The 103270-nt window shown below is 47.2% G+C and overlaps 1 protein-coding gene across 4 annotated transcripts; it reads left to right on the top strand.

The window, feature by feature from the left end:
* The first annotated feature begins 15611 nt into the window (after positions 1 to 15611).
* On the top strand, positions 15612 to 81314 carry ZBTB40 (zinc finger and BTB domain containing 40). 4 transcript variants are annotated; one of them, XM_066375374.1, is made up of 20 exons: positions 15612 to 15779; positions 28873 to 28969; positions 33919 to 34004; positions 42493 to 43244; positions 44106 to 44239; positions 52742 to 52934; positions 53549 to 53691; positions 57798 to 57990; positions 59726 to 59862; positions 60245 to 60446; positions 60805 to 60938; positions 62762 to 62930; positions 63241 to 63708; positions 64963 to 65169; positions 69066 to 69230; positions 71763 to 71977; positions 73111 to 73273; positions 73984 to 74070; positions 75895 to 76121; positions 77852 to 81314. In XM_066375374.1, the coding sequence occupies exons 4-20, from the start codon at positions 42557 to 42559 to the stop codon at positions 78044 to 78046; spliced, it is 3720 nt and encodes a 1239-aa protein (XP_066231471.1). In that variant the 5' UTR covers positions 15612 to 15779; positions 28873 to 28969; positions 33919 to 34004; positions 42493 to 42556; the 3' UTR covers positions 78047 to 81314. The 4 variants fall into 4 exon arrangements, with proteins under 4 accessions (XP_066231471.1, XP_066231470.1, XP_066231469.1 ...); XM_066375373.1 differs by lacking the exon at positions 28873 to 28969 and adding an exon at positions 38166 to 38294; XM_066375372.1 differs by lacking the exon at positions 28873 to 28969.
* The last annotated feature ends 21956 nt before the right edge of the window (positions 81315 to 103270 follow it).

The raw sequence follows: 103270 nt of genomic DNA on the forward strand, positions 1-103270 counted from the left end.
CTGGTTTGGTGGTAACAAACTCCCTTAGCTTTTTCTTGTCTGGGGAGCTCTTTATTTCTCCTTCAATTTTAAAGGATAACCTTGCTGGGTAAAGTAGTCTTGGTTGTAGGTCCTTGCTTCTCATCACTTTGAATATTTCATGACAGTCCCTCTGGCCTGAAATGTTTCTGGTGAGAAATCAGCTGACAGCCTATGGGAGTTCCTTTACAAGTAACTGCTTTTCTCTTGCTGCTTTTAATTTTTTTTTCTCTTTGTCTTTAACCTTTGCCATTTTAATTATGATGTGTCTTGGTGTGGCCTCTTTGAATCCATCTGGTTTGACTTTCTGCACTTCCTGGACTTGTCTTTTTTCTTCACCAGGTTAGGAAAATTTTTGGTCATTATGTCTTCAAATAGGCTCTCAATCCCTTGCTCTCCCCTCCTTCTGGGACTTCTATAATATGGATGTTCTTATGTTTCATTTTGTCCCAAAGTTCCATTAAACTACCCTCATTCTTTTAAATTTTTTTTTCTTTTTACTGCTCTGACTGACTGGTTTTATCTACCTCGTCTTCCAAATCACTGATTCAGTCCTCTGCTTCATCCAGCCTACTGTTTATTCCTTCCAGTGCATTCTTTTTTTTTTTTTTTTTTGTATTTTTTCGAAGCTGGAAATGGGGAGGCAGTCAGACAGACTCCCGCATGCGCCCGACCGGGATCCACCCGGCAGGCCCACCAGGGGGCGATGCTCTGCCCATCTGGGGCATCGCTCTGTAGCAACCAGAGCCACTCTAGCGCCTGGGGCAGAGGCCGAGGAGCCATCCCTAGCACCCGGGCCATCTTTTGCTCCAATGGAGCCTTGGCTGCGGGAGGGGAAGAGAGAGACAGAGAGGAAGGAGAGGGGGAGGGGTGGAGAAGCAGATGGGCGCTTCTCCTGTGTGCCCTGGCCAGGAATCAAACCCGGGACTTCCGCACGCCAGGCTGATGCTCTACCACTGAGCCAACCGGCCAGGGCCTCCAGTGCATTCTTGATGTTGGATATTACTTCATTTCTGACTGGTTTCCTTTTAGGGCCTCTATGTCTTTTTTTTATGCTTACTCTCTCTTTGTTGAAGTTCCCACTTTGTTTCTTGAGCATCTGTATAACCATTACTTTGAACTCTGTATCCAATAAATTGCTTTTCTCCATTTCAGTTAGCTCTTTTTCCTGAAGATTTCTCTTCTTCTGTCATTTGGAGCCTGGTTGTTGTTTTTTCTCCCTCATTTTTGACTGCCTCTTGGTTTGTTGTTATGTATTAGATAGATTTAGTATGATTCCCAGTCTTCATGGGCTGGCCTTATGTAGTAGGGGTTCTGTTTGTTCCAGTGATGCAGACTCCTTGGTCACCTGAGCTGGGTACTCTAGGAATGTCGTCTGTGTGGGTTGTATGGGCCCTCCTGTTGTAATTGAATCTTGATTACTATTGTCCCGTTGTGGCTGGGATTGATCCTCAGGCTGGCTGACTGTGAGGCTCTACCTTGAACAACATGTGCAGGTGCTAAACACACACAAAAAAAAACCCCAGAATTTGCCTCACCTGGGTTTGGTGCCTGATAAGCTCTCTCTTTGGATATGCTGCTTGTAAAGCTAACTGGATCCTACTCTGATGTTATCTAAAGCTGGCCACTGAGTGTGTTGGTTCTGGGCCTCTTGGGAGGGAACCTGGTACAGTCCAATATAAGATGTTGCCTTTGACTGGCCCTCAGCCACCTGTTTGGAGCTACAAGTGACCCACAGTTTGTGGCTGCCCTGTTGGGCTTAGGTGCACACAGAAGAATCAAATGGAACACCAAGGCTGGCTTTTACCAGCACCGAACCTGGGAGCAGTCCAGCAAAAGACCCAAGGCACCTTGAGATCCACCTCGGCTGCCTCTGTCTGCTGGCTGCCTGTTCAGCTCAGCCACTGGAACAGCCCCTGGTAAAGACGGGGGCTAGTGGGTCTCCCCTGTGGGGGAGGTGTCCGTCAGGCTTCAGCAAAGGTGGTGGGTGTGGCCCCTACCCTAGAGCCCCGGGTCTGGGTCTGTCACAGATTTTCCCTCCAACCTCAGAGCCACCAGGAACTGGGTGGGTGGGGCCTCTGGAGCCTGGTGATCTGGCCTGCCAACAGCCAGGATGGTGGTTCTACTAAATCTCCCAGGAAGGAGAAGCACCAGCCAGATTCTGGGGAATGTGGGGGCACAGCTCCCATCTCAAAGCCAGACCATCAAGTCACTGTCACCCCCTGAGTCTGTCCAGACCTCCACTCCCAGGCCAAGGCCACTGACTTTTCAGTAGGGTTTAATCTCCAAAGGGTGGGGTTTTCTTTGCCCCAGGCTGATGCTGCACGGAGGGGAGTGCTCCACCCAAGAGAAATGGTGCCCGGGGTACTGGAGGATGACTCAGCATGGGGTCCTGGCGGCCGCCCCCCACTGTGTCTCTCCCCAGAGCTAACAACTGCAGACTCTCCGTACACGTCTCTAGTCCGCTCAGCCCTCCCTCTGCCGGAGCTCTGGGTAAGTGGCTGCGGACGAGATTTTGTGCCTGAGTCCCTCTGGACTCCCGTCCTTTTCTGGCAGACAGAAATCTCACCAATTTTCACAGCCAGATGCTATTTAGGCACCTCTTCTCAGCTCTGGTGCTCTAGGCTGGGGAGCTGAGCTTGGGGTTTAAGTCCGACACCTCTCAGGGTTAACACCCTGCCCCCCTCCTGCAGCTGAGAGGTCCCTCTGGGACCTCGGTCACCACCAGGAAGAGCAGAGCCAGCCTTTTTCATGTCTTGGCCCTTCCTGCCAGTCTCCACATGGTTTTTTTTCCCATGAATCCTTGTTTATAAAACTCCTCTTCATTTAATCTTCAGTTGGTTTTGCAGGATGATTGTTCTTAAATTCAGTAATAACTCCAGTTTGGTCCTGGGAGGAAGTATGTGTAGCAGTCACCTACTCTGCTGCCATATTAGATACCCTGAGAAGTCATCATCATCATTTTTTAATGGGGGATCACGGACCTCTTTGAAGCTGATGAAAAACTTGCACATGCGCACACACAATGCAGCACACAATTTTGGAAATTCACAGATTCCCCAAAGCTTGTCTAGGAGGGTCACGTGGGCAGAGCTCGGAATCCCCAACTCCACATTCAGCTAGAGAAGCTCCATGTTCACCTGTTTTGCCTCTTTGCAACCTGTATGTCTAATTTGATGTCCTTTTGAAGAAGGGGGCTATAGTTTAACATATAAAAAAAATGCTCATCTTTCCTCTCCCATTTTGCAGGTGAGAACACTGAAGGTCAGAGAGAAGACACACATCCTAAGGCTGCACAGTAACTTCTGGGCAGAATCAGGACTAGACCCCAGATCTCCTGTCTCCCAGGTTAGTGACCCTGCCCTTGGAAAGAAATATGAAAAGCTAATTGGCAGAGAGCTCAGTGGGTAAAAATGGTCCCACTAGAGTGGGCACAGCTCAGTGGATGAGAACATGGGTTTGGGCGACAGACCTAGGTATGAATCTTGAATCGGCCAGTTAGTCACCTTGAGTAAGTTTCTAAGCTTCTCTGACAATTTCCTTGTCTCTATAATTAATGTTAAAATACTAAGATGTCTCAGAAAAGTCCTTCTTCATGAAGATGCAGTGCTGGGTGTGGAAGGGAAAAGGTGATTATATATAAACATGTTTGGCATCATGTTCAAATATGTCTTAAATCCCTGTGACTGTGTAAGTGGGCATTTCTTCTGGATAAAAGCCTTGAGGGATAAAATAGTCACTAAATAACTTTGTGAAATTGAGGCAGAGCTGTGCTTAATGGAAAAAAGGCATCAAGAGCCTCTGGAAGGGGGGGTAGGTGGGGATAAGGGTATGTTTGCCGGGGCTCTGCCCCCATTCAGTGGACCTGTGTCCTGTGTATCGCTCTCTGGAAGCCTCTGTGAGGCTTTGTTGAGTTAATTCTGTTGTTTTATTTATTACTCATAAACTGAGTGCTTCTGGGAAAGAAATTTTGAGACACTCTAATAATATCAGCTTCATAGAATTATTGTGAGGTTTGAAAAAAGATAATGGATGTAACAAGATTCATTCTGTATTTGGCCAACTTCTAATAAGTGTGTGTTGATTTTAGAAATATGTGATCATTGTCGTTGTTGAAAGCAAAAACAAAAATTATGAGACATGGCCACAGAATCTCCCAGCACCTAGCACAGTGCCTGGCACAGGGTAGGAGCTTAATAAATACTGGGTGCACAACATGTAGGCAGGGTGGAAAGATCAATAGCAAAAGGGTTAAATGCTTATTGGGCTCACTATTAGAAATGTACTGAACTGAATAGGAATATAATAGGGAGACTTTTACAAAGTTCATCAGAAAATTCCTCATTCACGCAGTCAGTGCATATTTGGTGAGCACCTATTTCGGGCATTTCTCCCAATGTGGGGATGGGGTCATGAACACAGGAGACCAGGTCTCTGTTCTCATGGAGCTCACATTCTAGTATGGGGAGAGGAGTAAAGAAATAAACATAGCTTGACTGATGGTGGTGCAGTGGATAGAGCATTGACCTGAATGCTGAGGTCCCCTGTTTGAAACCCCAAGGTCACCAGCTTGAGTGTGCACTTGCTGGCTTGAGCACAGGATCACTGACATGATCCCAAGGTAGCTGGCTTAATAAGCCCAAGGTTACTGCCTTGAGCAAGGGGTCACTGGCTCACTTTGAGCCCCCACCTCAGAGTACATAAGAGAAGCAATCAATTAACTACTAAAGTGAGGCAGCTATGAGTTGATGCTTCTCTCTCTCTCCTCTCTCTCTCTCTCTCTCTCTCTCACTCTCACTCTCTCAAAGCAATAAAAAAATAATTTTTTAAAAAGAAATAAACATTGAACATCACATAATAATCAGCGCCGTGAAGAAAAATCAAGCAGAATAGAGGAAGGGAGTGATGGAAATGCTGGTATAAATAGTGAAAACCTCTCCAAAAAATGCCAGTTGAACAGACACACGAGTGAAACCATGTGGCTATCTGAGAGAAGAGAGCTCCACACTTGGAAACAGCTGAAAGGAGAAGAAACACATTTCGTCCAGTACGTCGGGCCTCATTTTCAATCCACTGAAACAAAATAAAGACTCTTTGTAGTGCAGCGCCTGAAAGTTGAACAGAAGCATACTCAACTTGAAAGGCAAACCTTTAGTTAATCTGTTTTTGTTGTTATTGAAATCTTAAGTACCTCCTTTATCGCAGATGGCTCAAAACCTGCAGGGAAAGCGATGCTTTAGAAACCCAACGCCCAATGAGAAACAAAACAAAACAAAAAGAACAACAATGATAATGGCCTCACAAGAAATAACTGGAAATTGTGAGAGCACTGCTTGATGAGATTAAACAGTTGGAGGCAAATGGTGCTCAGGAGCTCCAAAGAGGAAAATGTTCATATGAATCATTGCACAAAGCCCATATCTCATCACATCAGACTCAGTGATTTTCTGTTTGGGGAATCATCCGCCACTCAATCAAGTAACAGTCTGGGGCACCCAATTATATGTGAAATTGAGTGTTTTGTGGCTTGAAAGATGAATTGAGCCCAGATCTGCACTTAAGAAACTTTAATCTTGCCCCTGGTTTGGCACATATTAATTTTTTTAGTTTTATCTTTACTATTATTTTATTTTTTAAATGAATTTTTTCTGTTTATCTTTACTTCAAGTCTCATTATCCTTTCCCATAGGTACTGCTCTCAGGTTCTCTCTCCATTTTATTTATAACTTATAAATACATTTACATTTAAAATACATATACATGCATTTATAAGAACAACAGATGATGCTGTGTGTATTTCATGTACGTAAGTTGATACACTGCTGAATGTCTCATTCTACTTCTTGGAGATCTATTCATATTCATTAATGGAGGTCCAGTGCCTTCCTTTTACTGTTGCATTCTATTCCATTGTTTATTTACACATTTGCATTTAGCAATTCCTTATTGAAGGAACATTTATTTGCAGCTCTGTTATCATAAACAAGGTTGTAATAAATATCCTTGAACCTCTCTATTTGTGTACTTAAGGAAGAATTTCTCTGGGGTTTATACACAAAGATTTGCAGTATAAAGTGATATGCCCTTTGTTCATATTGCTAAATACCTCTAAATTGCTCAACAAAATGCGCCAGTTTTCACGTCCCTGCCAGTGCAGAAGGGTTGCATTTCCACCACATCTTGGACAGTTTGATATTATCCCATATTTATCTTTGGATGTAAAGTAATATCCATTTCTCACTTTTTTTTTTTTTTTTTTTTTTTTGCATTTCTTTGCTTATGAATAAGGTTAAACATCTCTTTACCTGTTTATTTAGTCACTCTGGTTTCTGGCTTCCTGTTCTGTGAATTGCTTGCTCGTATCCTTTCCTTTCTACATTTTTAGATAGAATTCTCACCCTCCTTCCCCTCCCCCCCTTATTTGCTGTACATTTCAGATATTAGTGTCAGTCACTTATATTGGAAATATATTCTCCCAGTCCGTTAATTACCAGTTAACTCTGCCTATGGTGTTATTTTGTTGTTGTATAGCTACTAGCTATCCCCAGCAACTTCTCTCCTTTTCTTTCTTAGTTAAGACAAACTCTGATCTGTAAGCAGATACAAGGCTTCCTGGCAAAAAGACTACATTTCTCAGCATACCTTGTAGGTGTGGTCATATGACTAAGTTCTGGCCAATAGGTTATAAGAGACAGTGTTATGGGAAATCTGTAGAAAATATTCTCAAAGAGAAAATGCTACCTTCTTCCCTCTGTCTCCCTCTCACTGGGTGGAGTGTTAGATCACGAGGTGGGAGCCATGTGCTAAGGATGGAGAACTGGGTTTCTGACGCCAGCCCTGGACTGCTTGCTTCTCTCAGAGCTAAACCTAAATGTAACTGATATAAACAGCAGTCTTTCCTTCTGAAGTAATCAAATCTATCGGTTTTAAAAAATTCTTACTGCCTGACCTGTGGTGGCGTAGTGGATAAAGCATTGACCTGGAACACTGAGGTCGCCGGTTCAAAACCCTGGGCTTGCCTGGTCAAGGCACATATGGGAGTTGATGCTTCCTGCTCCTCCCCTCCTTCTCTCTCTCTCTCCTCTTTCTAAAACAAATAAACTAAAATAAATAAGTAAATCAGTGGAACAACAACAATAAAAATAAATAATTCTTACTAATACCAAAGTCACAACATTTAGCTACATTTTTCTTCTAATAGTTTCATAGCTGTGTTCTTTCACATTAGATCTTTAATCCATCTGGAGGTATTTTGACATTTTTTAAAAAAATAGTGTATGATAGGAAGCTACTTTCACTTTCTCTATACTGTGAACCAATTCACCCACCACCACTTAAAGCATTCATTCTTTCCTCACTGAGGTGTGACATCATCTCTATGGCATAATAGGCTCCCAGTACTACATTGAACAGTAGTGGTGTTGGGACGTGTACTTGTCTGGTTTCCATATTAGTGGGAAATTTACATTTAAAAAAATTAAATATGGCAGCTGTAGGGTTTTAATAGAAAATTTTATCAGGTTAAGAAAATTACTTTAATCACAAGTAGCTCTCTTTCCCATATCTATTGAAATAGTGTAGTTTTTAAAATTTAATCTGAAACAGGCCCTGGCCTATTGGCTCAGTGGTAGAGCGTCAGCCTGGCGTGCAGAAGTCCCGGGTTCGATTCCCGGCCAGGGCACACAGAAGAAGCGCCCATCTGCTTCTCCACCCCCTCTCCTTCCTCTCTGTCTCTCTCTTCCCCTCCCTCAGCAAGGCTCCATTGGAGCAAGGATGGCCCGGGCGCTGAGGATGGCTCCTTGGCCTTTGCCCCAGGCGCTAGAGTGGCTCTGGTCGCAGCAGAGCATCGCCCCCTGGTGGGCAGAGCGTTGCCCCCTGGTGGGCGTGCCGGGTGGATCCCGGTCGGGCGCATGCGGGAGTCTGTCTGACTGTCTCTCCCCGTTTCCAGCTTCAGAAGAATGCAGAAAAAAAAAAATTTAATCTGAAACACTTTGATAGATTAATTTAGTGCTAAGTCATCTGTACCTTCCTAAACTAAAGCCTACTTGACATTTTTTGAGTTAGGAATAATTATAAGTAAAGCTGGACTATAATTATCTTTTATCATACTGTTCATATCTGATTATAATATCAAGGTTTAACTAGATTTATAAATTGGTTAGGCAACTTTCCCTCCCCTCTTCTCTGAGAAAATTTGAATAATATAGGAACTGGCTATTCTCTAAAATTTTGGTGGAATTTACTTGCTAGACCATCCTGGCCTAGAGATATTTTTATTTGGAAGGAGGGGATGGGAGGGGATCATGTTTTTTCAACAGCGCCTTGCATTTAATAAGCACTCAATAATTATTAACTAAATAAATGGATGAGTGAATATTTTAAATATTTTTGTTCCTGTGCCAATTTGGGCATTTCAGATTTTCCTAAGAACTTAGACATTTTTCTTAGGTTTTTGAATTTTTTTCCCCATCAAGTTGTTTATAACAATAGCAGACACTCTGACTACCTCCTACCAATCATTTCCCTAGTTCTCCATTTTTTTCCCCACTTGGTCATAGAGTATAGTTTATCCCAGACTTAGTGAATTGGAGAGCGACCTCAATGTGCCCTATGACAAACATAGTGGTCTCCTTTTCCTTGTTGGTGACTGGCTTAGATGGGACTATATGATGCAATGAGGCAGATGAGTATGTAGCACAGAATGAGGGACTTCGGGGAAAGTTGTGTGTTTTTTTTTCCTGACAAAATGGGGAACACAGAATGCAGTTGTGATGCTGTGAGCCTGGGGCTGTGACAGCTATCTTGTGTCCAGGAGGGCAGACAGTCTGTGGATAAGATTGATTCACTCCGAATGGAAAAGCAGAAAAATGTAATGATTCAATGGGGGTGCAGTGAGCCACTTCCTGAATTATCCTTGTTGGGCAGATAAAAAATATTATGCTCACTTTGTTAAAGATGGCGCTGCCCACATGGAAGCCCATCACCCAGGTGATGATATTGGTTACCCTTCTTGCTTGGGATGGCCATGATTATATTAATGTGTGTTGGGGGTGGGCTGTGGGCAGGTAGGATCCTTGTAGTCTGGGGCTTGGTTTTAGGACTAAGCCTTTCCCACCCTTTTTGATGTGGGGTGGTACAATCTCATCATGCCTCAGATAAGTGACTTTGTATTAGAGACTTCCCTATTTTGTATATTGGATTAAAGGTTTTGATTTCTGCACTATAAAGTGGGGCAAACTAGGAGCTTGCTCTCTCTTGGTTCCTGAGATTAGCATTAGAGAAAAGAGCAGAAAAAGGAGAGCAGAGAAAGGCCACGTGGAGGAGGCCAGGAGAAGCAGCCAAGATGGCGGAGTGCTGAAGGAAAAGCCAGTTTGTGCAGAGTTTGTGCAGAGAGAAGGAAGGAGATGGGGAACAGAGGTGAATAAGTCTGGTAACTAGAAACCTTTGATTCTAGGAAAACTCAGATAAGTCAGTGGCTTTGTGAGCACTGAATGAGTGGGTTTTGGAGCCCAGTGTGTGCTTTTACTTGCCCACTGGGTGCGAGCTAGGATTAAAGATGATGGCCCACCAGTTCGTGGCTCCGTTGTTTCATTACCGACTGTCTGAATCCAATGCGAACCTGCATGGGCCAGGCGGCTGTGATGGTGGCCCTGGCTACTGGCTTTACGATCCTACTTTGGGGCTCCTTTGGTATATAAGATAATAAATTTTGTATTCTTAAAATTGGTTTAGATGTATTTCTTTCTTATTTTCAGCCCAAAGTAAAACTATTTTATAGGATTGTTTTTCTTTTCTTATTTTCATTTTAATAGCTTGAAAATTAAAATTAAATTTCTATTCCTCTGTAGCTACAAAATACAATATATGATATAATTTTAATTTGTGAAGTTCTAAAAGAGACAAAATCATCTCTGCCAACACAAAATATTACACTGGTGGTTGATGGGGAACTGGGTGTGGAGGGAGCTGAACAGGGAAGGAGTTTGAGGAAACCTTTTCAGGTCATGAAAATGTTCTAGGATAGGACTTTTGGTTTCTGGTTCAACATGTAAGAAGATTGGAAGTCACCACTCCATCCTGACAACAAGTGGAAAGCTAAACAGACTGAAAAATGAACTCTTCTTCTTAGATCAATCAGAGAAATGAGTTCATAACACAAACTGCTACCCCCACCCCCCAAATTGAAAAGACAGGCAGATACGGAGATACCTGGGCGGAAACCCAGAAGTCAAACTTCAGCAAGAAGAGGGCAGGAACAGGGAAACCTGAGTTCTGACTGACAAATTACTGGAGGCTCAGTGTGGACAAGTCTGAGTGTGAAGAACTCCAGAGGGACCCAGTCATTGGTGGTGTTGGGGACACACTTTTGTGAGTTTTACCTCTTGGAGTTCTACCAGGTTCTCACAGTGAGTATCCCATCAGAGTGCTTCTGGCAGAGGGAGAGGAAGAGGAGCCATTTTTGAAATGTACTAAAACATTCTGTTCTTCTTAAGAATCTGGTCTGCCCTCATGAGAAACAATCAAACCACAGTCTAACCGGCTAGACTTGATTTTTATCAGAGCCTAACTGACCTGGGGGGAGAAAAATACCCAACCCCAGCCCCCTCTAGCCATCCTGTTTCACCTAAGGGGGTTGAGGGGATGAGAAGCGCTTGTGAAGGTCACAGTCCAGAGGCACAGCTCACTAAATAACTGAACCCTTGTCCTAGGACTATAAATACTTCCCTCCCCTCTGTACCTTACTGCCTATCCCCAAAGGCATAATTTACAGCAGTTACCTTTATCCAGGACATCATGTCTACCTTTCAACAAAAAAAATCACAAGGCATAGGCCCTGGCCGGTTGGCTCAGCGGTAGAGCGTCGGCCTGGCGTGCGGGGGACCCAGGTTCGATTCCCGGCCAGGGCACATAGGAGAAGCGCCCATTTGCTTCTCTGTCCCCCCCCCCCCTTCCTCTCTGTCTCTCTCTTCCCCTCCCGCAGCCAAGGCTCCATTGGAGCAAAGATGGCCTGGGCGCTGGGGATGGCTCCTTGGCCTCTGCCCCAGGCGCTAGAGTGGCTCTGGTCGCAGCAGAGCGACACCCCAGAGGGGCAGAGCATCGCCCCCTGGTGGGCAGAGCATCACCCCTGGTGGGCGTGCCGGGTGGATCCCGGTTGGGCGCATGCGGGAGTCTGTCTGACTGTCTCTCCCCGTTTCCAGCTTCAGAAAAATACAAAAAAAAAAAAAAAATCACAAGGCATACTAAAAGGCAAAAAGCACAGTTTGAAGAGACAAGCAAGCATCAGAACCAGACTCAGATATGGCAGGGATATTGGCAACGTCAGAGTGGGAATCTAAAAACCAAGACTAATATGCCAAGGTATGCAGCAGGCAGCAGGCAACGACAGGTGGGTGATGTGAACAGAGGTAGAAATGATCAGAAAGAGCCAGAAGAAAATGCCGGAGTGTTGGACTGGGAATGGCTTGAGGATATTGCAATAGAAACCTCTGAAACTGAAAAGCAAAGAGAAAAAAAGACAATAACAAAACCCCCAGAAATATACCTAGACATACCATATTTAGGATAAAGTCCTAGGCATACCACATTTAAAATACTAAAAAAAAAAAGAAAAGAAAAGAAAAGTAAAAGAACTGTTCTAGGTCTCAATATGCTATTTGTTACATAGATATATGTATTGGCCAAAACTCCACTTTAAATGAGTCCATTGTCTTGTATGCAACTTTATTATACCTTTATAAAGTTGATTCTAATAGAAATGAAAGACTATCCTGGTGTACTGTCTGCAGAACAACGTCAAGGATAGCGAAAGGGCTGCGCAACAAGGATATTACAGTAAGTGACAGGTAAAGGTCATTTGGACTTTGCCTGTGGAAATAGAAAGAGTATATTTAGAGGTAAAATCCACAAGACTTGGTGACTGGCTGAGCGACAGAAATGTCAAGGACAACAGCCAGGTGTCTGACCTGACCAATCAGGCAAAGAATGGTGGGTGGGCTACACTCTGAGCTGGAGAGCAAGAGAGGAGAGGCAGACTTGGTAGATTCTCCAGCCCTGTCTAGGTGTTAATTGCATCATTCAAAATGCAAGAGTGCCTTTGGTCTTGGGGAAAATGGAAGCAAGAGATTCATTCACAATATATGCTATGGATAGAGCTAAACCCACAGGGGCCTCCAGACTTCCGTTGGCCTGCAGCCCCATTGGAATGAGGCGATCTGCCTCCTTCACTGTCTTTTGTCATCCAGATGGATGAGCAAGCTGCTAACTTTTCTGAGTTGTTCAGTAAATTCCAACAGCATCCTTATCTGAGACCCTCTGGTCTCCACTGGGTAAGATCTGAAGACCAACTTCAATTGGATTGGAGAGAAGGGTAGTGAAATTCTAACATTTAGGGCCAGGAAAAAGAATGCCAAGGCCCCAATACCTACTCTGAGAAATAAAAAGCTTATGTTAAGCCTCTAGCAAAATTCACTTCTACAAATAACACCACCGCCTTGGGGAACAGCAGAGACATTTGACCAGGCAGCAGCTGCGCAGTGGATGCTATTTAAAGACTCAGCTTTTGCAGCCCAAGGACCCTGGGCTTAAGATTTGATTGGAAAAAAAAAAAAAAATTTGATTGGAAGGCAGAGAGAAGGCAGCAAAGACTGGGAAAAAGAACCAGATTTGGGGAAAAAACATCACCAGGTGGTTGGTTGCTGATGTGAACCCTGAATATGTTAAGTGAGCTAATTTTAATAAAATTATGTCTACTCATCTCTCTGAGTAAATTAAATGTGTTAATTCATGGAAAGCGCTCAGAACAGTGTTCAGCGCACAGTGCTTACTAGAGGGAAACTGTTCTCATTATCGTTATTATCTGTCCATCCGCTAGAGGGAAACTGTCATTGTTATCATTATTATCTGTCCATCTACCTACCTACGTATATCTGCCTGGAGACAGAGCAATGCTCATCTATAATGATATGTTACTGCTAAGTGGAAGGATTTATAGTGATTCTGTTTTTAATTCTCTTATTTGTGTTTTTATTTTATGTTTTATGTTATAACATATGTGTTATATATATGTTTATATATATATTTTGTGAAAACTGCAAGTCATTATTCTGGGGGGGAAATTAAGGCTCTGGAGTCAGACTTCCTAGGTTTAAACCCCAACTCCACTGCTTAGTAGCTGTGTTACCTAGAGCAAGTTATTTACTTTCTCAGAGTTGGTTTTTTCCTGCATAAAAGGGGGTAATAATGTTACCTGTCTCATTGGGTGATTATGAGAATTAGATGAGATGATCTAGGTAAAGAGCTTGGCATGGTACCTGGCAGAGAGGAAAAGCAAGATCAATGATGACCGCTATTATTAGCTGTAGACGTGGTAGTGGCTGTGTTATTTCCCACTAGGGCAGGGACTAGGTTCTATTCATCAGTGTTCTTGGCAGTTGACAGTCACTCAAGAAGTGGTAGTTTAGCTGGAGCCACCTCAGCCATTGTTTTGGGAACATTTTCTGTCAAGGTAGAGAAAAGGGTGAAAAACCCACAAGTACCTTCCCGGTCAAGGTCAAGGATTGGGCCCTTCTGGAGATTGTGAAGCAATAGTTATTTCTTTAAAAAACTAGAAGCTCTTCTAAGAGATAAAGTTCTTAAAGGGTCCAGCCACTGTTGTCTTATTCTCCCGTATGATGGCCAGCTAGAAGCCGGGGCCATTGCTCTCCATGACCCTTTGTTGTTGTTCTTCATGAACTGTAGTCAAGGCATTCCCATGGGAATTTCTAATAACACAAAATGTCAAGTAAACAATTACGGAGAAACTGCAGCCATTTGACCCATTGACTCTGTGTGTGTGGGAGTGTATGAGGGTGAGGATGGTGGTGGTGGAATTCTTTGCTATGTCTAAAACAATCCTTCAGAGGAAGGGAGTCCTGCCTATGTTTTCTAAATGATATACAACACATATATTTTTGTTTTAAAACATGAAGTAAAATAAGAAATAAAAACTTAAAAAGAAAAACAATTTAAAAAACCCTATTCTTTATAAACATGGTCCCAGGAATTCAGTGTAGGCACAGTGGCCACATTTCTCCTGCTTTCTCTTTCTAGTCCCAATAGAAGGCAGAGTTTTGTCAAGTGGAAAAGGGAGGACAGATTGTGTCTGCAGAGTTCTTCCTGCTGTTTGAGGCTGATAAGCCTCAAGTCATCCATATTCATTTACAGTGCATTGGAATAATACTGTTTTCTTAATCCAGTAATTTGACAAATATTTCTTGAGCACTTACTACATGTGCCAAGCAACACTGTAGGTGTTTGATTGTTTGTTTGCTAAATCTGGCAACCCCATGGTGAGGGCGCTCTCTAAAGGAGAATGCAGGGATAGTGGAAATAAATGATGAGACACAACACCGCGTGGTGGCTCTAGTGACTACAAAAGCGACTGAATGTTGGCTACAGTACATATGACCCCAAATGTGGCAGCGATGTGTGAGTGTGATACTGAGAGTGACTGGTTGGGCAGGGACAAGAACAGCTGTGTACCTGGTAGGGGCCTGCTAAATACTGGCGCGGTGGATGTAATAATGAAAGTAGGAGAGCAACAGTGACAGTGAAGACAACTGAAAGGGTGACCGCCGGGCTCACAGTCCAAGTGCTATATTGTCCAGAACTGTTTGAAGTTTGTGGTCCTTGACAGTGTTAGCACATTAGAAATGATGGACCACTGGCAGCAACAATGTGAGTGACAGTCCTGCCCAGAAGATTGAATGTGTGATTAAAAACGGTGACTGAGTCGGTCTGACTCTCAGGATGACTGAATAGTGACACTGCGGTGGTAACAGCTGTAACCACGAAGGGAGCCTGGCATTTAACTGAGACAACTGGAATCAGGCGGCATGACTGGCAGGGACAGAAAAATAGGCTGTGTGTCAGTGACAGAGTGACAGTGTGAAGTTCAGCAGGCCAGCGTGATGTGACTTAATGAGCCTGCCACTGTCTGGGTCTGACTGCATCTGTTTGACTGTGTGAGGGCGGCAAGAGGAGCTCCAACGTGGAAGGCATAGTTGTGTGACAAAGTGCCCAAGAGGGAAACTGAGTAAACGAACGGCTGTGAACACTTCCTCCGAAACCCTCAATACTAGAATTGGGAGGGGGGAGAGGCGGGATTAAATGCCTTCAAGATACCACGATTGGTTGATACAGGCCGGTTAGCCTATCATGTCTGAGCGGTGTCAAGCCTCTCCATCAATGAGAATACATCTGGGGACGAGCCTCTGGTCAAGTCTCTGCCTTGCACATGAACTTGATGTTTTGGGAAAATGGAGAGAAATCTTTTGTGTCTCCTTTACTGCCATTCTTTGAAATAAGATCCGAACCCGCGTGCTGCCTCAGCTAGGGGCCGTGCAACGGGATTAGAATTTTCAGAAAGGAGTGTGGGGAGAGGCGGGGAAGGTGAGGAGGGGGCTAGGCGGTCAAGGGTCAGACGTCTGTGGCGAGAACAGCTGCCTGCTGGCCCCAGCGCCCTAGCATTGGTGGAGAGCGTGCACGTGGTGCAGGCCCCGCCCCTAGAGACCCGTCCTCACCACGTGACTGTGGCGAGTGCGGAGCAGGCCTGGCCTCTCCCTCACCACTCTATCCCTTCCGCGCCGGTCTAAGATGGCCGATTTGTGGCGTCTCCAGCGCTGTTGAATGGAGAAATCTTTATTGTTCCCTTCGGGCAGGAGTGTTCGTGTCCTCTATGGCGCTGTCAATAAAGAACGGCAGTTTGAATCGGTGCTGAACAGGTAACCATAGAAACGGGGCTGGGACTCAGCGTGGAGACCCCTTTTGCAGCCGAGGCCGCAGAGGTGCCCTAAATGAGGGATCACAGAGACCCTTCCGCGTGGCGACCTGCCCCAGCTCTGCCTTGTCCTCGCTGCCCTCGCCCCGGGACGCGGGACCCCGGGGGCGGCTCACATCCTGAGCACAGCTTGGCTCCGGTCTCTGGCGGAGAAAGGCTGCGGGTCCCACCCAGGCGCCCGCCCCTCGTGGGGCCTCCTCTCCACCCGGGGCCTGTCCCAGCCCCGCGCCGTCTGCTGCTCCGCGCCACCGGCTGCGCGTCCCCTCGGCCCCATCCCCCTCTCCCACCGAGTCCCTACACCCGCCAAGGGCAATCTGGCTTGGGGCCAGATCCGTGTGCACACTACCCCCCCCCGCCCCCCCCCCCCCCGATTTTGTCTGCCAGAAACTAAGGATGGTTTTTACATTTTTAAGTGGTTTGGGGGGAAGAGAATTTTCCATACGAATTGTGACAGTTATATGAAATCAAATTTCGGAGCCCATAAGTGGAGTTTTATTGGAACACGGCCACGTTTATTGTGTATGTATTGTCTATGGCTGCTTTCGTGCTACAAGAGCGGAGTTGGGTAGTTGAGTCCGATGGTGCACGGCATTGATCACTTGGCCCACAAAGCCGAAAATATCTGTCTGGCCCTTCACAGAGAGAGTGCCGAACCCTACCCTAGACGCAAGTAGACAGGGTACGTATTGTCCAGCGATTCCTTTGGTCACTGCTCACGTAAGACTTACAGCTGTCCTAGGCACCTAGAGCTCTTTGACAGAACACTTTGACTTCCATTACCTCTTCTGGTCTTAGTGATTTATCATTCAGAGTGGGAATTGTTTCCCCTACCTTAAATGACAATAATACCATCCACCCAGCTCCTACAAAAGTCAAGTGGTTTGTTTATATCCATACCCAGCATCTTTTGTGCGAACAATACTTAATGAACAAGTAAGTGTCCATGTTTCTGTTTAGGAGTAGGAATCTTAGGTTCTGAGTGTTTAAGCTGTTTAAGGGTGTCCTAGATTGTAGGTCTGGCAAATTAGATCATCCCCGGAAGCCCCCTGCCTGGTGACCCGTGCCTTCTTGCTCTGAGTTTCTTCTTTCAAGTCTCTCAATCTTCTTGGAATTATATCCGAATCTTTATGTGGTTTATGGAGATTTAATTACAACACCAAAGCGAAATATTTCTATTTGTCTAAACTTCCGCCACACTCCTCTTTCTAATTTAGATCTCTTTCTTCTATGGCAGTAGTTCCCAAACCTAGAAACTTGTCACTAGTTGAACAAATGGTTTCAGAACACTCTATGCTTGCATGCATGCATGCATTCATGAATCATTCAGTATTTGTTGAGCACCTACTATGTACTAGGAATGATTCAAGTCCCTGGAAATACAGTGGTAAAAAAAAAATCAATATGATATTTGTCTTTCTACAGAATTTAAATCCTATAGGCTCTTGGACAGATGGTACACAGTAAATAAAAATAATTTCAAATATAGCTGTCATAGCATCATAATAATACAATTAGTAGTTAATATTTATAGAGTGATTCCTGTGAGCCAAGAGCTCTTTGAGCTTGATTTACACTACATGCTTGATTTACATGGATTAGCATTTAACCTTCACACCAACACTGTAACATGGATAGTATTAATACTCCCATTTAAAAGATGAAGCCAGTGAGTCTCAGAGAAGAGAGATGTCCAAGGTTACACAGCTAACGCATTAGGGAACTAGGATCTGTACCTAAGCTGATCATACTCCACCACCCTTTATTATTCCACCTGTTTATCTTTTCTACCAACCTGGGAAGTCCTCAAGGGCAGGGACCACACCTTACCTGTTTTTGTATCAGCTGCTAGCCATTGCTCACAACCGGTCATCTGGTAAATATTAAACAAATCCAGGCTGTTTGTTGACCAAATATTTGAGTGCTTGCTATGTGTGTACCAAGCACCATTTTGCTAGATCAGGAGTCAGGAACCTATGGCTCACGAGCCAGATGTGGCTCTTTTGATGGCTGCATCTGGCTCAAAGACAAATCTTTAATAAAAAAAATAATGTTAAAAATATAAAACATTCTCATGTATTACAATCCATTCATTTCCTACCGCTCCTGTTCATGGTTGCGGGTAGCTGGAGCCAATTACAGCTGTCCTCCGGGACAACACCAAATTTTTATTGGATAATGCATAACGTACACGGGTCATTGTACGGCTCTCACGAAATTACATTTTAAAATATGTGGCGTTCATGGCTCTCTCAGCCAAAAAGGTTCCTGACCCTGTGCTAGATGCTGTGGTTACCAGAGTGAGGAAGATGGACCTAAAACATAGTGTCTGATTCAGTAAAGAAATAACAAAGTTATTTCAAGTTGTGGTAACTGCTATAAAGGAAAAAAAAATTGTGCTAACCTGATACTCTTTTTTACCAAAATGGCCTTGGAAGGCCTCTCTTGAGAGAGGTGGTTTGAGCTGAAATTTGTTGAATGTTGTGGATCCAGTCCAGCAAGAAGGGAAAAAGGAGAGAAGTGGGAGGCAGAACTTTTCAGCAGGTTCGGAGGCTGAGAGCTGAAGGACTGAGAGAAACGGGTGCTGGTGCAGTGGTTCACAGTCCTGTGCTCTGAGTCCCTGGCCGGGAACCCAGCTTTGCTGCTGATAGCGCCTCATGCTCTCGGGGGGCCAGTTACATAATTAGTTGTCTAATCTGTCAAATGTGGATAATGGTATCTCTTTAAAGAGTTACTGTGTGGATTAAGTTAGAGAAAATGTAGTTAATAGGTTCTGAGTTCTCTTGTTACATATGTTGCCCAACTCCATGCAGAGGAAGCTAACCAAATGTGGCCCCAAATGGAAACATTTAAAATGCTAGATAATAACAAAAATCCAGGAGTGTGTTACAGACAAAATTGAATGTGTGTGTGTGTGTGTGTGTGTGTGTGTGTGTGTGTGTTTCTATTGGGGTAAGGGGGACAGATCTTTTTTTTCTTAATGTTTCTGTTAAGAGTTGAACTTTTTAAACTGGGGTGAAATTTTTTTTTTCAACCAAATTATACAACTCTCTTTTCAGAGCATTTTTCATCATTTTAGTGTTTTAAGCTCGAAACTATTTGTGTTCCTCCTTTGCATGCATGTGCATTTCCTTAAGGCAGTCTAAGAAAATAATAGACTTCAGATTCTAGTTGGTGGTCATCTCAAAATTTGTTTGCATATGATTTGAGGTTTTCTCTGAAAGTTTCAAAAACAATGTTGCATTACTTTCAGTGCCTGCCTATTCAAAGCAGAACACTGAATACTTCAAAGCAAGTAGCAGACTTTGTGTGTGTGTGTGAGAGTGACAGAGTGGGACAGATAGAGACAGAAAGGGAAAGAGATGAGAAGCATCACTTCTTCATTGTGGCACCTTAGTTGTTCATTGACTGCTTTCTCATATGTGCCTTGACCCGGGGTGGGGAGTGTTACAGCAGAGCGAGTGACCCCTTGCTCAAGTCAGCGACCTTGGGTTCAAGCCAGAGACCTAGGGCTTCAAGCCAGTGACCTTGGGTTTCAAGCCAGCGACCATGGGGTTATGTCTGTGATCCCATGCTCAAGCCTGCGACCTCGGGGTTTCAAACTTGGGTCCTCCACATCTCGGTCCGATGCTCTATCCACTGTGCCACTGCCTGGTCAGGCAGCAGACTTTTAATGGGTATGAATAATACGAAGTTTGGGCTCATGAACATGAAAAATTACAGAGGCAGTAATACATCAAACTATATAAGATCAGCAATGTTAAGTTTTGCTTTAAACTGTATCCAGTAACCAGATGGCACATGCCATCAGAAAGTATAATCTAGCCCAGCAAATGGAGCACGGAACTGGACAGAGAGTGGCATTTTAATGCAATGTTAAACAACAAGCCCCGAATTAAATTGCTATTTTAGGTTTGGGTGGGACCTTCACATTAAAAGTATTGCAGTTTTACTCTGTGATTTGGGTCTATTGGGTTCCAGGAAAGAGTAAGTGGTAACAGTAGCTTTGAAAGATAATATAAAACTGCAGGCAGAGCCAGGGAATACCGATTTGTTTTTCACTCTCTTTTCAGTTCAAAGCCTCATTACAGACAGGCAGCGCGGGAAAAAGAGCCACACTTTGGCAATATTCAGCTGCTTTTGGAGACTGAGGAAGACAGTATAAGCAAAGTGTGGCTTGTTTTCTTGGACTATCTATCTGCAAAGATGCTTTGAACTAAAATAAAATAGATTGAAAAACAAATTGGTATGCCCTGTTGCCTCATACTGAGTATTTACAGTACCCTTCTGCAGTTCTGCGTGTTCCTGCACCCTGGGCGCAGGCAGTGACCCCTGAGCCTCTCTCAGCTCTTCAAGAGACTGAGTTCTTTGATTTTTACAAGGACGTTGAGTTGGGATATATGGTTTTCTGTATCTCCCATAGCCTGCCTTCTAAAGTTGTCATCTTGATAATGTGGAAAAAGCAAGCTATAACCACCCAGAGGAAAAATTAAATATTAAGGGCATTTAAATTCAGAGATGAGATTGTCCCTTTTTTAAAGGCATGCAGAGGGTGCAGTATTTCATGGCAGAGAGCATGCATATCTGAGATTCCTGCAGGCCCCGAAGGAGAGAAGGGGAAGGGAAAAAAAGCCAGCTTACCCAACCTTTCCCTAATGTTGTTATCCCCTTGATCATGTTGTCAGATCCTCAAAACCATGACACCAAGTATTTTATTTCCTTAGATGAAGTAAGTATGTTATAGCTAATGCACATGAGGCAGGGATTGTTCATCTAGGGTGGACAGTTCCGTCTCAAGGGATCCATGAACCCTTTTCATTTGCCTGCACATTTGTGTGAATGTCATTTTTCTGGGGAGAGAGCCCATTACATTAATCAAATCTCAGTCCTTGAACCTCAAAGGGTGCAGAGCCAACTGTGAAACATCACATCACCAGATCTAAGTAGTGATGAGACTTCCCTGAAAATTACTTTCTAGTTTTTCCCAATGTCCCAACACTATTTAAAGTTCTTAGCTTTTCTCCACTGATTTTAGGTGCAGTCTTTTTCTTGGATATAAGCTCTTGTATGCATTTAGATTACTGGATTTTCTGTTGTGTTCCATTGGTTTATCAGTTCATATGCCATTACAAAAGCATCATAATTGTAGAGCCTTTTGATTTGTTTTACCATCTGGAAGGGCTCTTTTTTTTCATATTTCACTTTTTCAAGGTTTTCTTGGCAGTTTTTGCTTATTTATTCTGCCATGCGAAGTTTATAATCAATTTGTCCAGTTTCAGGAGGAAAGAACTTGATGGCATTTTTATTGAGACCTTGTTAGCTTAGGGAGAACAGACATCTTTATGATATTGAGTCTTCCTAGTCAAGATCATGGTTTGTCCTTCCATTTGCTCAAGGATGCTTTGATGATTTTTCAGGAGTGCTTTATTGTACCGCAGGAGGTCCAGACCCAGAATATTGATCTGGAGTTGTTGCAAGTTCCCAAAGAAACCCCAAGGAAGGCTGGATGGAGCAGACATAACCTTTATTACTTACATACAGGGGCAACACCAATATTGACGTCGCTGAAAGTGCTGCCCTCGCTGGGTGTGGGTGGGGTTGTGGTGTAAATACCTAAGCCCTGGGCAGTTACTCAAGCGAAACTCTTTGTCTACGTGCAAGCAAGCAGATGAGCAGATGGGGAGGGGGGGAGGCTACCTGCCATTCTGTGCTGTCCCTTCTTGATGCATATCTGGTGACTCATTTCCAGTTCTCTTACCCTCTATCCCATGGCCCCGGGTCAGTATCCGTGACCAGGGCGCCATGCGGCTGAGGAGGGGGAAGGGCCATGCCCAGCATCGACCCTACCTTTATGTTTTTGCTTATATAAAATTTGTATGCTTCTTGTTCAGCTTATTAGGCTTTCATTCTTAATTTAAAATAATTATTTTCTTGAGAATCCCGCCAGAACTTCTCAGTGAAATCACATACACCCGTATGCTCCAAACTTAAAGAGTATCTATCGTTCTGTTTCGTTCTGTGGTATCTAAAGCCCATCTTGTTATCTTGTCTCCCTCAAAACACCTTCTGTTGTCTGCCTGCCTCTCTCTCCCGTTCTCACTTGGACTCTGTGTCAGCTCAGAGTTGTGGAATGGGCGAGTGAAGCAGGAAGGGGAAAAGGAGAGCGGGGAGTGGGAAGCCTGCCCTCTGCCGCCAGCAGCCCTCGGCTCATAGTATTTTGTTCTCTTTAGCCACATCCCAGAACTTTAACAGATAACTTATCGGTAAGAACAGTACCGTTGATTAAACATCTACAATGCCAGGCATTGCACTGTGTGTTTTCACATACTTATTTCTTATAATCCATACAGCAGATAAGCAAGAGGTACTATTATTCCCATTTTAAAAATTATGGAAATTTCGAATATACAAAAGTAAGAATAGCATTGTGCGCTCTTCCCCTATATGTGTCAGTTCCATTTTATACACGAGAAAACAGGTTCGAAAAGGTTAAGTAACTCAAAGTTACAAAGCTAAAGTCAGCTTTAGAACCTAACTCTTTTTTAGTTCCTTATTAAGATTGTTTTTCAAATTTTAAATTCCAGCTGGGTAGGTCAGTGGTTGGCAGACTCATTAGTCAACAGCCAAATATCAACAGTACAACGGTCGAAATTTCTTTTCTTTTTTTTTTTTTACAGAGGCAGAGATAGACAGGGACAGACAGACAGGAACAGAGAGATGAGAAGCATCAATCATCAGTTTCTCGTTGTGAGTTGCGACTTCTTAGTTGTTCATTGATCGCTTTCTCACATGTGCCTTGACCGTGGGCCTTCAGTAGACGGAGTAACCCCCTGCTGGAGCCAGCGACCTTGGGTCCAAGCTGGTGAGCTCTTTGCTCAAGCCAGATGAGCCCGCACTCAAGCTGGCGAACTCGGGGGTCTCGAACCTGGGTCCTTCTGCATCCCAGTCCAACGCTTTATCCACTGTGCCACCACCTGGTCAGGTGAAATTTCTTTTGAGAGCCAAATTTGTTAAGCTTAAACTATATAAGTAGGTACGTTCCTTATCGAGGTAGCGCCCACACGTAGTATTCTGTGAAAGAGCCACACTCAAGGGGCCAAAGAGCCGCATGTGGCTCGCGAGCCGGTTTGCTGACCAGGGGCATAGGGAAAAGTGGAAGGAAGATAGTCAAGAGCCACTCCTCTGAACTCAAACTGGTTGTACATAGTTTATTAGTCATCCCCTCTCGCCCTTCTAACGCATGTCGCAGATACTGCCCTCACTTGTACCATTTGCTAACAGTAAGCCCTCCTGTCATTACTCCCGTTTTGTGCTCTGCTCACCCTTTGCCTTCTCTTTGTCTGCTTTTATTCTTGTGGTTTGATTAGTTGGTTTTTAAAGGCCTGCTACTGTTTGGAGTGCCCAGCATGATGTCAGGAACATAGTAGGAAATTACAAATTTAAATAACAGTGAAACTTACTGCTCTTATACAGTTAGCCTATAGCTTGCTGTGGTACTATAACTTCTGCATGTTGCTCTGTAGTCCTGGCAGTCATTAAATTTGACCACCCAGACACCAGCTGCTTACATAGATGACACTGCTGTCCGCCACCCTCCGTTCCAGTCAGACTCAGACCAGAGGGAGCCTCTCTGGGGTCAGAGTCCAAGACAGCAGACTGATTGGCCCCTAGAGTTCGGGATTGTTTTTCTGGGCAGCAATGGTTAGGGTGACGTTTTTCATGTTTCCCTTTGAACATTTTTGAGCAACTACTATAGAATCCCATAGGCTCTTTTCTAAAGTTAAAGACAATTTTTTTTTTTAGCTCCTTAACCCTCCCTGGTGGTGGATGAGAGAAAGATAGAGATGAAAATAATCTCCATTTCTTCAAAGACAAAAGAAGCTTGCAGCACTAGGAGGAGAATGGAGCTCATTGTGAAGTGTACATAGTGCTGAAGGTTGGCTGACCCGAGTAGTATAATAGGATGGAATGCGGGGAGCTGGGGTTCATGATCTCTTCAGTGCTCCTGTTACTTAACTAAGGAGGCGGAAGGATAGAGGGATTTTAAGCTGCACGTGGCCTCTTCCCAGCTGTGCTGTAAGCTCCTCGCAAGCAGGGACTGTGCTGAGGTTCTTGTCTGTGCAGTGTCAAACCTCAGTTCAGGACACTTGGCTGACCTCGGTCAGTAAAGCTCTGCTGGACACACTGTCCACTGAGGAGCCTGGGAAATAGGGTCTTGGAGTCATGCTGTGAGTGAATGGGCTTCACATCCCCCCACGGCACTGTGCCCAGCTGCGTGGCCTTGGACAAGCGGGGGCTGGAGAAATGTGTGTGTAGTGCCTCACACAGCACAGTATAAATACATGCTAAGAAATGTCATCTGCCGTTACTTAAAAATTACCTCATTAACTGTGTGTCATTGCAGTGCCTCTGAACAAAGAAGTTACCACAGAAGTGGAGGAAGACTCTAGGATCTTTTTAAATCCCTGAGCTTGGGCATTGTACAGTGCTAAAGGTTCCAACTTCAGATTCAGACAGCGTGGGTTCATTGACTGACTGCCACTCACTGGCTTTGTGATTTGGGCCAAGCCATTTAATCTCTCTAGGCCGCCACCTTCTCAGGTGAAAGTGGAGTTAATAATAGTGACCACCTCACAGGTTTTGCAAAAAATTATATAAGACCACTCATGCAAAGTTCTTGGCACGGTGCCTGGGATATAAAAATCTTGGTAAATGTTAGCTACATATTGTTAGGTCACTACCTTAACCCTTCTGAACTGTGTCTGTGTCTTTGTCCTTTCCAAAATGTCTTCCACGTTGCTTTCCACTTCGAATATATAGCTCAGCCATGGGTAACAGGAAGCGTCTCAGTTCTGGCATTCGTTTACTAGATAGAAGGCCTTAAAAACACTTTACTTCTCAAGACTTCAGTTTCTCATCTACAAAATGTGGGAATTGGACCAGGTGCTTTAGGAATTTCTTTGTATCTTCTCTTAATTTTTAGTGAGTTTAGGCTTTGAATGAAATCTCTGATGATAGCTCAGAGATATATGTGTTGAGAGGCCTAGCCCTCTTCACTCTTTCTCCCTTTCCTAGCTGACTCCAGGTAACTACTTCCATCAGTACTGCCTAGGAACCTGTCTCATTTCTCCCTTCCCTGTGTTATTAATGCAAGTCATATTTTTATAATAATAGCAGCCAACACTTAGGAGTGTTTACTGTTGATAGGTACTTTGCTAAAACAATTCAGATGCATTCCTTCCTCTTCACACCAAAGCTGTGAAGGCATTAAGGCTCACAGTAATTGAAGTGACTTGCCCAAGGTCACTAAGCCTTCAGAATCTGCCAAAGCAGAGTTCATGCTCTAAAATTACTGCTTTCCAATAAAATGTTCTCATTGCAAAACTTTTCCGATTTGATTGCCCCAAAATACTGTTAATGGTTTAATTTGCAGTTTTAATTATTCATAAAGGTGAACATTTTTATTTTTTTTTAACTTTTTATTTCTTTTGTGAACTATCTGTCCATTTAAGAAATTACACTGTTAGCCTGGCCGAAGAGCTTGGTTGATTAGAACATTTTTCCAAAGCACAGAGGTTGCTGGTTCGATCCCCGGTCAAGGACACATACAGGAGCAGCTGGATGTTCCTGTCCCTCTCTGTCTCTCTTTCATTCTCTTTCTCTGTCTCTCCCTCCCTTTCTCTCTCACTAAAATGAATAAGTAAAAAAGTTTAAATAAAAAAAGAAATTATAATATTAATGTTTTCCTTATTGATTTGTTCTTTCTCTTTTAATATTAACTACTTATTTTTCACTTCATATGATGGTTTTTTGGAGAAAGTTTACATTGTATATAGTCAAACCAGTTGATCATTTGTGAATTCCTTTTGTCTCCTGTAGACATAGAAAGGCCTCCTTCATACTGATCTGGTGAAATAGTCACTGATATATTATCTTTTATTAAATTATCACTTAAAATATTTTTTGTTTTGTTTTTAAGTCATAAACCTTACAGATCTACTAATGACAGTAGATTGGGAAATTTGCAATGATATATTCCCTGAGATACTTTTGGGCAGTTTTATGGCCCAAGGATAATGATTTTCTCATTCTCATTGAAAGAGCTATCAGTTGTGATATTTAATCAGTGTTCAAAGAAAAAACTGTAAGTGTGCTGTGTACATACTGAGTGTCGTGGCCACGAGTCTGAGAGACACATCGGAAGCCCTCCTCCTAGAGAGCGTTTTTGTATATTGTATACTCAGGAGCTTGGGAGTTTGGTTCAAGTACTGGCCCGAAAACCTGGGTCCTGAGTCTGGCTCTGCCATTATTGAATTCTATCAATTTCTTTTTTTTTTTTTTTGTATTTTTCTGAAGTTGGAAACGGGGAGGCAGTCAGACAGACTCCCGCATGCACGGGACCGGGATCCACCCGGCACGCCCACCAGGGGGCGATGCTCTGCCCATCTGGGGCGTTGCTCTGCCTTAATCAGAGCCATTCTAGCGCCTGAGGCAGAGGCCACAGAGCCATCCCCAGCGCCCGGGCAAACTTTGCTCCAATGGAGCCTTGGCTGCGGGAAGGGAAGAGAGAGACAGAGAGGAAGGAGAGGGGGAGGGGTGGAGAAGCAGATGGGCGCTTCCCCTGTGTGCCCTGGCCGGGAATCGAACCCGGGACTCCTGCATGCCAGGCTGACGCTCTACCAATGAGCTAACCGGCCAGGGCCAATTTCTTCATCTGTAAAATGATAGGGCTGAATTAATAGTCTCTAAAGCTAATTCTAATCGCAGACTTCTCTGATTTCTATTACCTTTCTGATTAGGAATCATTTCATGTATGTTTGATCTTGATAAACAGTTATTTAAGTTTAAATGGGTGATGTGTGGCAAAGTGACAAGGGACAGAGGACGTGGGGAGGAGGAGCAGGTTCAGGGACAGAGGGAAGGTGTGGAGGACTGAGGCTGGGAGAGCCAGTGACAGGTCAATGGCCCAGATGGAAGTGAGCTGGCGGGAGAGTCTGAAGTGAGTTGAGAGCTTCGTTGGGCTTGAACTCCTGGAAGGAGTGGCTCTGAGCTGCTGTAGGCGGGTGTCTGGGGCACCAACAGAGAAGCCTGCGGGCTGCAGCAGCCCGCTCCTTACATCCTCAGGGAGACTGGGAAATGAGCACGTGGCCACTGCTGTTAAGTACCTGCACGAGGTTACCTCAAGGACAAGGCTGAGTCCAGCTGTATCAAAAGAGACTGGAGCCACAAAAGAGTCCATGGTCTTGGTGATGGAGGTGTACATTGATCCCAGACTATCTGCCCAGTGTGGAGGCCAGGCATTTACTTCCATGGCAAAGGCAGGTGCACCAGGCTTCCAGTGAACGTAGCATACAGTCTCTTCTGTGGTTCTTAAAAGGCCTTCTGATGATGCTTGACCCCACTGCTTTTTTTTTTTTTAACAGATAACTGCAAAGAGTAGTCATATTCCAATAGTAAATGAACTAATAAATTGACTTTCTGATTTATGGTTCTTATGAGGTTAGACAGTGCTATCTAACCTTCCCACGTCCAATTAACTGAGACTTTTACAGGATAGGGTTTTTGTACCTACAAGGTTGACAGCCAGACCAGACCTTAAGTTCAAGCCATTGAGGGAAGTCTCCCGGCAACCAGCCAGTCGGCCGGCTAGTTCCAGCTGCTCTCTTTCCCAGATGCACATCTCTATCCCTCTCAGCAGAGACCAGCGGAAGGAACAGGGCGACTCAGAGGCAGGTGCTCCTGCCAGGTCCTCCAGGGTACCTCTCTGCCTGTGACAGGCCTCGAGGAGTGGCAGCCATGAGTCTGGAAATCCTGTCAAGACTACGGTAGTAATTAAGAACCAGGCAGACCTGCATTTGAGCTCTGCTCAAGATTCTTTGGCTGTGAGACTTGGGCAAGTTGCATTACTTATTGGTCATTAGTTTCCTCACCTGGAAATTAGGGGTAGTAATGGTATCTACCTCATAGGTGTGCTAGGGGGGTTAAGTGGGAGAGTGTTGGGACACAGTGCTGCACACCATGACCATCACAGGGCAGCTGATGACCTGACCAAAGGCGTCCAAGAGACTCAAAGATATGAAAATAGCAGAGACCAGTGGGTTGGACAGTTTAATGACCTCCACTTCACCCTGTTGATAAGGAAGGGATTCTTATTCCAGGGATATGGCCGAACACACAACAGAGGACACTGGGCAGATGAGACTGACAGCAGTTTATCAGTCAGATAGACCCCAGCCCCGGAGGAAGACACAGCCTGCCGTGCCAGCTCACACGGGACTGCACTCGGGAGCGGCAGAGCTGGGGCTGTGGACGGCAGGCTGTGTGAGAGTAAGAGGATTGAGTGCCTTCTGGTTCCTGGCAGGGGATGTGATTGGTTTATTTGAAAAATTGGGGGGCTGCCAGGGAACTAAATTACTGCGCTCAGGGGTAAGCTGGAACTGTGTACCCTGTCCCTCTGATAAGAAGGATTGTTTGTCTATGGGACCTTGTCCACGGGAGCAGAGCAGGTAGTTTTGTGATTTGGTCCTTTGAGGCTCCCCGGATTTTACCAGATGTCAAGGCAGCACATACTATTGATCCTTAATTTTAGACTTTGTACTAGGAAAGAGAATACAGACCTTGAGATGCTATTTAATACCATTTTCAGGGGATCTGAGTAGGAGGCTATGGAATATGGAAGGTAAGTAGAGTTGTCTGATTCCAGACGGAAGACTGACAGCCCAGAGGCTGGAAAGGATATGTCACAAGTGGGTCATATGTAATGTCATGAACCAAGAGCTCTTCCCTGTATTCATTTCAGCACACATTTATCGATAGGCTGTACCATCCTAGGCCCTTCCAAGGCTTACGTAGGCTCAGCGGACCACTTGACTTTAGATCAGGAGCAGTGTGATCTCTGGTTACTTTGACAGTAGTCAGGGGACCTGGGCTAGTCCTGGAAGCCCAGGTTGCGGAAATGCATTTTAAAGGAGTCTGGGTTGGTGCCAGTCACAGAGCTGTTCACCTAAGGCCTGGTTAATGAAATCCTCATTGTTTTGTAGGTTTATTCCCAGAGCTATTCTGAAGTTTGTTTCTCTGGCTGGAGTCAAGAGCAGGTGCAGAAGGAAGGATTTGAGGATGACTTGTTACTTTTTAGAGGTAAAGGGTTGCTTAAAACATTATCTAATAATTATATGTAAAAAACTGAGATTTGAGAACAGATAATGCCATATAGTCCTTTGTGACTCAGAGAGGGTCCTTGGACCCAACAGTATTTGCACATAAAAGTTTGAGAAACCGTTCTAGTGGATTGAGGGCGTGGGCTTTAGGATCAGGCCAGCTGGAGTGAAATCTCAGTTCCTCCACTGATTAGCTATGTGATCTTGGGCCTGTTTCTTAACTTCGTCACTATCAGGACTTATTTTAAATTGGGTGTGACTATCTTGCCAGGCTGTTAGTACTAAAGGAGGTAATGTGTAAAGAGTACTTAGAAACATAAGGTACTTAATTACTAATAGGTCTTATTAGTGGTTATTTGATGACTAATATCCTAGTATAATTTGGTAGACTGTGAAAAGAAAGAGCAGAATATTAGGACTAACTCTGTTGTGAGACATGAATTGGTAACTGAGAAAAGTGTGGGCTCCTGAGCTAATGGGGCAGTGAATGTGGTTGGCTCACCTACCAGTTCCCTCAGGGTGAGACTGTAAGTATACTTATTAAGTGACCAAGAGTTGACAGCTATAGTTTTTAATGGCTGCTGAGCTCTTAGAGGGAGATAATCTGGGCAGTGATAGCTAAGCCTTGGGTTCCAGTGAGGCCTTTGCATTATAAAGGAAAGAACCCGTGGCTTGGGAATTAGGACCTGGGCTCTTTTCTGCCCTTTATGAGCTCTGTGGTTTATAATAAGGCGTTTGGCATCCCTGTGCTGGAGCCTTCTGTAAAGTGAGGATAAAGGGGATGATGAGACTCAAGCCCTAGTATATAAATAAGGTATTATTACCTTAGCATCATCCCAGCTTGGTTTCTGCCATAGAGCTCAGCAGACAGCCTCCCAAACCCCCCAAGGTGAATTTTATGCCTGCTTCATTCGCTTTAGAATCTTCAGTACTGGAGTTCTTCAGAGCTGTTCTGGCTACCTGGATTTCCCAGTGAGCAGGATGTACCTGAGGAAAGTACACAGGTCATTCAGGTGTGTTGCTGCAAACCTCGGGAACTAGGACAGTAGTAGACTAGCATTTGGGATGGAATGATAATGGTAGCGATAACATTAGAAATAACAATGACAATACATATAAGAAGGTAACTACCATAAACCCGGAAGTGTCAAATACAAAAATCTTCATCCTTTAAACTATAAATCGCTACCTTTTAGACCCTTGGTGTAAGAGAAAAGACCAAATGACAGCTGCTTTTGAAGTTGAGAAATCTGGGCCTGCTAAAAGCTACAGTCACCCTTTTCTAACCTCACCGTCCTCCTTGCGTTCTCAGAAATAATTGCGAGTGGTTCTCTTTTAACTTAGCGGATTCCTTAGATACCGTACATTTTAAATCATCTTTTTGTGTGTGGCAAATGCCCCATTCCTCATCTCTAAACGTGTGATCTTTGCTCTCATTATGTTGAGAGTGCCTGTTATTTCACCTGATTCTGGTTGTTTGTGAGATACTAAATAGCCATGGGGTTAAAGCTGATTCAGATCAAAGAACAACTCTGCCTCTCAGGACCTCAGTTTCCTCCCTTAAAAAGGGAAGAGATTGCACTAAGGTCATTTGGTCATACGACAAGAGTACGTGATGGGTAAAGTAATGAACTTCTGTCTGCTGAAAGCTGTGAACAGGGCTCAGCAAGACCCCTTCCAGCTTTCTGGTTCCAGCAGAGCCTAGGCATCAAGACAGAAGTAAAAACTGTGTACAGGAGATAAGGATTATCAATAGCAACAGTGAAAAAATACTTTAAGGTAGCATCGAGCGAGATCATAGGAGAGACCTTGAGATAGATGTTCCCCAGGCAGAGTACAGAATTGTTAGGGGAACCTGAATAGAGGACCCTTGATCAAGTATTAGAGTGGCTTTTATCTCTTGAATGTTGGAATACAGAAATCAGGCAGAGGAGGGCCCGGCTTCTGCTCCATGGACCTCCAGTTGTTTAGTGGTAGACAATATATATAGGATGCCTGTTCTTCCCACTGCTAGTCACTTTTCCTTATTAGCCCATCCTGCCTGTCACTGGGAAAGCTCTGCTTTCACTGTGCTGTTTCTATTTCAGAAGCTCCTCCCTCAGAGTAGATACAAGTCCCTCTGCTCATTTTCTGGCTCCCTTAACCTAGGCAGCTTGTGCTCCACATTTTCCTCTTACCATGGATTTTTTGGAGACCCACCCCAGCCAGCGCAGTGTCCATAGTAATAATGGCAACTAGAGTACTTGTTGGATACCTTTCCACTGCCAGATGCAGTATCCATTATTTTCAGCACACATGCCAAGTTCCCTCTTCTGGGACTGGGTCCACGGTTCTCCCCGTCTGTAGTTCTTTACCTTTTCACCCTTGCCTGTTGAAATTGTACCTAACTGGCATATACCTGCTCCAGCCCTTCCGCCTTCCTTGCTGCTCACTGTGATTGATTTTTTTTTTCCCTTCTCTTTCTCCTTTCCCTCTTCTTGTCTCTTGTGGATTGAGTCTTTAAAGAGTTCTGTTTAGGCCCTGGCCGGTTGGCTCAGTGGTAGAGCGTCGGCCTGGCGTGCAGAAGTCCCGGGTTCGATTCCGGCCAGGGCACACAGGAGAAGCGCCCATCTGCTTCTCCACCCCTCCCCCTCTCCTTCCTCTCTGTCTCTCTCTTCCCCTCCCGCAGCGAGGCTCCATTGGAGCAAAGATGGCCCAGGCGCTGGGGATGGCTCCTTGGCCTCTGCCCCAGGCGCTAGAGTGGCTCTGGTCGCAGCAGAGCGATGCCCCAGAGGGGTAGAGCATCCCCCGCTGGTGGGCAGAGCATCGCCCCCTGGTGGGCGTGCCAGGTGGATCCCGGTCGGGCGCATGCGGGAGTCTGCCTATCCCCGTTTCCAGCTTCAGGGAGAAAAAAAAAAAAAAAAGAGTTCTGTTTATTGGGGTGGGGGGAGGGGGGATGGGGCGAGGAAGGAGAGAGGGGGTGGGGGAGGGGAGGGGCACAAAGAAAACCAGATAGAAGGTGACAGAAGACAGTTTGACTTTGGGGGAGGGGTTTACAGCACAATCAAATGTCAAAATAATCTGGAGATGTTTTCTCTCAACATATGTACCCTGATTTATCAGTGTCACTGCATTAAATTTAATAAAAAAAAAAAAAGGAAAAAAAAAAGAGTTCTGTTTATTGATCATTCCAGTGTTGGGTCAATTTTATTACAAACTTCCTGTGGACAAGGATCTTGTTTTATATTTCTCTTGGTTCCCACACAGCACCTAGCAATGTGCTGAGTAAATAGTAGGCAATTGACCCATAAATAATTATTGGTTGACATGTGTATTGCTGGCTGAAGACTTATGGGAAAATAAGTACAGTGAATTGGAGAAGAGTGGGTCCTGAGGCCCAGTAAAGAGTCTGTTAATCTCCAGGAGTGGCAGCAGAGGCCTTTGTTTGAGTGCTTTGCTAAGGACGTTGCCAGCAATTGTGGATTTCAGAATGTTTATCTTTTTAAATTAAGCAATACATATCGAAACTATAAATTTTTATATTCCTCTTTGTTGGTGAAAGGGATTCTACATTTTCTACCAACTATGACTTAGTTCTTACTTTTGTGTTCTGGGTTTTCTCCTATATGTAACTGTTGTTTCTTTGTAACTTAAAGAATCTTCAAACTTCCAGTTCATTTTTGGGAGTAGAATAAAATTATAAATAAATAGATAGATAGACAGGTAGATAGATAAAATATGTATTCTTTGTGCTTCCTTTAGAAAGCTGGCCTACTTTTCATTTTCAGTTGAATTCCCATTTGTGTTCTGGGTCATTATGCAGCTCTTGGTTCAACCAATTAAGTTTTTCTTCCTATGTATCTTTATTCTATATCAGTATAGTCTTTTCTTGAAGCTTTAATATTGTTCCTTTGAGGAACATTCATCATTCTGGTACTCTTTTGTTACTTAAATGTTCTTCCCCTGGGACCTTTGACAATTTTCCCAAGCCTAGCAATTTCAGTAAGTGCTTAATAACATGATTTAGGTTGCCTCTATAGGAGAATCTACAGGATTCCCTTAGAGATTTCCAACATGCAGTGTTTACACTATAGTTTCTTAACTCTGAAAAGCACACTTTTGTGACATTCTATATAGTGCCATATTCTCTCTTCTCCTTTTCACTTCCTTGCAAAGGGAGTTATGGGTAACTTCAGTAAAGTGTGTTAGAGGCTTTCACATTTTAGTTGTGTGATTAGCAAAGTATAGTTTAGCCTTTATAGTATATTTTAGCATCCCCAAATCACTATTGTATTCCTCATGATTATATATTAGATTTATTTAATAACAGTAGTCTGCACCCGAAAGTGATCTACAAAGATTATATAATTTAATTGTTTATTTACAGATAGATGTTTTAGCTGTCGTGTCAAATCACTAGTTTCAAAACTTTAACGAGAATGATTCACAGCTTCTCTTAGTAGTAATAATAACAGCTAACACATGTAGTATTTATCATGTGCTAAGCACTGTTTTAAGTATAAATATGCCCACACATTAATTCTCCTATAAACAATATTTAGCTGGGTTTTTTCTTCTTTTTTTTTTAATCTAATGAGAGAATCTCTCTTCCTTTTAACAAGAAAGTTTAATCTGCTTCTTTATTATAATTACTAATACATTTAGACTTATTTCTGCCACCTTAAGTTGTTTTTTGTTTACTGCACTCTCTTTGCCTTCCTTTTCCCTTCATCCACTTGCTGTTGGATCAGTGACATTTTCTCGTTCCCTTTTGTACCTCTTGTTTGCAAATACTTATTTACCTTTTTGTCCCCTTTTATCCTTACCTGTTAACATACATCACTTAACAAAGGTTAAAGTTAATCATTATTTTGTCATCTCCTTGACCTTGGAACACCTAACTCTAGTCTGCCTTCTTTCATCTTCCATGTTGTTGATTTTTAATTTCAGGGAGTAAGTGGAGTTTTAAGCACCTCTGAGCCAGACTGCCTGAGCTTGGACCCTAACTCTGCCACACACCAGTTGTGTAACACTCGGTAAGTGTAACCTCTGTGCCACAATTTTCTTATCTATAAAATGGGGATAATAAGAGTACCTACTTCATAGAGTTGTTGAAAGGATTAAATGAGTTAATATAAGTAAAACATTTAGAATAGTGCCTGGCACATAGTAAGTATTTAATAAGTGTGGTAGGTACTATGGTTTTCATTATTCTACATTGTATTTAACTTCCTCTTCCCATACTCATTTTTAAATAGCCAGTGCATTTTAGGTATACTAACACATTTCTTAATTTCGGGTTTATTGAGCTATAATTGACATGCAGTACAGTGGGCTTAAGTTTTATATTTTAAGAGTTTTGACAAATCATCTACTCTTTAGTGACCACCCAAAATAAGATGTAGAACATTTCCATTTCCCTGAAAGTTCCTTTGTGTCTCTTTCTGTTCGGGTCCCTTCCCCACATTACCCAATCTCTGCAACCACTATATGATTTTTATCACCATAGATTAATTTTGCCTGTACATATATTACCTATAAGTTAAGTCATGTAAGTATGTGCCTGATTTTGACTAAACATAATATTTTGAAGACTTATCCATGTTGTTGCTGGAATCAGTAGTTCATTCTTTACTATAAGAAATCTCTAGCCTGACCTGTGGTGGCGCAGTGGATAAAGCGTCGACCTGGAAATGCTGAGGTCACCGGTTCGAAACCCTGGGCGTGCCTGGTCAAGGCACATATGGGAGTTGATGCTTCCAGCTCCTTCCCCCCCTTCTCTCTCTCTGTGTCTCTCCTCTCTCTCTCTCAGTCTCCTCTCTCTCTCTCAGTCTCCTCTCCTCAGGAGACTCTCCTCTCCTCTCCTCTAAAAAAAATGAATAAATTTAAAAAAATAAATTAAAGAAACCTCTACTCTACACAGTTCTCCCAAATAGTTACACCATTTACACTCCCACCAGTGATATATGAGAGTTTTAGTCATGCCACATCCTCACCAATATTTAGTGTTATCAGTCTTTCTGATTTTAACTTTTCTAGTGGATATTTTTAGCAATCTCTTTGCTTGCTACTTGCTTTTTTTCTTTTACATTGTATCCCTTCTTTCTGATTCTTTTTCCTGCTTATAGTAATTCTTTTAATGATAGTCTATGAGTCCCTTATCCTTGTCTAAAGATGATTTTATTTTTATTTTTTTAATTTTTTAATTTATTGCTTGATTTTAGTGAGAGAGGAAGGGGGAGAGAGGGAGGGAGAAAGAGAGAAAGGAAGGAAAATTGATCTATTTCTGTATGTGCCCTGACGGGATTAAACCAACAACCTCTGTGCTTTGGGACAATGCTCTAACCAACCAAGCTATCCAGCCAGGGCTAAAGATGATTTTATTTCAAACTGGATATAGATACTTGGTTGATTGTTATTTTCCTTAACATTTGAAAACTTGTTTCATTTTCTTCTGACATCTGATTTTATTAATAAGTCTGTATCAGTTCAATTGTCATTCTCTTATAAGTGATATCTTTTCTCTTGGGGTTTTAATAATTTTTTCTGTGTTGATATTTTGAAGTTTTCATTCTAAAGACATGTCTTTTTTTAATTCTAGAATATTCTCAGAAATAATATGTTCAAATTGCTTTTCTCACACCTTCTCCATTGTTTCCCTTTGGAACCACCTATTAGATGCATGTGCTACCTTCTTATTCTATCTTCCATGTTCTTTAACCGCTCTTTCATATTTCCTTTTTCAACTTTGCTACCTTCTGAGCAATTTCCTAAGATTTCTCTTCCTAATCACTAATTTTCTTGTTAGCTATATCTAATCTGTTTAATTCATCAATGGATGAATTTTGGTGACTTAATTTTTTTATTCCTAAAAGTTCTTTTTCATGTCTGACTATTCTTTTTGTGTATTATCTTGTCCTCTCATATGGCCTTCTTTTATTGTCTGTTTATTAAAATGAAACAATTTTAGCATTTTTCATAGTACTCTGGAATTTTTATGATTTTCAGTTCTTAGAAATGCTACTTGTGCTATTTCCTACACTTAATGACTTTTCTTCTTGGTGATTCATTTCCTTATTTGACTTTATTTTTGTTTTTTGATATTTGGGGGTGGAACAGGGAGCCTCCTATAATCATATCTGGCCAAGGCCCCTCTTGTTTGCCTTATTTTTCTCTCTCACTTCCAATCCCTACTCCATTTTCATCCCCCCTATAAGCACCCACTTTTATGTATTTGATAAAATGTCTTTAGCTACATATGTCAATTTATGTACTATATAGTATTATTTTGATTGTGCATTTTTTACTTATGTAAGTGGTGTTATGCTCTAGATCTCATTCTGGTTCTCATATTTTTACTCAGCACTGGGTATTTAAGATCTAGCCATGATTTGGTCTGAATAGCTGCTTGCTGCTTCCTTGTAATGCACTATATTCCATAGTATACATCCTGTATGCTTACCTAGTGATGGATATCTAAATTGCCTTTCGTCTCCCTGCTACGACAAACAATGTCCCAGTGGTCTTTCTGGCCGTGTTTCCTAGGTGAGAATTTTTCTAGGATATAGACCTAGGAGTATGATTCCTGGGTCATAAGGCATATATATATACAGAAAATTGAAATATTACCAGAATATTTTTTCAGAATAGCTATATCAATTAGTATATCCACCAGTGGTGCCCTAGATGCAAATCCATGTTCCATCACATGTTACTGTGAGAGCTTGGAGAAATGACTCAACCTCTCTGAGCCTTAGTCTCCCCATCAGTAAAAGGGGATAATAACAGCATTTACCTCATCAGGTTGTTAAGAGGATAAAATGAGTTAAAAATACGTATATAAAGAGTATATAGAGCACTTCCTGAATATAATAAACATCAAAATAAATGTTAGATGCTGTTATAACAATTACTGTCACTCTAGTTATTATCAGTTAAGCTTCTCCTTCTCTGAATTGTTATATCATTTGCCCATTTCTTCTTCCCCCTTAGATTTCAGTTTTTTTCCTAAGATGTGCAGGGACTTCTTAAATATTCTAGATATTAATTCCTTGTTGCCTTTATTTTTTTATTATTATTTTTATTTTTTTGTATTTTTCTGAAGTGAGAAGTGGGGAGACAAAGAGACAGACTCCCGCATGCACCCGACCGGGATCCACCCGGCTTGCCACTAGGGGGTGATGCTTTGCCCATCTGGGGAGTTGCTGCCGGAGCCATTCTAGCGCCTGAGGCAGAGGCCATGGAGCCATCCTAAGCGCCCAGGGACCAACTTTGCTCCAATGGAGCCTTGGCTATGGGAGGAGAAGAAAAAGATAGAGAGAAAGGAGAGGGAGAAGAGTGGAGAAGCAGATGGACACTTCTCCTTGTGCCCTAACCGGGAATCGAACCTGGGATATCCACATGCCAGGCCAACGCTCTACTGCTAAGCCAACCAGCCAGGGCCTCCTTGTTGCCTTTAAACTTTGCAGACATGATCTCCTTTTTCTACAATTTGTCCATTTGCCTGTTAATTGTGTCTACAGAGTTCTTTGACAGAAACCATTAATATTAATATGGTCAAATTCATCCTTTTCTCTCTCTCTCTTTTTTTTGGCTTTTGGTTTAAGAAGTTTCCCACCCCTGCTTCAAAGATACCCTCTGACATTTTCTACTGTTAGCTTTTATAGATTTACTTTTCACGTTCCTGTTTCCTCATATGGTTTGTAATAGTGAGCTCTTTTCTATATTTTTCTTTTCCCTTTGTGAGTCTGTGCCTAGGGTCATGAATGTCTTCTGGGTTTTTCCTGCTGCATGTCAAAGACCAGTTTTATGTTAATTTCTCAGCTCAGGACTCCTGTGTGATGCGGGGGTAAATCTGGATTTCACACCTCTATGGCAAGGCCTGCGTTTCAGATCTCTTGCGGGTACCCTTTCCCCTTCTAGATAATTAGCAACCTTTATTGCTGTTCGCTGAGCCAGTGAGCAGAGATTTTTCAGACTGCATTTGAAGGAGGGATAATAGGTGTTTCAGGCTCATTGTGCAAAGGTCTCAGTCCTAAATCCCCCACCTTCTACCTGCCTACAGCGTATTTCCAGTCTCCGAGTGAGCATTAGTGCTTGCTCCTCCGAGCCCTGGAGCTGGAAACCCCGGTGGGCTGCCGTGGTCTCCGCTCCCACTTACTGCTCTAGCTTTGATTTTGATGTCTCTTTCATTTCAGGTGCCTGAGGGTTTCCTTTTTTTTCTAAAGCTCGACTATATATTTTGAAAGCATCTTTATTTTATTTTACCCAGCATCTCTGTGGGAGAAAAGGTCCATTTACATCTGCTCGGTGTGCTGTTTTGACAGGTCTGTTCTTAATTAATATTCCTGTTAATCTCAGTACAATTTCAACTTTCAATATTGCCAACTTGCATTTATTAAGTAGCCCTTGATCACCCTTGAATAGTTTTCTGCCTTAACTTTTCCCTTGCTCCTTTTTTTTTTTTTGGTCAAATTTATAATCATGTTTTTAGTAGCTATGTATTGGTGAGCCACGTAATTCTGTTTGACTTTTTTTTTTTTTAAATCTTGCTTGGTTGCTTATTCTGCTAAAATTATTTTCTCAAAAAATTGAATCTACATAAAGAAATGAAGAGTACCAAAGAATGAATAGGTAAAAGTAAAAAAAAATTATTCTTAATTGACATAACAGTTTGTTCAAATTAATAGTAGCAACAATGTATTCAGTTATGTGTGCTCTGTGTACCCGTGATTATATGTAAGTGAAATGAGGACAGCAATGATACAGGGGTGGGGGGAGAATTGGGATTATTTATCAATATAAGGTGCTTGCATACCGTGAAGCAGTACAGTGGAAAGTGGACTTGGGGTAGTTGTAAATGTATATTGTGAACTATGGGGCAAACACTAAAAAAGTTTAAAAAGAAGTAGCGTCTTTCCCCATGTATAAGACGATCCCATGAATAAGACACACCTTAATTTTAGGGCCAGAAATTTTGGGGAAAAAAATGTATTGCATGAAGTTATTGAACTCAAGTTTTATTCATCATAAAGTTCATACAACTCCTCATCACTATCAAAACTCCCATCCATTAGCTTGTCCTCATCTGTGTCTGATGACAAATCACTGTCTTCAGTAGTGAGCGCAAAAACACGTGCGGAAAAGTAGGAAATGGAAGTAAAAAATATCTATAACCACTGTATAAGATGCACCCAGTTTTTAGATCCCAGGTTATTCGGAAAAAGGTACATCGAATACATGGGGAAATTCATATAACTGATATGTTTAAGAAAGGAGAGAAGCCTAACCAGGCGGTGGCGCAGTGGATAGAGCATCAGACTGGGATGTGGAGGACCCAGGTTCGAGACCCCAAGGTCGCCAGCTTGAGTGCGGGCTCATCTGGCTTGAGCAAAAAACTCACCAGCTTGACCCAAGGTCACTGGCTGGAGCAAGGGGTTACTTGGTCTGCTGAAGGCCCGCGGTCAAGGCACATATGAGAAAGCAATCAATGAACAACTAAGGTGTTGCAATGAAAAACTGATGATTGATGCTTCTCATCTCTCTCCATTCCTGTCTGTCTGTCCCTATCTATCACTCTCTCTGTCTCTGTTAAAAAAAAAAAAGAGAGAGAGAAAATGGAATCATGTAACATGATCAGTTAAAACCAGAAAAGAGTGGAGGAGTGTGGAAGACATCTAAACTCCTTATATGCCAGACTAGAAACTGGAACTTGGAATTATTTTATTTCTATTTTGAGCTGTCAGCTCCAAATGTAGAAAATAAAGAAATAATGGTGGAGTAGAAAGAACATTACCATAATCCTGCTAACAAAGGCAGCCAGTGTTATTTTAATATATATCTTTCTAACTTTTTTACTGTATTTTTTGCTTTATACAAATGAGATTATACAGTTTTGCTGTCATCATAAACAACTCAAACCCAAACTTAACTAGATATTAGCTTCCCTAAACTATTTTTCTCTTGTGTTGTCTGGATCATCTCACCATCTACCCCCACTCACCAAACCAGGAGCCTGGGAAGCACCTCCATTCAGTCCCAAATCATGACAGTTACACTTTCTAAATATTTTTAGCTGTCTCTTCCTCTTTTTTCTATTACTTTCTTCTATTACTTTTTCTGGTCAAAATCCTCATTGATTTTTCCCTCAACTCCTGCAATAATTATAGAGCCTATCTCTAGCGTATCCTCCTCAAACTCTGTGCAAATCTTACTTAGACGATATTTAAAATGCATATTTGACCATGTGACTTTCCTGCTTAAAGCCCCTCAAACCCTTCAGTACTTCTCACTGCCTTTAGGATAAATCCAAGCCCCTACGCGTGGCTTATATATCTCGCTGTGGCCAGAACCGCTGCCTGCATCTCCAGAGTCCTCTCTGACACTCCCTATCCCTGCTTCTCCACCATTCCTGAATTCCTTATCATTCCCACCTCCTAGTCCCCCCTCCACTCTCTCACCTAATCGGCACCTATCCGTTTATTGACAGGTCAGCTGTTAGCCCCTACTCAGAACCTGCTCTGACTCCTGAGCCTCTATTCCCCACACCGGGTTTCTAGGTGTAAGTCTGTGTCATTACATTTTCTTCCATTCATCTGTTCATTCCACCAGCTAACCAACAGTATCTGTGTTAGGCAGAATTTTAAGTACCTGGGATATAACAAATGATAAAAACAAAACAAGAAGAAACTTCTTCCATATTGGAGCTTACATTCTAGGGAAGGGTGATATACAATAATAAAAATATAATATGTCAGTAGGTGATAAATACTATGGCAAAATAGAGGAGAGGAGATTGCTATTGAAAGAACACAGTCAGTGAAGGCCTCACTAGTGATGTGGCCTTCGAGCAGAGACCTGGAGGAAGTGAGAGAGGGAGCCATGCGCACGCGTGAAGAAACCCTGTGGACGAGCATGCCCAGTGTGTTCCAGGATCTGTAAGGAAGGCGGAGTGCTTAGAGCAGAATTGACAAGGGGGGCGGGAGATGACATTAGAGAGCTAATGACGGCCAGATCGAGAATGGATTGTCGGCTATATAAGAACATTGGCTTTTTTGACTTTTACTGTGAGACCTGAAACGAAGGAGGCTTTTTGCAAAGAAATGACAAGATGTGGCTATGTGCTAAAAAGATCACTCTGACTACTGGAAGATAGGGTTGGGTAGGAGTAATGCCAGGAAGGGCGGAGGCTAGAGGGAGCCCATTAGGACATTGTTGCAATAATCAGTTGCAACAAATGGGGGTGGCTTGGACTGACCAGAGTAGAGCCAGTGGAAATGGTGATGAGTGATTGGATTTTGGCTACATTTTGAAGATGAGCCAACAGGATTTATAAAGGTTTGGGTACAAGGGGTATGAGAAGAAAATAGGCAATGACTTCTAGGTTTTTAGCCTGAACAACTAGAAGGATAAAATTGCTGTGAAGTGGGGGTAGATGGCAGGAGGGTTTTAGATCTGAGTTTAAGAAAGCTGTCAGGCCTCCGGTCGGGGCGGTCCAGTGTGTAGTTGGAGGTGTGCGTCTGGGGCTCAGAGGAGAGGTCTCAGGTGGAGATGCAAATCTGAAAGCTGTCAGCATTTAGACATTTCAAGGAGGAGAGAGAAGATTTGAGGTGAGAAAACTAAGTCCTGGAGCACTCCAGACTTTACAAAGTGATGCAAAGGGTGTCTCACCAAAAGACACTGAGAAGGCTTGGAGGCAGGAGAACCAAAGAGAGCAGGAGCCAGTAGAAATGCATTCTGAGAGGGAGGGAATGATGACTCGTGCACAGTGTTGCGGATAGGAGTCTATTTATATATTTATCTCCTGGTTTACAGCAGTAGTTACAGCCTTGAGAGCAGTGAGATGTGGGCATACCGTTTAATGGCTGTTTTCCCTTAGGCTGGTTCTCGCGGCCCCTTCACATTTCAGTCTCATCTGTAAAATGGGGAGGATGTAGTATCTTTTCAATAGAGTGATCGTGAGGATCAAATAAGATCCAGATAAAGCACTAAGCATAGTCCTGTTCATATAATTAAACACATGACAGTTATTATCAGCATTATTAATGTATACCTGGCACTATGCCCCTCCATACAAGCAACATTTGTTGAATGGATGAATGGAATGAATTGCCTTCTTTTTTTTTTACAGGGACAGAGAGAGAGTCAGAGAGAGGGATAGATAGGGACAGACAGACAGGAACAGAGAGAGATGAGAAGCATCAATCATCAGTTTTTCATTGCAACACTTTAGTTGTTCATTGATTGCTTTCTCATATGTGCCTTGACCGTGGGGCTACAGCAGACGAGTAACCCCTTGCTTGAGCCAGTGACCTTGGGTCCAAGCTGGTGAGCTTTGCTCAAACCAGATGAGCCTACGCTCAAGCTGGCGACCTTGGGGTCTCGAACCTGGGTCCTCCATATCCCAGTCCGACGCTCTATCCACTCCATCGCCTGGTCAGGCTGAATTGCCTTTTTGTTGGTTTGAGTTAATATTTCATTCAAGTCATTTCCCCATGTGTTGAAGTATTGACATGGTCTTTCCAGGTATCTGTAAGCTCTAGTGCTGATCCCCACGAGCAAGTTCCGGAAGAAGCGAGGGAGAGCTGATATGATGGAGCTCCCCAACTACAGTCGGCAGCTGTTGCAGCAGCTCTACACTCTGTGCAAGGAGCAGCAGTTCTGTGACTGCACCATCTCCATCGGTACCATCTACTTCAGGGCCCACAAACTTGTCCTGGCTGCGGCCAGCCTCCTATTCAAAACCCTGCTGGACAACACAGACACCATCTCCATCGATGCCTCTGTGGTGAGCCCCGAGGAGTTTGCCCTCTTGTTAGAAATGATGTACACGGGCAAACTGCCTGTGGGCAAGCACAACTTCTCCAAAATCATCTCTTTGGCCGACAGCCTCCAGATGTTTGACGTGGCTGTTAGCTGTAAAAATCTTCTCACTAGTCTTGTAAACTGCTCTGTTCAGGGTCAGGTGGTGAGGGATGTCTCTGTGCCCTCCTCGGAGTCGCTCAAGATGGACTCGGAGAAGCCAGAGGTGGAAATCCTTTCCTCTGAGGGTGCAGGGGAGCTTCACTGCCTCCCGGAGGGCTCTGCCCCTGCGAGGGCCGAAACCCAGGAAGCCATCCAGGTGGTCGCACAGGAGATAAGTGTGGACCCTGCCTCGAGCCAGGAGGTTCAGGGGGTTGCGGAGGCCCCGGTGGAGACCCCTCCTGCAGCTGGAGTTGCTTTTCCCTCTGCTGTTGTACAAGCCTTCCATGAGGCAAGGGAGGCAAGCACAGAACCAGGTAATGTACATGTGATACTTGTTTTGTAATCTGTCCTCCTGTCATTAATTACTGGAGCCAGTGATCTTTATGAATTATTTTGTTTCATTGATAAATTTGCAGAAGGCCGTTGGCAAGGATCTAAAAATCCAAAGCGTTGCTCCTACTACGGAAGTCTACTTGTGTGTGTGTGTGTGTGTGTGTGTGTGTGTGTGTGTGTGTGTGTATTTGTCCAAAGTTAGAAGCAGGAAGGCAGTCAGACAGACTCCCGCATGTGCCCGACTGGGATCCATCTACCTGACATGCCCACCAGGGGGCGATGCTCTGCCCATCTGGGGCGTTACTCTGCTGCAATCAGAGCCATTCTAGCGCCTGAGGCGGAGGCCATGGAACCATCCTCAGCGCCCAGGCCAACTCTGCTCCAGTGGAGCCTTGGCTGCAGGAGGGGAAGAGAGACAGAGAGGAAGGAGAGAGGGAAGGATGGAGAAGTAGATGGGCACTTCTCCTGTGTGCCCTGACCGGGAATCAAACTCAGGACTTCCACACACCAGGCTGTTGCTTTACCGCTGAGCCAACCAGCCAGGGCCTGGGGAAGTCTACTTTTAAAAATGTCTGTTTTTGAGTGTTGGAAGTCTGAAGCTGAACTGCAGAAAAGAAAAGCAATGTTAAAATAACAATCCCATTGTTGATACCATAACTTTTACCAGGATGATAGCACAAAGGAGGCAGATGTTAGAGACACCGTTTGTATTACTCATAACTGATGTGCTAGATAGCAATTATAAATGCCATCTGTGGCCTGAAGGTTCTCAGCTTAAACTTGTAAAAATTATTTCAAGTAATGACTCACTGATTGTTTATTTTGTTTTGTTTTATATTCAGCATATGAGAAGAAACACTACCAGCTGAATTTTCTTCTAGAAAATGAAAATATCTTCTCAGATGCACTTTTGGTAACCCAGGATGTTTTTAAAAAATTAGAGGACTGTTCAGAAATTAAAGGTGTACAAAAGGAGGTAGGTACTACAGTTTTACTTGCTAGTTTAGTGTCTCAGGTTACCAGATCTACTTCCCAAATGGGGCAGAATATGGAAATGCAAAATCTTCCGGAGTCTCAAGTTTTTCAAACTATTTTATTTTTGACATTTATTCCCTAAAGGGCAGTCTTGTAAAAGTACTAGGCAAGATATTTTCAAAACAAAATTGTATTTTGATTCCCTGGTGAAATCCCAGCTTGCAGCCAGTTTTGATCCTTAAATGATTATACCATTCCCTGTGATTAATCAAGGATTAAACAAAACAACAACAAATACTTAACATATGGCACAAAAAGGATGTAATATAAACCTACATAGTAAATTGCATCCAGTGTTTAAGAATACAATGGTCATTTGCAGACATCAAAACAATAATGGTAGACATTTATTGAACACTTACTGTGCTGAGTTTGGAACATATGTTATCTCATTTAATCCTCCCAGAAATCATCCAGGTGAATACTATGTTTTACTTTTTTTTTTAGCTCTGTTTAATGATGAGAGAACTCTCAAAGAGATGGTATAACTTGGCCAAGGTCACAGAGCTTATAAGGCTCTGAGTAAGAATTCAAATCTAAGCATTCTGATTTCGAGCTGTTCTCTTGCACATTGAGCCAATACTGCCTCCCGACAGGGTAAAAATGATGTGTGTACATCATGTATGTATAAATGTTTAGGACTTAACTGACAGAGAAGGGCCAAATGATTACCATGCTCTATTTCTTAGCTGACCTTTTTTTTGCTTCAGTATCTCTGTGATACTCATTTCACCTGTAGGCTCCCTCACTATCTAATTCCTCATGACCTTGCAGGAGTGACTCCGTGGACACTTTGGAGCTCCGCTCAGTCCCCCTTGCTCCCAGCCCTCCGCTCTGCTCCGAGAGGTGCTGGCAGAGAGGGTGGAGCCCCGCCTGCGTCCTCATCTGATCCGGGCAGTGTTGGGAGGTTCCTATGTTGCTGTAGACATTTAGTTTTGTTAGTTACTGTTAATCCAATAAATAAATAAATGCCTTCTAATATTTAAACATATCCCTGATACATAGCAGATTACTTTTTTAAAAAACAAAGTCAAGGTCAGATAATTATTTTAACCACGGTTAATGGACAGTTGGCTATAAATTGTTTTCTTAAGAGATAAGCTATTTACAAGACTGGGCTAACCCTGACGACTCTCTTAGGAAGGTTTAAGTTGTAAATCCTTGGTATTCTTTGTGTCAATTATGCTGAAAGACATACGGTTTTATATTTTTGCACTTGGATGTTCTCTTAACTGTTCAATACATCATTTTTGTCTCTAGTTTGTTAAAATAAAGAGGCACACCTCTTTATTTTTTCTCTTAAGGCTTTCTCTCCACTTAAATTTGGATACAGAGAGCAACATCATTCCTTAGATCAGGAATACTGAAATTATTAGTGACACCTCTATACGGACCTTAACTGTGTCTTATGTATTTTTTTCTAACATTGGTATCTAATGGCATCTGGCACATAACAGGTGCTCAGAAATATTTACAGGCATGGATTCATTTAACATTTTTTTCCTCCAGTTCTTGTCCTAATCTTTTGATGGCAGTAACATTAATAGTACTTTGAAAGAACACTGCATCACTGTTGGTGATCATTATAGGCTTAGGTTATTCTTCCTCAGTCTTAGAGGTCACAGTAAGAGCTCTGCAAACCATTTGGTAGCTGTATTTAAAACGATTCTGTTATATTTCATAATAAATCTTTCCACTACAGAAAGAAAAAAGAAAAAGACACTCAAGAACACAAGATTAAGTTATATAAAATATAGCATTAGGGTGGTACTGCTTTGTGCTTAGGACCTGCACTTCTCTCTCTCGTCATGCTTTTAGGCAGCGCTCTTGAAGTGTGATTGACATACAGTAAACTGTACGTTCTATTTAAAGTGAACAGCTGGATAAGTTTTGAAACCTGAAACCATCAGTACAAGCAAGACCATGAACAACTGCTGAAAGGTTCATTTCCCTTTGTAATCCCTCCTCCTGCTCCCTCCGCTCACCCATGTCCGGGCAATTCTGGTCTGCTTTCTGTCTCTAGAGATTAATTTGCATTTTCTAGACTATTATATAGATGAAGTCATACAGTCTGTATTCTTTTTGGTCTGGTTTCTTTCGTTCAGCATAATTATTTTGAGGTTGCATGTTCATTCCTCTCTTTGCCAGGCAGTGCTCCATCGTGGGGCGTACAGTTTATCTCGCTCTGCCAGCCTAGAGACCTTGAGCGACTCCAGCTCTGTAAGCCTTACCTTCCTAATTTGTAAAATGGGGCTGTTATCACCCATATTGTAGAATCATTGTGAAATTGAAATTATTCATATAAAACTTGTATGGCAAATGCCAGGCTCATAAAAGGTGCTCGGTAGGTGGTGACTGCTGTTGTTTATTTTACATTAACATGGCACTTTCAGACTTAGCTGATCTTGATGCCTAATGCCTTTTACTGTCCTGGTGCCATGGTCATTTACTCTGACACACAAGATGCTTCGCCGTGACTTTAGGCATAATTTGCAAGTCGTGTTTTCCATGACCCTCTTGGACGTAGCTTCCTGAACGGTAGGTGTGTGTCTTGTACAAAGCCATCAGTCTCGGGAACAGTTGTTCAGTGTATGTAAAAGTTATCTGGTGTGCTAGTTAAAATGATGCCGCCAGACTACATTTCCAGAGAGCCTGATTCTTAGGTTGTGGTAGAACTTGGAAATCTCCATCTTTAGCAAGTTCCCGTGGGCTGCTGTTTTGGTGTCTCTAAATCATATTTTGAGAAGCACTGCTGGAAAATCAATGGCTTACAAAATTTTTAGTGTATGATGGCCGATGTCACAGTGTCATTGCTGACATCTATCCAAATTTTGAGGGAGTCACTGAATATCCATTTCTCCCAAGTGTTACTCTTTGCTTGCCCTTTGATTCAACAGATATTTACTGAGCAACTGGTATGTGCCAGGCATTAAGCTGGTTGCTAGGAAAATAAACATAAGGCTGAATCCTTATACTTATAGAATGCTCTACCAGCAAAGAAATACTGCCATGTGTAAAATGTACACAGAAATCACCAAATTATAGGAATTGCCAAAAGACTTCAGTGTTCAGGCCTGACCAGGTGGTGGCACAGTGGATAGAGTGTTGGCCTGGGACACTGAGGACCCAGGTTCAAAACCCCGAGGTCTCTGGCTTGAGTGCAGGCTCTTCCAGCTTGAGCGCAGGGTTGCCAGCTTGAGCGTGGGATCACCGGCTCAGCTAGAGCCCCCCTCCCCATCAAGGCACATATGACAAAATAATCAATGAACTAAAGTGCCACAACTACGAATTGATGTTTCTCATCTCCCTTCCTTTCTATCTGTCTCTCTGTCTCTATCTCAAAAAAAAAAAAAAAAGACTTCAGTGTTCAGTATATTTAAGAACTGTTCTGCTTCATTTTACATTCAGCTACAATTATAAAGTTGCTTGAAGGGTTTTGTTTGTTGGTTGTTTTTCTGCTTACATATTTTTAGTCCCCAAAGAACTCTGAGTATTTTTTTTGTTGTTGGCGGTGGTTGCTGTTTGGTTAATCATCATAGCATACCTTGAGATAGCTTAACATTTACAATAATCTTTCTTTAGATGTGTAATTTTGAGACTTGATTTGAGGTTTGTGAGTGATGTTCTGGTTGAGATGGACCAGCCTGTTCCTTTTCTGAAAAATGGACAGAGGGCATGCAGCTGGCCTGGCTCGAGTGTGGGAGGACACCGTGAACCAGTGTCCTGATTATTTTATTTCCTGAGATAAATGATGAAAGGTGGCAAAGCCATTCCCTGAGCAATGATTGCGGCAACATGAAAAGCGGCCGGCCGCTTGAATTGTGTGAAGCCACAGCCAGAACTGATTACGGAGAAGTCTCTCGGGTGCCGGGAAGGGGACGTGTCTTCTGCTTGTCCGTATCTCAGTGTAACATCCCCTACCCATTAGAAGAAGCGGGCATTGACCTAAGAGGCGTTCTGGCTGAGCTTAGTAAAATCTTTATTTAAAGGCAAACGCAGACTTTTATTCAGCTTTTACACTAGAACTTATAATGATCTTCTTTATTCCTAGCCATGCCTCTGCTTTTAATTAATTGTGTATATAGCAAAGTGAGTCTTTCACTAGAATAAGGAGATAGCTTTTTCTACTATTGATTTCCGTGCTTTTTGATCCACTCTTCACCTAAAGTTCTAGAAAGACTCACAAAGCTGAAGATGTAGTAGCATTTTTTCTCCCTCAGCTTTGTTTCAAAGGCAAACAAGTCTCATCCCCTGTGTGAATCTAACATTTTCAACCATGTCACTGCTTTGGAGGTTTGTCAAGAAGTGTAGCTCTGTGTTTGTGGACTGTGTTCACTGACAGGGTCGGCTGACCCTCCTGAGAAGTGAGTTAATAGGATTCATTCTGCAGGTCTGTGAGAGATGAAAATAACTTGTTTTCCAGATCTTGTATGTGCTCATTATCAAGTCTAAGGGATGCTGCCATAGACAGAAGAGAAGGGCTAGTGGTTTTATGGTAAGAGAATTTCATTCGGTCAAAGATTAATTAAGCACCTACTATGTAGCAGTCTCTACTACTCATTGAGACCAAGAGGAGCGCTACAGATTGTCTAGGTACTACTATGTAGTGTCCAAATGGATGTTGATTCGAGTAAGTCCAGTAGAATACAGTGTAAATGGGTTTGGTTATACTCAAAATCTGGGAGATGAAACTGGGTAGAAGGGGTGTCAGGTCAATGGAATGAGCTCAGTGTTTCTGCCAGGCTACTCTGTTTGCTTGCCATGTGACCTCAGGCAGGCTGCTTCACCTCTCTGACTCCGTTAACTAGTCCCCCTGGGACTGATGAGTGGGGAGACCGGATGACACCTATGCACAGTTTCTATGTTGTTATTGCTATTAGCATTTAGGAAAGGCAGGAGTAAACAAGACTAGAGTGTAACCCAAACAAATCTGAAGGCAGTAGGCAAACAGTTGGGAAAAAAAGCAAATTCAATTAAAACACCTGAGTATAGGGAGAGATTAAATGTAATAGAGGGGCCCTGGCTGGTTGGCTCAGTGGTAGAGCGTCAGCCTGGCATGCAGGAGTCCCGGGTTCGATTCCCGGCCAGGGCACACAGGAGAAGCGCCCATCTGCTTCTCCACCCCTCCCCCTCTCCTTCCTCTCTGTCTCTCTCTTCCCCTCCCACAGCCAAGGCTCTATTGGAGCAAAGTTGGCCCGGGCGCTGAGGATGGCTCCATGGCCTCTGCCTCAGGCGCTAGAATGGCCCTGGTTGCAACAGAGCAATGCCCCAGATGGGCAGAGCATCGCCCCCTGGTGGGCGTGCCGGGTGGATCCCGGTGGGGCGCATGCGGGAGTCTGTCTGACTGCCTCCCCGTTTCCAACTTCAGAAAAAAAAAAAGTAATAGAGGGAAAGGAAATTGTTGCACCTTAAAATATTTTACTCAGCTAAAAATGCTTTGATTACACATGTGACTATGTATTGATAAAGACTATTGAAGTACCTTTAAGAATCATAGGAGTTCCAAATATATGGTTAAAGAACAAACCCTGTTTAGGTTCATGTCTTAGAGTTCTGTTACATGGTAGCAATCAGTTAACTCCAGCCTGTAGCAATATGTGACACCCTTCTGTTTAGGCAGATACATTTATTTCAGAAAAGAGCTTGCTTCACTGCGGAGCCCCAGGCAGCATAAGGGGCCGGTAGAGTAACAGTTATGAATGCTGGCTCTAGTACAGGTCTCCAGTAGGTTCTGGAAGAAAGAACAGAGAGCAGGACCATGCAGGCAACTGACTGCTCCCTCCTGGCCCTTTCATCAGCCCACCCTACTTCTCTTCCCAGATGGTCACCCTAGCATCACTGCTGAGCAGTGAAGTTAACAAATGTTTTAATTTCACTGCTGAATAGTTCTGCAGAGGAGGAGACAGCAGAGAGGATAATGAGCAGCATGGCAGACGCCACCATTGATGAAAACTTCTCTTCCCTAGTGGCTCAAATGATAATGCCAGACAAATTAGATGCTGAGAAAGGTGGATTTGGGATACTTGGAGAGCTTCGGGTGAACAAAGCCATCCAAGTATTGAATGAGATAGCTAAGTGCTATATCAATTATGATGTGCTAAAGAAAGAAAGGAAAGAAAGGGAAAATAAAGAGAAAGAAACATGTTTACTAAGAGCATTAGCAATGAGTGAGTCTCTGTTATCTATTGACATGTAACAAATTACTCTAAAGTTTAACGGCTTAGCAGAGCAAACATTTATTACCTGGCGGTTTCTGTGGGTCAGGAATCCAGGCCTGCTTAGCTGAGCCTCTGGCTCTGGGGCTCTCACAGGGCCGCCCTCTGGCTTCAGCCAGGGCTGCTGACTTCTCAATGCTCAGCTGAGGAGAGTTTGTTTCTAAGCTCACGCACGTGACTAATGGCAGGCTTCAGGAGATCCACTTCCAAGTTCACTCATTCGCTGTTGGCCAGAGACGTTAGTTTCTTGCCACTCTGTAGGGTAGCTCGCAACAGGGCAGCTGGCATCCAGAGCAGAGACAGTCTCAGTGCACATATAGGCGAGGTGGCAGCCATCATGACCCAGCCTTGAGTGGCATCCCATTACTTTTGCCATACCATGTTCCGTAGGTGTTAGGGTCAGCCCAAGGGCGTGGATGCAGGGATGCAGCAAGCCGTTTTAGAGGCTGCCTACCTCAGGTCCCTGCTGCTGTCAGGGAAAGGCATTCTGAAGAGTTGTAGGCCCACTAACAAAAGCAGAAAGGATTGACTAAATGTGATTTAAGGGCATTAAGCATTCAATTGTCTTTATCTCATTTATTGTTTTTAATATGAGACAAGATAAGTTTACAGTACTTCAGTAAAATCTTAATGTGGATTACTAAACTGTGTTTTATCAACATTTTCTTTGGAGATGATCAAAACACATAGGGGCCTACCTGACCAGGCGGTGGCGCAGTGGATAGAGCATCAGACTGGGACGCAGAGGACCCAGGTTTGAAACCTTGAGGTCACCAGCTTGAGTGTGGGCCCATCTGGTTTGAGCAAGGCTCACCAGCTTGAGCCCAAGGTCGCTGGCTCGAGCAAGGGATCACTTGGTCTGCTGTAGCCCCCCGGTCAAGGCACATATGAGAAAGCAATCAATGAACAACTAAGGTAACTCAGTGAAAAATTGATGCTTCTCATCTCCCTTCCTGTATGTCTGTCCCTATCTGTCCCTCTCTCTGACTCTCTCTGTCTCTGTCACAAAAAAAGAAAACAACATAGGGGCCTTTTTACAAAAAAAGTTTAATGGAGGTTTGCACAGTCATTCTATGATCAGAAAACAAGCTAAAGCAAAACCAAGACATACAAAGTCTAACTCATTATTTCTATTTATTTGGGGGGAGGGGAGAAAGACAAAATCTCTCTAAACAAATTTTTTTTATTATTAATTTTAATGGGGTGACATTGATAAATCAGGGTACATATGTTCAGAGAAAACATCTCTAGGTTATTTTGACATTTGATTATGCTGCATTCCCTTCACCCAAAGTCCAATTGTCTTCTGTCACCTTCTAACTGGTTTTCTTTGTAAACAAAAATTTAAAACATGTAATTACTACCAGAATTTATAACTGTCTAGATGAACTTTGTAAATATATGTATCGATGAGATCCTATCATATTGTGTGTGTGTATGAAGAAAACCTTAACTTTGTTCTTTAAAGATTCTCATGAGAAAACTGGTTTTTTTTCCCTACTATTGACAGTAAAAACATCAAAGGTAGGCTGTGGTTTTGCCAAGTAGAAATGTAAAGACTTTACATAAGACCGCACACATGAAATTAAGTTTTGATGACCATATTTTTTCAAATAAATTTATTACTGCTGAAATAGAAGTGTTAATCCCACCTTCCACTTGGCCTTCTTCCTATTTGTCTGAGAGATGCTCTATCAGACCAGAGAGAGGAAAGGTAATTTTGTTTCTTTTATCACTGGAGTTGTTGATGTAGTTTGTGCTATAGGTTTAGAAGGGTCAGGGGGTGAATTTGGTTTCAGATGCATGGTACTGAGACCTCTGGAGGATAAGGCATATCTAGCAGAAACTGTATGGCTCTTGATTTTAAACACAGAGCTCAGAATTAGAGGGTTCTTTTCAGGGTTATCTGCATAAAAATGACAGTTAAGAGCTTTTCAAAAGGGAGAGAATAAAATAAAGAGTTGAGACCAATCTTAAGCACTGCTTATGTTATGGGTTTGGAGGAAGAGTTACTGAAGGAGGCTGAAAAGGCGTGGTCCAAGAGTGCTTCTCCGCAGTGCTCCAGTAGGTGAAGTCAGAAGTGTTGTACAGAGGCATAGCCGTGCCAAGTGTCACGGAAAGTCAAGTAGGTGGGGATCCAACTGTTGAGGACCTTACTTGCCAAACTCAGAGAGCGTGGGGTTCTTGTGTCAGGCTGATCTCCCTTTCTGGGTTCTTGTGTTGCACAGACCATAATGGGGTGTCTTGCGGGTGAAGAAGGACATTCGGCATTCCAGAGAATCCTGGATAAAGTAAGAGATGAGAGCCTGGATGTTCAGACTGTTGTGTCCCTGTTGAAGCTGTACCAAGATTCTAATCCCGCAGTAAAGACGGCATTGCTGGGCAGGAAGCCTGAAGACGCGGAAGCCGTGCAGCCAAAAGGTAGGAGAAAACCCACCCACCTGACTCTCTGGGTCTTATTCTGGGCAGAGGCGATCAAGTTCTCTCCAATGTTTCCTCAGTGGCTTAGTTGTTGTTAGGTGATTTTCACATAAATTGTACATCAAATTTCAGAAGCTGCATGTTAAATACATACAAGCTAAATAAGGATCTCCATTTCTATCCCCTTGTTAAACTAGTCTGGCACCTTGAAGTTGGAGAATACCATCAGTGTTCTTCTGCCCTTCAAAAAGCCACACGTCCAAATCAATGTTTTGAGCCCAGGGTGAACTGGTTCGCTGAGAGCACTTTTAAAGGCTGAAGTTTCTCTCATCTGGGTTCAGTACAAAGCGGTGGCCTTGCCAACCAGAAGTTAACCTCTGGCTGGCGCTGCAGCTTTGTGTTTCGACAGATAAATGAAACATTTTTCCTTTTATACAATTTAAACAGAATAATAAAGTATTTTCCTCTTTAAAAAGAGAGATTCTGCATTTGGGTCCTCAGAATAGGCTGAGAATCACTTTACTATTCTGTTAGATCTCTCTTGACAAACCGTGCTGTCATTTTCTTCAAATCGACTAGCTTCCCTCGTGCGCCTCTACCTCTTTCTCCCCCAGGGAGCACAGAGGAGGGAAGGACTTTGTCTGGTCTGCTGCTAGAACACAAAGAGGACCTCATCCGGTGTGTAACACAGCTGAGACCTGTTGTGGAGGTCCTGGCCACAGCCAGCGAGGAATTCCTGACTGGCACCGAGAAAAGGGTAACTGTCAAGTCTCTTCCGCCCTCTGAATTCACGAAGCACTCTTTTTTTAACCTCTTTTGTGGCATAGAGCACTTTTTACCTTGCAGTATTTTTGTGCACGCTACATAGCAAGCACCTTGAGGTTCATGTCTCTGTATCCTGCGACAGCTTGCTGAGGACCCTCCACGTTGTAGTTATTCATAAATGGTTAGGCGTATGGATGCTTGGATATTCCTGCTCTGATGCCATGAGCTTTTATTATAAAATAGTTATTCCAAGAATTGAAGTGTCTTGGGTATATTTTTAGTGATTATGACACTTTTTGCCTACAAAAATGATACACTGTTCATCTGTAGAAAATTGGGGAAACAAACAGAAAGAAAAAATCCAAGTATCCCACCATCTCATCACTCAGAGATGACCACTGCTAGCATTTTTTTTTTCTTTTTTTTTTCTGAAGCTGGAAACAGGGAGAGACAGTCAGACAGACTCCCGCATGCGCCCGACCGGGATCCACCCGGCACGCCCACCAGGGGTGATGCTCTGCCCACCAGGGGGCGATGCTCTGCCCATCCTGGGCATCGCCATGTTACGACCAGAGCCACTCTAGCGCCTGAGGCAGAGGCCACAGAGCCATCCCCAGCGCCCGGGCCATCTTTGCTCCAATGGAGCCTTGGCTGCGGGAGGGGAAGAGAGAGACAGGGAGGAAAGCGCGGCGGAGGGGTGGAGAAGCAAATGGGCGCTTCTCCTGTGTGCCCTGGCCGGGAATCGAACCCGGGTCCTCCGCACGCTAGGCCGATGCTCTACCGCTGAGCCAACCGGCCAGGGCCCACTGCTAGCATTTTTGAGCATGTGCTACCCTATCTGAATCATCCTGGGTGGGCTTATCCTATAGTTTTCTAACTTTTTAAATTTCAGATATTGTGAGTACATTCCCATACTTAAATCTGGACTTTGGTAGCTGTGTTCTAGTCTGTCCAGTGGACATGCCATAGTGCATTAATTCTTTACCGTTCGGCGTGTGTTCCCAGTATACTGCTGTGTACAGGGTGTCGCAGAGAACACCCTGGCACACAATCTGTGCATACTTCTGAAATCATTTCCTTAGAATAATTTATCAGAAGTGGGATTTTGAAATAGAGAGTATAAAATTTTTTCAAGTGCTTGGTATATATATTGCCAAATTGCCCTTCAGGAAGGTTATACCAATTTTCTCTCCTACCAGCTAGCTACTAAAATCCTTATAAAACTGCTGGCATGACTTCTCAAGTCAACTAGATAACTGTATTTGTTGGTGTTATTGATTTCAACTTTGTGCTAAAAATATTTTTATATCTGGGAGGAAGAAATAGGGACAGAACTTTTGTGGCACCAGTTCTTAAAACTGGAAAGTGGCTTACATGTTCAGGGGACAAAATGCTTAGAAACCACTGGATTTACAGTGAGACTGGATTCTAGATATTCTTTTTGTCAGTAATTGTATATTAACTATTTTTTCATATAAAATGGGAATAATATTTAATCTTCAAAACCGTATTTTGAAAATTAAATATATTTTTAAAAGTTTTAACTCCTTTGAACTTCTTGGAGAAAGATAATACAAAGTAAGATGAACTCCCTGTTTTATCCTTAGACTTTCGATTAAGTGTGATTTCAGGAATCAGTTGAAGTAAGTTGCTTATAGCTCTATCGGTACCTGATTCCTCAGTGATTTCATTCCATTGCTCATTCACACCCTTTCCTTATTAGCTGGATTGAATGTGTCCTTCGAACTGTTTCATTATCTTGTATAACAGCATTTAGAGGCAGAGCCCAAACTCAGCCGCATTCTCGGCAGCAAGACAGACCACACTGTCATTTTTTCCTGTCACTTTCAGTTAACTTGACAGAAAAGGCTGAAGCAAAAGAACTTAAATTAGTTATAAATCACAGAAAAACAATTCTTGGATTGGGGTCCCACCAGAGCCTCATTAAGCTGCTCCTCCACATGAGAACTGAAGCAAAATAAAGTGGGAGTGTAGAGGTGAATGTTGATCTAATAGCCACAGTGTTTTGACATCACATGGACCCTGGGCTCAGGCCCTTACATAGCTGCCATTTACTTATTGCTTCCTGTGCGCCAAGAAGTGTGCCGAACTGTTAAGTGTATACATTCCAGCCTCATGGCAACTTGATGAAGTCAAGGATATCACCCTAATCTTAAAGATGAAGAAACAGATGCTTAGGAAGGTTAAGGAGCTCACCCAAAGACACAGCTGCCAGTGGCCAGTGCTGGAACCCAGACTTTGAAACAAAGCACATTAACCACTGTGCATGCTGCTTCCCAGTAATACCAGTAACCACTATCATTTATGCAGTCACATGTGTCCTAGGGGTTATGCTAGGCTCTACAAATAGCAACTTCATTTCATAGGATCCTCACAAGAACTGTGCAAGGGGTGGTATAGTTATCTTCTTTTGCAGATGAGGAAATTAAGGTTCTAAGAATTAAATATCTTGCCCAACCTCATACTGCAATAAATTTTAGAACTGGAGGTTAAACTAGGCCTGTCTTTAAAACCCATTCCTACTTGTAACAATAACTGGCTGCTTCATTATGTATCAAGTTATCGCTCAGGAACGAAGATATGGCCCTGAACTCAGTATGGTTTTTAGATGCAAGTTCTTAAATTTTAAATTATGATTCATTTAGTAGAAATCTAATATATATTAGACCTTTAAGAGAGTGACTGTGTTCTATACTGACAAGGAATATGACAACTTGATTTATACTATATATATATATATATATATATATATATATTCCTTTCATGTATGTAATATAGATATTCCTTTCACATATATATAAAACCAATTTGGGGTTTTTTTGTGTGTTTTTTTTTTTTTGTATTTTTATATTTTTCTGAAGCTGGAAACGGGAGAGACAGTCAGACAGACTCCCGCATGCGCCTGACCGGGATCCACCCGGCACGCCCACCAGGGGCCACGCTCTGCCCACCAGGGGGCGATGCTCTGCCCCTCCGGGGCGTCGCTCTGTCGCGACCAGAGCCACTCTAGCGCCTGGGGCAGAGGCCAAGGAGCCATCCCCAGCACCCAAGCCATCTTTGCTCCAATGGAGCCTTGGCTGCGGGAGGGGAAGAGAGAGACAGAGAAGAAGGAGCGGGGGCGGGGGTGGAGAAGCAAATGGGTGCTTCTCCTATGTGCCCTGGCCAAGAATCGAACTCGGGTCCCCCGCACGCCAGGCCGATGCTCTACCACTGAGCCAACCGGCCAGGGCCAAAACCAATTTGGTTTTATAACAAAATTCATTATTTTAAAATGGGGGTTAACTTGATAATGGCATCCTCTGGCTTGCTGTGGGACTGGTCTGCTTGCATGTTTCTCCTGAGGGCTGGTACTTTCCCAAAGAAAAGCTTAAAGTTCAGTCACTCCGAATCTGTCGATTCCGTGTATTGAAATAACCTCCCTGCGTTATCAGTTCCATAAGGGCCAAGTTCTGCGTATTGAGTTATAAGCCATTAAGAAGTAGTTCTGCTATAACAGGACAGTGTCTGTGAAATAGCTGTCATGTGTTTGATTTTTCAAACTTTTGCTTGTAGAAATTATCTGGGCATTCAAATTTACATAAGAATAAAGTAAAAGGATGTAAAATAATAGAGTTGCTTTAAAATTGGCAACCTGTATACCATGTCATATATTTGACCGAACAGAACTCCAACCAATAATTGTTAATAATGAATTAATAATTGTTCATCTGTTTCTTTGTCTTAGTGTCTGAACAAACTACATGTAAAGAATCAGGTTAGATGTAAGCTACTTGCTCTGCCATGTAGGCCCAGGATAAGAATATTTTCACAAAGTTCAAACTGTTGGAGGCAAAGAATACACACCCTGCAATTGAGGAAGATTGATGTTCATAGAGCTGTTTGTTTGCAGAATGTTTTGTATTTTTATTGAAACAGAGTTAAGGAAGAGACTATGAACAAAGTAACACTAGAGGCCAGCAGAGGGAGGACCTGGAGACAGGGCATCTTGTAATACCATCTTGCTGGGGTTTCCAGTGGTGTGTCAGATACATTTAGAATTGCCCGTAACTGTATCTCGTTGATTGCTTGCCACTGCAGGTGATTCTAAATTGCTGCGAGGGCGGAACACCCAAGGAGGCAATAGAAAATTTGTTGCACAGAATGTCTGAAGAAAGGACCCTGACTGCTGAGAGTTTGGTAAAACTCCTCCAGGCTGTGAAGATGACATTCCCGAACTTGGGCCTTCTGCTAGAGAATTTGCAGAAACTGGCCACTTTGCCGTGCTCCGCAGGTATTAGTTAATTGTTGGCTCTCTGGACTGGAACCACTCCTATGGAAAATTACAGCTTAAACCACCCTGTTAGTTCCATGCTGGGGAGCAATGTAATGTTAAGAAATGCCATTGCAAAACAGAAACTAGCTGTCACAAATCAGTGATTCTAATATTTCTGCAGTTAAGATCTGAAGTCTGAGAATTACTCTTTTCTCTATATTAAGCTCTCTCATGATGTACCAGTGGTGCATGGTTCGTTAACACATGGCTTTCCTGGGACTGCCACGTGTCATCAAATGGGCTCATAAGGCTCATGATTTTGACACGCTATGTTGACAAATACGAGCAGCAAAATCTCACATCTTGATTTCCCCATTCCCATCTGAGTGCTCTTTGGTGCCAGCAGTCCCCTCGTGTCCATTCAGTTTGCGGCAATGAGTCCTACTCCATCCCTTAGAAAGACACCAGCTCTAGCCAGTTCTCCCCTGTCCTAGAGCGTCTGAAACTAATGGTTTTCAGAGAAAGCATATTTGGAAAATGAGAGAACTTTCCTTGTTCTAGCTTATAAAAGTAATACATATTTATATAAACCCAAACAGTTTTAAAAATAAGAAAACCTAAAACCCTAACATTTGATTATATCAGTATTCACACATAGACATTTGATCTGGCACATTATTTGTACAATGTTGAGATACTCCATTATAGTTTATAATTTAATAATTTTCCCATTTAACAGTATAACATTCTCCCCATTATAGAAACCTCCCTGTAATCCTGTTTTTTGAAGGCTGTGTAGTTTTCCTTCGTAAGGATATATATGATGTAGTGTTCATGCCTTTGTTTGGGTACAGTGTAGCATAATGAGCATAATGGTTAAGACTGTCAGGACAACCTGGGTTTTCATCCTGACTTATTATGTAGCTGTGTGGCCGTGAGCCAGGGATTAAGCTTTCTGAATCTTATTCTCTCCTCTGTGAAATAAAAATAAGTAAGGTCCCTGTCACGTTTGTTTTTGTGGCTATTATGAGATTATATATGCAAAACAATTAGCACAGTGCCTAGCACATATTAGGCACTCAGTAAATTAGTTATTATTATCTTCATTACCACCATCATCACCACAAGTTATACAGTGACAAATACCTAACGTGAGATTCCCAGAAGTGAAGTTATTGGGACAAAAAGGAGAATAAAATTTTAAATATCTGCAAAGCTAAGGGAAATACTTGATGGTGTTGATTTTTCTTTACTTTCAAATAAATATGACTTCTTAAAAGAGAGTATCTAACAGGCTGGCTCAGAGGGCATAAACACAGAAGGCAGTGGGTAAGCCGTACTCCTTCCTGCTGGACTCACACCCGCCTGTGTTTTGGACCACCACGTGGATCCTTGACCACAGCCTTGATGGATAACACCTTTTGAATCTGTACATCTGAATCTCTTACAAGTGCAGCCTTCTAATTACCCCCAACCCCTCTGGAGCAGTCCCTAGCTTCTGCCACCAGGTGCTGACTTTCAAAGGCTTAGTGGTCTTGTGACCCTGAAGCACCAAATGATTGAGTGTAGACCGAAGGAGGTCTGAACACATATATGTGGCCCAGGCCAGGAGCTGGACTTGCTCTCCAGAGGAGATGGCTCCGGCCTGGTATCTTTTCCTCTCTCGTTTGTAACTCCCCTGGTCTTCCATAGGAGAAACCCTTAAGGAAGTTGTGTTCTGTTGAACATCATTGTTTTGCTAATGTCCTTACAGTCCAAGCAAGCCCTGATGATTATGGGACTGAGCTATTGAGACGGTATCACGAAAACCTCTCTGAGATTTTCACAGACAACCAGATGTTACTGAAAGTGATCCCACATGTGAAGAGTTTAGCCCCTGGAGAAAGAGAGGTAAGGGAGTTGGGGGGAGTGGAAAAATGAGAAAGTAGGAAAAAAGATCAATATATATATATTTAAAACATATTTTATAAAAATATACACATGCAGCCATGTTGAGAAATGCTAAGGAGCCAGTAGAGGAGAAATCAGAGGTGACTGAGTTTCTGAGGCAGCGTGACAAGTGGGATAGTTGTAATTTCTGCAGTAATAAGGCAAGGCATTCAGCAGGAGAATGAAGAGCTTTGTTATCTATGAAAACTCCTCAGGTTGAGAGAGGTGGAGGATACTTGAAGCCCCGCCCCAGAGTGAGCGCCCTGTGGCCCAGTGCTCAGTCCTGCAGCTGGGCCAGTGGCCAGAAAGCCCCTTACGTGTGTGTTTGTGCTGCATCTTGAAGGTCATGGAGACGCTTGTGAAACGTGACTCTGGTTCGGGTGGTTTCAGTTCTTTGATGTCAGCAGTTCTAGAAAAGCAGACTCTCTCTGCAACAGCCATTTGGCAGCTGCTGCTGGTGGTTCAGGACACGAAGACCTGCCCGCTGAACCTGCTCATGGAGGAAATACGAAGGGAGCCTGGTGCCGACGCTTTCTTCCGGGCAGGTGGGTTACCTGACCTCGGTCCTGACTGCGTCCCTACCAGAAATTGTTGTTAGTCTTGTCAGAAAATAGGAAGAGCTCTGTTATGTAGTCTTCTGCATCCCTACCATTAGAAGTAAGAACCAGTAATTTGTTCCAGGATGTAAACCTTTTTAAATAAAATAGGCAGTAAGTATTCTAAGCATATATTAGTAATTATACTCTGAGTGCAGGGCTAATACCACTTTCCTCGCTCGCAGCTAGGAGATAGGTGAAGTGTATTCTCATTATGAAGAATTCAGCTGAGAAAAGGTGAAGAGACTTCCTGGAGCAAAAATGATGCTCATAGTTTACTAATGAGTTTCAACCCCCTTTCTTTCAGTGACCACCCCGGAAAATGCTGCCTTAGAAACCATCCTGAGGCATCACAGATTGATCGTCGAGGCCATCCAACACAGAGTTGAACTGAAGGGCTTTACCGCAGAGGAAGAGCACCTGGCAGAGACTGTGAAGGAGGTGTGTGGGAATTAAACACATTGTTGCAGGGAGTTTGACAGTGCAGGCCTGGGACTGCCTCCTTCCTCAGGGAGGAGCCACCTTCTATAGAGGCCTGCTGGGCGCCGAGCCCTCTACTATCCAGAGCACTGTGCCCTTTTAGTCCTCCCAACAATAAGTGGGGGGTAATGCCACCCACATTTTACAGATAAGGAAGCTGAGGCTGCAAGGGGTTTAGTAACTTCTCTAGGATGCTCCAGGTGGTCAGAGAGGAAGCCAGAATGTAAACCCAGGTCCATGTGACTCAAACCTAGATTTATTCTATTTGCCTTAACATTGGTAAACTCAAAAGGAACCATGATACTGTTCTCTAACACGTTTTAAGAAGCAATTTTTTGCCTGACCAGTTAGTGACACAGTGGATAGAGTGTCGACTTGGGATGGTGAGGACCCAGGTTTGAAATCCAAGGTCTCTGGCTTGAGCCCAAAGTCTCTGACTTGAGCAAGGGGTTACTGGCTCGGCCAGAGCCCCCTGGTCAAGGCACATATGAGAAAGCAATCAATGAACAACTAAGGTGTCACAACTATGAGTTGATGTTTCTCATCTCTCTCCCTTCCTGTCTATCTCTCTCTCTCACTGAAAAAAAGGCAACTTCTTTTTAGAAGAAGGAAAGTAAAATGGTCTTATTACATGCTCCATTCTGGCTTCTAGAAAGAGCCAAGATAAACATAGCTAGAACAAAGCTTTTGCCCATATTGGGTAGCAAATAGCGCCAACTCGTTTTCTGTAAGGCTTTTCACAGTGTGGCCGGCATCCCAGAAAAACCAGGTGGGGATTGGGGGAGAATTCGTGAACATCCAGTCCAGGATCATGTGTGTCTCGAGTAGGGAAGAATTATAAAGGAACATACAATTAAATACAAATTCACCTATAGCGCCTTTTGATCCAAGTAGGCATAGGAGGTATACAGAGGGACCGTTTTCTAACTGTCCACACAGCCCACCTTAGTCTGACTCAGATGGGAAGACGATGCCACATGTTTCCGTGGGCTTCGGAGGAGAGAGTCGTCTATTAGACTCCCTGCCAGCACTCCACGTACTTCAGGGATGGGGCTTCTGCAGTCGATCAGTGTTAGCCTCGCTAATTAGTCTCATGCCTGCCTCCAGGGACATCAGGTTTATTTAGATAGACTTGAAAAGAGCAAAAATAAAATATCTTCCAAAATGAAAATTCCATTTGGCCATCTGTGGATGATTTTGCTTTATTTTCCAGTGTCCCAACTCTTTCTGCTGATAGCGCTAACATTCTGCAAGAGGACGGCTTTGAAAAAATATGCTTGGCCTCTTTAAAGCCCCTTTCTTTAAAAAGCTGAGTTTCTTTATGAAAGAAAATGATGTTTAAAAGGGAACATCTAAGTATCTAAAAATGTGAAGCCACTGATCATGCAGAATTACTTCCATACATTGAGACAATTATATATTATGAAAAATTATTTTTATCTTCCAAGGCAGAAACAACCACCAAATCCTACAGTTTTCCAAGTTCTTAGTATTAAGACCTAGAAAAGTCCTTCAGGAGACTCCTGGTTGCTGAGAGGGTATTTCTCATAGAAGACGCTTTGTATTTGCATACTTGTCTTCGCGTGTGCCTTCTTTTTTTATTTTGATAATGTCTCTGTTCTTTGGAAAACAGGGCTCTCCACTAAGTTTATCACAGCCATGTAAACTTATTATAGGTAGAGCAGGGCCTTCCTGAAATTAGCTTTTATTTTTTTAAGTGGAAAAACCATGTCGAAAACCTGCTGACATTAACCGCAAACCTTTGTCTCCTGGGATTCATTTAGATTCTGAGCATCTCCTCTGAGACGGCCGGCCCTGCAGCATCCCCGAGAGCAGTGCTGAGCAGAGCCAGGGAAAAGTCCGTCTCGGCCGTGGAAATCTGTCAGCTGCTGTGCAGCGTCCACAGCTCTTTCCCAGGCCTGCAGCCTGTCCTGCAGGAGTTGGCGGCCACTGGTAAGAGGTGGGATGAGGGGGTCCTGGCAGGCCCCCTTGCTTGCTTCCTTAGTGCAGGAAAAAGACAGCTGTTCATACGAGAGTTCGTCCATAGCTATATTTATTGTATATGCTCGCAGTGCTTTGAAAAGTCCTAGGTATAGATGTAAAATGATACTGTTGGTGTTCATCAAGTATAGAGGACAGTGATACTGCTTCAGAGTTGTCTGAGGGTCTCAAGCAGTCCGCATTCTCCTATAAGAAGAGAAATTAGAAAGCAAAGTAGAAACTTAGAGAGTTCCCAGAGCTATGAGGTTTCTCTCCTGTGTAGGCTTCCTTACTCAGGAAAACGGAGGGGAGGAAAGGTGGAAAGTGGGCAGTAAATTTCACCTGGAAGCCAACGACAGAGCACATGGAAAGGCCGCAGAGCCAGCTGAAGAAGACAGCCAGTCTGGGAGGCAGAGCGACCAGGGAGAGACCAGCTCCTTGCCCGACCAACAAGAGAAAGACCCCGCTGCCTCCCCGGACCCCGCCAAGAAGAGCTTCGTCTGTAAGGCCTGTGACAAGAGCTTCCACTTCTACTGCCGCCTGAAAGTGCACATGAAGCGCTGCCGGGTGGCCAAGGGCAAGCAGGTGCAGTGTAAGGAGTGTAATGAGACCAAGGAGTCGAAGAAGGAGCTGGAGAAGCATCAGCTGGAGGCCCACGGCGCAGGCGGAGAGGCCGCCGTCCCCAAGAAGAAGAAGAAGCGGCTTCCAGTGACGTGTGACCTCTGCGGAAGGGAATTCGCTCATGCCTCAGGTACATCCGAGAAGGCGAGGTCACTAAGGACGTTGGTTCTGGGTGTTGTGGTTTGGATTCCCGAGGACGTTGGTTCTGGGTGTTGCGGTTTGGATTCCCGAGGACGTTGGTTCTGGGTGTTGCGGTTTGGATTCCTGGCTCAGCTTCTGGCTATGTGTAGAAAGGGCCATGGATGGGCTTAGGAAGTAGAGCAGGTTCCCACAGGGGCAGGGTAATGCTTTTGTTTTTTGGGTTTTTTTTTTAACTTATTTAATCTTTATCATGAAAATTTCAAACACACTCAAAAGTAGACAGACTTGTATAATAAAACTCCATGTACCTATCACACAGATTCAGCAGTTATCCATGTTTTTCCTTGTTGTCTCTTCTGTTTCTCCTTCCTTAAAAGAAATTAAATCATGCATTTCTTAATTCCCTAATCTAGGATAATCTTCCATTTCCATCTGTCCGGGTCAGTCACAGAATAGTACTTATGTATCAACTAATGCCTGTGAATAAACTTTGGAGCCCCTTTCATTTTCAAAAGTGACCTGGTTTGGATGACAAATTCCATGGTCACTTTACAGGGTAATGTTTTTAGAAGAATCTAATCTTTGGAGTAAGCTCTCTAAACTTTAATCTTTCCATCAATAGGCACCCTGATACCACTTACTTTTTTAGATTGCGATGAGGATTTAAGATAATATAGCTAAACACCTAGTACAGTGCCTACAGCAGTTAGTACTCAGTAAACTGTCCATTATTGTTCATAATGATAGCCAGCTCGTTAACGCCTGACTGTTGGGCTTCTGCGCATCACTTGTTTCTTGATAAACAACAATCACAGAAACCATGGGACGCAGAGTCAGAATTGTTTTTCCTTGCCCCAGATGTTGGATAAACCTAATGAAACATAAAAGTGAGTTTTGTTTCACTCTCTCTGGGTGACTGGGTCCTATTTAAGAGAAAGATGGGGAATAGGGAAGATAAACCTAGGAGGACACTTCAACACTTCATGACTGATTACACCGTGAGTGGGAGCGAGGTGGCTTCCGGGGTGCCGGAGGTAGCAGACGGGCAGCATGGATATGTGAGGAGCAGCGTGGCCGCGGGAGGTCAGAGCGAGCATGGTCCGGGCCATGTGGTCCAGGCCATGCTTGCTCTCGAGGCCTGGCCCGAGGCAGTACTGTTAGGATGCATCCTGATGCTGGATCTGATGTAGCTTCATGACAGTGATGACTCGTCTCTCTCTGGTCCCTGGCACGGCCTCCCTAGGCATGCAGTACCACAAACTGACCGAGCACTTTGATGAGAAGCCTTTCTCCTGTGAAGAGTGTGGGGCCAAGTTTGCAGCCAATTCTACCCTGAAGAACCACCTCCGCCTCCACACTGGGGACCGCCCGTTCATGTGCAAGCACTGCCTCATGACCTTCACCCAGGCCTCGGCGCTGGCCTACCACACCAAGAAGAAGCACTCAGAAGGTAAGGCGCGGGCAAGTTCCCGCCGCTCCTGCGTACTGCAACTGTGAGCCGCCGAAAACCCCACCTGGGATTAGGCGCATACATGTCTCGAGTAGATTAAAAACGACACAGCATGCGAATCTCTAGGCACACAGAGGACTGAGAGCACAGATGTGCTCAGGCTTGTAAAGTGCTTATGGTGGGAGTTTCTGAAGAGAGGCTGACTAACAGAGTGTTAGGACTGTAACTGACTAACGGAGTGTCAGTTACACAATTTACATAAAGCAGGAGTTCCACAGGCTTTCGGGTGGACTTGGAGCATGAGACACACATTGGCGGAGCGGGCAGCGGCGGATGCTGCGTGGCTGAGCTGGGTCCTGTGCTCACAGGCTGGCGGTTCAGAGTGTCTGGTACAGACACAGTGACAGTGCAGAGTCGTCAGTGGTGTCATATGCAGCCATACCAGGGAGATAGGGAAGGATCCAGTAGGGCTTTCTAGTCTAGCGGGGGGGAGGCAGGGGGGCTCTCCAAGGATTCTATGTGTAGTTTGGAGCATTTATGTGTAAGTAATTATGCTGCCTTTGTCTCACTGGCCTCCTAACTGGTCCCCTTCTCACCCTTTCCCCGGGCAGTGTTCTCGGTACACAGGCCCAAGTGATCCCCTTGGAACTAAACCGCATCCTGTCGGTTCTCTGCCCAAAGTCCTGCAGAGGCTCCTCACCTCACCTTTTCCTGACCACCTTGTGTGCGATCTCAGTGACCCAGCCCAAGCCCCCTGCATCGTGTTTCTCCATAGTGCTTATAATTTGATTTATTATCTACTTTATTAACTTGCTTAGTCTCCCCCTGTTAGAATGAAAGCTTTATGAGGGGAAAGCAGTTAGTCCTTTTTTTTTCTGTATCTGTGGAACTCAGATCTAGTACAAACTTAGCACAGTAGGCCCTCAGTAAACACTTACTGAGTAAGTGAATTTCTCAAGCCCTGTTGCAGGCGCCGAGGATGGTGTAACTTACACACCTTGCTCTCGTGTGGCTGCCATCCCAGCGGGTAAAGCAGACCGTCAACAGATAAATGTGGAATTCAGACAGTGGTCACTGCTGTGAAGACAAACAAGGCAGAGTAACCAGCAAGAGAATGACAGGGCCGGGGTGGGACACTATTGGTATTATCAGAAAAGACCCCAAGAGCTGAGAGTTGAGTGGAAACCTGAGTGAAGGGAGAGGTGGGACCAGTGGAAGCTCTAGGGTAAAAGCATCCTGAGTGGGAGTGAGCCTGGCTGTTTGAGACCAAAGAAGCCAGAAGGGGCTGCAGCAGAGTGAACGAGTGAGTGTGAGCAGATGAGGTCAGAGAGGTCCCCAAAGCCAAATCTTGCAGGGTCTTATAAGCCAAGGAAAGGGCTTTGGTTTTATGCGAACTGTGTATCACAAACAGTGGCTTAAAACAATGGAAATGTATTATCTTACCACTTTGGAGGTTACAAGTCCAAAGTGAGTCTTACAAGGATAAAGTTTCAGCGGAGTGTGGTCCTTCTGGAGGCTCTGTGGGGAATTCGCTCCGGCCTTTCCCAGCTCACAGAGGTTGCCCACATTCCTTGGCCCACAGCCACAGCATTCCATGCTCTGCTTCTGCCAGCATGCCTCCTCCTCTGACTCTTCTTCCTCCCTCTTACAAGGACCCTTGTGATTACATTGGGCCTGCTTGTATAACCCAAGGTAATCTTCCCATCTCAAGATCCTCAACTTTTCTGTCTACAGAGTCCTATTTGCCATGTAAGGTAACAGTATTCACAAGTCTTTAGAGTTGGGATATGGACACCTTTGGGGCCATTATTCTGTCTACCATAGGAAGCCATTGGAGAGTTTTGAGCCAAGGAATGATAAGGTCAGATTTACATTTCTTTTAAATTTAAGTGAGAGAAGAGGAGATAGAGAAACAAACTCTCACGTGTGCCCCAACTGGGATCCACCTGGTGACCCCCGTCTGGGGCTGATTGCCAGTGAGCTAATTTTAGTGTCCAAGGCGAGGCTCCATGGAGCCATTCTCAGTGTCCAGGGTTGATGCGCTTGAATAAATCGAGCCAAGGCTGCGGGAAGGGGGTGGGGAGCAGATGATCGCTTCTCCTGTGGGCCCTGCCTGGGAATTGAACTTGGGACATCCACATGCCAGGCTGATGCTCTTCCACTGAACCAACCAGCCAGGGCATGATTTACATTTTTTAAAGGTGATGCTGGACAATAAATTATAAGAGGGGAAGAGTATAGTATTAACAGAGAGGCAGGAGGCATTGTTGTAGTCCAGTGTAGAGGTGATGGAGTTGTCCTCTAGGGTTGTGTTGGGAGTGGGGGGTGTAATAGTTCCAGGTTTGGGAATGTATTACTGAAAGTGGAAGTCAGGAAGGACTAGTGATGGATTGAATGAGGTGTGTGAGGGAAGGAGAGGAATTAGGGATGGCTGTAGAATTTGGGCAGGAGCCACTGAGCAAGTGATGCTGCCATGTACTACAGTGGGGGGACTTGGGAGCTGGGGGTGGTAGAGAACCGGGAGCTCTGTTCGGCTATCATGACTGTGAGATACCTGTCAGACCTCCAGGGAGATAAGGAGAGTGATGGGCAGTTGGATATGGCACTGGGGTTCTGGGGAAGGCTGGGAGCTGCAGAAGTGTGAGAGCTGTCTGCATACAGGTGGGGTCCGAGGCTCTGAGACAAGGTCATTTAAAAAGGGAAGGCAGAGCAGAAGGCCAAGGGCTGGGTCTGGGGCTTCTCAATACATTGAATGCTCAGCTTAAGATAAATTCCTTTTTTTCAGCAGACTCTTATTTCAAAGCCCAGTGTGTAAAAATGAAAATGAGGATGTAAAAGCGAAAAGGAGGATTTGGGGGATCTGGACCCCTACCACCAATTTCCCTTCTTCTCTATTGGCCCCTAAGGGAGGGTGGAGGTACAGTTGGTCTAGCATTTTTAGTAAATACTAGTTCTCCAGACTTGCTCTTGTATTTTCTAAAAGTCTTTGGCTGTCATTATATTGTGAATGAAAAAATAGAGAAGGAGGCCCTGGCCGGTTGCTCAGCGGTAGAGCGTCGGCCTGGCGTGCGGGGGACCCGGGTTCGATTCCCGGCCAGGGCACATAGGAGAAGCGCCCATTTGCTTCTCTATCCCCCCCCTCCCTTCCTCTCTGTCTCTCTCTTCCCCTCCCGCAGCCAAGGCTCCATTGGAGCAAAGATGGCCCGGGCGCTGGAGATGGCTCCTTGGCCTCTGCCCCAGGTGCTAGAGTGGCTCTGGTCTCGGCAGAGCGACGCCCCGGAGGGGCAGAGCATCGCCCCCTGGTGGGCAGAGCGTCACCCCTGGTGGGCGTGCCGGGTGGATCCCGGTCAGGCGCATGTGGGAGTCTGTCTGACTGTCTCTCCCTGTTTCCAGCTTCAGAAAATACAAAAAAAAAAAAAAAGAAAAAGAAAAAAAAAAAAAGAAAAAATAGAGAAGGCAAGTGAATAACTATAGCACGTCGTTGGGAGAAGGCTTTGATTCTTCTCTGAGTTCATGCCTCTCACCTCTATGTGCTGTTGCATTCTGTACTGAAAATATTTCAAGGGATCCAGACTTGCGTGTGTCTGGGCACAATGATGCATCTGTTTCCTGGGTGTGGAATGAGCTCTTCATACTTGTGGGGCCTGGTTAAAAGATGGGTAATCTTGTGTGAAGAACTCTGTTCTTATTCCTCAGGGGCGGGAGCCACGCTGACACCCGCTCTGTTTAATCAGCTGTGGATGGCTCAGACCTCTCACCTGGTGTACTGCAGTGTCCTGATGCTGTACTGTCCTCTCCCAGATTATGTTTCCCCAACACATGCCTTAGAATGTAATTTCTTTTCAGAAATGTCAAGTGTTTAGCACTGGCTCTAACAAACTCATGTGTATTTCCAGGAAAAATGTACGCGTGCCAGTACTGTGATGCTGTGTTTGCCCAGTCCATTGAGCTGTCCCGCCATGTGAGGACCCACACGGGCGACAAGCCATATGTCTGCAGAGACTGTGGCAAGGGCTTCCGGCAAGCCAATGGCCTCTCCATCCATCTGCACACCTTTCACAGTATGTACCGAGACTGTGGCTGTCGGGCATTCAGCACAGACCTGGCCCTGAGAAGGGATATGACAATCGTAACAGAATTGTCACTGTACCAGAGCTGGGCCCCATTCAGTGCCTTCCTTTTCCCTGTTCTCCTGTAAAACCCAGAGTCCCTCATTTCTCTTGCAGGAGGAATCCCATTTTAACATGTCACTGAGTGACACCTGTTTCTCTGTGCAGGCTGTCTCCCTGTCTTCCTGTTCAGCCCTCCCAGCCTGTGTGGCCGACAGAAACTAATTGTGTTTGAAGGAGGGAGCCCCTGTCATAGACAGGCGCGCAGAGCAGCGGGCTGTTCGCGTTAGTCCACGGAACGCTGCTTTCTGCCCCGTCCCTCTCCACTCTCGTCTCAGAGTCCTGCCCGCCTTGCCCCCTGGGAGCAACCCGGACACTTTGAGTTCACATTTACCTTCATAAGTGGTCCCTGGCCATGCTCCCTTTAAAGCCTTCTGCCAACCTTCTCTCTCAAATGCCATTGTATTCACTCAGTTAGTGAGGTCTGCCCATCTTTCTCCCCTTCTGCTAGAGCTGATACAGACAAAACCACTCGTGTATTAAACACACACAGGGAGAGGAAGTGATGCCGCTACAGCATCAGGAAGTCGCTGTGAGGCGCTCGGCGGCCACATTGTGCATAGCTGCTCTTGCAAGGGGTGCAGTCAGCACAGCTCACAGGGGGTCCCTGAAATCACATGGGCCTGCACTTGAATCTGGATCCTGCCATTTACTTTTTGAGACCATAAACAAATCTCTTTACCTTTCTAAGTTTCTTGGGTCCCTTCTGTACACTAAAGAAAATAATCATACTAGCGCCTTAAATTGTGAGAATGCAGTGAGCGATCACATGTAAAGTGTGAAGCTCTATTCCTGGCACACAAACAACGCTCAGTAAGTGCCAGAAGTATTATTGGTGATGAGAGCAACCCTCTCAAGTGCTGTTTGTCCCCACCAAAGCCGGTGTTTCTGGGTGCCATGCACCCTACATACCCTCCGTCCCTGCCCCCATCCCTGCCCCTGTTCCCACACACCAGCTTCTAGCTGTCCGCAGACAGCGCCTCCCAGACCCGTGCTTCACGCCACACACTCGAGTCTGTCGCCAGCCAGCCAGCAGACAGCTCAGCCAAAGCTTCTGTGTGCCCGGCATGTGGCTGTGGATGTGGGCAGTGCGGGGGGAGTAGGAGGTGCCCCCTCCCACAAAGAGTTTACCAGACTGTCCAGAATACCCAGTGGCAGTGGACTTGCAGTGAGCGAGCCTGGCTTGGGTCCAGCGCCACGATTTTGATGTCCTCAACATCTTTAAATGATCTTCTGCTTTAGTCTCCTTTCCTGGTAGCATTACATGGGAGTCGGACGGTGGCAGGCACCCATTTTCACAGTGGAAGTGGAGAGGACCTAAATCTTGAGCCGTGCGGCAGAGGATGTCATTGGCAGCGGGCTCGGCATCCAGGTCCCTCGCTTTGTTCCCTACCTGTTTCATAAGACCACACCATTGCTATGGAGAAATGCTTCAAAGTGTCTTAAAAGATAATGTAAAACCCGGATTTCGAGAGCTCGTGTCCACAGGGAAACTTGTTAGTGATACCGAGTGCTGCTATGTGTCAGAATTCATGAATTAATCTGGATCAGTGCACACAGATGTGCTGGGGGCTGCACCTTTCTTGTGGACAAAGGATTTTATTATTAAAACATTTTGCTTTCTGTTGTTTTCAGAAAAAGACTGACGTTTCTGCCATAGGGGTGGCAGGTGCATTCTTCACCCGCTAGTTCTGACTGCCAAGCTCCCGCGGCAGCGCTAGCATGCCAATTAAGCATGTAGCTCAGAGCATGGCCTTGGGAACGCAAGCTGGGATTGTCACCTACTTCAGCCATTTCCTGCTTGTGCCACTGGGCACTCTCGAAGCCTTGACTTTCCTCATCTATAAAATAGGATTGATAAGAGGAGCTCCTCGCAGGGTTATTGGAAGGGTTAGTGTGAAAGGCACTGAGAACATGCCTGATGCCACGTGGCGCCCGTTAAACATTACCTATGAAAGTGTTTTTATCATTGAGTCTCAAGTGAGGAGCAAGGCAGTATTCCCCCCGTCGTTCATATGACTGACAGCCGAGGAAATGGCAAAGCTCTGGGAGGGTGTGGGACTCTGTAGAGAATTAGAAAACAGGAATGCCCACCGCAAGCAGGGGAAGAGCAAGAACCTCACACCCTGGACAGCAGGAAAATGGAATTTAATAAGAAGAAAACTGAGAAATTGAGGTGAACTGCTCAATGCTGCAGACAGAGGTGGTTAATCCACGAGCCTCAGAGGAATCCATCTCCCAGGGGAAGTAGGGGATAGTCAGGTGGTTGCTATACTGACTTCTGGTCCTTGCACTCTGTGACCTTGCATGACCTCTAGAAACAGCCCTGTGTCTGGAGCTGTGTATAACCGCCCACACCTCACTGCTGCCTGTGGTGTTTTTTTCTCTGCGCCTTCCTCTCGTGGCTGTCCCTCATGGAACCAGACATAGAAGACCCCTATGACTGCAAGAAATGCAGGATGAGCTTCCCCACTCTGCAGGATCACCGCAAGCACATCCACGAGGTGCACTCCAAGGAGTACCACCCGTGCCCCACGTGTGGGAAGATCTTCAGTGCCCCTTCCATGCTGGAGCGGCACATGGTGACCCACGTGGGAGGGAAGCCCTTCAGCTGCGGGATCTGCAACAAGGCTTACCAGGTGACCTCAGCTTCCCCCGGGAGCTCTTCCCGTCCCTGAACTACTCTCCCTTTGGTCTCCTTGATTCCTATTTTGGCTTATGGGGCATATCTTGTCTCCAGATATGATGATTCGGCTGGTTTTCATAAAGACACAGCTTGTAATAATTCTCTCAGGTGTCTGGTCAGAGCAACGCACTGGGGAGCTCTAATTGGAGCGAGGTTCTCACCCTTCTGAACTGAATGCTGCTTCCCCTGGGTGCTCACATTCTTTAGAACCTATTGCCCCATGTGTCAAGGGACATGAGAGTGGCAGTAGGGTGTGTAACACTGCCTAGAATTATCTTGTTTAGCACAATTATTTTTTTTAACTCCCAGGGAAGGGCTCTGCTTTTTTACTTTACAATTTGGTATGTAATTAAAGTGAAACCCCACATAGAACTAAAAGAACTCACATCTGCGAGATACTCGAAGACCACAGAGAAGAAGCGTCCTTGCTGGCATCCGTAAGATCTGGGTTACGGAGAGAAGCACGGCAGCTGATTTCAACCAAAACAGAGTTCGCTTTGCACCCAGCCATGTGCTGTGACCGTAGAGTTACAGAGCTGAGTGAGGCCTGGGCTTGGGCTCTAGGAAGCCATGGGATGGTAGGGAGAGTGTCCAGTGCTGCCCTGAGCCCGGGAAGGAGGGGACGCTTGCTTGCACAGTAGGGACAGGGGGCCCTGCTCCACCAGGTGTCTCCCCTGCACGCTGCCCTCGGGCAGCTGTGAGATGCAGCTCGGTGGTGAAGAACAGGTGCCAGGGTTTGGATCCCGCTCCTGCTATTGACTAACCTGTGGCCCAGGGTAAGTCCTTAACCCGCTGTGCCTCAGCCTCGCCTCACGGGAAGAGTCCAGCCCCTCCCTCACAGGCTGTGGTGGGGAGTGAGTTTCTCAGCTGAGCCCTGTCCCGTAGTGGCCTCTCAGGAAATACCCACGTGCTTTGTTCCCACAAACACTAGCCTTTGCCATGTCAGCACTCGATGTGATAGGTAAGAGTGTTACTCTAGATCCATACACTTACCTGAGAACGTTTTTCTCTCTCACTTGAGGGCTTTATGAGCTCTCCAGTTTGCTGGGACATTCTAACACCTAACACTTGCCAAATTCCTTACAGCAATTATCTGGTTTGTGGTACCACAATCGGACCCACCACCCTGATGTGTTTGCTGCTCAGAACCATCGATCTTCTAAGTTCTCATCACTCCAGTGCAGTTCGTGTGACAAAACCTTTCCCAACACCATTGAACACAAGAAGCACATCAAAACAGAGCATGCAGGTGAGCTGGTGCCAGAGACGGAGTGTGAGCTGATGAGCGGGAACGCGGCGTCCTGGTTCTGCCCCAGGTCCCCACGTCCTGTGCTGGAGTGTGGTGTTCTGTGGCAGTCATCTTCATTCTGCCCCAGTGTGCCCGGAGGGTGTTCTCTGGTCCCCCAGTAACAGTAGCTTGAGGGGCAGTGGTTCTCAAACCCAGAGCCCCAGGGCAGTGTAAGCTCCTACCAGTCCGTGAGTGACAGTCACAGCACATTGCAAGGGGTCAGCTTTGGTGGCAGACAGGCCTGGGTGCAAATCCTGACTGTAGCACTGATCAGCTGCATGACCTTGGCAAGTGACTTCTCTTTTCTGAGCCTGTTTCCTTCTCTTCAGGATGGCTGTTATTAATACCTGCCTTGCAGGTGAATTTGGGGATAATCACAACAACCAGCAGTTATGAAGCATTTCCTATGTGCAAGGCTCTATACTGGGCACTGCACATGTGTTTTGTCATTTAACCCTCACAACACCCCTGTTCATCCAGGCATCGAGATCCAGACCCGGAGTCTTTACTGCTGGAGTGAGTGCACCCATACATCGTAGGGGTCAGGTTCCTGGCACTCAGTAGCTGCTTGCTAGGTGTTACTGGCACCCCGCACCCAACCCTGTGCTGTCCAGCCTGAGAGAGCCATCCTTTGGTTCTTCCCCGCCACTTCTTCCCTCGTGTGTTCACAGATATGAAGTTCCATGAGTGTGACCAGTGTAAGGAGCTCTTCCCCACACCAGCTTTGCTGCAGGTTCACGTCAAGTGCCAGCACTCAGGTGAGTGCCCTGGGGGTAGTGCTGAGCTGCACGGCCCGGTGGTGAGTCTCCTTTCCACTGTCCACGGCCGTGCAACTCAGGCCGAGTCGCTTCCCTGACTGTGCCTCACTCCTCATCTGTAAAACGAGACAGCGGCAGACCTGTCTCATCAGGTGACTAAGAATTGAGCATATTATAGACAGAAAACACACGGGGCCTGGCACCAGTGAGCATTTCCTGTGATTATCATTGTTAATGCTATAGCTCATCAAATCCAAAATGCCAGTTGTAAAATGTACCTTTTTTTTTGTGACAGAGACAGAGAGAGGGGCAGATAGGGACAGACAGGAAGGAAGATGAGAAGTATTAATTCTTTGTTTCAGCACCTTAGTTGTTCATTGATCGCTTTCTCATATGTGCCTTGACCCGGGGGTAAGGGGATAGAGCAGGGGTCTCAAACTCGCGGCCCACGGGCCGCATGCAGCCCGCCGAACAATTTTGTGCAGCCCGCAGACTAATCCACGAAGTTCAAAATATTTTGGATAAAATTAAGTAAGCCTAGGGGCCTACTTGTGTTTTTCATTTCTCTAGCATCCTAGCTAGATATTAGCTTAGTTAACAGCAGTTGTGATGCAAACTACAGTTTCTGGTCGTTTTGTGACACTGAGTAAACTGCATGTACGATTGTGCTTGTTGTACTGATTTTTTTTTGTTTTCAACTGCAGTGAGAAAAGTGTTGCATAACAGTTGCCTTTTGTAGACCTAGTGCGGCCCACCGAACAGCTGTGATCTTGCTCTGTGGCCCACATGCTGAGTTGAGTTTGAGACCCCTGGGATAGAGGCTTCAGCAGACTGAGTGACCCCTTGTTCAAGCCAGTGACCTTGGACTCAAGCTGGTGAGCCTTGCTCAAACCAGATGAGCCCACGCTCAAGCTGGCGACCTTGGAGTCTCGAACCTGGGTCCTCTGCATCCCAGTCCAATGCTCTATCCACTGCACTACCACCTAATCAGGCAAGATGCAACCTTTTTAAAGAACCATTAAGAAAGAAAAACAGCTGCCAATTAAACTATGTTTCCTGTCATTTAGAACTTACAGGTTATTCTAAGTGCTGTTTTGGACTTAACTTGACGTAGATCTTTATGCACTCTTGTGTGCATACATAAAAAGGAAGACAGGAGAAATAAGGTGAGAATCCAGGTTCTCAGAGTAGCTTTCAGCTCAGATTGTCGACGAGCCTGTCACTCCACACAGTGGAAACGCTGCCATTGAGAGCACTGGGCAGAGCACATAGTGAGGCCTCTGGCTTGGTCTGTTCAGCACCAGGTGAAACTGGTGTACTTCTGATCCTGCTTTGGGGATGTCCAGGTATTCATCTCATCTCCTGAACCTTTGGGTCCCTTTCAGTTAAAGGCGTGTACCACTCCTGTCTTAGGGATTTTCTGCCAAGCACTGACACACACTCTGCAGGTCTTGATGCTGCTGGACTTTGGACTTCGTCAGGTTCGGTGTTCTGCATGCACAGCCGTTGACAGGTCTGACTGCCACCAGCCCACAGCAGTTCTAAGATGCCATTGAATCCATTTCAGAGGTGTGGAATGTGCTTTCTAGAATTGATGAAGTATAGTGTCATCGGCATCATTATCTGCAGCTGAGTGAATAACGGGCGTCAGCAGAGGCGGATTGAGCTGTGGCGTCAGAAGTTTCAGGTCCCACAAAACGTGGATCTGCCTTGGAGCTGTGTTCCTTGTTGTTCCTTCCTCTCCCCTCTCCCCTCTCCTCACTCCCTGCTCTTGTTTCCCTCAGCTTTTCACCCCCAGCTCATCCCTCTGTCTCCCTGCTCCAGGGTCCCAGCCGTTCAGGTGCTTGTACTGTGCGGCCACCTTCCGCTTTCCGGGGGCCCTGCAGCACCACGTCACCACGGAGCACTTCAAGCAGTCAGAGAGCACCTTCCCCTGTGAGCTCTGTGGGGAGCTCTTCACCTCCCAGACCCAGCTGGAGGGTCACCTGGAATCTGACCACCCAAAGGTGGCGGGCAGTGAAACCCAAGTGGCAGCCTCGCAGATGGTGCAGGTAACTGGGGCTGTCAGACAGAGGGTGCTCATGTGGGGTTCCCAAGGCTTCTCTGGAGGGGTCTCTCTCAACACCCAGCCTTTCTCACGGGGCTCCCAGAGGGTTCTGTAAGCAGTATAGTCATCACCAAGAGGACCTGTAAGAGGCTCTCTGGGCCTCTTAGCAAACAGAACAGAAAACCCTAGTGTTCCGGTGGCCACATGTGAGGTGGCCCCTAAGTAGTGGGAACGCAGAACAAGAATTTCCAGAAGCGGAACTGCCTTGGCTTCTCTCCCTGTTCACACACACGCCCGCCTCCTGTGAAGCACTGGGCTGTGCTGAGGGTTGCGGGAAACCTCGGAGAAGGGCGGGTGGGCTCTCTGTTGGGAACACCTTCAGCTGAAACACTGCTAGCTCCGGGCAGGCGCAGCTAACGTGCGGACATGTTGGGCCTCTTGCCTTTACCGGGGTAGAAAGCCGCCTATCCTAGTGCGTCAGGGCTGAGCTTGCTCCAGCCCCTCTCTGTGTCCCCGGTCTTTTATTGTTCTTCCCGTTGCCCCAGAGAGGGCGGGCAGAAAGGGAGAGCAGCTCCGTGTATGTACGGGCAGTAGTTGGTGGGTGGGCTGGAGGGGAACTGCAGGCACGTCCCCGCCAGCCTCCTGGAACAGTCATTTATAAACCGTGCTCCACGGCCTCCGGCACACTCTCTGCCATGTCAGCCAGAGCAGTTTCAGCGATTAGGATTCTTGGTAGGCTGTCCTTAGGGGAAAGAAAGATTCCATTGCTAAAAGAAAAAGAAAGAAAACACAGTTTGAAAACTACTCTCCTAGATGATTTCTGATTGAACATCACAGTTGGTCTCTTCGCTCCCAATAGCACAGAGACATGGCTGAACGTGGCTTCCCCACTTCTGCCAACTCATGTTTAGTGCCCTGATCCCCACTCCTGGCTAGTTCTCAAGAGCCAGGGTACCTGTTTGAACATATCAGGGAGCATCAAGCTGTCCTAGGCTCCACCGTTCCAACTCGAGGTTCCGGCAGGAACTGTACGTAGGCACAGACTGGCGCTCCTGAGATGGGAGGGTCCTCTTCAACAGCTGCAGGTCTGGAAGGGGTATGTGTGGCCTGCAGGTCTGGAAGGGGTATGTGTAGCTCGCTGTGGGCACTGCCCAGAGCTGCTGGCCTTGCCAGCTGGGGGAGCCACAGGGATGAGTTGACAGGAGTCACATTTCGTCCACCTGCTCTTCCTCCTGTAGCTATTAGCTCTGTAGCCATATAGCCACTGAGGAAGCCTCTTAGCCTGATCAAGGGCCCAGGATACCACTTGTGGCAACTCAAGGCTTCTGGTAAAACATTCCAGTTTTCATGGTTCTAGCATGAAACTAAGCACCTTCAGTAGCATTCCTTTTACACAGCACTTACCTCTGCAGCGTAATCCTCGAGACGGGAAAACCCAGTGTGAGAAACAGAACCTGCGTTCACTGGTGTGTAATCACAGAGCCCGGGCGCCCTGAGATGGCATACTGAGCTAAATTATAGCAATTTAGCTCACAGAGTTATTTAAATTGTTTGCCTGCCTTCTCTTTTGCATCGCTGGTGTGTTGGATTTGCCTCTTCCCATTAGGCACATATAATTGCTCTCCTCAGGTGAAAACATAAATATCATCATTACAGCATGAGACAAAAACCATGTAAATTCTGGGAGCTCGCTGTGGGCACTGCCCAGAGCGGCCTCTGGTCTTTCCCTTTCAGGTGATCCAGACCCCCGAGCCGGCGGCCTCAGCAGAGCAGGTGATCACTTTGGAGGAGACTCAGCTTGCTGGCTCGCAGGTGTTTGTGACGCTGCCAGATTCGCAGACATCTCAGACCAGTTCTGAGCTCGTGGCGGTGACTGTGGAGGATCTGCTGGATGGTACCGTGACCCTGATCTGTGGTGAGGCCAAGTGAGTGGCTGCTTTTCCAGTGAAGGAGTCTTGCATTTGCAGCGGAGAGCAAGCTCCACGGCTTGCCCTTTGCCCTCTGTCCCTGGCTGTCCTAAGTGATGAGTGTTTTAGCCTAGCACCGACCAAAATGGTCTCACTCGGAAAACAGACGGAAGAAATGTCATTGTTCTCCTAGAACCAAGAGTGAGTCATCAACACTGACACCCCTGTCCTCAGTAGCAGCAGGCCCACTTCCGCACAGGCCTGCCGTGGCCTCCGCAACACTGTCCATCCCTAAGTGGATATAGCTTCTGAAATAGAGTCTGAAGAGCCGTGGGGTAGGAGCGGGTGACCAGCCCACACAGTGGGCTACAGACGCTGTCCGTGCCTTCTGGTTGTTTAAAAATGAGAGAAGCACTCACAGACCAGACCCCCAGCCTTGAGCACACGTGGCCCCTTCCTCACTTCTCATCCTTCCAGCTTCTTGGGTCACCCAGAAGACCCCGTGGTGGTCATAGGACAGGTAGCAGCATGTTAACACAGGAAGGCCTCGTTTACATGTGCAGTTCCATAGCGTCAGGACAGTCAGCCCTTTCCAAAACGAAGACTTTGGATGTTTCTGCTGGACACGTTCGGTATGAGGCCATCCGGCTGCACAGACACTCTCCAGGGTTTTCCATGGTGTTCTGTACCTGACGCTGGTCCCTGCAGCCTTTCCACATCACCCTCATCCCCTTCCCTAATCAACAACTGCATCTTCTGCCCGACCTGGGGGCCTAGCCCTCCCTCCAGAACATGTAGGGCAGCTGAGGGCCCAGCACCAGGTGGAGGAGCCCCGTGACCGCCCAGCTGGGCCCCCTGCCCTGCCGCCTGGCCCCGCCCCGGCCCTGTCCACCTCCCTGCTGTTGGAGCTCTTCCAGGCTGTCACTGCTACTGCCGGTCAGTGATCCTTTGGGGTCTGAATCTCACAAAGCTTTTTTATCTTCAGTTCCTAACATATAATCTGATAATGAATGGTTTGGGGAACCCATTATGAAGTGCAATTAGATGGATGTAAGTGCCCGCCGTTCGCATGGAGTGACTAGCATTTGTCTTCCTTCCTTTCCTCAGCCAGAGGGTGAGGTCTGCTGGGGCAGTGTTTACACATAGGCGGGCTCCCTGCCTCGCATGGGGCCTGGCCCTGCAGGGGGTAGTGCCCAGTTTGCTCGCTCGGTGGCCCTCAAACTGCAGGCTGGCAGGAGACACCCCTTCTTTCCAAGCACAGTTCCCATCACCGGGCACTCAGGTAGAAAGGGTCGACCTTGGTCGTGGCAGGGACTTTCACTGCCACCACGAGCTGCTGCAAAGGCAGGGGTGGAGGCTCATGCGCTCCTGCTCCAGGTGTCCTCGCCTTGATATGCAAATCACTTGAGCGTGTCAGCTCAGGGGTCTTCATTCTGAAGTAAATGAAGTTTTCAAAGACAAGTTGGCCTCAAAAGCCAAAAACCAACCAGAAGATGGTGCTCAAACCTTTAAGACGTGGACCCCACGTGAAGCCCTCACTGCTTGTGCCAGCGCAGTCCCTGTCTCCTTCAGGATTTCAGTCCTGTGAGCTGCAGACCAGGAGAGCTCTTGATCTGCAGGTGGCGAGATGGCACCCACTCTTCCCTCGACAGCAAATAAAACCCGCTGACAGAGTGGAGTGACCTGTGCTCACAGGGCCTTGCGGACAAGCCCGGCAATGGACATGCAGCTCCTGGCGGGCCACAGGCGCTAGCTGGGAACTGCAGTGTCACCAAAACGTCTTCCAGCCCAGTCACAAATAATCTACTATGGGCCTGTAGGGGAACGTGATTTTTCTTTTTGAAAAGTCTTCTGAATAGAGAAAACTGTATGTTTTAAATGCAAGTTTCAGATCCTTCTAAGTTCCGAGAAACCCTTTCTGACGGCCAGATTGTGGCAGGACACGTGCTTTCTTCAGAATCACCAGACCAGCAAGCAAGTCACCGTGCTGGAGCAAACAGAGAAGTTGGACTCCTGCCCGTGGCACACTGGCCAGGAGGCACGAACCCTGTGCTCGCTGTGTTCAGGACAGAGGAGAGGTCTGTCCTGAATTTAACCTTTGCTCTAGGTAGACCTTTGCAAGAGACTGCATTGGCGGTGATTGCACAGTTACTCCCTAGAGACAGCCAAGTGTGAACTTTATGACAGATGTTTTCTAGCACTACTTGGCCATTTTATTCTTTTTTCCCCACTTCTGCCCAAGAGACCTACTGACTTGCTGCCACGGAGACATGGTTATTGTAGTCTCGGTCCACATCACCTGCTTCTTTCATGGGCGCTGCCCTGTGGGCTCTGGGCTGACCCGGGGCATTTGAGGTGTTATGAAGGAGTCTGTGGGCTCCCAGAGCTCATGAAACAGCTGGTGAGGAGGGAAAGGCAGGCAGATTCCAAGCTGGAGCCTAAGTCAATGGGAATGCTGGGAGTCACTTATGGAACAGGGCTTACTCAGCTCAGGTAAGTGAGATAGCACATAGGTGATGAAGAGCAAGGATTGCCATAGGAAGGTGTTTATGTACATGAGCAGAACCTGGGACAAAGGGGGCAGAGACAAAGGTGTTTACTCATTTATTTTATAAAGCCCACCTTTTCTGTCTCAGAAGCTTTGTATTTGGAAAATGGTGAGGCCAGGACTGCCACTGTCCACAGTGCGAATCCTCCATGATTCCAGGCCTCTGAGGAAGCATTCTGACTCTCCCCTCCTACTGACCATGGGACACACATCAGCCTCGGCCCTCAGGGAAGAGCTCTGATAGCGGCTGATGTCAAGTCTGACGGGGTGAATGGGGTGGCAAGGTCCCTGTTCTCTGCACCTGCTCTAAGCAGGAACACTCCCGGAATTGAGGAGATGAGGTGGGGCCTAAGAGTTTCTCTCTCACCTACGTAATGTCATCACAGGCTGATGACGTGTTAATGAGCTGGGAGGGTTGTGCCTTTAAATCTCATGTGCCTGACATCAGTGAATTGACTAAGGGATGAAAGTAACTGCTCATCTTACATTGAATGGTTCTTACAGGCAATACTTCTATTAAAGTGGGGCTAGGAAGTTGGACAGCGATGGGAAAAGCTGGTGGGTTTTAATCAGTCCTCCCAAAGGAAGAGTTTAGCAGCCCAGTCCTGCCCTGCTGGCCCCGTGTGTCCCGGGGACACTGGGAGGTCAGGAGAACAGGAGTGAAAGAAAGACTTGGGGCTGAAGGGAGTGTGAAGGCAAGTCAGCCGTTGCCTTGTTGCCGTGGAAAACCTTGGGGCTGCTAGGACTTGGGCCAAAAGCTCAGAAGCACAGTCAAAACTCAGAAACTTGCTACACCTACGACTGCCTGTAACAAAGAGAAGCTGCCAGTGCTTTGGGGTTGCCCTGTTGAGGAGAAAATGTATCCCCTGGGCTATTTTAATTTAGATCACTTCCAAATCCCAGAAATGTTACCGTTTCCCTCACCAGGGCCAGCCCCACCCACTACCACTGTGGGCAGGACAACCAGCATGTGATGCCGTGTAAATTGAATTATGAACCATTATTCGTGCTCGCCTTGCACTACTCTATACAAATAAAATACGTGCTTTGGAAAACATGGCACTTTGTGAGTTTCAAATGGACTGTGATATAGATGTTTTCTCTTAGGTCCTGGGCAGCTGTCAAACAGGCTGAATAAGGCCTGGTTTTCTGGGGGCTATTGTGTGCTGTCAGGTCACAGTAGCATGGGGGGTGCTCTCTTGTCCTGGGGAGCCCCATTTCCAAAGCCCTCTTTCCCGTGGGGCAGTGTTTTGGAGACATTTTGTGTCAGACCTGGGCACATCCCAGCTATGCCATTTCTGACTGTATGGCCTTGGATGGAATACTGACTGACCCTTTCTGAGCTCCCTCCTCCAACTGCCATCTATAAATGAGAGAAATTATCATATTTACCCCCCACAGATTTGTAGTGCAGACGAAAAGCCTGGGCTTAATTAATTTAGTGTTGAAAATTTTAGTAGTTATTAATAAAGCCCTTCACAGACAGATGAGCCGTTCCCTGCGGTTCCTGGACTGGGGAAAATGTTCATCCCCTCATGTTTGCGTGTGTCTTCTTCCAATCTCTGAATCCTTAGGGGTCCTTATAAACTCCCACCACTTCTCGTTCTCTCTCGGATCTCAGCTGCCCCCAAAGCATAAAGTGCTGAGCAGATAACTGTAAAATAAGCAGAAACCTTTTGTGGTGAACAGCTGAAAATGTCACGTTGCTGGCAGCAACAAGGAAACAAGGCAGACGCACAGGCTGTCCATGATTTCTGCAGTGAGAGTCCAGCCTGTGAGGAAGGGAGGGATCATATCCTGCAGCCCTCTAAACTCGGGCAGCGCCGGGGCTGGGGAAGGCAGGGTGGGTGGGGGCTCTGCTAACTTCCTCTGGGACAGTCCTGGAGTCGCCTGCCTGAATAGACTAGTCCAGAGCCCACAGGTCCTTATGAAAGCATGCCCCTCTGCCTAAGCAGTGTGTTTGGAGAGAGGCTGGCGCTGCCGTTTCTCAAGCAGTAATTCTGAGAGCGTCCAGGCAGCTGGGGGGATTGCGGCATGCAGCGGGGCTGGCCATGAAGGTGACCGTGCACAGGGCTGAGGCACTGCTGTGGGTCAGGTGTGATGGGGCGGAGGTGGGAAATGGGCCCAGTGACTTCCAGTGATCCAGTTATCTCAGATCTGGACCCGGGGCTTCCCACCCACCTCCAGCTAGACAATGACCTTGGGCAAGTTGTTCCTAACAGTGATGGTGAGAAAGAAAGTTAACGTTTATCAAATGCCTAGCCTAATATAGATGCTCTGTAAAGATGTCTGTTCGTGTTTCAGATACTTGACGAGAGTCATGAGGAAGAGGCAGAGGAGGACAAGAAAGGAGGAAGCCTCAGGTAGCCTAAGATAGAGGGCCTGGGATGAACTGCAGTGTGCCCAAGACCAAGGCAGGATTTTCTTCTGGGCTGCACACTAGCCACGCAGAGCCTCTGATCCAGACCACAGTGAATGGGGATAGGCGGGGCTTGGAGAAGGACCCAGCCCCGTGGCACCACAGCGAAGGGGTCGTATCTGAGTAAAGGCGCAGAGGCGAGTGTCAGGTGGGAACACCTCCAGTAGAGCTGGGGAGACGGGAACACGGATGTGTAATGACTTCTGGCCTTCCCACCTTGCCTCTTACGCTTTCGTATTCATGTTTATCCTACCCTCCATGCGCTTGTACTCGGGGTGTGTTTGGTTTGAAAGATAACTTGCCCTAGACCTAGAGTCATCACTCTTCGTTGGGAAGTAACCCAGGACTCAGGGTTTCACTGAGAAGAGGGTCTAGGACGTAGGCAGAGAAAGTGAGCCTATTTTCTCCTGTGCGTCTCTTCTGTCTTCTGCCCTGTCCCCAGTGCTACCAGATCACAGATCCCTGTGTCCAGAGACACCTGTATCTGCCCCGCATACACGGCCCCAGACAGAGCGCTCAGGTGCTCAGTAGGTGCTGCTCGGCTGGGGCTGTGCAGGCTCCTCACCCTCATGACCACACAGGGAGACCCAACTTCCCATCCCCCCTGCCAGCAAGGCTGTTCCCTGAGTTGCATATGGGCTGGTCTGTCCGAACATCCCCCTTTGTCCTCCAAGGAGAGATTAGCAGAAGGCTGAGAGCAGCTAGCCGGGTGGAGCTCCCTGGCTACTCTGATCAAACACTGCTCCTGCCAGCTCTTCCTGCTCTGGTTCCCCCAGCACGAGCCAGAAACAGCTGATCAAACACATCAGGACAAGGTCAGTCCAGGGACCCACAGTCCCCTCCAGGGGAGACTTCATAGACCTGCCATCAGGAGGGTCTGATAAGAATGGGCAGGGGGTGGGGAAGGGGGCCTTCGGGGCTGGCACAGGACCAACTGCTTTTATTGCATTTAAGGTTGAAACCTCTGTGTTCCACACAGGGTCCAGCCCAAAGCCAGCACTTCCAGAGACGTCGGGGCTAGAGCTGCCTCGCGCCCAGGGAACCACAGCGAAATGAGGGAAGGGGTGGCTGTGCGTGCACATGTGGCTGTGAGGTGGGTTGCCAGGCCCAAGCCAGAGTGGGTTTGGGAGCGCAGGTCCATTAGATTGTCACAGGATGACTTCAGATCCTCCCTTACTAAACTGTGACCCCTTCAAGGACAAGAACTGTGCATTCTTTTTGTTAAAACACACACACGTGTACCGGTAGCCTGGCTCATCAGGTGTCTCAGACCTGGAGTTCTGGAGTCTGGGGGCCTGTTGAGTGCTCGGACCCAGTCCAGTGGAGGCTGGGGCCGTAGCTGGCTAAAGCAGTGTGTGCTTCCTGCTCCTGGGGGCTGCTCTCGGGTTGGCCAGGCAAGGATTATATATGAGAAACAAGTACCCAGACACCCACACCATCCAGACTTGAGACCTGAAGACCTATAAATGCTGTGGTTCTTCCTCCATCTTTCTCTCCCTCTCCCTCTCTCAGGTTTTCCTGAGGGTGGAGGATTAGAATTCTTTAGAAATACCCTCACAATTAATTGTTACTATTATTGAGCACTTACCACATGTTGGACCCCGGACAAAGAGCAGTATGTAATTCTTCACCCACACCACAAGGCTGGCGTTGTAGATGAGGGAGCCGATGCCAGAGAAGTCACACCCGCTGTGAGCAGCACAGCTGGGATTTGAACCCAGGCCACGAGCACCAAAGCTTGCTCTTAAAACGCCATGCTATTTCTTGCTTAATACCCAGCCACCCTTCCCCGCCCTTAAGCAGCCTGGCCTGTGAGACTTGGACTGTGCTCAGAGGACCTGCTGGGTCTCCCTACCTGCTCTCCTTTTCCCACCCAGCCTGCCTGAGACAGCAGCCAGGCCTGAAACTGCTTTTATCAGCCCGGAATGTGGTGTCCGGCAGCAGCAAGTCCCGTCTGTGTCTTGTTGTGGGACTGGGTCCTGTGTGGCTTAACCCGCCCCTCCGCTTCACCATCCTCAGTCAACACCTGATGGCTTAGGTGGGCCCTTTCCTTCAAGTGGAGAAGGACGACATGGGGGCAGCTGAGCCCGCCCAGGGCCCAGCACACGAGTGCGAGGGTGGTCCCCGGCCCAGGTGGCTCTGGGAAGCTTCTTGGCTAATGTGACTCCCCATCTCTCCCCTATTCCTGGATTCCTAAAGGGAAAATGTTTTCTGGAACAGCAGCCTATTTCTTAGAAAGTATCAGCTCAGAAGACAATATCAATGAATGCAGTGGTTTAGAACTGCTTTATAGCTACTCAGAGCTGAGTTCAGGTCCCTGTTCTCTCTTGGCAGATATGTGACTTTGGGTATATTAACTTTTCATTGATTTTTTTAAAAATCTATAAAATGGAGGTAATAATTCTTAGGGTAATTGTGGAGATTAAAAGCAGAAAAGTCTGGTATAGGTAATGGCATGTAGCCAGTCATGTTACTGGGGACCCAGCGCCCCAGGTGATCCCTGCCCCAGTGCGGAGACCCTCTAGGTGCCTCCCGGGGGGAGGGGAAGGAGGAGAAGCACAAGCCAGACAGGGTTCCTGGCCTCACCATCTCTGTCCCCGTTTCCTGTGTCTGGCACATGGCTGGTGGTGGGGACACCTGTTCTATGACTAGGTATGTGGCAAAGCCAGTGGAGCCGAGGTCTGAGGACACCTGCGACCTGGCTCTTCCTGCTGCTCTGCGCTGCACCACCAAAGCTGCCTACGAGTTCCACAGCCCAAGGCTGTCACAAATGCAAGTGGGCTTCTAATGTGACCGTACCCCAAGGTGCAGCCATGTGCCCCAGTGGAGTCAGTGTCTTGTTCCAGCATCAGCAGATGTTTATCCATTTGGTGCCCTGGTTTCTGTCCTGCCCTGGGGTTTTGGAGCAGAGAGGCCTCACCTGGTGGAGCGGGCTCTCGGGCAGGTACACAGAAAGCGGAGGAGGTAGCAAACACTAGGCCTACCCTGGCTGCCCCCGTTTGGGTACGGGTAGCAGTAGCCCCACAATGTCTTACTCTTGGCTAGCACTCTGCTATTTTTGGATCACTTTCATGTACATTATTGGTCTTCACAGTAACATGAAAGTTCAGAGTAGTATCTTCATTGTTGACCCTTCTTCATTGTTGACCCTTTTACAGGGAAGGCATTCAGACGCGTCCTCCTTGGGAGGGTCCTTAGCTAGTGAGCCGTGGCTCCGCAGTCCCACTTTCTGCCAGCAGGGGCAGGCTGTTCCACCTCACTGTGCTGTCCCTGTGGGCCCCGTGTTTCGGAGCACCTCAATCATTAACACTTGCTTGACACTGGCAGCAGTGTTCTGAGGCTGGAGGAGCACAAATTATTATTTTTGAAAGGGGAGAAATTGAGATTCCAGGAGGCAGCATCCCTCAGTAACACAGTGAGTCGTAGCAGAACCCAGCAGCTAGCCCAGCATTACATCCACTGTGCAAGGAAAAACACAGCTTAGGCCAGGTGAGCGCAGAGGCTTGGGGCTCAGCCAGAGTCCTCGAGACGAGGATGAGCGCCACTCTGTGTTCCCCGCTGCCCTGGGCCAGGCCTGTGCATCCTTTCCAACCAAACCCTGCATCCACATTCAGTCACCTGATGGTCACTGTCCAGTAGGATTCTCTGTGACGAGGGGAATGGCCTCTTCTGTGCTGTTTGATGTGGGAACCACTCAACTGTGATGTGGCACGTGTGACTGAGAATCCTACTATAAATAGTCACATGTGGTTGTCATATTGGACGAGGGTATCGTATTGGATGAGGGCTGTACAGGAAGTGGCGGAGCTCAAATTCAAACCAGGTGTGTCAGACTCCAAAGCTGATGACATTTCCACTGGTGCCCAGTGTCAGGAGGGACATGCACTTGAGTGGCCCACCTTGCTGCCAGGCTCCCAATCCTTAGTTTCATTCATAAGGACGCCCTGGCTTTATGCTTATACAGTTAGTACTGTCGCCGCTCCGGCCGCCGTCTTCATCCTCAGCATTGCCAATACCATCATAGGGCCAGGGCCTCAACTGCCATCGTGACTGACAATGACACTAACTCTACAATGATGGTACTGTTACCCTTTTTACGGATGAGTAGGTTGAAGCTCAAAGAGGTCAAGAAACTTACCCAAGACCTTAACAAGTTTGTCCACGATAACCCAGCGTTTGCTGTAAGGGTCACACTGGTGTAACTACAAAATGCCCAATTCTTGCTCCTGTTCCTCTCCAGCTCCAGACCAGAGCTAAACTGAAATTAGAAGGGGCCACAGAGGCAGCCACCGGCTTAGAGGAGAGGCGGCACTGAGCACAGAGTGGGGGCACCAAAGGTGCCCTCGGGGCAGGCTCATGGTCGTGTGTCTGCAGTTGACAACTACTGTAGGAGAAGGCACTTGCCTCAATTGAGCATATTTTTTAAAAAGCATTCTGTTATCTTAAATGTAATGTTTATCTTGGAACTAACAAGATTTATGGCGATAGGCCATCACATTTATAATGGAAGTCATGGGAAAACTGATTGCATTGTCCCTCATGAGCTGTGTGACCTTGGACAGGTCTCTTCAGCTGCACCCAGAAAGTGGATCAGATAACCTCTGAGGGCCCTTCTCCAAGGTTCTGTGACTCACGTAGCACGGGTAGTAGGGAAACAGGCTTCGGGGCCTGACCCTGCCACTTTCACATTGTGTGACTAATCTCTGAGCCTCGGTTTCCTCACCTGTAATGGTGCCGCCCCCAGAGTCTTCTGAAGGCCGACCCCAGCATGGGGCTGCACAGGGGGGTGTGCAGTGAAGGCCCCAACAGGCTCGTGCGCCGTGCCCCAGCAGAGCCTCCTCGGGAAGGGAGCATTGGGAGAACTTGTCCTCAAGTGAGAGGGAGACGTGGCCCCTTGGGCCAGGGTGCGGGCACAGGTGCTGATGGTTGTACCAGTGAGAGCCTCCTGCGGCTGTTTCCATCTGGCGCAGCCCTGCCACCCTGCACACGAGTGGGGGCTGGGCCTGCCAGTGGCACAGCTGGGGGAGCTGGCAGGGACAGGTGACAAAAGCATCAAGGCCTGGAAGAGGGGAGCTTCTCAGTGCTGGTGGGAGGGGCTGCCCCAGGAAGACAGTGGGGCTTGGGGACGTAGCCCTGCCATCGTGGATGGCCCTGGTCTGAAGCAAGCCTAGAGTCCGGCACAGCCCAAGGGCGGAGAGTCAGAGGTATAGAGTCACATGGTCTAGTGTCAGCCATGCTACTGCCTAGTGCTCTGGCTTTGGGCAAGCCACTTAGCCCTTTCGTGCCCTGTTTTCCTTATCTCTGAATGGGGAGGATAAAGTGCCTCTGGATTATAAAGTGATACCCGTGAAGGTCCTTGCGTGGCACCAGGCAGAGAAGGGACTCAGGAAGTGGTTATTATTAGCTTCCCTGGGCCTGACCTCAGGAAGGCCAGCTGTCACAAGAGGGGCTGTGCTTGGAGTCTAGACTCCGGTGCCTACAGGGCAATAGGACAAGGTCATCTGTAGTTCTGCTCCTGACCTGTGGAGACTGTCACCTCAGGACTCACAGGGAGACTCAGGGCCTGAGGCCAGATGCTTGTGACCCGAGTCTTCCAGGTTAGGCCTGGCTGGCTGGGTGATCAGAACCTCAGGTTTGTGGGTGCTTCTTATCCACCACTCAGGCGGCCCGAGGAGATAGGAACCCCTGGGTAGCACGGCCTGCCCCCTATTTTCTGACTAGGAGCTTTCCCACAACCCTTCCTGGGGGCTCAGACCCAGACTGCTAGAGTCAGGGGGAGGTGACATGGCTAAAAGTTTCCGAACATGAGATCCTGTGTACCCCAGCCAAGCACACACACTCAGGGGCCCCACCTACGGGCCTCCAGGCCTTGGCCCAGGCTGTTATTCCCCATGTGCCCACAGCCAGCCTTTCCCACGCAGCTTCTCCCCATCCTCCACGGCCCAGCCCAAATATCTCTCACTCCACTCTGGTGGGTGCCATTTACAAGCAGAGCACGTGCGGAGGAGATGGGCTCAGGGGCAGCTGGAGGCCCCCGCGGCCCCAAGCGGCAAAGGCAGGCCCAGGGGGCTCGAGAGCTGTCTTCACAGACCTTTCACCTGTCTGATGGATCTGCTTAGGACATCATGCCCTGGCTACACCCCGCACGGCTCCTGAGATGATGTCTTGGCAGCTTCGTTGGCCAGACAGGACCCTTTAAGATTTGATCTCCGCTGCCATCAGCCTCATCACTCACGATCCCCTGCCCCGTTCTTCACTCTCCAGGTTATCACACTGCCCCCACCTCTGGGCCAGGAAGGAAGAGCACCCCCGGCTCCCCGGGCCTCCCAGAGTGCTGTCCTCAAAGCCTGGCCTTCCCCTTTTCCTGGGCAACTCCTGCTTGTGCTTGAAGACATGTTGAGCTTCAGCTCAGACGCCAGCTTTTCCAGGAGGTCCCCTTTTGTGTTTCTGCTACACTCCATGTCCTGGAATTTAGGTGATGGTAGCTGTCTGCGTGGCGGCTCCCAGTACAGGGCTGGGTTGGAGTCGGCCCCTGTCGGGGACTGACTGCCTGACTGGCCCTCCCAAGGAGGCCAGAGCAGCCTCGTGTTGTTATCCCCTTGACATAAGTGAAGAAACAGGGTCTTGTAGAAGTAAAGGAACTGGCACAGCTTCCAGGAGATGGAACTGGGACTGAAACCTGGCAGTCCAACGTCAGAGCCTCGGCCGTGCTGGAGGGGCCCCGGTGGGGAGAGGGGGGCAGAGGATTAGGGGTTGGTGGCCTTTGTAGGCCTTCCCAGTGCCAAGATTCTTGGATTTTACCATTTTTTTTCCTTCTTTTCCAAGTGGGAGGAGGGGAGATAGACTCCCGCATGTGCTCCAACCGGAATCCACCTGGCAACCCCTGTCTGGGGCCATGCTCACAACCAAGCTATTTTTAGCACCTGAGGCGGAGGCTCCACGTGGCCATCCTCAGCGCCCGGGGGCCAATGTGCTCAAACCAATCAAGCTATGGCTGCGGGAAAGGAAGGGAGGTGGGGCGGAGAAGCAGACAGTCACTCATCCTGTGTGCCCTAATTGGGAATCTAACCTGAGATTTCCACATGCTGGGCTGATGCTCTACCACTGAGCCAACTGGCTAGGGTCAGATTTTACCAATATTAATAACAGTTCAGATGTCACCTTCTCAGCCTTCCTTGTCCATACTGCCTAAAACAGCCTGTGTCACCCTCCATCCTTTCTCCTTTAATTTTTTTCATACCGCTAACATGATCTAAATAAACCTCTCATTGGTCCGTCGCCTCACCTGCACCGTAAGCGCTGCATGGCAGGGATCCGGCCTGTCCGGTTTGCTAACAGCAGATGTTTGCTGAACACAAGAATACTTCCCATGCGCCCGGCAGGGGCTAAGCACTCCCCATCTGTCATCCACGATCCTCCCAGCAATCTTCTGAGTAGGAGTTAGGCACATTTTTCAGATGAGGAAGTGTGGCCCTAGAGAGGTTAACTGGCTCAGGATCACTGGCACAGCTGGTGGCCAGGTTTGTCTGATTCCAAAGCCTGCACTCTATGCCACCAATGCAGAAGCTGGACCCAGAAAGGCTACCAACTGGCCCGAGGCCACCCAGCCAGCTCCAGCTGAAGACACGGGCTTCGTACTTGCCAGCCCTCTGCCGGGTCCCCTGAGGGCCTTAGGCGGAAGCAGGTCATATTTTCAGAATTCCATTCAGTCCTTCATAAGCATGTAAGGACTGCAGCCTTCATTACTGTCACGGTTCAGCTTCGTGTTTTGTTTTGTTTTTTCTTTTTAAATGAGCACAGTCGCTCAGTGGCTGCGGTGTCATTAATTCTCTGGCCTCCATCGCTGTTGAGAGCTTTCGGCCGAGGTCAGGATCCTCCAACAGCCCTGGCAGGAGCCTTTGCAGGCTCCTCATCCACCTCTCAGTTGTCAGAACTCTCCGAGTCCTAAGGAAATTGTGTCCCGGGTAGTGCCAGAGGACACCAGTGTTTGTCTTCCCGGCTCTGTCCCCAAGTCAAGTCTGAGTTTCCTGGACCCTGCTCTCTTGCTCTGTGCCTTGGAACAAGCCCCCCTCCACCCCCAGGCCCTAGTCTCCCCACCTGTACAAAGGAGGTTCAGAGTCCTGGATGTCCAATGGCTCTAGCAACTCAGATGTTCTAGAACGCTGAGGTCCAATTAGAAATATAATATGAGCCACTTGTGTAATTTAAAACTGCCTAATACCCACATTAAAAGGGTAAAAATAATATGTTGTACTTAATCCATTACATCCAAATTATTTTCATTTTCACATGTAATCAGTATAAAAATACTAATGAGATATTTCACGTTTTTTAACACTAAGCCATGTCAATTCAGACTGCCTAGTTTCACGTGCTTAACAGCCTCCTGCTGTGCGGGGCTGGAATTCTCATCCGGTCCTCCCCTCCTTCCCTCCCACCCGAGGAGAGCTGTGGCTCCCGCCCAGGGCCGAGGGTCACCTCTCTCTCCAGTCCCTGCCCACCTGGCCCAGTGCCCCTCTGGAGGGCAGGTACAGGGCCTGTGACACCAACAGTTCTCTCCTAGGCTGGGGAGTCCTGCGTGGTCCTGAAGATGCAAGCAGCCCAGCCCGACAGGCCTTCCCTTCCTGCCCACTGGGGAGGAGACAAAGGGAGAAGGCACCCTTCCTCTTCCCCCGGGAAAGGCCAGGTGGGGGGAAGGGTGCAGGGAGCAGATCTCAGGATCCAGGTCCGTTTTATCGGGTGTTGTGTCCCCTCAGCTCAGATTCAGCTGAGATAGGTGCAGGGCTAAACCCTTTACAGAAATCATCTCCTTTTTCCTTCCAACCGCCAGGTAAGATGTGTGATCCTCTGCTCCTGATTTTCTTCCAGAGGAGGAAACTGAGGCTCAGAGAGATGACATGACTCTCTTCCTTGTGCCCAGGTCCCTCTTTCATTCTGCCTCTCCCTCTCCTCTCTCTTCCAGCCCTTGTGCGCACGTGCATGCATGCGTGCGTGTGTGAGGTGGAGAGCTACACGGGAAATGCGCCCCCTTCCCACACACAACGCTGCTGTTGAGCATTAAGCTCTTGCTTGCAAACTGCCCCACTGCTCGGGGTGGGGGCAGCAGGTGAACAGTCAGAGCAGGACTCAGATCAGGAGACCCACGACTTCGTCCCCTCGCCTCTGGGACAGAGTACCAAGGTGGGAGGGAGCTGCAGGAGGTAGATGGGGTTGGAGACAGACCTCCTTTCTCCCGCCTCACCAGTGCCCTGAGCCTGGACCCCCTCCACAGCCCTCGGACTTGCCTGTCTGGTTCTCTGCTGGGGCCCCAGAACCCCACGCCCAGCAGGCCTGCACTGAGCAGGTGCTTTGTCAATGTGGGTGGGCCGAAGGACCACATTTCTCGCATTTCTCGGGGTCTCCTCACCCTATTTTCCTCACCTTTCTCTGTCTCTCCCTCCACCCTCCCACCCCCACCCATCTTCCCCTGCCTTCCACTGTCCTGTGCCTGCATCTCCACCTCTGCCGGCAGTGGTCCCTCTGTCTGGTGTCTCTTGCTCCCTCCCTCAGCCTTGCTTTCCGCCTGTCAGTCTCTGTCTCTGTCTCCTGTCTCACCTTGTCCCCTCTGGGCCTTCTTATGGTTCCCCTCCTGTCCCTGTTCTCTGTGGCTCTGTCTCTCCCCGAGGCCCCTAACCTCACCCTCCTTCTCTCCAGCCTCCTCCCTTCCTCCCTGGTTTCTGTCTGCTCAGGCCGCCTCCCCGCCCTCCCCTCTCCCTGTCACTTGTTTATGCCTCTCCTCCCTGGGCTTCAGCGGAGCCGGCTCCTCTCAGCCCGGTCTCTCCATCGTCCTCCGTCCTCTGTCTCCGTCTCTCCTCCTCCAAAGGCAGGCGCGAGGCCCCACTGGATGACAGCCGAGCCCAAGCGTCCCCCGAGCTGTCACTGAGGAAATCACACAGCAGCGCCTGAAATTCAAATTAGAGTTTTGCTGAAGCTGCTAAAACTCATCAAATACTATCTTTGAAGTTCCTGAGCAAGCTGGTCATTGCTTTTAAACGCGTCCCTGTTGGAAATGAGATGGTGGGCAGAGGGTTTGGGCAGGGCCACCAGCCCCTCCCACACACTCCCCCTGCCGTGTCCAGACAGCCATGGTCATGTTCACTGGGTCAGCACCGACCTCACCAGGCCGATATCTGCTGTCCCTACCTCTCCCCGGGGGATCACCGAATCATGGACAACTTGTGGGGAACTTGTGGGTTTTGAAGCTGAGGCAGGGCCCCTCCCTGGGCGGGCAGAGAGCCTGAGACCCAGGGGACAGGTCTCACTCAGGGTCCTGTCCCTCTGCTGCTCCCTAGCCAGGGGACCAGGAGCACTGTCCTCACCCCTCCAGGCCTCCTCTGTAAGCCCTAATACAGGTACTTACCCACAGAGTGCGGTGAGGGTTAAATGAGTCCTTACATGAGCAGCACCAGCACGTTGCTACTGCTCAATAAACAATCACCACTGCTGGAGTAAAAACAGTAACAGAAACCTGTGCGGTCAACCCACATCACCACAGCGAATACGCACAGGCGTGGCTCTAAGAGCTCTACCCGAGTCAAATCACCTCGTCCTCAGAGCAGCCCGATGGAGGCGCTGCTAGCGTTATCCCCCCACCCCCATTTTACAGATGACAAAATGGGGCCAGAGAAGTTAAGCTGCTTGCTCACAGTCCCTCCCCACCGACGGTCTCCCCCACCCTCATCTCCCAGCACTGCACCCGGTCCCCAGGGGCTGGAGTTTGTCCTGAGCCTGCCCTTTGCCATCTGCTTGCACTTAAATTTCCCCTGGCAACACTCAGCCCGCCCTCCTGTCAGCCCCTTCTGACGGAGGTGGCTTGATGGACAGGGGCCTGAGAGCCGTCACTATGTCACTATTCCCTCCACCTGCCTGGAGTCCCCAGCACTTCCGGGAGGCCTGCCTGCTTTTCCACCTTTACCTATCTCCCCCAACCCCCCAAAGGTCCCCTCTGACCTTTCCCACCACAGATAGTCCCCTGGGGTTTAGTCTAGTTACAAGCTGCCACCAGGCAAGCACAGACAGTTTTCTGCTCAGGACCTTTAAAATCAAAGCCCTTGGCACCCTGTTTCCTGTCGTCTGTAACCGATGACCCCTGGAAAGGGCCAAAGCAACAGAGACTGCAATGGGGAGGCTGAGCGAGACCCTTGACCATGTGAGAGGGGCCGCTGTGTTTGCAAAAGGTGCCCAATAGGGGATGATGGCATTTGTCACGCTGGTCCTGTGCCTGGCACTTCAGGAGGAGGGTCCCCCTCTGAGCAAGCCTGTGGCACAATGGGCAAAGCCCACTGTGCAAGAGCGGCTGGTCCCGGGCTCTCCAGGACCGGGTCCTGGTGAACGATCTTGGTCCCTGAAATAGCTACATGTGGCAGGCCCTTGGTTACCTGCAGAGCCAAGCTGGCACCGAAATCATGAGGTGGCAACCAGTGGGAGCCACAGGAACTAGTGCCAGAACCATGCAGCCCTCTCATGCTCCAGGCACCCGGAGAAGAGTTCTGTGGAGACAGAAGTTCAGGAGGCTGAGCAGCCTGAGGATGCACCCAGCGCCAATGTGGTGGACCAGGTGGATGGAAAACCGCTGTGTTAGGCTTGCTCGCTTGCACTTTGCATGATTAGTGCGTGAGCACGTGGCAGAGCCACGTGTGTGTGTGTGTGTGTGTGTGTGTGTGTGTGTGTGTGTGTGTGTGTAGCCTATATAAGGCTACAGGTACTTTCCCTTGGCACAGATCATTTGCCCGCTATCGCGATGGGCAGTTTTCCTGTTTGCTCACCCACTGCATCCCACAAGAAGAGGGTTTCCCTGCCTGTTTGCTCATTGTGGGCATCCAAAAAAAACGGGAATGCTCCAACGCTTTCCAGCTCGGCAGTTCCTTTCCTGTCTGCCCAAGTCCAATGTGAACCTGCCTGGCCTCGGTCTCCGGTGTTATATCTGGCGCTGTGAGCAGGATTTAGTTTAGACCGGTGTGGAACCGGCATTACAAGAGGGAACGGAGGCGGATTAAGGTTGGTTCAGGCCTCAGGCGCAGAAGAAAATATTGAGCCCCTTGAAAAAAAGAGAGATGGAAAATAAAATTACATGAACCATATTTTTAAATAAAAAATATTATGTACTATTAATGTTAAAATTGCACATATAAAACCAAACTTGGTGTCATTAAAAAAAAAGTGTAAACTTGGGGTTTTGCAGGGCCCTTCAGAAGTCGGGGCTCAGGGTGCATGCCCAGTGTGCCCACCATTAAATCCGCCTCTGCCAGGGAAGGCTTTTTAGATGCCTGAAGTTGAAGTGATTTGAGGTTGAGTTCACCAGGTCAGGGTAAGGGAAAGAGCAGTGTGCCAGCCGAGGGACTGGCAGAGGGAGCAGCAAGACCACAGTAGAGTGGGGAGACTGGAAGCTGACACTGGTTACAGCTTAGCATGGGAAGTAGGAGTGGTGAGACCCATGGCTGAAGAGGTAAGCAAGAGCCAGGACACAGAACTCTCTTGGTGGGGAAATGACACAGAAGAAGGGGTTTCTGAATGCTTCCTGAAAATTCACTCTTACGAGAGCTGGTGGTTAAGTTCAGACTAACCAACCTTCTTCCTACTACGTGCCTTGTGCTTAGTGCTGTTTGAACAAAAATGCTTCCCCATAAAGGAAGGGCCGTAATGGAGCCTCTCAGCCCCGAGAGCCCAGCAGGCTGTGAGCTCCCGCAGCTGCCAGGCCGCCATCCCTGGCCAGGCTGCCGGACCACAGACCAGCCAACATTCACCACGCGACTCAGACGACCATCACAGGCAGCTGTGGCGACTAGAGCAGGATAGGGACTTTCAGATGAGGAAACTGCCACCAGAGGGCGGGGGGGGGGGGGGCCTTGCTCATACCAAAGGCCAGGGTCACACAGGAGTTAGTGCCAAGGCCAGGACTCAAGAGCCCAGGGCTTTCCATTAGACCAAGTGGGCCTCAGACAAAGCATGGGGTTCTCGGTTAGAGGTTTTCCTCCATGGCTGATGCAGCTGAATGTATTCAGTGATCACATACCTCCGGTGCCTGCTGTGTGCTAGGCACTGAACCACGTGTCTGAGGCTGTGCTGGGGGACAAGGGGAGGGGCCGCTATTAAATAGAACCCGACCCTCATAAAGCTGGTTCAGAAGGAGACCAGGCATGAGTGAGTGCTCTGCAAGTAGAAAGTGCAGTCTGAAAGGTGTAGCTCTTCTGAGGGGTGCAGCCGGGGCCCAGCCCCCCATCCTTAGGCCAAGAGAACCGCTGGAACCATCTCCCGGGGTCCCCATCTTACCCCTGCGCGCGGCTCGCTGAGCCGAGGTGTGCATGCACGCGTTCACGATGTGTGCACAGGCTGCATGTGCACGTGTGATGAGCAGGAGCTGCTGACAAGCGCCCCAGGTGTATTTCAGGGGCCGTTAAAGCTCCGTGTTTAATGGCTGGAGCCATAGTGGTCACGGCTGTCATCGGGGATTTCACGGGCTCGTTTACATCTTTAGCTTCCTTCTTAGATGGAGACGACTTCATCATGCCCAGCCCCCCAGCTCCCAGCCCCTCAGCGGTGGTGGAGAGGGGAGGTAGGGCCCGAGCGCTGAGCTCCCACATCGGGTTCAAAGCTCTGATGGAGGGACAGGTTGACAGGAGAAGCCCAAGCCCAGACTGAGGGCCAAGGCAGGGCCTCAGGCGGGATCCAGGGTCCCCAGCCACCGCACGGAGCCAGCAAGCTGGAGGGGGCCAGGAGGCTGATCTGCAGTGTGGAGGCAGGGATCCCAGGACAAGCAGGAGGTGAGACTGGAAAAGGTCAGGAACTCCAGGAACTGCAGACAGGGCCCGGAGAGCCTGCGGAGAGGGCTGTGAACTCCTGGCCAGGCTGTGGGGAGAGCCCCTCCATTTCTCCCCTGGGAAGCGGCTTGGAACTGTCAGGGGCCCAGAGACTCAGGGCTGCTGGGCTGCTGGGCGGCTGGGCCCCAGCTGAAGGCTGACTGACCAGTGCTGGCATGCAGCCGAACCAGAGCCACCCCCAGTAGCCGAGACAGCAAGGGTGGGACGTGGGAGGGAGTGCAGGTAGTCAGGATCCTTGGATTCGTGGCTCCTCCCAGCCACTTATTTACCTGCTGGTGCCTTTGAGCTCATCACGCCTCCTTTATAAAATGGTTAATTGTACAGCATCCCCAGTTTGATGGGTGAGAAGGACAGACGGCATTTACCACACTCTGGTCGGTGCCAGGATGGAATGAGGCACTGTGGGCACAACACTTAGCACACGCCCACACGCCCTGAGAGCTGTGAGGATGGTGAAGATTCAGGGGTAAGAGCTGGGGGCAGGGGGGGGCACCCAACACAGATGGCAGGGCATCAGTTTAGGGAAGGCTTCAAGGAGGTGATATCCAAGCTGAGACCTGCGGGGAAGTAGAAGGTACCCCCTCCCCCATGAGGAAGGGGCAGGGTGAGGGGGGATGGCGGTGCCTGGAGGAAGGAGTGGCCCATGCCAAGTCCCCAAGCAGAGAGAGAAGAGCACAAGGTGCAACCTCGGCCGGGCGTGGTGGCGTGCGCCTGTAGTCCCAGCTACTCGGGAGGCTGAGGCAGGAGGATCGCTTGAGCGCAGGAGTTCTGGGCTGTAGTGCGCTATGCCGATCGGGTGTCCGCACTAAGTTCGGTATCAATATGGTGACCTCCTGGGAGCGGGGGACCACCAGGTTGCCTAAGGAGGGGTGAACCGGCCCAGGTCGGAAACAAGGTGCAACCTCAGCGGGAAGCAGAAGCCAGATTGTGAAGGTCTCCGCTTCTCAGGCCGAGGAGCTGGGCTTCCTCCTGGGACAGTAGAGTCACTACAGGTAGCAAATGGGAGTGTAGGGCTTTTAGAAAGATCTCTCTGGCCCTGGATGGGTAGCTCGGTTGGTTGACCGTCCTCCAGATATGCAAAGGTTGCTGGTTTCATCCCCAGTCAGGGCGCGTGCAGGAATCAGCCAATGGATGCATGGATGGGTGGAACAAGTTGGTGTTTCTCTCTTTCCCTTCCTCTCACTCTAAAATGAGTAAATAAACATTTAAAAAGGAAAAGGAAGAAAGGAAGAAAGGAAGGCAGGCCACTCTGTGGGTGAGGGTGGGATTGGAGGTGGGGCACTGGAGGCAGGGAAGTCGTGTGTGTCCCCCCCCGCCCCCCCCGAGTCTGTGGCCAGGAGAAGGGCCGGGCTCGGTGGATGGAAAAGGGCTGGTGGCGGGATGATTCCTCGGGCTTCTCAGGGGGAGGTAGCAGAGGCTGAGCCCCTGCCCATCTCTACCTCCAGGCTGGGGCAAGGCTGTCTCTACCTCATCAGCACTCCCTCCGCAGCCCCAGGCCTGTCACCAGCAGCCCCAGGAAACATCCCCTCTGAGAGGCAGAGGCGAGGGCCTGATGGACCTGTCACCACAGTGCCATCCCGCCCAGCCAGCCCCCTCACCGGGTAATCTGCTTTCACCAGGAACGCTGTCCTTCAGCCTCCCCAGCTCCCAGCTCTGAGCGGGCCGGGCGGGGCCCAGGGAGAGCAGCTGCCTTTCTTCCCTGAACAAATGACCTTGGGCCAGCCTGGAACAGCTTGGCCGGAATTCAAACAGCTCTGCCCCAGCAGCCCCGGGCTCTCGGCCCCTCTCCCGCCCACAGCCCAGGGAGTGAATCTGCATTTGGGACAATTCCAAATTAAACTGGACTTTTGGGAGCTCCTTCGAGGTGACCCCGAGCCTCTGATTGGTCTCCAGCTTCCAAGTTACACTCTGTCTCTTTCCCAAGAAAACTGCCTGGCGGAGGGGGCCACACAGTTTGAGAGTCAGATATCCTTGGGTTGACATCTCTATTCGGCTGCTTCCTAGCTGAGTGAACTTGGGGAAATCACCTGCCCTGTCTGGGCCCATGACCACTCTCCTCCTGCTGCCCGCATGCACACCGTCCCACCCTGTTTAGCTATCCCTCTCCTTGACCCTTCAGTAGTTCAGGTGCTCCCCCACTGCCATGAGATGATCCATCCCAGGTCTGTGTCCTCGGTTAGACTAGGCAGCTCCTGGAGGGCAGTTAATGAGCCCCCACACCCAGCACCCAGCACAGCGCCCTGCCCCCATCCCGACACTGCTGGGTCTCAGCTATGTGGGTGGATGGCATGAGATGGATGTGGCGCAGGAGTCCGCGGGAGGGGATTTGCCCGCGTGGACCACGGGGGTGGCAGTGGCAGCGACTGAGGCAGCTCTGTGGGCAAAGTGGCCTCCCCCAGGGCCAGGGACTCCTCTGCGCTGTGGTGACCAGTGATGGTGATGGCGGCAGCTGCAGCGGTATGGGAGGGCGTGGCCTCCGTGCTGGTCATGACCCTAGCTCAGGCTCCTGCAATCAGACCTTCCAGGCAGTGATGGAGCCGCTCCCCCTCCCATCACACCCTCTGCCTCAGCAGTTTTAATGAAAATCAGACAGATCTGTAGAGCTGCTTAGCATTTCAATACATTCAGTATTGGATATTACCAAGTCACCCTCCTAAAACCATTCCCCTGCTCTGGAGAAGTGCCATCGCCACCCACACACCCTCCCACCTATACTCTCACACCCACACAGCACCAGCCTCCCAGCAAGTCACTGTCACCCGCTCGCTCTCTTACACAGGCACTGTCTCTGTCCCCCCCTCCCTCCCTCCCTGCTTCTCTGTCTGTCTGTCTCTCTCTCTCTCCTGCAAACACAGAGCTGCTCCCATCTGTCAGAATGCTGATGTGGGCTCGTCTTCTCCCGACAAGGCAGAATGACGATAAGGTTATTTTTTAATATCAGGGACATTAACACTGCTCTTTCTGATGAGCCACAAGCCTGATTTCTCCTGCACTCTGAGGAAGGTGTTGGCGCTGGGCGGGGAGAAGTGGGCACAGAGCTGTTATGCACTATGACCTACTATGTGCTAGGTGCCTTTCAATCATCACAGTGCTAAAGAACAGGTGGAAGTGTCCCCATGTTACAGACCAGACCCTGAAGCTCAGAGCAGCAAAGTGACATCCCAAAGACACACAGCACACAGGAAGGGTTGAGCCTGAGCTTTGAACCAAGTCTGACTCTGGAGCCCAAGGTCTCTGCTGCCTCCCACCGAACCTGGAAACTTTTCCCCGACTGCTTGCTGCCCAGATACCCTGTCACCCTGACACTCTGAGGGGGCGACCCTGCTCCATCCCATGGTCAAGCTGAGAGGTCAAGCCCAGCTCTGGCTCCATTATACAGCTGGGGGCCTGGCATGTCCCTGCAGACCATGAGCCTGGCACAACCTCCCTGCCCCATTCATTCCCTGCCGTAGCTCAGCGGTGGTGGGTCCTTGGGGCCTTGAGCTCCTTTACCTCCCCCCGAAGTCTGAGGGGTTCAGAGAAGGGCCAGCACGCCCGCTTGGCTAGCCCACAAATCAATGGCCCACTGTGGCACTGCTCCCTCCCTTGCCTCTGACCAGCCCAGAGTCCCAGGGGTCCCACTCCGAAGACCTGCTCCCCACTGCCGCATGGGCTCTGGAACCGTGGGTGAGTTTGAACCTCGAGCAGGCCCCTTTAGTAGCTGTGGCATCTTAGACAAATCATGTCACCCCACCTGCTTCCCCTCATTATAAAGGATAGATAATAATAGAGCTTACTTCAAAAGGCTGTTGTTGAGATGAGTAAGAATAGTGGATATCCTGCCATGTTATCCTAGGTGTGGAGAGCCCCAGAGGTCTGCCCCGGCACTGAGCAGTGGCCCAGACGGGTGACGAGGTTCCCCGAGAGTCACACAGGCAGGTTGTGGCAAAGAGAATCTAGCTCCGGTTCCAGGTCTGGGCCAAGGCAAAGTCCTTATGGGGGGGCTGCCCCCACGTGGACGTTGAGGATTTGGTGCCCAGCAAGAGCAGAAGCCATCCCTGCTCTCACAGGAAGATGGGATTCAGGTGTGAGTCAATCACACATGTGCAGGTGGGGTTCCATACTGAGCCCAGGGTGCAGAGGAGGAGGCGGCGGCGACTGAAGAGGTGGCAGGGTCCAGACCACCTGGACAGGGGTCGAGAACAGTGGAAGGCTCTGGAAATCCAGGGAGCGGGGGGGCCCAGGGCAGGAGCTGACCGTGACCTTGGGCACTGACTGGGCCGTCTGGCTGCAGTGTGGGGTATGACTGACGGGGCCCAGAGAGTGTGCACGGTGGCCAGGGTGTGGGTGGTGCAGTTGCCCCAGTGGGAGGTGATGGGGACTCAGACCAGGCTGGTGGCAGTGGTGAGGAGTGCATGCATTCAAGATATGTTTCGGTGGTAAAATCTTGGGACTTGGGATGTCCCAGATACACAGCTGATAAAGAAGAAAGAACAGAGAGAAAGTTAGGGTCCTGACTCATGCAGCTGGGGGGAGGGTGTTGTCAGATGAGGACCAGGCGTGGGACAGAGAATCATGAGGGGGTCTGGGACAGGTGGTCATTCAGGGACTGCGCAGATGATAATGGACCAGGAGAGACTGAGGGAGAAAGAAGCCCATGAGGATAACGATTCTTTCAAGAAGCTTACTGGGCCTGACCTGTGGTGGCACAGTGGATAAAGCGTCGACCTGGAAATGCTGAGGTTGCCGGTTCGAAACCCTGGGCTTGCCTGGTCAAGGCACATATGGGAGTTGATGCTTCCAGCTCCTCCCCCCTTCTCTCTCTCCTCTCTCTCTCTCCTCTCTAAAATGAATAAATAAAATAAACTAAAAAAAAATTAAAAAAAAAAAAAAAGAAGCTTGCTGGGAAGGGGAGGAGAGAGGGAGAAGGCAGTAGTCAAGGGGGAAGGAGGGATAAAGGGATGGTTTGGTTTTTTGTCCAGGATGGAAAAGACTCGAGCAGGAATGGTGATGGAGAAGCCAGACCTCTGAGGCCCATGGCGTCTAGTCCTGGTTCCTCTCCACTCTGCTACCTGCCGGTGGTTTCAAACTGCGGAAGTTGATTATATGTAAATAGGAGAAAGCAATTAGTCTGTGCATGCCCGGCCATTAATAAGTCTCTTATGTATTTATACCAACACCTCAGATACCCTCCAACCTGAGAACAAACACCCTGAGACCAGCCACGGACAAGCAGGAGAGACCCCTGAACAGCCACAGTCATTGACACTAAACTCGCATCCTTTACTCTTGGGGACACCCCGCTCTTAGAACCCCGTTTACCTACAACTCTAATAAGGGATCCTTTTTTTGTTTTGTTTGTTTTGTTTTTGGTCCCCATGAGATTAGAACAGCACCTTGGGAAGCAGTTGGGAGCTGTCAGAGGCAGGAGCCCTGCCGTAGAGGGGGAGGCAGCTGGCAGCATCAGAGTCAGGGAGACTTGGAAACACTATGGGAGCAGAGAAGCCCCCGATCCTTCAGACCCCAAGGGGCCGTAAGTCCACCCACGTCTACGGCCGGCCCAGAAGGCGCCTCCATCTCACGCTGTCCCACCAGCAGTGGTTGGAACGACTCACGTCTTGGTCCTTTCCCGTTTCCCACATCAAGATTCAGTGATGCTTTGTTCACCACCACGGCTCCAAGCTACCAAGAAGGAGCTAAATTACATTCGGTGTTTTCTGCTTAAAAAGGACTTTATATATATATAAATATTTTAAATTGTAAATTTTATTTTAAGTTCTGATGCTCACGGTTTCTGAAATATTCCCTTATGTGGAAAGGGCTTTTGTCATTGCCTATTTAATGATCCGCTTTCCCGTCGGCCTGGAGCTCTGCGAGCCCAGGCTGCACCCCTGCGCCCTGCGGCCCACCGCCTCATCCCCCGCACCCGCACCCCAGGCTGCACCCCTGTGCCCTGCGGCCCACCGCCTCATCCCCCGCACCCGCACCCACACCGGCCCTGGTGCTGCGGGGCGGGGCTGGGGGGCCAACGGGGAGTGGCCGAGTTGGTGAATTGATTAATAAATTAACCTTACATACCAAGGAACATTCACTCAACAACTATATTATTCCATTTAATTTCACCTATTTCTTTTTTACTTTTTAAATGTGGCTACTAGAAAGAAATTTGAATTTCATATACGGTGCACACTGTATCCCTATCTGACAGGGCTGCCTTAGCCACTCCGGCCCTGGCTGTAGCGGTGATATGCACAGTTTTAACACCGTCCCTGGGGTCCAAGTGAATCTCTTCTAGTAACATAAGCTACATCCTTACTCGTTCCTGGGGCTGCCTCCGCTCCAGCCGGGAAGCACTTCGCTGGCAGGGTCACATCTTATTACCTGGGCACCTCAGCACCAGCCCAGTGGAGTGCCAGCACCACGCTCCCTTCATGCCCCTTATAA

Source organism: Saccopteryx leptura, chromosome 3, assembly GCF_036850995.1.
Source record: "Saccopteryx leptura isolate mSacLep1 chromosome 3, mSacLep1_pri_phased_curated, whole genome shotgun sequence".
Lineage (NCBI taxonomy): Eukaryota > Metazoa > Chordata > Mammalia > Chiroptera > Emballonuridae > Saccopteryx > Saccopteryx leptura.

Bases quoted from the DNA above. Each gene is read 5' to 3' on its own strand.
- ZBTB40 (XM_066375374.1), top strand. From the start codon at position 42,557: ATGATGGAGCTCCCCAACTACAGTCGGCAGCTGTTGCAGCAGCTCTAC. The intron at 53,692-57,797 runs GTAACTGTCAAG...TTGCCACTGCAG, and splicing joins TGACTGGCACCGAGAAAAGG to GTGATTCTAAATTGCTGCGA. The intron at 74,071-75,894 runs GTGAGTGCCCTG...TCCCTGCTCCAG, and splicing joins CGTCAAGTGCCAGCACTCAG to GGTCCCAGCCGTTCAGGTGC.